At 32.7% G+C, this 139243-nt stretch overlaps 8 protein-coding genes across 9 annotated transcripts; all 8 read left to right on the plus strand.

Annotated features, from left to right (window-relative positions):
* Nucleotides 1-23970: 23970 nt before the first annotated feature.
* LOC112684536 (maltase A3-like) lies at nt 23971-31843 on the plus strand. Of its 2 annotated transcripts, none has more exons than XM_025556100.1 (11): nt 23971-24105; nt 25709-25923; nt 26657-26836; nt 26943-27115; nt 27742-27867; nt 27935-28173; nt 28404-28608; nt 29860-30106; nt 30805-31000; nt 31263-31406; nt 31583-31843. In XM_025556100.1, exons 2-11 carry the CDS (start codon nt 25740-25742, stop codon nt 31779-31781), a joined length of 1893 nt encoding a protein of 630 aa, XP_025411885.1. In that variant the 5' UTR covers nt 23971-24105; nt 25709-25739; the 3' UTR covers nt 31782-31843. The 2 variants fall into 2 exon arrangements, with proteins under 2 accessions (XP_025411885.1, XP_025411884.1); XM_025556099.1 differs by having other exon boundaries at nt 25676-25923; nt 31583-31842.
* Nucleotides 31844-54328: 22485 nt separating this feature from the next.
* LOC112684537 (maltase A3-like) lies at nt 54329-61049 on the plus strand. The gene is made up of 10 exons (XM_025556101.1): nt 54329-54509; nt 57122-57301; nt 57363-57520; nt 57655-57783; nt 57890-58128; nt 58230-58428; nt 59426-59681; nt 59762-59954; nt 60644-60787; nt 60874-61049. Exons 1-10 carry the CDS (start codon nt 54329-54331, stop codon nt 60956-60958), a joined length of 1764 nt encoding a protein of 587 aa, XP_025411886.1. The 3' UTR covers nt 60959-61049.
* A 1315-nt stretch (nt 61050-62364) lies between these two features.
* On the plus strand, nt 62365-70616 carry LOC112684539 (maltase A1-like). Its single transcript, XM_025556102.1, has 10 exons — nt 62365-62643; nt 65931-66110; nt 66179-66336; nt 66481-66609; nt 66716-66954; nt 67056-67254; nt 67900-68155; nt 68236-68428; nt 70275-70418; nt 70501-70616. Exons 1-10 carry the CDS (start codon nt 62463-62465, stop codon nt 70580-70582), a joined length of 1761 nt encoding a protein of 586 aa, XP_025411887.1. The 5' UTR covers nt 62365-62462; the 3' UTR covers nt 70583-70616.
* Nucleotides 70617-74935: 4319 nt separating this feature from the next.
* LOC112684529 (maltase A1-like) lies at nt 74936-80920 on the plus strand. The gene is made up of 10 exons (XM_025556091.1): nt 74936-75238; nt 76348-76527; nt 76639-76796; nt 78085-78213; nt 78293-78531; nt 79059-79257; nt 79356-79611; nt 79687-79879; nt 80327-80470; nt 80607-80920. The coding sequence occupies exons 1-10, from the start codon at nt 75058-75060 to the stop codon at nt 80692-80694; spliced, it is 1767 nt and encodes a 588-aa protein (XP_025411876.1). The 5' UTR covers nt 74936-75057; the 3' UTR covers nt 80695-80920.
* Nucleotides 80921-85276: 4356 nt separating this feature from the next.
* LOC112684535 lies at nt 85277-86637 on the plus strand. The gene is made up of 5 exons (XM_025556098.1): nt 85277-85409; nt 85493-85588; nt 85689-86298; nt 86359-86537; nt 86609-86637. Exons 1-5 carry the CDS (start codon nt 85277-85279, stop codon nt 86635-86637), a joined length of 1047 nt encoding a protein of 348 aa, XP_025411883.1.
* A 29-nt stretch (nt 86638-86666) lies between these two features.
* LOC112684530 lies at nt 86667-89574 on the plus strand. Its single transcript, XM_025556092.1, has 6 exons — nt 86667-87054; nt 88080-88258; nt 88330-88774; nt 88851-89139; nt 89232-89352; nt 89414-89574. Exons 1-6 carry the CDS (start codon nt 86675-86677, stop codon nt 89551-89553), a joined length of 1554 nt encoding a protein of 517 aa, XP_025411877.1. The 5' UTR covers nt 86667-86674; the 3' UTR covers nt 89554-89574.
* Nucleotides 89575-113554: 23980 nt separating this feature from the next.
* Nucleotides 113555-116100, plus strand: LOC112684532 (trimethylguanosine synthase-like). The gene is made up of 8 exons (XM_025556094.1): nt 113555-113739; nt 113832-113953; nt 114048-114438; nt 114878-114959; nt 115036-115170; nt 115274-115530; nt 115600-115881; nt 115975-116100. The coding sequence occupies exons 3-7, from the start codon at nt 114418-114420 to the stop codon at nt 115720-115722; spliced, it is 618 nt and encodes a 205-aa protein (XP_025411879.1). The 5' UTR covers nt 113555-113739; nt 113832-113953; nt 114048-114417; the 3' UTR covers nt 115723-115881; nt 115975-116100.
* A 16315-nt stretch (nt 116101-132415) lies between these two features.
* Nucleotides 132416-137055, plus strand: LOC112684531 (maltase 2-like). Its single transcript, XM_025556093.1, has 11 exons — nt 132416-132454; nt 133569-133774; nt 133856-134035; nt 134096-134271; nt 134492-134617; nt 134696-134937; nt 135088-135283; nt 135507-135753; nt 136211-136406; nt 136493-136639; nt 136729-137055. Exons 2-11 carry the CDS (start codon nt 133594-133596, stop codon nt 136913-136915), a joined length of 1878 nt encoding a protein of 625 aa, XP_025411878.1. The 5' UTR covers nt 132416-132454; nt 133569-133593; the 3' UTR covers nt 136916-137055.
* Nucleotides 137056-139243: the final 2188 nt, after the last annotated feature.

Below are 139243 nucleotides of genomic sequence, written 5' to 3' on the forward strand. Positions count from 1 at the left end.
GGTACACGACGACGATGTGCTGTTACGATCGTGTGTAGTCCGCGGGTGGAAGTGAAAAAAACAACGAGCGCAACTCCGTGGGTTCGATGTTTCGAACGGACAGACGCGGACGATGGATTTATGGGCGTGTGTTCACGGGGGTTCGCCGCCACACCGCCGACTCCTTCCGAACGCGCGCGCGCGTTATTTGTAACTGTCCCGGAGGATCCACCGTAATTCCGGTGATGTATAGCGTTCGGGTCGACCGTGTTCGGTCGTACTTTATTTTTATTACTATTATTTTTATTTATTTTTTCGTTCCGACCCGTAGACGACGACGACGACGACGGGTACACACACACACACACACACACACACGCACACACGGGTGCTCAAGTACTGGAAACGTTGTACGGCCGAAAACGTTTACAATGTCAGAAGGGACCGGGTGTAAAGTTGCGATCGCGACGTAGGCGCATTACTAAATCGAACCCGGTCAGGTCGGCTAGTTACCATGGCATGCGGTCTCGTCGGTCCTTAGTGTCTACGTATCGCCGCGGCCGTGCACAAAGAGAATATGATTGCGGACGACGCGCGGTCTTGGCGCGAAACACGAGCGAATAGAAAGGATTCCGTAGGTGACCGTATTAAATATTGCGTTCAGTGCCGTTTAAACGGATTGTTGATAAAACGTCCGGTTGAAACCGTTTGCCTCGGTCAGTGCATTGAACCGCGCGAGGGGATGTTGTATAAGGTAATTCGTTCGACCGATTTTACATAAGTTTTGCGTAGGATCGACCAGTAGAAAGCGATTTAGGTTATTGGATTTTCTTTCCAAATTTTTTCGTCTAAATAGATACAGGCGTTGCCGAATCAGAAGTAGGGCTGATATGATAAGACCGCGGCCGGTCGATTTCGATCAATTTATTTTGCTCGCGTTTTACGCAAACGTTATCTACGTGGAGTTGACGCGGTTTCGAATGGACGGAAAAGCGATTATGAGACTTAACGTGCACGATTAACGTGCCATAATATTGACTTTGCGGCGTGGCGAGTGGACTGACGGCTGGTGAAGTTTTTACGATGTCGTCCTAGATGCATTCGTATAGATACTAAACTTAACTACCTAAGTATATTCGCGTCGTTGTTCGATATTCAAATACGAACCAAATCTTCTGGCGCGGTCTTGTTGAACGATTGTAGTTCACCGACGGATTTTCCACACGGCGATGAGCACTTTAATCCAAACGGGTCGTATTAGACATTTTAAAAATCGTCTCGCGTCAATAATAAATTATTACTTCGGAATATTACGTTACAATATTTATCGTTAGTTGGTTAACTTATTGTGAACGGTGAAATATGTTTTATTAGTCTAGACGTTTAAATGCGTTTACACATGAACACTGGGCTTCCAAGACGAGTAAGTTATTTCAATATTATACACCGACACGTTCCATCGGACGTTTTTAAATTTGTCAATTTTTATTGTTATGTCCGCGTCGACCAGAGAGAGAAAAGCGCAGGAAACACGACCGAAGGGTAATGATTTCGACTTGATTCGGATTTTATTCTTAGCATACAAATGCATTTTTCTGTAAAGCTATATGAGGAGAATACAGTGAAAACGAATATTCGCGAGCTGTAATTTAATTTAAATTGTAATATTTAACGTACTCCACCATCGTTGTTAACATTATAACTATAATATATAATAGTATAATATATATTATTCATATATGAATGTAAATGAATTAATTATGGTCAATACTTTAGTTTTTATATTTTTATGTAAAACATATCTACTAACTTTTGGTTGGTTTGTCAGAAACATATAATCGATATCACATCGAATTGAACGATCAATAAACCGGATCCAAATCAACCTCGGTTCGTATATTTGTGTGTGTGTGCGAGTTGTAATAAACAATTTAATATGATAAATTAAAATTTTAAATGTTTTACCATTAAAATGGTATGTTTTTTCTCCTTGTAACGTACGGTTGTTGTATATTAATTTTAAATCCTTATCGTGCATGTAAGCAATGATACGTACTAAATGTACTTACACGAATACGAACACGTGGTATAGCGTGTATCTCATTAAGGGTCATTATTTTGACATAAACATATTTCGAACGAGCAAGATATGGGGGAAAAAACCCCAAAAATTATACTCATAAGAAAACGTTAATCGTCGCGGCAGCGCATCGCAGTAGTCGTGTTCGATAAGACATCGTCATCGTTGTTGCTTACAAAACGGCCGGGTCGACCTGAGATAGACATCTATTCGAACACGCGCTTTTTGAGCACGCGGTCGGAAAACAACCCTTATGTGACCTCTACGATATGTATACGATGTATTACATATACGCATACATACAAATATTTACACAAGTGTGTGTGTGTGTGTGTTTCGGTTTTCAATGCGCACTGTCGCGTGTGCGAAGCTTTCATTCGACCGAGGCCGAATGCAAGACGTGGTTGATCCATTGAATGCACGTGTGTCATTAAAAGGACCTACAGAATTTGTGACTAATGAACCGACCTCGTGGTATTATTGACTTAAAAAGGATCTATTTTCTAACTAGTTTATAGAATGATATAATAATTTCGTTGCCAATTCATGTCATAGATACACACGTAGAGTACCATATAATACCTCATATAAACACATTTACACACAAACACACACACACATATAAATACACGATTTTATTCGTATAATAACATATATGCAGGGGTGGATAGGGCCACCGGGACACCGGGATTTTCCCAATGGCCGCTGCTTATATTTACGAAAATGGGCCGATAAAAAATATTACTACTGATACTATTAAACATGTACATATATACAAATAAAAGTAAATAAATATAATACTAATAATATATATTTAAATCTAGCTTAAATCTATAAATATCATAGTAAATTATTTTAAAATGAAGAAGAAAAAAAGTATTTACAACAGGGTTACATAATTTTAAATGTAATTATTTTTTATGTATTATTTTAATTGAATGATCAAAAATTAAAAATTAAATTTTATACCAAATTTCGATTTTTTTTCTAAAATGCATATTTTAACATATTAGTGCATATACTTGTGCATGTTAAAGATCTTTTAGCGCATATTTAATTGGTTTTTAATGCATTTAATTCCGTGCTAAAATGATAACTGATTGTTCAGATTTAAATTATCATATATAGTCACTAATAAAACTCCACGGCAAAGTTGATTACTGATATATCATTTTTTTCCACAATAATTATAACCGAACCATGTAAATAGTATAATATTGCTTAAATGTTGTATAACCAGTTATCCTTCCAAACGAATTAAAAAGAAAAGGAGGTGCAGAAAATAAAAGAGATAAAAATCGTAGAGTTGTTAGAAGAGAGCAAAACATGTGTGAAATTGGATATTATAATATATATTGTAGTTTTAAACATTAAAAAAAAAAAAAAAAATAGAAACGATTATAGCCGACCTAATTTTTTTGCTCAGCGATGTCTAGTTATCCGCGAGGTTGCTAACTTTCGGCGGGTGACGAAGGATGTAGGTAATACCGTGGTGATTGCCGGGTCGGTTCTCTCAAAATTGAGGTAATTGTTTAGTTGGAACTTGGATATAATCATGCGGACCGCTGTATTCTATTTTTCCCGGGCCAGTCGGATTTTGCTTATCCGCCCCTGCATATATGTATGTATGACTGGACTTCTTATTGATTTGTTATGTTTTCTTCATAATATTATGTACACGTATAAATTAAAATATTTAACACTGTTTCTTCTCCTTTATCGGTTATGGGCTTGTTACTTCGGGAAAACTACTTCGGAAGTCCACTAGAAGCACGTGACCTAAAATCTGTGCGATTACATCGTCGATATAAGTACCTATAACCTCATGATTATAACTGTTTGCCTGATTAATGTTATTTTATAACGCTGTGTTTGGTATACCTCGATCAACTTACCTAAGGTGTTGATGAGAGAAAATTCAAATTATATTTATAAGCTTTTCGTATCCCTGCGGTGTGTCCACGCACAGCAGTCCTTGCATTTCAAACACACCCAATGCATGCCACCGTATAACAATTGTAACGCCCCGTCAATTTTGTGCAGGTGTTACTCTGTTGCAGTAGTAGTGGTTGTGCGTATACACAGGCGCTAGCCAACGACGATGGCGATGGTCACTACGACGGTGAACGGATGAGTCGAAAGGGGAAAATTATCAGCTATTAAAATAAAACATATTTACATTTTTCGAGTCGGAAGACGTGATGGACGTCGGGGTGAGGGTGGCACTAGTTGTCGGTGGAGGTTTTACGGAGGGAATAGGGTACAGCGCGCGGTAAAACGAAAAAAAAATAAATATATTAAAATAAAAAATCAAAAAACGAAATAAAATATCAGTTCTCTCGGCGGCGTCCCAAGACCCCTTTACGATATTTCATTTCGTTTCAGGCTCCACGCGGATGACAGATGACCATATCGTAATTCAGTTTTATGTTTCAAACTGTATGCATTTGTATAAGTGTACACGTTACGTACTACCCCGTGCATCGAATAAACTAGTATTTTAAAAACACGAAAACTGTTCTGCCTCCTCTTGTGCTGCGTAATTATGCATGAGCGTACGATGCTGCATCTATCTAGGGTGGCTAACGTTCTCCGAGTCACGGACAAGTATATATGATGATAGATATTTTCCGAAACGATTCGTGTCGATTTATGCATAATGTATGCATAATGATGCGTCAGTAAACCGATATGAGTATTATTAAAAAAAAAAAAAGGAAAAAACGGTTTAGCCCTATCCCACGATATTTTATAATTTCGTGACCTATCAATCGGTTATAACGTTTCTCAAGTGTAAATTTACACAAACTCAACGATCCAACATAATAGTTAAACAATAATATGTTCGGCGAGTAGGTACTTTTGCACAAATTTCCAACGAGGTTTGTTTTTTTCTGTTCTCGTAGAACCGGATCAACTCCGCACACATGATGATAAAGCGGTGTGGCCAGAAACCGCAATGAATTATTATTTAGTAAGTTATTTGTTTCGCGATAGATTTACAAACGTTATAAATATTACTTCACACGTGGCGATCGAAGTCGTACGCAACTATTGCGCGCGAGAACGTACAGCTATGTTGGTACGTGGTCTAAATATGCCGTAATAATGCCGGGTACAAGTGATGACGACGATAGTAATATGTTTTTCATCGAGAATTAACGCGTTGATCGTTACGTTTCGCAATCGTTTTTACTGTCGAAACGCAATGAAATGAACATAATCAATCATAATAATGCAACGTAACTACGTGTACGGCGGGATGCTGTGCGACGGTCTCGACTTATTGTTCTTCGCAACACACGGTTACACGGAACTTGTTCCATTATGTGCATACGGAATACGTAACAATAACGGTTACAATATCGCGAAGAAACGTTCGAAGAAAACACTGTTATACTTCTTAGCTGTACAATATTTACCGTCCGTTTTCGCCGTACTCACGTAGTCGTTACACGACACGTGCGACTCCACATAGTCCATTCGGTCGTGAATGGATCGGACGTCATCCCTGCGTTCACCGAGAACGCATCCGAAGTCCGAGTATAGTTGCACGCCTCATCGATACACATTTTACCAAAGTCATATATACCTTCGAATCAATATAGAAAGTTACTTATACGTTTTATTTACACACCCAAACCAACCGTTCACCAGTCAGGTATCAGCTATAGACAAAACGCACTTCATCTCATTAGGAGTTATGATCTTAATAACCTCATTCGAGCAATATCAGAGTTCATTCGACCGTCGTGTTATTGATTTAAAACCACTTCAAAACATTTAACTATTCGCATAAACAAATATAGATAATTACAACATGATCGTAGTCCATCGCTATCTAACCGATAATATAGATATCGAATTCTATACATATGTCCAACTTAGAAAAACCGAATGATACCTGTTTGTAGTTAGCTCTGAGGCCAAATATTTTAAAGGGCCCTTAGAGAAGTTTTATTTCCTGGAACAATTATTTTATTAAACTAAAATTAAAACTTAATGAAAATAAAACTAAAGTTCCTTTAATTTGTTATTTTTTATTCATGTTTCATACAATCAAATCAAGTTATATACTTGATATGTTTAAAAACATTTCTTTCTTGCTTGGAAAGCTAATTTTCCGACCGTCTCATTAAAGTCAATAGATTTAAAAAAGAAAATATTCTGATGGTAATATCACTGGAAAATTTAAATTTTCTTGTGTTGAAGTACATCTATAATTGTTTTGATTTTTTATACGTGCCAGTTTAGAAAACGCCCTTTTGACTGAACAATTGCTACTGGATAAGTTTAAATATATTCTTAATGTTAAATCATTTCAATAGATTAAGTATGTTTCCCGAGTTTTCCTCTGAAAGTGCTTATTTCATCACGGGTGGATTTCCTGGAATTCATTTGGAGCTGTTGAACTTATAGCATTCTAGTACGATATGTTTGATGATAATTTAGTTTTTTACAGAGTTCGCAAGTTGGAGGTTCTTCTTTGGTTTTAAGATGTGTTAAACAGAAATGTCAAATACAGGTCCTTGTAATAATCTCATGTACAATATATAAATAATTCGTGTCTGGTTGTGTGAGTTTGAGGGGGGGATTTCTTTGGGGTCACTGATGTTTTGATTTCTCTGAGTTTATTAGTAAAAGTGTCTTCTGCAGTGTGTCTTATCAATATTCTTTTTGTTACCATTAATATTTTTGTGCGTCTTGATAGGTTATTTTATTAACTATTACCGAGCTAAGAGAAAATAATTGCTTCGTAGGTCGCCTCGTTCGTTGCCAGTTATGCCAATGTGTGAAGGAACCCATGAAAATTCGATTTCTTTATTTGAGTGTGATAAAAATTTTCGGATAACTAAAATGATTTCGTATTTGGAGTAAAGATTTTTTAGAGCAATGACCGCACTAAGAGAATCGCTAATCATGAGTATTTGCTCGGACACCAAGTTAGTCACATCGTGTGACATTATTTTTTCAATGGCTTTGCTATCGTCCGAGGAAATGTTGGTTTCAGGAGGAGTTTTGAACATTGAGGTCGTATCGTTTTCCACAAAAGCAAAATTCGCCCATGATTGGTATGTAGCCTTACTGCAGGACGCCACGTAACAGTCGTGTCATCACATACCGGTCACATATCTTGTGGGTAGGCGATTTTTTGAGCGTTTCGGAACCAAATACTACCACGTGTGGTCTTATCAAACGGTTTTGTTTTGTATGTATTTAACAATATATTGGCTATTGTCAGGAAGACGGAACGACTAACGGGTTTTCTCCTTGTTCGCAATATCATCAAAAACGTAAAACGGTCGCGATTTTCGCAGTAGGAGATTAAACGAACGGTCGTGTTTGTTTAGACGTAGCGGTAATCGACAGCGTTGTTTTTCGCGGTCGAATCGAAGTCTCGCGCGCACACTAGCACGGCACGACGGGCGTCACACGGTCTCGTCTTCGCGTACCGTTCCGTATCCGCCCGGTGGCAGCGATTATACGCGTATTATTATCATTATTGTCGTGTACGACCGGCGAAGAGTATCGGCCACCGGCGGTATTCAGACAATTTGTGCGCGCGCGTGTTATCGTGACATCCGATCATTTCACGCGCGTCTCTCGGACCTCGAACAATGCGCCAACGGTGTCCCCGGGGCCTTCGCGATCACGTCTTTGCGGTCGTCGTCGTCGGCGAAAATTCCGTTCTGTCGAGCGCAATGCTCCAGCCGGGTTCGTCCCGCGGTCGTTGTTTCGTGTTCGTTTCGATCCGGCCGGCCGCGGGACGAATCGTCTGCAACGGTATTACCTATATCCTTCGTCACCCGCCGGAGGTTAGCAGTCTCGCGGGTAACTAGAGACCGCTGAGCGAAAAAATTAGGTCGGCTATAATCGTTTTCTATCTTTTATTTATTTTTTTTTTTTTAAAAATGTTTAAAATCACGATAACGCGCATATCGAACCGGAACGCTTCCTGTAAAGTGTCCTGTACACGGTCGAATTATTTGTCAAATTTTCGTTTTGACAAACGTGTTTGATGGTGTGTTTATCAAATAAGATCTCATTTATCGCCTTGAAACCATAGAAGACACATGTGTGATGAATGACAACGGAAATAGCGGCAATATTTCTGAAAAAGAATTTTTTTTGCAATTATTTCCACGTATCGCCGAAACTATGGGCAAGTTTTACACATTTATTTGATCTATTGGTTTGATCGTATGCGCTTTTGTTTGATAAAAACATGAAGTTTGACAAACAAATTTGATCGTGTACAGGGTCCTTTACATCGCGTCTGACCGTTTCTTCGTGTTTTTCGTCAACACCGTTCTCATCGCGCTCCCGTTGCACACGACCAAAGGGATTCACAAACGTCAAAGTCGACACGACTTGACGATTGTCAGCCGTACACGTGTGTGTGTGTGTGTGTGTGTGTGTGACTTATCCGTTACATATGTGTATATCTGATGACGGTCGTCTACGAAAATCGACTTGAATCGTCCGCGGTGATCGTACGACGTCGACGAAACGTTATCGCGCGGTTCTAAAATCGCGGCCGACGAGGGATTGCTGTGCGAAATCGACTCGCGATTAGATTATTGTACGTTATCGCGCCGTACACTCGATCCAGGTGCACCGGTGTTGTTTGACTTACTCCCGCGGATAATCGGTGCACCAACGTACTGCCGATCCTTCGGGGGGGTCCTGCGCGCGTACACGCTGTGACCGGCTCAGCGGGCACACGTTCGCACTGCCGCGTATTCATCCGTCTGCATTTTTTATTTTTTGTTCCTTGTTATTATTATTATTAGTTTTGTTTTGGTTTAGCGTTTTTTTATTTTTCGCTAAAAGCCGTTAACCGGCCGGTGACGAACGCGGTCGCAGTACCTCGACCCCGCGGACGGGTGGTCCACGCGTTGTCCCCCGGGGGTCTAAACCGTACCTCGGGTACGCGCAGTTTAATAATAATAATGTAATGCCTGCTACTACTACTGAAATACTGCACACCGCGGGTATACGGGGTGGTAACGGGTTTAAAACGTACCAAACACTCGCATGTAAAGGCTGCGACTTAAACGTGTCAAACAAATCGTCCCCGTATAATGTATTCGCCCCCATGACGATTCGTGATCGATTCCCACTACAATCAACAGCGCAGTGGGCGTACTGATCGCGATAGGGATAATATTCCTCCAGCAGATTTTTAATTTTTTAATTAACATGTTCGAGGTACTGTTTCGAACGCCTTTCATTGCTATGCACGGGCTACATGGATTTTCAACACGGCATAATACATTTATCGCTCTGTTCACAATACGTTCGAGGAGCATGCTAATTGCAGATAAATAATCATAACATTAACATTTTCGAAATCCACAAGTATTGTTCAGTATCCCACTGTTTACCAGACATGAAATTATGATAACTATAAATGGTTTTCTCTCTCAGGACGAATTTTCAACAATAATATATTATATAATACATGCGTATAAATAGCGGAATCATCTTCAGATTGAGTTCAGCGGATTCGCAGTCATTTAAAATATGGCAGCACCGCAAATCCGCATCGCTTTGCTCCGATAAGCACTATAATTTTCGACGCATCTAGATAAATTTTACTTGTATTTCCGTTTACCTTGCGAAACAAATCTCTCGACCAAATAATTTTTAAATTCAAACTTTGGTTTTACAAGACGTGATAAGTATACTTGTTCCGAGAGCCACCTACCTATGACGGTTTATCGAAGCCATTCTTTGTTGATATGGACATATTTTTATGTGAAGGGATTTTTGAAAATATTGCACATGACACGAGAGGTGACACATTTTTTTTTTCGCGGTTTTAAGTAAGCTCTCGTATCTGCCATCTATTGGCTCTGTTGTCTAATGACTTTTTACAATATTTCGATTTAGCCATTCGTCTAACTTTAAATAATTTCACTTGGCACGTGTAAAAGTTTCCCGTCCTCATTGCGTGCGCATTGTTTACGCTGAAAGATTTCATAAAAAAATTAGCCATCAATATTGAGCATATAAATTATATATTTAATTTATGATATGATACAAACTATCTCGTGTTATACACAAAATGCGTTGAAATAAACTACAAGCAATAGAAAAAACTTACACTGTAAAATGTATATAGCATAAAAATATGAAAGGGGCGAATAATTGTACATAAATTACGTAATAAGTACCCGTAGTTATCCCGACAAAGGTATAATATTTTCGTCTTTACCAGAGTCGGATTACGTTCACAATATCAGGGAAGCTATTACTTATGGCGAGAGCCATTCACCCAAAACAATTTCATTTTGAAATTCAGATTTAGTAATTTGTAATAAATATTGATAAAAATAAGTGTAGTATATTTGTCTATTGTAATAGAGTCACAATTAATTGATAAAACAGTACTTTATATTTGTTATCTAACGGTTGTAAAACTCATTGTTATCTCTATCAACTTGCGGCCCGAGGCTGTATACCCTGTACCCTCTTGATCCAGTTCTGGTCGTTATACTATTGAACACTGTTAGGTCTTCGTTAGTTCGTATTATGAGCTGTAGGTACTTACGTACGTATTTGCATTACACAAAATCAAAGAAAACTGTAAGTTTAGAACATTTATACATAGACAGAAAATATCAATATACATAAATATGCATATATTATGCAATACATGGATAATAAAAGGTTATACTCCCAGAGGATCTTTATATGGTATCACCTCTCGACTCGAAAATATTTTGAACAATGCGCTATGCAACAAATTGTTTTTTGTCGATCTCTGCAGATGCATATCTTCGGTTGAGGTGTAATATCCGTGCGGCGGACACGTGTGTACACGAAAAGAAAGCATTTGGAGAAAGTCAAGCGCCTCGTTGACCGACGATTAACAATTCTTTCTGTTTCGGTTTTCTGTAACATTGTTCGAGATTTGGCTGTCGAACACGAATCACGATACATATTTTTTTGGAAACGTCAACGATAAATCGCAAGTTTATCGGTGTGATACTGCCACCGTTGATCATTAATTGCGAATCTCAACTTTTAAAATGATCTTATTAGTTGCACTAATGATGAAATCACATTTTTCGTCTACTCCGCGAATACTGTTCATACGCTGAGCTGCAGCGAACGGCCCTGGTTCGGACTGAAAAACATACGTGTTGTTTTGCTCAATAACAACAGTTCTGAGTAAACTTTTGACTTTTTCAAAATGTCCTTGGACCGTTCACCCAGCAAAACACTTGTGCAACGCGCGTTATGTGCATAGACGGTAAATACAGTCGCTCATAACGCGCATTAAAATAGGTCACCGTTTCGAGACGATACATGAAAACGTACCGATTTTTATTTGTTCGCCGTTCGTAATAATCGTGATTATAAGATGGCGTTTGGTTTTCTATTTCGGCTCGACTTACAAAACCGATTGTGTTCTAACGGTGGACGACGGGAAAGTTTAGATAAATCCGTGTCGCTGTCGTGTTATAACTTTGGAACGTACGTAACGCAATAGACACGGTGATTCTATTAACGTGGTTTTAGAAAGCACTAATAGAAAAATAATTCCTTATAGATTTTCCCGATAAGCAAATACGTGTTGTTATCGCTTGGGTAATAGTCTTATTATCTCTTCGTCATTCACGGCGGTGTGTATAGGAGGCGCAAATTAGTTATTACACGTTATTGTTGTCATTGGTTTCGCAACCGCATCTCTTCCCGAGGCGAGAATAACGTAAGATAACGATTGACTGAAATTTATTTCGCGATGACATTTCAGATTAAAGATTTCAACGACAGTATAATATCAGGGCGAACGTGCGTTTTTATCTTATCGTACTAAACTCAAATATCCAATTTTTGGTTTGATCCCTTAATACATTATTGTCATCTGTGAAAGTTATCGACAGCCGTAAAAATAACTTATTGTCTCGTCTAACGTTCTTAAAACGCACGCAGTATTGTTTAGCTATCGATTTTGTTTATTTATTTTATTCCTATCCACCCACATACATAGAAATATTTAACTGTACAGTTTAATCTTATGAACGATTAAATGTTTACAGGTGGTAACTCGTCGTTTAAAACTAATAAATGCTTGTACAGTTAAGAAATTTTATCATAATCATTAAAAAAAAATAACAGAATTAAAAGATGTTGTGAACAAACGTTTTTTTTAAATTATGTATGTGTTAAACATTAATAGTTAAAAACCGAAAAAAACGATAGAAAAAACTACCAATTCCAATGAGATGTTCTTATTATGGCGATACCATTATAATATTTTTGTTTCGAACGTAACATAGTGTAGTATTACTCGAAACATTTATTAGTTTCTATACCTTAGTATATATTACGTATTAAATATGTAGCGTAAGTATCGAATTGAACAACTATTTTGGAATAGGCATTTGAAATAAAATTCGAATGGATTAAAATAAATTATGTATATTTTTAATATTCATAAACGTTGAATTAATTCTAAAAGTTATAATACCTAGTTACAAAATATTCTTATGTTAAGTTTAAAAACTGGAAAATACTCATTAGGCGTTTCAAGTGGATTAACGTTATTCATGTTTAAGTGATTGTCGTAACGCATATAATGTTATAAATAAAAAATAATAAAAATAATAATAAAAAAAAAAAATTAATTATTATGATTTAATACAACCGTAAATAGTAATACGTACATTGATAATGTGATTTTACACCATCTAGAATTCATATTAATTTTTTGTCTTTATAATACATGAAAAATTATTTTTTTATACGAAAAAAAAAAAAATTAAATTGAATAATATATTAATGTATATTTTCTACGCACTTTTGAAGCATATACAAATTCGAAGCGGAGCCTTGGAGACTTTAACGGTTGTTTTATTGGACTAGATATCGTTTTAAAGATATTTTGAACATTTAGATTGTATAAAGACTCGATAAAACTTGCTTTTTTTTAATATCATAATTTCAGATTTTATAACTCGATATTCGAGTACATTATTATTACTGAACATTGATTAAACGTTGTTAGTTTTGTAGTAATACGTAGTCTTCTGTAACATATGAACATCGCGGTTGAAAATTTTGATCGTAAAATAACCCAGAAATTATAGTTCTGCACCAATAATTGAATGTCCGAAAACTGTAATCCATTACTCCAACACTAATATGTGTACGATTTGCATAAATTATTTCACGTTCGAACGCTCCCCGTTAACAGTCATTCGAATCAGCCATCCCGAATACTCGTATAATATAACGTAAAATTCGATTAACGTAAAATTCAATAACAATTTGTATATCATTATTTTATGGGTTGTCTAACATTTTTAACATCATACGTTTACACGTCCAATTTTAAACCTATTTTACCGTTGAACTCGCGATTGTTGTGTAATACGCATCGTGAAACGGTTAGACTACGAATGTAATCGAAACGTTTCAGTTATTCTGACGAACAACTATCTGGACCGGGAACCTAATACAATTCTGTATCGATATTGCTGTAATGTTTAACCATTAATCATAAAATAATATCAAACATACCTAGGGTTCATAAACTTGAAAACACCATTGTTTTCATTGTGTTACAAGGAACGATCGGTAAAGTCATGACGAAAGTAACGTATAGACACATTACGAACAAAACCGCAGCGGTTTCACCAGATTTCCAAAAGTTTGCGGACAAAACGTTTCATTAGCATTATCAATATTTGAGTTTCCAAAAACGGGTTGTCGGTACAGAAGTGTCCGTAGCGTTTTGCGATCGTGGTTTTTATCCTTTTTTTTTTTCCTTTGTCGGGAAATCTTGACTGTCGACTCGCGGAATGGCACTTACGAAACTCACACGACACGACTGCGAGCGGTGAATACATTACCACCGCACTAAATCATTCGCCGTGTCGCGGACCTCACTCGTACACGGCAATACACACGTGTATCGTACTGTATTGTATTATGTACCTGGTGCACAACGTACGGTCGACGCGGTGTTCGATCGATCAATTTCGTTGTTTTTAGACGCCCACTATACGCGTAGCGATGATGATTTATACTCGAAAAATCCCCTCAGCTCTTATAATAATAATAATAATAATAATAATAATAATGTATACACCCGTCCGCGGCTGCTGCTGCAGCATCGCCACCGCACACAATAATATCACGTATAAATCGTAAGATTCGAGGTGGTTAAGGTCGGTCGATCGTTTGCCGGGTTAAATAAATATATCTTTTATACTTAGGTCTCTATCTTTCTCTCACTCTCTCTCTCTCTCTCTCTCTCTCTCATACTCTCCCCACGAAAGACCCCTTCACCTTCCGTTGGCCGTCACCGCCACCGCCCCTCGGACATCTCTCGACTCCTATCCCTGATCCATTACGGGGACGCGTGTATTTACAGTGAAAACCTATATAGTAAAATTATTAATGGAGGTCGTTTTTCCCGGGTGCTAAGTGCCGGGCGCGCCGTGAAGAACATCGACAGGCACTCGGCCTCTGTCCGCGGGTGGGCTTTTCCTCGGAAAAAAGAAAGGAAGAAAAAAAAAAACCATAACTTGCCGTCCTCCGTTCACCCATCGCACTGTACGTGTACCGTTGCCGTGCGGGGCAAACCGCTGCTGCTGCTGAGACGCACGAGTTCATCGCGATGACGAAAACCATTATTTGCGCGAAAATAATGATTTTCGATTTTTTTTTTCTCAAGATTAAATTTTCTCGTAAAATAAAAACGACCAGAAACCGTCGTTGTTGATAAATTTCCGTCCGTAACCCGTGTTCGGCTCGTTTCGATAAATCTGTCGCGACTCGAGAAACCGTAAATTAAACGCGCTACCGGAGGCGCAGTGAAAATCGCTTCTGCCGAGCAGTCATTTTTATTTATAAAATGCGCTGAACAGACGCTATAATATGCAAATAACGGGTTACGATACGGAATGATATTTTTATTCGAATATTTAACGGTTTTATGTCGACAACCATCGATCTACATCGCTATCGATCGGTGACATCTATGAAATATAATAGTTGATATTAATTTTTATTCGACAACGTTTCCGTCCGCAAGCGATGGTTTGAATCGCAGCCCAAAGATCGCCGCCACGATCCCTTCTGATGTTTTTTTTTAATATTTTACAACGGTACGAAGCATTATCGTTCAATGGGAAAAAATTCCACCAAATATCATAATATTACATAAATAATGTGTCTAATTAATTCGAAATCTGCAAACGATTAAAATATTACAAAAACGTTCTCCTACTGATTATCGAATTTCACCTGCTGCCCATATAGGTGGACGTTATTTTGTTAGCGCGATTTATTTCCTCGGCCATATAGATTTATGGTTAGTGTATTACCCGTGCGTTCGAAATTAAATAAATCAATTCGTTACGTGATATATCAGTCACGGATACGAGGAAACTACATGATTATGTGTGTTTTCTATAGTTTCGAAAAATTTAGAAAAACCGCTCCGGTGGTATATCTAAACATGATGCATTATCCCTTCGTCGAACGAAAATCGAATGAAAAAAAAAATAATAATTATAAAAATTAAACCATCAAAACCATCTGTATTACACTAATCACATGCGTACATTACGCGCGTGTCTTTAATTTCGATGACTAAAAACATTATTGTTCGTTGTGACGTTGTAACGTTGTTACGATTCATATCGTCCGCGGTGCTCGTCTTGAGGAAAATTCCGATCCAAATGTCCGCAAAAAATTCCTTCGTCTCGACAACATACGACACCGGTCATTCTAAAGGTCGTATTCGATTCACACGATCGCAGAAGCGAATCGTACGATCGACAACAGATCCGCAGGAAACTTCTTTAGGGCGCACTTCAACGCGACTTTACCGTCGAAGTCACGGAATGTTACTCGTTGTTGTCGGTCGGTTACGCTCGCGAGTTTGCCGCTGCAGTACCTGACCGCGGCGTCCACCGTCCATTTGCAGTGCATAATTAATATGTGCATAAATTATTCGTAGCACGCGTATAACGTAAGTTATCAGTCGTCTCGAGGCGGACTCCGCGTGTCCACACGTGCGGACACGAGGGGTGCGATAACACCTGTACGATCGCTAAAACGGATCCGTTTGTCTTGACGCGGGCGACAACAGCCGTATGCTCTCGTACATTCGTACCGCGGTCGAATGATCGGAATCGATAATTTATCCGATGATATATGGACTCGAAAGTAGATATTTCCACGTCGGAAGACGCGAAAAAGGCCCCTCTATTGTACCGAGCGAAAATTTCGAATCGTCGACTTTTAGCGGGCAAAGCGTGTGGTCCTTCGACGGCTACGAACGCCATGTGCTTAGCCGTCACGTTAACGTTACTCGGATCCATTATGAAGAACGTGTGCTACGGCAGTGTAGTTAACAGTTCAAGTGTAAGATACTCGAGCGGCAGACTTGAACTCGAAGTGTGAAAACGAGATCGTGTTTTCCGATCGCAATGCAACTGGCTCGATCGCGTTTACTTGGCAGATTTAGGGCGTCAGGCGTGTCGGCCGGTTTTGAGCTTACGGCCAACACATATATGCACGTATGGACACGCAAGGGGCGCGGAGGCCCTTACAGGCGCGTTCGACGGCGAACAAAAAGGAAACGGAAGAGAAAAAAAAAACGGTTAAGCAATTATTTTGCGATGCGAAAAAGCGTGTGTTGCGTATCATTGTTTAACGTGTCGCGGGCCTGAGCATTTCAACGTTTCGATCGACGTTCCCACGAGTGGTCGGGCGAGACGCGTACCGACACGAAAGCGAGGCGCAGAATCGTAGCAACCGGGCACGTTCCCACGAGTGGCTGGCCGTATTGTGTGCGGCCGCGACGAAACGTTCGGAATCAACGCAGGAATCCGTCCAAGTCGAAAAACGCCTTCTTCCGGTAGACTTCCGCGGATTCCAGCGGTGACCTGCACCGGAAGGCCTTTGTGCATCCCGACGTGGCGATCCCTGAGCGGGCGACATAATAATAATAATAATAATGAATAGCGTGTAAAGGAGAAAAGAAAAAAAAAAAACAATTGTACATTTGGCGTACACCTCGGGCAGCATTTTGTTTCGTACGTTTTTCTCATGACTAAGCGCCGTTTATTACGCGCGAACATTACATAATAATATGTATTATTAAACGGAGTCGCGTACAAAAGATTTGATTTTTTGATTCGACAAAACTCGTACGCGCCTACCTCTACGTGTCGTTTCGTCGGACAAACGGTGCGCAGGTACAATGGACGGGTGCTGTAGAATAAGAACGGCCGAAAGGGGGAGAATCGGTTGTAGAAAAAAAAATTTGTTTTTATTTCAGTTCAATCGATATAATATTTTCATACTCCGGTACAATAATAATAATAATAATAATAATAATAATAGTATGACGTGTCTGTTACGATTCCGTCGGGGAATAATCGGTCAGTATACACGTCATGTACAGCGATGTGTGTGTGATAAAAATGCATAAAATAAAAATATATATATTTATATAATAATAACGAAAATGGTGTGACGGACCAATGACGATAATTTAAGAAATAATAGCCCATGGCTACGCTAAGCAATACAATAATAACACACATTTTACTGTCACTGTCCCACGTTCCTTAATTGAATATTGTAATGTACCACATCAGAAAAAATAAAAAAAAAAAAAAACAAGAAGAAGTCTAGCATACACAAAAGGGGGGAATCGTATTGTTAATGGAAGTACCTTATTATACGATGTACGTATATATATGGTATATACATATAATTCGTAATGTATACGTACGGGTATATATTTTGTTGTTTTGCAGCCGCCGCCGTCATTACGGGCGTTACGGTAAAAATCATTACGAAACTGAATAATATTCACAGTTATGGCCCTAATATACGCACGTCGCCGGCAACCTAATTATAATAACATCGTTATTAAATGCAAGTACAATAACGATGCGAATTGTTTTGTAAACTTTGTATTCTCTAACCGTCGTTCTACGATAACGTTAAACAAATTAGAATGTACAGTAATGTTCCGCGCGGGACGTACGAATGAGTACAAAATAATAGTTTATACCGGGTATACGAAGAAATTCCCTTTTCAGTTCCATGATGCACTTAATTATTTTATTATTTACTAATGATCTATACGCCGAAGATAAAACGCTGATAGAACTGTAAAAATGAACATGTTCAATTTTTTTATGTTTAACCCGTCAGTAGGCGCGTTTGTATTTGTAACACGATTAGGCGCGTATGAGCGCGGCGCTGACTTTTCGAATTTTTACTACTAAAAGTGTTACAAATAAAATGAAAATAAACCTACAACTTTAGGTAAATATTTATTTATAAAGTCGGGTAGTCCGGTTGATTGTAATACTAAACGTATCATATGGTATGGTCTGGGCTAATGCAGACTAAACCTTACGGACCAGTCCAAAAACGGTCCAAAATATTTTAAAATCGAACCGAAAATCCGGTTCACGGTCTACTTTATAAAATTTTGTTTAATTACTGGTCCGGTTCGGTCCAATTTTGGTCTTTAATTAACGTTTAACTGTGGTCCGGTTCGACTTCGGTCCCCTGGTAAAATTTGATGTCCGGTCCTATCCTTAAAATAACGGACCGTGCAGAGCACTAGTGCCATTATATATGTGCGAAAATATATTTTCCCACTTATTATACACAAAATATAAATGTAGTTATAAATTGAACGTATAAAATGATTTAAGATTAAAAATTACCAACGATGGAGTACGAGGACATCGTCGTTCGCTCAAGATAACATCAACGGTCTCATTGAAGTAAACCATAATAATTATAAAAATAATAATGGAACATATTTAATATTTTTTTCGTGTGTTAAATACTTGTATGTCTACCGTCATAATTTTTTAGTTTCAAGTAAAATACAATTTCCTACATGTAAAATAACATATACATTTTCAATAAGCAAAATAAAAATAGGGTTGGGTTATTAAGTCAAATGGTACGTGGATGTAAAAAGGTTGAGAACCGCTGCTGTATAGTGCAGTGTATTTATTTGTCATTTTTTTTTTTTATTGTAAATAGACAATCCCTTAGTGAGATCTACACGCATCAATAGTTGTTTAAGTAATAACATTATAAAAATAAAAATAAATACGTTGCATACAAGATTACAATATTGAAGTTAAACATCACGAAATATGTGTTCGCATTGACGTTCGATTTTTAACACATTGAATTTATATGTATATATTATTTTCATATGTATCTAAGTGTATTACTTAAACGTTATATATATTATACGATCCGACTTTCAAAAAACTCGTGCTCGCACTGTACGCGAATATTTTACGTAATAGAGTACTACAGGTACTTTTACAGTAACTGTAGAACTATTTTGGCTTGCTAAATATTTATTTTACACAGTTGTTATTATTTATAATTACTTAATGTAATAACTTATCATTTTTTTTTTTTTTTTTTTTTTTTTTTTTATACGATACTACGACAGAGGAATAGGAGAATAAGAAACGTATGGTGGCAGAAGACAACCAAATGAAATCGGTGCGCGAACTCGAAATCGTCGTCGATACACGTAATATCGAAACACACATAATTAGTGTTAGGCGATTAAAAACACTTTACAACGGTGTAATCGTTCTCGAGTGGTATGGGAACAATTCAACGTTCGCAATATGCGCGTGACACGGGATGAAGAAATGTTCAGCGTAGACATCAGTGACATAGACGAGCACTATCTTTACAAGAGTAAAGAAACATTGTAATATCTCGATGGTTCCGATGAACCACAAGAGGTTTCAAGTGTATTGAAAAATAAACTCCGAACGGTTGCGACGGAGTATTGAAAACAATTGTTCGTAGATTTCGATTTCCATTGAAACCGCCGTGCACGTATATGTTATGTAATAATAATAGACATCGAAGTTATGTTTTTAATGTGCTGAAATCAAAGGTAGTATTGTTTCGAGCGAGAACAAGGAGTGAAATAGTTCGGAATGTTTTCGATATTACAATAGGTATCAGCGCATTATTTGGTCGAACAAAAATGTGTTCGTTTTGATTTCTTCGGAAAGTCAATGTTCCGCGCCGAACTATTGCGAACCAAGAGATTTGAAAATTCGGTGGTTCATGAAATCGAAACTATTACGGGTTAAATCCCACGCATCGTTTTCCTCGATCGTAATAGAATCGTGTAAACATGATTTCGCTTCGAGCATTTAAACCCGGAAACGAATACAACGTTGCCAAATCGACACAGCAACATAACGCACATCTTATCGGTTAGCGGTACCGTTCTTTCGGTTTTCATTGCGCTGCTACCGGGGTTTTGAACTAAATCCCACGCGCCGTCCGTTCGCCGCTAAATCGCGAAGCATATACGTTCGTCCTGCTCAGTGGCGTACCTGGGGGGGGGGGCCAAAGGGGCTTTTGCCCCCCCCCCCCCCAAGAAGTTTTTTGATGCCATAATGCAAATTCATTGTCTAGCTTAAATAATGTAAATAATTAATATTTTCACTGATTATAATCGTGTTTGATATCACTGTCAATGTAATATAAAATGTCAATATTCGATCAAATTAGGATTAGGAGTTATGGTTACATATAGTCACTATTTTATAATGTGATTATCACTTATCATTGATATCAAGTGATCAACATGAGGACGTTATCATTACTTATTTTATAACCATAAAAAATTATGAAAATTAATTTATGCCCCCCCCAAAAATGTTACACAGATACGCCACTGGTCCTGCTGCAGCGGATCCATCAGGAGTACTCGTTTTGGTACACGTACGCGACACGGTGACGAGGTGATTTCGGCTTCCCGACAATCGATCCGTCCGATCAATAACGCTGCGTTAAATGTTTCGTACGCAATCGACGCGGAAACGTGTACTAACATGACTAACGTTCCGCGGTACCCTCAGCGAATCCTTTTTTCCGATCTAAACGAATCCCAGTGGCGTAGCAAGTAGACGGCGAACTGTGCCTACGCCGGGGACGCGAATTGCAAAATTGTGCAAAAGTCGTATTTCTATCCCACAATCAAATCGAAATTCGAAATCTGTACACACAATTCATGAAGAAATGATCAATGAATTTTTTACCGGTCATAAAGCGAGAAAAGTAAGTTTTAAAAGTTTAAAATTAACACCATAATAATAATTTATAAACATAAGTTGTATACTCATAAAAAATTAGTAAAATTAAAGGTTAAAAAAAATATCATAACATCAAATTTTAATTGGTTGAAGAGTGTTATTTTCTGAATTTTCCAGGGGTGCTAACGAGTCTTCCTACGCCACTAACTGATCATTGATAAAAACGACGGATCGTTTAAACTTGCAGTTTGACATGGCGGTCTCGTCGTCAGACGTTCAATAAGAAAAAATTTCACAAAAATATTGGCACCAGCAAAAACAGTTCTACGAGTATGATACGAAACCGAGTAACTCAGCGTGCAACCAAAACCGCCATAATGATTCGTTTGAGATTTCGTTTTATTTGTTTTACGGCCAACAGTTATAGTAAACTGGGTTACAAACAGAATAAGATAATAATCTATTGAAAACCGAGTCCCGGCCAAGACTGTTCAGTGCAAAGCAGAGTTATTCAGCCAGTTTAAGAAATCAATGTGTATAACATAATTTATAAATTATATGCACGTTAATACATATTCGTATTATTTATCTACTGTCTAAGGTCTTGACCAATATAAAAAAGATTTGGAGGAAGGTGAAAACATATTATACCCCTCCTTCATAACCATACCACTGCAGTTATCAGTCACATCTGGTACCATTATATTATTGTAGTTTGTTTTTTAATATTCTTTATTGGACACGAATAATTTAAAAAAAAAAAAAATGTTTTTGTAATGTGTTTAAAAAAAAAAAAAACGGTTATGGTTATAATGCATTGGGTGAGGTTCGCAGTGTCTTTTTATTGTACGATATTGGAGTGGATTGTTGTACTGGTCCTGTTGTCATGATTCGAGCCTCGGGGTGCTCGACAGCAGCGAGAAACTGTTTGTAGAATCGTGATTTTCGTGTACACGTGTGTCGCGGATAAAAACAATACGGTTCGATGTCTTTTATCGGAAACGATGAACGTAGCCCCGGGCGAAGAAGAGAAGACGAAAACGATTGACTTGAAGCCGTCGCACGGGCAAAAACAAAAAAAAATAAATAAATAAATAAAACCTTTTGTTCTGATAAATAATAATAGTGTTTTCAGATCTAAGTCTATGTTTCGTAGTAATGTTTCGCTTATTGTTTTAAAATGAGCGTGCATTCATATTTATCAACTTGCAGTACGTTTTACCGTGTAAAGTTGAACAGATATTCAGATTGGAGTTCATAAAAAAATACAAAATACATCGCGAACATATTGCAAAAGAAGCCAACAACTCGTTTTAATGATGTGAAATTCGGGACCGATTTTTCTAGTTCATGTATAAGTTGCGCCATAATGCGATAACGCACTCCTACAGTGGCATACGTGGATTCGTCCGGGGGCACTTCGGTGTGGTCGGTGCAACAATTGACGATAATTTGTAAACGGTTTTAAAATATTGAATTATGTTTCAAATGACACCGAAAAAATCATATTTCCTGGGCATTTAATAACGTCAGATCGTATAATTCCGTATGAATATGACCGTGTTACCGCGTCGTAGTAGCGACTTTGGACGTTAGCCGAGACAGGTTCTCGGCGAAGAAATGATAACACATATGCAGTAGTACTATAATTCGGTGCATTTTTTAAGGAATTTTCACCTGGTGGAAAACCATTTTTTCCTTCAAAATGATCAATGTATAATCGTAGTATAACGATAGTAATTGTCGTTCGCTCCACTTAATTTCGCCCAGTCTTTCCAAATACTATTGGCTAAAATATTTTCTTTCACTGGGTACCATTTGTGTTCCGTGTCGTATTATCGAGGAGGGCTTAACATTTTTCTAAAAAAATAAATGATTTTATAATATTATACAAAAATACATTTAAGGAATTATGTATTAATACAATAATAATATCATATCACAATCATATCATTATATTATAATTATAAATACAAACGAAGTGTTATTTATAATTCAAAATGTAAACGTTTTTTTTTTCCAATTCATCAATTTTTTCAGTTTTATTTATAACATCACTTAACCATAACCTTTTTTTTTTCTTGACGGGTCAATACTCGATAACAACCCCCTTTCACAAATATTCCGTTATTTGTGTCGCCCAGTTAGCTAGTTAAAAAAACGCCATAGTTACAGTTATTGTCGAAAGTTAGTGAAAGTTAATGAACTACAGCTAGAAACTATAGGTCTGTAACACAAGCCAAGAGCAGTAAGACACTGAAATGCAGCACTTAATCGTTTTCCGGAAAAAAGGATTAACCAATAACGGAAAAATCATGTTGCTATTATTAAGTGATATTGTTGTTGCATTTTACGAATACATACGTATTACATAACAAAATACATAATACATAACACTTCAGATGCTCATTCGTATTCAAAATATTATTATGCGTAACTATTCGTATTTTATGAATAATTGTTTCCGTGACAGTATTATTAAAATCACGTCCACTATGTTGTATGTGTTGACATATTCGTTCATTGAAAAAGAGTGAATTCGATTTGTTTTATCGTAATTCCTCTTAGGTTTCACTTTAAATAGTCGAACAGTATCGAACCTGATAATTTTTAAAATTTTATCAGGTTTGTAATTAAATATAGTGTTTGTAGATATTGAAATAACAATAATTATGACTGACAATGTACATACTTCACACGAAAGGCATCGATGTTGATTTTAAGTATTAGTGTATGTTATTTTAGAATTTCGTTTACTTATCATTTTTTCAATTATTAATGTTAATTTTGTATAGTATAAATATTGGACACTACTGTCGCAGAAACGTTATTTTTACAACGTATTCATAGAGGTACATTATATGTCTCTCGAATAATTAACGCGAAGTTCTACACATTTGCTGCAGTGATTTACACTCAATTTACGTGTTTGAATGTTTTAAACACATATTCTTGGTAAGTGTATAATTATTAGTGCTTCGATATTATAATTATACTTACACAGATGGCTGACTGGAGGAACTTCATTGACTGTATACTACTTGCGTCCCCCAATTAAGTATATTTTTTAGGTAGTAAATTCAACAAGTAACTTGCGTCCCGTCTTGGGGACCCAACTCGACTTATTCTTAACTTATTCTTTTTACCTGTTATAATAGTCATGACCGAGATGCGTCAATAAATATTATATGTTACAATAATAATGGATGTGTAAATTGTGTTTATGGTATAATATCTGTGACTATCGAAAAAATTAATATTATCAGCTATTATAGTGTTTCAGTGTGATAAAATTAAGTACCTTGACAATGTTCGGTTGTTGCCAAATAATTTCCTAGCCGTATTTATAAAACTGAATGCTTTGAAAAAACTTTAAATATAATTAATTACTTGTAATATTTATTTTATGCTATGTTTATAACTTATTCGTGTTGGGACCCAACTTGGCTGTCTCAAAAGGTATTCTTGGACGCAAATAGGCTATGGTCTTTTTTTGAACCTTTTTTGGTGGGATGCAAATTACCCACTGATAATAATTTCGGACGCAAATAGTATGCACCGACTTTATTTTCTTATTCGAATCATATTGTTGGTTTTGATTTGGGACGTTTTGTGTACGTCCTTAAATTTGACATCAATAGTTAAACTTACAGTAATTTCTTTTGTAATTATCGCACTACTGTTAGTAGTATTAGTTTGAGCAATAATATAGTTTCTTAATAGTATTGTAGCCTTTAGGTTTTGCAATAATCTGAATTAAATATCAATGGGCATAAGTTCTTGAATTATTGAATTTAATAAATTGTTCAGAAAAACAAATATTTACAAAGCTATAATTTTCACAGTTTCAGCGTAGTGAAATATCATAATAATAAATTTCAAGTAAAGCGCTATTTTTTGAGAGTTAAGCGGAACCTTGGAACTTTGTAAGAAAATTTAATTTTATGTTTTAGTTTTTCTTAATGAAAACATTCACGATTACATTTTAATCAGCGTTAAATCAATTATTGTTTCTTTAAAATCATTTTACAATTTGGTAGGCCAGCATAAGTTTTAAGCTAAGTGCTATAGTTGAGTTTATGAAAAAATTACCGGCGCTAATTCGTTCTGATAAATACTAGCAATTTGTGCTAGATTATAACGGTTCTAGAAGAAATATACCCAAATCAAAATTGATATTAAATTCTAATATTACAGTTTATATAAAATACACCTGCTGATTTTAAAAATATGAATTTATATTGTACACAACAAGCTTTGAATGCAGCTAACTGGATGTAAAAAGTAACTCATTATTATTCTAAGTTAATTAGTATTGTATTATTAATGGCACTGACAGAAAAAGGAAACATTTCGCCTAAAACTGAAAACGTTATTTTCTCTGCGAAACAGTCACGAGCCATGTCTAATTATTATAATACGATAATCGTATTGTCAATGAAATATGTATGAGGTCTCGTAACTGTTAAGCGGTTTGGCGTTCGTAATAGTGTAGAGTGTACAAATTGATATTCGTTATTTCAAGATTTTCGATCCACGACCGAACGTGACGTTTTAGATCGGTGGTAGATATACACGCTCGCGGCACTATGATGAAACTAGGCCTGCTAATGGTGTTGGTCGCATCCGTGTCCTTGGCGTTTGGCGAAGGCGAAGAAGTGATTTTCCCAGGAACAAAGCCGAACGACGAATGGTGGTCGAACGCAATGATATACCAGGTTTATCCGAGATCGTTCAAAGACAGCGATGGCGACGGGATCGGCGATTTAAAAGGTATGCAACGCCCGTACGGGATCGTACGTATTATGCGGGTTCATTCTGTTACAATTTCTTATATGTTTTTTCCCGCATGGTTTATTTTTACTCGTGCAAGAACAAATGTGAATGTTGATAATACGCATGCAAGTTCTCGCATGCGCAAACTTGCATGCAGTCCGACATATCGGACAGAATTCAAATGCAATTAGGTAATTGTATGCCTGTTTATTCCCGAACACGAATAGTGAACCACGTGATCAATGTGATTGTGTTTTATGAATTTTATTGATTTTTTTAATAATTTAGTTTTTTTAACACTGAAATGGCTTCCAAACTATGGTATAGTTTGAACGCAGAAAATGTATTGAAATCAAATACTTTGTATCGTCATTGTGAAGTACTATGGAACGTAAAACTGGACCAATATAAAAGTAGCTTCTTTTTTAAGATTTCTTTACGAAGCATATCGTAAACAATAAGTACTCCTTTTTCTATTGAATCCATTTAACAGTAAAAAAACAGCACTTCTACTCGCGATCAGATCACTTTTGAAACTAAACAATATTTAAATACGTACAAGACTAAAAATGTACAAGCATGTATGTGAACACAAGCACTTGCGTATTACTATGCGTATTCTTGCATGATATATATTGCAAGCAAGTCTACAATGCAAGAAATCGCAATAATGTGAACCCGGTATTAAAATGATAACCGTTGTGTGGTCTGTAACATCCTGTTCGTTTAGGCATCACTCAACAACTGGATTATTTCGTCGACCTCGGTGTCGATGTGGTGTGGATAAATCCGATTTTCAAATCGCCCATGGACAACATGGGCTTCGACGTGGAAAACCATACGGTGATAGACCCAATGTTCGGGACCATGGAAGATTTCGAGGAGTTGGTTGCCGAGGTAAAAAAACGAGGTATTTGCATTTTAATTAACAGAACACCTAATTCGTAAGCAGTGCGCTGCGGACAATCGGGTTCGAATCACGTAATGATGTGCGAAATCGCGGGTTCTTCTTCCAGACCTGAAACTGATAATCGATTTTGTGCCAAACCGTTCTAGTTACAAGTGCGAATGGTTTTCGAAATCGATAAAGAGAGAAGGAAAATATGGAGATTATTATATTTGGCACGATGCTCTGAATCAAGACCAAGCGGACAATGAAACGTTCACACCAACACCTCCTAATAACTGGGTACGTACTTGCACTGCGCGTATAAATTATGAATTGTGATAATTTTATAATAAAGAGTTTAGCCTTTTAAATGCCTACCCCAAACAGATCAGCTAAACCATTGCGTTATGCTAAATTCCATAAAATTAAATATCTCGTAGAAATCAATTTAATGATAGAATCCATTTCTCACTTTTTGGACATATCCGCTGAAAAGATATGCCTATTTGATTAACCAAACCAGTACATTTTGTTGGCCGGCTGATGCTGCAGAGTGCCTTAAAAGTTAATCGTCACGTAACTGTCTATTATTTATGTATTCATTTACTAGTATTAATCATTAAACTATTTTAAATTTTTGTGTTGTTTTTTATTATTTTTATAATCTCTGTTTTATTTGGCATAAATTGTAATAGTTATAGTAAAACACGATACAGTTGGCCCGTTGTGGTAATAATACTTTTACGTCAAACGAAAACGTTATAAATAAGAATACACGAGTCCGAGTATTAGTTATACATTTTTACACATCAATTAGGTCAACATAATTCAACGATAATCGCAATATTTGCGCAGCAATAGATCTCGAGCCGATCGTCCGAATAACGAACAACTTATTTTTAACGTATTTTCGCTAACCATTGCAGTTAAGCGTTTTTGGAGGGTCCGCGTGGTCGTGGAACGCCGAACGAAAGCAATTCTACTTACACCAGTACACCGACAGAGAGCCAGATTTAAATCATAGAAATCCCGAAGTGAACAAGGAATTTTTGGTGAGTGCAACTCGAAACGAAAATGTTTATTCCTAACCTGTCTAGCGCTATTTGTTTCTATTTCAAGAACATAATGAAGTTTTGGATGGACAAAGGCGTAGACGGTTTCCGGTTCAGTTCGTTAGGCAGACTGTTCGTAAACGAAACTTTCCCAGACGAGCCGAAGAGGTCTGGCCATGACGATTGGCCTATTTATTTGACATTGAATCATATATACTCCGTTGATCAACCCGAAGTCATCGACAGGATTATCGAATGGCGAAAATTCATGGACGATTATTCGAAAAAAAATAACCTACGACCAAAGTAAAATAATTTTAAATCTAATTGATCGGTTTCTATGTTAAACTTCGCCATAATTTTTAAGCCATATCGTGAAGATAAAAAATAAAGTTAACATGGTGTGCGCGTATATATTTTAGAATATTTTTATATTAATATTACTTATTTTTTTACACAAGGTGATTCGTGAATTATTTTTTTTGATGTGTCAGATATTATGTTTAGTTGTTCAATATATTGTATCGTTCTTGTAGGCTTTTTGCCGCGGAAGCTCAGTACCATATTTGTGTCTATTCTTTACGTTTTTATTACGGATATGCTAATAATCCTGGAGCTCAAGTGCCATTTAATTACCATTTGATGATTCAAGTACGCAGAACTGATTTAGCTTTTTCGGTGGAGAGAGCTATAAAGTTTTGGTTTGAAGTCGTTTCTGCGAACAACACACCGAGCTGGGTGGTGAGGTTCTTTTTATTTTCTGATATTACAATTTATTCGTTCGTACCGTGCATTCGAAAATGCTACCGCGTGAATCGTTGAAATCATACTTTTGAGTTTAGGTAAATAATAGTTTGACAAATTGTAATAATTATCATGAACGAAGAATGTTTATAATGAAATATCAAAACAGAAATTCGTATCAGTGTATAGCCATAATTAGGGTATGGGCTTTAAAAAACTCCTTAAAAAATTATGATTTCATGCTCTCTGAACAGAACTTTTTTTTTTTTAAATGCACAAAAAAAGTGCTCTTACGAGTATAATTATTTTTAATATTGGAAAAATTAAATTTATTCTTCTACTTCTCATTCGCCTTTCTTCCAACCATTTGGGTCGGCCATCCTTATCCTAATCATCCATTCGTCTCGATTTTCTACATCTCCTACGCACACACCATATTATTACACTCATAATATTTTCAATCATGTCCAACCATCTCTTTTTTGGTCTTTCTCTATCCCCATCAACATTCATTTTCATAACTACTCTTGCTGCTTCTGTTTCTTTTCCCCTCATCCATGCTCAAACCTTCCCAGTCTATTTTCTCTCATCTTGTCCTGTATCGACGCTACACCAATACTAACTCTCACATATTCGTTCCTTATTCTATTTTATCTTGTCACTTCACTCATCCATCTAAACATTCTCATTTGCGCAACATTCATAATCTGTTTTATTCTCCAGACAACCGTCCAACTAATCATATAATATAGTTGGTCTTACTGTACTCCTGTACAATTTACCTTTCAGCCTCTCTGGAATTATCTTATTCTTATTTATCTTAATTATTATATTACTATACAAATTCTTATTCTTATTAATTAATCATTTTTTCCTGTCTTCTATTTTCCCTGAAAACTATTTCCAAAAAATGAATATACATTCAGATACATTCGTTATAATTTTACCTTGTGTTTCATATGGATTCAATATAAATTTCATCGAAAATGATTTAAAAACATTTAAATGCTCTAAAAATATCAAAAATTAAAAAAAAATACAAAATAAAAGATACATTAATTTCTTGGTATATAAAATTAACTTTATACTTAAAATCAATATGTTCAGACATTTAGAAAAAAATGCAAATTGTATTCAAATCCGTTATCTAATCATAAACAATATACAGATATCGCGATATTTTTTGCTTTCCAAAAAAATGTATCTTCTTAATTTTTTTTCTTTCTTTTTTATCATTTTAAATTTTAGATGGAAAATCAAGACATGGATAGAATATCTTCGATATATGGTCCTGAAGCGGTACAAGTATTTACCGCGCTTAAATTAGCGCTTCCTGGGGTTGACATCACGTATTATGGGAGTGAAATCGGTATGGAGAATACTTATGTAAGGCCGGATCAAATTAAAGATTCGTATAATTCGAGTGGAAAGAGAAGTATAAAAAGCAGAGACTTTGCTAGAAGTCCTATGCAATGGAATGATAAGCCTAACGCAGGTTTGTAAAAACAATAACAGTTATAAATATTATGTTCTTATGCTGTTACAATGCAAGAAAAAATCATTTTATATTATTAATATTATTATTAACATTATTTATGTTCGTTTTTAATTTAAATCGTCAAAGAGATAAGTTACAAGTTACTATAAATTTTAATAGTTCTGACTTATTTGAACGATTGCAGTAGATCATTAATACATACCATAATATGTGAATGAATTTACGTATTATTAAACATAGTCCTTGTAATGACCAATGCAGTAAAAAAATACAATTATTTCGAAATACTGTTCAATGAAAAAGAATACTAATCTGCAATCATATAAATTTTATTCAATAACCAATGAGAGGAACTATAATATATAATTAAAATAAATAATAATATTTGTAGTTCATACGTGAAATAAACAATTTATACCTAGCCAAACAGTAATACAATACTGCAACATTCTTAAATCCAAATATGATAGTTGAACAATGAAACTTTGTCATAAAATTTTCAAGTATTTCTTTGGAAGATTTTTTTTTTCTCCCTTAGCACAATAACTGCTTATAAAAACGGAATCCGTGTAATTAATAACGATATTCGAATGTGCCAACATACGAACAACAGTACCGATGCAATAATTGCTTTGAAATGTCCGCGAAATGATATTACGTGATTCTATGTGAATATTGTTGGACGTCCGCCGCAGGGTTCACAAAAGCGAAAACACCGTGGCTGCCCGTGAACCCAAACTATTTCAAACTGAACGTCGAAACGCAAAAGCAAATACCGACGAGCAATTACAATTTCTTCAAAAAAATGTCCGGACTGCGGAAGACCGATACAATGAAGTACGGCGATCTCTCGTCGTACAACATCACCGAAACGGTGTACATAATCAAAAGGTAGGCGAACGCGGGCACTGCGTTCTTGGAGATGTGACCTCGACCCGGTGGATCGTGCCGAAGGGTGTTTTTTACCGGTGTTTTAAAAAACGAGTGGCCTTCGCATTTCAAAAGTTTTCAAGAGCGCGAAAACGCTCATCCGGGAAGGTGGCCTACACTTGACACTTGCGTACATTTACCGGTAAATTTCACATCTCCAAGCGTACGTGCGCAACGCGCGTGACATTTCGACGAACGCGTACACTGTGTGATACCATTGCAGGTCTTTGCCCGGACACGAGACGTACCTAGTGGTCATGAACTTCGGCAGCGAAGTCGAGACGGTCGTGTTGTCCAAAGTGGTCGGCGGTCTCCGAGACGAGCTGTACGTATACCTGGGCAGCGAAAACTCGGCTCACAGTGGCGGGTAATTGTTTTTTTTTTTTTATTGGATTTCTCGTACCGTACGAACATATTGGAATATCCGTTATTACGAGAGAAAAAAAACAAAACCTTCTTACACGATTGTTTAACTATATCTTTTTTACGATCGTGTGCGTACGTACGCGTTCGTTTTCTTTTTTTTTTCTTTTTAATTTTCAGAGATATCGTGTCCACAACTTCTGCCTCCGACAGAACGTTGGTTCTCAAGCCGTTATCCGTGGTAGTCTTGACCGATGGCGTGGTCAAAGTGACCAGCAGTGCTGCTAACAGTCACAAGCGCTTCAACTCGTTGGCCATCACGGGTTTGCTAAGCGTTTTGTCATTAACAATGTTTCGCATTGGAAGCAACATTAATTAAAATAGATCATCATCATTATCATTATTTTTATATGAATAACATTATGAAATATGTAAATTTTCAATAATATTAGTGGCAGTCCGCATAACGTTTAACATTTATTTCGATTTTAAATTAACTACCCGAGCCAATAAATAATAAGCACTTCGTTTGAATGAACTTGTCCTTTATTGTGCTTAGCTTGGTCGATAAAAAACGGTGTGTCCGTTAATTTTTCCTGATAATCGTCTACCCGTTTTAGGGGATGATTCTTACACAGGTACGTTATCGTGCGCTCTTAAGCTTAAAGCGCTCAAACGTATACTTAGTAACGACCAACGATTTCAAAAACGGTTTGTCTCAGGAATTGTTCACTGTATTTGCGTGATGTATATAGACCCGTAAATCATATTTACGGCAACATGATTTATCGTCACTTTAAAAGTGACCAAATCGCACGTAAAATAATACGTAGAGCTATTCCAATAATAGGATAATAATAACTCATGTGATAACATATAATAATTGTACGATTTCAATTATTACATATTTACGACGTTATATATATATTACGACGTTTCATAAATACGGTTAAAATTAATTAAACAATTAATTAATTTAACATTGATCAGTGTTGGAAAAAACGAAAAAAGAAAAAATTATTAAACACACGTATTTATAACTTTTGTTTTAAATATTTACCATGAAAAAGTGTGACTTAATTTCCGACATGGTAGCAATGGTGCAATAACCGTGCTGTAAAGAAAGTAAAAAATAAATAGAAGTAAATTTATATATAACTAATTGAATTAAATCGTTTAGGAGTCAAAACACATTAAATATAGAAATAAAAAAATGTAACGGTATTGTACTTATGTTTTAAAAATAATTTTTATTTATCAAATAAACTTAACTGTATGCAAGTTTATTAGATACCGATGATTCAGTAAAGAATAAAATATAACTCTTCAAAATGAACGATATTGTTAGGTATATTGTTAGGTACATAAGTACACAGTTGATTATGTAAAAATGTAATACATTGTAACATATTAAATTATTACACTTGCAATAAATATTGTGTACATTCGTGTAAAAAGTATACGATTAAATTAGTAGATGTGTTCATGAGTACTCGTAAATATGATATTGTTATAACAAAGGGTAAATGCAAATAATTATATCGCACTATGTGTAATAACATTTTTCAATGAACTAGAATATTGGTAAAGTACTCGTTATTCGTTCGTAATTTATTTTATTTTGTATTTACTGACCGGATTATACACAAACAGATAATGCATGTGTAGCATGTATCCGTAAACATTATACTCAGAAATTGTAACTAGATTACAGCAGAGAGTTATACAAACGGTAATGAAGTTTTTTGTTTTTATAATTGTAATTAAATAATCGCATGAACATTTTATCATACTCCATTGTGGTAACGAAAACGTAATAGATTTTATTTTGGCGTGGCTGAGGAAATGATTTAGAATTTCTAGATTCTGTACGAAATTTATTCGAAGGTTTGAATGCCAAATAACGATAAATAACACTGTATTCATGTGATATACGAAAAATAAATATTTGCTGTATAATAATTTACATATTTAAAAACAATAATATTCACGCGACCTTACAAACATCTTTACATGTCTAACTACGTTGAATTAATTCAGTTATAATATAAACAATAATTGTTCGTTCATTATTATGTCTGAAAACCGTCGTAATATACATTTTCGACAACGGTTCGAACGAAACAGCTATTGGTTTCTAAAAACGGGCAATATTACCGGTCCTTAGTCTCACGTTAATATTTACAAATCGTACATAAATATTTAATATATAAGTTCGTATAAATATAATAATCTACAAATATTATAAATAATTTTTAAATTAGTATACTTACATCTATGTATTTTATGCGAAAAAAAATTGAGAGAGTGATAATTACTATACTATATATACTATTATTATATATATAATTATTATAAAAAATATTTCTAATTACAATAGAGATACGTAGTGAGATGTATGTGGGGAAATATTTTTAGCCATTTTTAAATTGCTCAACAAAACGACATGTGTGTGTGTGTGTGTGTGTGTGTACAATAAACAGATGCGAGTGAACTGTGACGATATTAAATTTAATTTGACACCCAACACAATTTTTAATGAAAGGTAAAGACGTTATAATGTAATAGCATGTATAAAATCGTTTTGGATACTCTATTGTTATCCTATTCTATAGGTTAATTTAACCACGCAGTATTGAATATTATTTTATTTTTCAAATGGGTCACGGACAATAACACAAAGATGCTATTGGGGTGATAACGAGTTCCCATTTGGCGTATGTGCACTAAAAATTACTGTTTTCAGCGTACGTGCTCATAAGTTCTATTGTTTCGATCGATTTACCATTGGCGTGTATTGTATTATTTTTATTTTCATCGACCGTTTATCAATGTTGAAACATTCGTCGAATTCCCGATATCCATCGAAAACCGAAAAGGAATCGGGTCCGTCGATTGCCATTACATTATTTGCCGCGTGCTTCGTGCGAGTAAAATTGGTATACGCCGTGTGCCACGCATTAGCCGATGGAAAACATGTGTAAGAAGCATTACATACCGCGTTTAGGGCTGATTCGCTTTCGTTACATTGTCAAAGACAATGTAGTGCGATTTAGGTACCGAGACCGAGAATTCGGCGTTCGATGGCTGCTCAAAACTGTTCTTTCATACTTAACGCACAACACTTTAGTGATAGCGTAACAATGAATTTTTTGATTTCGAACGATTTCCCTATCAGCAAACGTCGACCATTCAAAACACGATGCACAAAATCTCGAGAACAACAAGATAAATCATCAACCAAGGGTATATTTAGACTTCTAAGGGGAAGGCGACTCAATTTTTTTCTTTAATTCAGGCTCAAAATGCACAAGTAAAATCTTTTGGTAATATTTAAACAAGATGAATCCTTAATATTTGTGTGTTTTGTTTTTTTTTATTAATCTAATGCCGGATCCGTGTAGAATCGACTTGCGTAATTATTTTTAACACTTGTCTGTATTTTAAAAGTTACGCTTGTGTCTTACATGATTTTTCACTAAGTATAGAGCCGACAAAAAGCTCAATTTAGTATTCGCAGCCATGCGTAATTTGATTTCGTTATAAAATGAATGAAATTTGAAATGCGCATCTCACATATAATCATTTTCTTAAATACGGATTCAAGGGGGGGGGGTCGCCCCTTCACCCCTCCCTAAAATACGCCCATATCAGCAATACTCGTAGTAAAATTATTTCGATACAGATCGGACGGCGATAGGCGCTCGGTTTTCGTGCAAACAAAATTACAAACGTTCCGAACCGAGACGTTGAAGTAATAATACATATTCGATCCGAACTCGATCGCGCATTCCCATTCAGATCAAGGCCGTCCCGAAGATGAAAATCAAGGGGGGCGGGGTGAATAATAAGAAAAATGCCGACTACAATTTTTTACTCAATGTAAGTAGTATAATTAACTATATGTAGTCATATTTTACTTTTTAACCTGTATATGTATCAGTGTCGCACGTTCTTAAAATTGACAATTTATATATAATATTATTTTATATTGTATAAGTAGTTATATAAATTTTATTCGTGTGTACACTGTATTACGAAATATGTAATATTTGTTTTCCGTAAGTAAAATTAGATCCTTCTAGGCTATAATGAAAAAAATCCGACTGCCGACTGGTTTTTTCGTTGGGGGGGGGAGAGACCCCCCCCCTAAAGATCCCGCTTCGGGACGGCCCTGATTCGGACCCGAGGCGTTTCTTTGTTCCGCAAAGTTTCGGACGTTTTTCCGATACCGTAGGTTAGAGAGAACCGTATTGTTTTCACGTATGCGCACGTTATTCGTGTACGCGCGTCTATTGTGTTGGACATATAAGCGTATTGCGCTCTGCCTCGGAACGACGTTCTACATCGCCCGACAACGGCGTACGCATGCCGGTTTAGGAGTGTCCGAAGGTATTTTCACATCCAACAGCAACAATGGAGGATGTATCGCGTGTATGCGTGCGCGCGCGCTCGAGTGCATGTTTGTACGTATTTATACACATCGGTATATTATATTATTGTTTAATAATAATTATCGCGGAACCCAAATTGTTTGACCCCGTTTCTACGTCTTTATTTTGTTTTTATTTTTTTATTTATTTTTTATTCATCTTTTGTTACATTGTGCGGCGGCGTGCGCGCGCGCGCTCAAGAAGCGCATTGTTTATCACCGAATAAGAGATGATGACGAAGATGATGATGGTTGTGCGTCCGTAGAGTCGGTGGCGGCGTACGCGCGCCTCCGTAAAGGGAGCGCGCGGTGGCGGTGAGGAGGTGAAAAAAAAATTTATAATTAACTCGCGCGCGACCGCGTATCACTCGGCCTTTTGTCTTATCGCGTTTAATTACTTCCCATTGTCGTGACTATTATTGTTGTTAGGCGCTGTTGCTGTTCTCGTGCTCGCCGCCGCCGTCGTCCGGATGGTGCCCGAGCGATCGCGCTCAGGTCCAAGCGCGCAACTAGAGCTCAAACGTTGGGGGTGCTGAAATTGCGGAAAACAAAGTCCAACGGTGTTCCACTGTAACCACTATGGATTGTATAGACCTGAAAGAAAAAACTAAAGTGCAACATTTAAACTCAGGGGTGGCTATTGCGCCCCCCTCATTGTGCCTATGCGTATCCGTACCGAAGATTCGTCCGAACCGTCGGTGGTACACGGTTTCCGTTCGCGCGGACACGACGAACACATACGGCCGAAGACGCGTAACATGAGATCGGCTTTCCGCGGTCCGATGTTCTCATTTTCACTCCGAAATGGCATCTGGTGAGCGACCGCGAGGGTGACGGTATCCACTGCGTTCGTTTCCCGTCTAAAGATCGGCCGCTGGTTGTCCCGGGGAAACGCTCTCGGTCGAATATTGTACGTCGGAAAAGTTATAAGCGCTCGTACGACAGCGTCGTCGACCCGCGTGCCTAATATGCTTTTCTTCTTGACCGCCCGATAACGCGATAAATGTCGTCGCGGTACCGAATGGATTATGAAGTACATTTCGACCGAGGGGTAACGTTCGGCAACCACGGTATTGTTATGAATAATAACGTGTTGATCGTCGAAGCGACAAATATCATTGATTATGGAACATCTTTTAGTACGCCTACGGAATGCGGTATCACTGCACTGAGGCGATGGGAAGAAAATAATATATATTTTGAGAATAATAATGATTTCGTGTTGTAGGTAGTTATTTATTATAAAACCCAAGTGTATCATTATAAATGCATCACGGGTGATGCGGAAATGTGACAAAAACATAGAAACGGTATTTACAACAAGAATTTAAGATACCGTGAAAAATGTGTTTTGTACGCATTAATAAAAATCAACCGTATGAAGGCGTAAATGAATTCGTGAGACTTGAAAAATTAGGTAATATTCTGAAAAAGAAAAAATCAACTACATGTAATAAATTATGACTGTTTAATATGTACACGTATATCAGCGTTGAATTTACATTGCGAATGTAACAAGTAATTTTACCGTAATAAGGTTTAATAAATTATCCCTTTTCAGATGTTTTTAACGTAGTGAAATTAACAAAAATATTATGCAGTCGTTTATTAAATCAAATTAAAAATATACTATTAAATTAATAGTGGGGCTCAAAGTTAATGTCTCCATTTACCTAGAAAAATACATAGGCTACTTATTTTTGAATATAACGAAAATAAAACTAGTTATTTCGATGATTTTCGTTGTAAGTTTTCTACGTTCTCATAACATATAATTTAAGTTTTAAAGAACGAAAATCGTGTTCACATAATACATTCTTCTTCTTCTTCTTTTTCTGGCTTTCATAACTCTCCAAAAGTTTTTGCCGCCATTACCAAATCACTCTATTTATCATAATCCTGCACAATATCCTACCAATCCTGTACTCCAAGGTCTTCCAAGTCCTTTCGTACAACATCCATCCATCTCTTCCGAGGACGATCCCGTGGCCTTTTCCCTTCTGGTTTCCAATTCAGTACTATTTTAGTTACTGCATCAGTATTCCGCCTCATGAAATGTCCTAGCCACTGTATCCTTTGACTCTTAATGAACCCATTAATTGATACTATTTTTAATTATTCTTTCAGTTCTTGGTTGTACTTCCTACGCCACTGACCTGTCCTTGTGTCCCTTACCGGACCACATATCTTTCTCCATATTTTATTTTCAAAAGTCTTTAATCGACGTTCTATTATATTTGTAGTAGTCCATACTTCACAACCATATGTTAGTATCTGTCTTATGATTGATGTTTTAAGTCTTATTTTTGTTCGTTTTGAAAATAATTTAGACTTAAAAAACTTTAACAAGGCGAAAAACGCTCTCTCTGCTTTTGTTATTCTCGTCCCGATCTCATTGGTCCAATCATTTTTTGTATTATGTAATGTGCTTAGATACTGAAACTGTTCGATTTTTTCATATGGTAGTGTCTTCAATTCATCTAGCGATGTTTCCATGTCTAATAGTTCCATTAATTTTGTTTTTTCTGCGTTTATATGTAGCCCTATTCGTTCTACTGCGTGTTCTAATGCTTTAGTAGCTTTCACTGTATCATCCAATTAGTCTTCTATGATTTTAAGATCGTCTGCAAAATCTAGCACTTTTATATGATATTCATCGACGCTTATTCCTCTTGCTTCGTTTTACAAAATTATTGCTGCCTTTTTTAGGGCTATGTTAAATAATAATAGGAATAGTGCGTGTCCCTGTTTTAGTCCCGTTTTAACCTTAAACACTTCTGACACAATACTTTCTACTCTGACTTGGTACTTTACTCCTTCCATCGACAGTTTGGTTAGATTTATTAATTTTTTTGAGAATCCAAATTCTTCCATTATGTTGCACAAACTATTTCTATGAATGCTATCATAAGCTTCCCTAAAGTCAACAAACATTCGCCACATGTTTTGGCGATATTCGTATTTCTTCTCTATTATACGCGCTATTACCGATAATTGCTCTATGTTTGACCTCCCTTTACAAAAACCACTTTAGTACTCTCCTAAGCATTCTTTTGCATAAAGTATTAGACGGTTTAATAGAATTTTGGAAAAAAACTTTGTATACTGAATTTAGAAGGGATATCCCTTTATAGTTGCTGCATTCTGTTTTATCACCCTTTTTATGGAGTGGTATAATTATTGTTTCGTTCCAGGTTTCTGACATTACTTCCTCCAGGCATACCCTATGATATAACATGTACATAAAGTTATACACATCCTCTCCACCATATTTTACGAGTTCCGATGGTATGCTGTCGGAACCTGGTGCCTTCTAATTTTTAAGGTTCTTAATTGCTTCTCTGACTTCTTCCTTGGATATTTCTTTCACAAAAGGTTCCGCTTTCTGATATTTTGTATTTTCTATTGGGTCTTTAGTTTTTGTGCCAATTAACAGATCAACAAAGTATTCTTTCCTACTTATAATTTTCTTTTCCGGCTTCATAAGTATGGTTCCCTCACTATCCTTTATGGCTTTCAGGATTGGGTTGAATGTACTATATTTTTTGATGGTTTTGAAAAAATTTCTTATGCTACCTTGTGATCTATCTTATTCTGCGTCCTATAATATTTCATTCAAGAAACTTCTCTTATCTCTCTGTAATAGGCGCTTACACGTTCTTTCTTTTTCATACTTTTCCCTGCTAATCTGGTCACCTGATCTATTACAATTTTCTCTCTCTAAGAGCCGTGCCTCGAATGCTTTACGACAGACCTCATTACATAACAAATACATTAATAATTAGAATAATTGCAGTACAGAAAAATAACGTTAAAAATGTTTTAAAAATAACCATGTAACATAATGATGTAAATAATTAAATAACGAATAAAAGAAATCTTAACAGAAATCCTTCGATAGAGCGAATAGGCAACAAAACATGTTCATATTGCACGTAGTCATGGTATTATTTTCTCGGTACGTATATTTTTCGGTTCCTTTAGAACTCTTTAATATAGTCTTGTAATAATGTTACTATAATGTAACCGTTGTATTGTATTGTTCATATCTAAAATCGTGTTATTTCGAAATTAAACTTGTAAATGACTTCGGTACATAATTAATGTTCTCAAATAACATTTTATCGATGCTATCATTAAATCTTGGTTCATTGTTCACAGCTTATTAAATTTTACCGTTAAGCCATGTGGAATGTTTTCAAGATATTTTATGTTTTGTTAAAACTAATAGTCTGTACGTAATATATATTTATATGTATGAATGCAATTAAAATCGTACGTACTTTTTTAAATTTTTTATGACTACAAAGAAAATTAATGTAATTATGTATTGTTTGTGTATTTTCACAAAAATCGGTATTCGCTGTAATGACAATTAACGAAATCGAAATAAGATTAAAATTCTCATTATTGAATCCGTATACGTTCGTCGATCTTGAAGTTAAACGAATTACAATACCGTATTTGCCCATCGAGGAAATCTCAAATATTTATAGTACGTTTGTACGCGTACTACAGCAGTGCAATGAGAATATATTAAAAAAAAAAAAAAAATCGGTTTCTTGAAAATAAGATATTACACGGCTGAATGGGTGGGAAAAAAAACAGAAGGAGACAAAATCCCTTTTCTATCCGTGCCGAGGCGCTACGATAAAAATAACGATTACGATACCGATAGAACTATAATGCCATACGGACGACGCGTTAAGAGGGCGAGCGGTGGTGCGCTCGGTCGCCGCATTGTGTTGCCCTTAACGTTTCTACCGGGACCGCGGTCGTGGGCGCGCGCGCGTCGGCTTCGGACGCGTAAAAAGACCGTACAAATATTCCGTACGCACTTCTATCGTACGGTTTCTCACGCAATAAATAACAGCGACGGTACGCGGCTCGTATCATTGTTATTGTAATCGAGCATTATATATGTTTTGTGATAAAACGAGACGAACGCGCGCCGATGTGCGACGGGGGTGGCTGGTACCGACTCCGATTGTAATGAACACTTGCTCCGGCGCATCATCAATTCATCGTCCTGTCGTCGTCTCCTCCGGTGCCTATGTAACGTATTAATACTGCGTTTTTTATTTTTCTCCCCGTCGTCATTGTTGTTGTTGCCGCGTTCTCCGAGGCGTTTTCCCGGCGCGCAGTGTCCTCTCATTGTCCGCGTTCATTGTTGTACACGCATGATCCGAATCGTAAGGCATCGATCGAAACGCCGTTATCAATAACGTCGATCCGCGGCTGGCGCGGGGTACCGCGTGTTGTTACGTTGTGACGGCGCACGCCCGGTACAATCGCACGCGGGGGCGAAGAAGCCAAAGGGCTAAAAGGAGCGGAAAAATCGAAAAATAACGGGAAATCGTCGGCTCGTGCGCGGTTAGTTGGGGCACGTGCGCCAGAGAACACACGTACTCGAGAACCGGCGGGCGGTGGCGGTCTGGTGCGCGCGACAAGAAGGAGAACACGGTTGGACGAGACTGCCGTAAGACTGCGGAGCACGCGTGGAGCACCGGAAGGGGGTGGTGGGAGAATGAAAAAAAGGGCAAATGAAAAAACTCAACACCTGCCCCCCTCACCAGGTACTCGACGTTCGGACGTTCGCGTCATCGGTCTCCTCCCGCGCACGATCGTCATTGTTCTTGTTCGTGCGCGCGAAAAACCACCGGTGTCCGCGGGGGGGCTCGGGAGGGACGCCGCGGCGATTAGCGGGCCCGTGCACACGTGCGCAATAACAACCACTCGTACCACGAGCGGGGGCGATTGGCTTCGGGTGGCCATGCGTGATCCCGTGGACAGCGGCGCCGCCGAACGGTAACGATCGACGCGATTCAAACGGTTTTCAACTGTTTCCCCGACGTCCTCCCCCCAATCACCCCCCCCCCCCATGGAGCAGCACTAGACGAGGACCAGACGGGTCCACCGCGTTAGGTCGGCAGCCGCGGAACGTGATCCGGTGGGAGGATCCGTAAAACCCTCGTACGACCGCACGACGATATCCGAATCGTCCGCGTTTCGGTGACGATAAGTGATTTTATTTTTTACATTCTTTCCGATCGGAAAAACTACAATCATTGTAGTTTTTTTCCGAGGGTCAATTGTGCATAATAAAACGGGATTCGGGTACCCTCGCGGTCGTGCGTGCGTTTTTCGGATCCTCCCACCGGATCGCGTGTCGCGATAATTATAACTATTATCAAACAAATAAAACTGTCGTGTTGTATTACTATTATTATTATTATGTTTTTGACGATCACACATACAGAATCATCGCGTGACACTATTTCACGAGCTCGTGGGTCGGTTAATCAGTTTTTTAAGACCGTTATAGATTTCCGCGATCCGATAAACTTTCACATCGTTTTCAAGATACTTTGAAAAATTTCGATAAAATATGTTGTGAGATCTGTAATATGAATGTAAAGAGTTCTTATTGTTACATCGTATGCTAACTAGTCGAGCGGTCTATCGAGTATCGAGTATCCTAACGAACGCCTCAAAGGATCTGAAAAAAATAAATCATCATCTCCGCGATAGCGAGTTCTGCGACGAAAACCGTATTGCACGTGCTACGCGATTCGTTAGTGTTTTAACGGAGGTCAGAAACCATTATTGAAATAGTTTAATTCGTATGCGAAAAGTTGTTATGCGGTTCTGTACGTCACTTGGCTATGAGTTGCAGATATCGATACTCGCGACGAATTTTCATGGTGCTAGGTTAGTATCTTATTCGAAAAATCGAAATTCCTTTATATAAACTATTTATTTATATATTAATTTACAAATATTATCTATTCACTTATTATATTTAATTTTTATTATTTTATTATTTAACATTATAGTTTGACCTCAGGAAAATACCAATAGTATACGGCCGATTTAAATATCAACGAATTATTTTTTTCATGGTAAAAGGGATGAATAATTTTGCATCGACATTAGGTTAGGTATATTATATTTTGCTGCAGTTTATGTACTTATGCATTGTTTTTACACGAAAAGAGTTCTCAAAATGTCTCGTAATCATCCAGTTTGCCATCAGATTTTTAAATACCTGTGGAAATGGCTTGATCATCATTATATGTTGATATAGTTTCTTCAATTGCCGATCATGAACAAGGAAGAAAATGTCAATTTTATTTAATATTTATTCATCACTAGAATTCTTTTTTTGTATTGAGTAATCCAACTTCAATTGATATTTGATAATTTAAAAGTAAATATTCACATTAGAAAAATAGTGCTTGACGTACAATAAGAATTGGTTTACACACAACTAGTGCTCTGCACGGTCCGTAATTTTAGAGACCGAACCGATTTGTACATTTAATTTTAGACCGGGCCGGACCGAAAATTTAAAATAATTTGTAGAGTGGACCGAGACCGCTAATAAATTTCGGACAGCAAAAGCTTATGGACCGGACCGAACCGGACCGCGGACCTTTTCTACCATACAAGACCCCAAGTATAACATAATATGGTAGAGCGGACAAACGATCCAAACTAAAAAAATATTGCACCATGAAAATAGTCTACAGTAAATTTATATTTTAGTATAGGTATATTAGGTAAATATATACTACACTATACTATACTCGTGTTTATCTCATAATTAAGTATTAATTATTTTTACAAAGAATTTTACGTGGAAATATCGAACTATTTACTATCTGGACAGGCTAATAGACTATTTTCTAAGTATTACCTCTTACCGGCATCATCGTCAAGAATGGATAGAAATTAGAAGTGTACATTTCATTTCCGATCTCCATTTCCCCAAAATAATGTATAGATAAACACTATAATTAATATAATAATATAAATCAAGATTGTAATATGCGAGTATTTCATTGGCAGTTGTATACATTTATATATTTGGACGGCGCGGCGCGTCGTGACACTTCCACAATATTCCATGTTACCCGCACCCAAAACGAGAATAATAATAGTTTTTCTCAAAAATATTGCCGATAATAAACTATTAATAGCCAATAGGTACCATGAACAGCTTTGAGATATATACAATATACATGATAGTACATATAATTTATATAAAACAACGGTGCTAGGGTAAAATATTGATTCCCATGGGTCATAATGATAATATTCGTGTTATTAATTCTATAAATAATGTCTTTATAATTTTAAATCATTGTTCAATAGATATTAGATTTGAAACAATCCTTGATATTAGCCGTACATTTTAATTTCGGAACAAATGCCGAATGCAAACCCGGGAGTATCATAGAATTTTTCAAGAACACACAAATATTTAAATAAATATAACAGTTTGCATACAAAAAACATCAAACGTATTGTAAAATAATGTAAATATCCATCAGAAAAAACGAACAGCCGTTTGCTGTGGAACCTTAGTTCAATAAAAAATTTTAAAAAAAAGAATTTAATTAAAATAAATGAAATTATTAAAATGATTTTACTTGATGGTTTAGAAAAAAAGTTATTAGTTTAACATCAGTAATCGTATCTATAGACTACAAAATTGTCAAGTACTTGAAGAGTTCTAGTGGTATTATCGTTCATATCTCTGGTAAATATCAATGATTCAAGTACTGTTTTTACAGTAATGGAAAACTGGTTTGTTAAAACAATTCTTGTAAATATATTTATACATGATTATGTTATATGCAATTTTACAGAAAAATTAAATTCATGAATCTATGATAGTTATCTACTTAGTAAAAAAGTTTAATAATATGAAATGCTTAGTTCTTATATAAGCATTTATAATAATTATATGTGTTGTAAAATCGAATAAGGAGATTATTTAATTTTTATACATTCATTTTCGGTTTTTTTTATATTTTAATAAAAATAAAAAAATAATGAAATGTAAATAATCTTGTGTGGTGGAACTGTTGGGAGCCTTTTTATTTGTATATAAAAAAAAAATCTCATTCATATTAAGCCCTCAATCGTACTTATTTTATAGTTATATATAATTAGTATAGATATTATAATTTAGTAGTACTAAGTCTATATTATAATATCTTTACTTACAATATATATATCCATACTTTTTATTTATTTTTATATGTAAAGTATAATTTAATCTTATAACATAACGTTATAATACAATATAATACATACGTTATAAAATAACGTATATATAATATATATTATTATATTATATTATATTATATTATATATATGTTTATATAACGTGTACTAAAACTCCCTATATCAAAACATATTCAATTTAAAAGTGGAGATCGTTTTGTTATTTTATTAATACTATGTATATAATATAGTGTTATTCTAATAATAAAAAATCTTAAAAGGAAAAAAAAATTACTTATTATTGAATGCATTGTAAACCCTGTTAAAATAATGAAAAAAAATTGTTTTCAGACGGTTTTTGGATGACTTCACCAATAGCCTTGATGATGGTTGTACATCATACGATAAAATTACTTTCAATTTTGTGGTATACTTTTTGTTTATGATTGAACGTTGAAAAAGTCGTTCAAACCGTGTGCGAAGGTTACAAAATCAGTCTGGTTATTTGGTATACCCCATAAAAAAAATAATAAATCGTTCCTTTGCCTATTGGTTTTATCCATTGATAAATAATATTGATAATTTAATAATAATAATAAAAATAATAATTAGGTAATATTATTTTAATTGTTTTTTAAAATTGTACTTTTGTAATGAAAAAAAAATAATTATACCCAATTATAATAAAACGTTACGTTACGATATCATATACTTTTTGGTATTTAATTCCATGTACATGAAAATCGAAAAAAAAACTCATATCTGTATCCGGTGTGATTGCGACGACAAAAACAATGCGATTATGATGATCGATTGTGTACACAGGTTTTAGGATACAATATAACACTTGTGTTTAAGAGCGGCAACGAGTAAACAGCGTAATCAAATTATTGTTTATTACTTGTGGGTTAGAAATGTGATTTTGAAGTCGCGTCGAGCGTCAATACAGAGCTCATTTTGTTGATTCGAGCTCAAACAATGCCATCGGATTTTATCACTAACACTAAGTAGATAATACTATTATAATAAATTACGGTGCAGGTATTATACATTCGGGTCTTATAATTAAATAATCGGTCAAAATAATTATTAATCAGTAGGAACATGGCACTACTTGGTTTTAAGTTTTTATTTGAATATGGTTTTCAATAACATATATTTTAGATATTCATACAATTCGTCAAGAAAAAATAAATAACAAAACTTAAACAGCAACAATATACACGAGAAAAAAAGTTCAACAGTAATAACTTATTACTGATAAGTAGAGCCCGGATTTATATGCATTTAAAAAGTGTCAAATATGATGCAAATATGCAAAGAAAAATTGGCTAAATATGCAATTATATACATTATGTTACATTTTATAAAATGTGCATTTTTTTTTTTTTTTTTTTTTTTTTTAACTACACTTTTATACCAAATAAAATTCTAAATATTTTATCAAAAACAAAAAAAAATATAATATCCAATGCTTTATATTTTAAATAATTTAAATTAATCTAAAACATTTAGGGAACTTAAAAACGAGAATAAAAATAAAATAAAAAAACTGAAAATAAATATTTTAGATCATTTGAAGTTACCTATACACCAAAAACTAAAAGAAAACTAAAAAAAAAAAATACAAATCTTTTAAAACAATATTTTTGAAACTTAATACCTATCATGTCAATTCGTGCTCTATTCGAGGCGATTACAAAATTTACTGTAAATTAAAATATGTAGTTAATTTATTAAATATCCATTAAATATGCATGTTATATGCATTTATGAACAAATTTGCAAGAACCCTTGAGATATGCAAAATATGAAATATAAAACTTGGTGTGATACGAATCGTGGACATTTTAAACCTCCAAAGACTTAGTACAAACACGCAAATGCATATAAATCAGGGCTCTACTGATAAGCGTTTGTTGGATTATGTAGTAGTCGATCATTTCGAAATAAACATTTTATTAGTTTCATCGGTAAAATGTTGCCTACCCCCGTCGTCTGCTGTTCGTTGCTATTCGAACCTATTCTTTGCCCGCCGAACAACGATAACATAATATACTTTACACACCGCTACAAGTGTATTATGCCGTAAGATATATTACCTGTTAACATTGTGCGTGACCTACCGATTTCAAAAACACATACAATAATATACGTTTATCAAACGCGACCATTTTCCACGCCATTGAAATCCACCTCGTACCACCTCATGGATCTTTTAAAAACGCGTTATTTGTATTGAGGAGATATTGTGCAAAACGGGCCCCTGCGCGTCCGGACCCGCACAGGACTGGAACGGGATAAAGCAATGGGAATTAGTAATCCTCCGCGTGGGCGTATGGATAATGTGTCGTTGGAATTTCGTTCGAGTCCGGTGCGGTGCGCAAACTGGTATGCACACCATTGCTCCGTGGGGAATCCTTTTGGAAACGTATAGAAACTCTTCGTGTACATAAGAACGACTCCCGTACATATTATGCGCAACTATTGTCCGAAATATCCCGCGCGCAGGACTTCCGGCGCTCCGGTATAATGGACGTATTCTGCGCTTCCATTAAATTTCGAATAAATCATTTGTAAACTATCTGTAACACATCCGTGTACATAATGTAATAATACAACACGGGCAATACGTAACCGTCTTTAATCTCGTGCGTAGGTCACAAATGTTATAATAATAATAGTAATATTATTGTACTCTACATGTCATTGCGTATACAACATAATAAAATATATTTATCATCTGTACGGGGGTCGAAAAATGTATAGCTACATGGGTAGGTCACGTACGAGGATGATGATGGAGGGTATGAGTGTGGTACGCACGTAACAGTACGAAACATACTATACAGTCTTAAGCGGATGTCGCGTCCGCACGTGCTGTCACCGTCTTGCTACGAATAGCAAATCTGCGTTCAGCAAAACTGGTGTTCCGTAGTTAGCCTTAATATTATCACAGTGAACTGACTGATTATCAAACTCGAAAAACATCAACGTCGATTTTCTCTAAGATGTATTAACTTTCAAGCGAGTTATGAGTACCTATGTTGTAAAGGATTAACATTTAAGCCGCTTAAAATGTAGTAAAAAACTAACACAGATAATATTCTTCCTTTAACGTTTGACAGCAGCGTGGATTGCATTGATCGGTGATGGTTGGCCATTTTGTTTTAATATCCATGTTATCAACACGTTCTATTGAAACATCCTCTTAAAACATAAGTCAACGATCGAGATTAAAACCTGAAGCACGTTCTGTTACACGTCGAGTGCGACTTTCGCTAATCGCGATTCCAACGCACCAATATTGTCTAAGATTGTTTTGGTTATTACCTAACTTTTAAGTATAAAAATATATATACATATTTTTTAATGCAAGTGTTGACCGTTTTTCGTTCATAGAGAACATCCATATTTGGTTCTAATTTCGCATGAATTTACCCGAAGAAAGGAGATGTTAATTTGTTATGCCAAGACTTAGTTTTGATTTTATTGATTTTCGTAGTTAAAAATTTCTTGCTCGCAAATACGAGTACATGTTGAATCGAATATGTTTGTGTATGATGTCTTGACTGCCGGACGTTTGGAAAATCTTCTTTAGATAAATTTGAATAAAACCCAACAAGGTTTGCGGAGTTCGACTGATGTTGAAATCGTGTTTCATAAATAATTATCGAATCGAAGTTCGACGACCTCCCTAAACGTAAACAAGTTTCAATGTTTTCCGGATCAATGTTGAAATGATTTTCAAACGAACAATAAGCCTTTCGTTGGTCCAGATGTTTTTAAAACCTTTTCCGGACTCGCGTGTAAGTTTCGAAGCATCGCCGTTTCGGAAGTGTTCGCTACTCCGACGAACGATCGGAAGGGGTTATGAGGGCTAGGGGAAAGGGTTCAGCGGTCGGTCACCGGCAAGGTTTAACCCGTAGGTCGGGGTGCGCAGTCGTCGCCGCACGAGTGGGTACCGGACGAATGGCAAACGCGCGACAGGGACACGCCGTCACGACGATACCTACTGCGCGCCCGCGCGGGCGTGACCGTTACGCGTACGCGACACTTTCCAGCGGTAATCCGCCGCGCGTTCCGTTATCGGTAATCCGATTTGTTTGCGCCGCCGCCGTCCTTTACGAGTGGTCGGCAAACATTGCGGTTTCGACCACACTTGCGGACCTAACCCGGCACGAGAGGTGCGCGGAACGTGCTTTTCTGGCTATCCGCCGGTGACGCGGTCAATTAGATCTCGCTCGACGATCGGTGCTCAACGCACAACAGCGCGCGTGCACCGCGTGTTCCACGTCCCGTGTTCAATGCGTTCGTGTTTTCGTGCACGGTTTTCATTAGCGACCCATTGAAATCGAAACCCTGTCCCCCGTGGGCCGCAGGGACACCAGTGTGTTTGCGTTTCTTTTTCATACCTTCCTATCTCCCTCTCTCTCTCTCTCTCTCTGAATTACTACTCTCCTCGGACGTATCATCATCAGAAGTGACGAGAACAATTACCGATAATTCGACATGCATTGTACACTATCGATCGTAGATCTCCGTTCGCCCTCCGATCGGTCGCATCATTAAGGACTTACTACGTCGCGGCCGCTCGTGCGTGTTCCGTGTATACGTACGTCGATACGTGTTTCGTCAGTTGTAATTGGATGAATAGAGGCTGTTTAATAAATCTACGCTTTTAAATATTTTTACCCTCGCTTCCAAAAACATTTTATGCATATATCCCATAATCATTTTATTTGTTAATACAAGCTTGTATAATTATAAATGATAATAGTATTGATTATGAATAAAAAAAACATTTTCGAACCTACTATAACATATCATAGAAATAGTGATTTTATAAACTTTAAACATTTTACTTTTCAAGCTTTTTTTGTCGCGAATTCATTAGTTACACTTTCAAAGTTGATTTTTTAGGCCAATTCACGTTCGATAGGCATTATTCCCTTTGTAGATCTTAGCGTTTAATTAATTTCAATTTATTGAAATTTCTTTCGCACGTTGCACTTGTCACCGGCATCGTTAAAAAAATTCCGAGTGCTATTTCACTATTAGGATAAGTAGCTTTTAAAGAATAATCTTGATTATATTTAAGTAGCTCAAAAGGAGTAGCTGATTTAAAATTATCCATCAAGTTATTAATTTGATATTTAACACATTTTTATCCTGAATATAAATCAGTTCCATTGAGAATTTCATAGCCAAGTGTCATTTGACAATTTACACACATCTTCCGATTTCATTTTAGACGATTTATTTCCCATTAAAAACCCAAACTCTAATACTACTTTTTCAATACCTCTAACTGAAATTAGTGTGAGTTATTCAATAAAATTCTCTTTTTAGTTCTTGTTTGGTTTTTAATACAAGTGTTTTTCGTTTCGTTTGGAGACTTGTTGACTTATCGTCCAAAAATCCTTGAACGTTTTTTTTTCTAATTGTACAGGTATACTTAAAGATGTAGCGGTTTTTTTTGCTTTAACTATCAATATTTCAAATCTATTATTTTCTATGTTCATTATTTAACCCTTTTAACATAGCTGAACCTATCTATTGTTTTATTTTTTGATTCTAAAAAACAGTTAACGAAATCAATTTGTATTCATATTAAGTCTTAAATATTTAACAAGATAAACACTTCGATGTCAAAAAAAAATGGAGAAGACTGTGTCTATATTTAGGGATTCATCGTTTAACACATTTGTTAAAATATATATATAATATGAAATATATATTACGTATTTCAAAATTTCATACATTTATGTGATATATTGATTTATTGCAAAAAACAGCATGTTTTATCTATATATATTTTTTTTTAATGATCAATGAGTATCTTAATGGCATTTTAATGTAATTTTTTTAAAATTAGCTAATTTTATACATCTCAAAACAGAACCAGAAAATATAAGAATATGTAAAAGATGATATTAATTTATATATAAGATGATATCGATTTATTAATCGAGATTGACGGGTATTATAAGATAATGGATTTTATTCTAATCCCGCATTTCACAATTATTTCTAATAAAATTTTCAAGTTTCCACTCCCGTATTTGGATTTGACGAAAAATTCAATCTCATTTCTACTCGTGTTCGTCAAAAATTTAAAAAACAAGATCGTAAGCGAGCACCTTGTATACTCATCGCCACCGGGGCAGTTGAATTTATTCTCTTCTAATATATTAACATTGAAACACATAATGTTACATACATTTAATGCGAATCACCAAAATCTACCACCCGTACATTATTGTGCACGTCAAACAGAATTCACTAACGAAATGTACTTATCGACAAACGCGCAGTGCGTTATATTACAATGAATACATATTATACGCACGTACATTTGTTTGCGATCAATGGACGAGCGTATTTAGTCCACGAGTGAAGCGGCGACGGTTCACGTAGTACACAATAATACACATGCATTATATTATAATGCGATGTTTGAGTAATGATTGCAGTTAGACTTTACGGCTAAAACGTCATCCGGATGTCGAACGGGGAATGAAGTAATAATAAAAATAATAATAATAAAAAATTGTGGCTAACGGTCGGTGGTCCTCTGTAGTAATACGCCGTAACGACAGCGATTGGATAATATGAATAATAATTGACAGAAAATCGGGTCCATTCTCGTTGATCAATGGAAATGGTTGCTCTTTTTGTTGTTTTTTTTTTTTTTTTGTTTTTTTGTTTATTCGACAAAAAGTCAGTTAGACCTACTGCGATACGCGATGGGAGGTTTGTTTTGTGCACGAGAGACCACACTGGGAGCAACGGGAACGAGCCGGTTCAAAGGCAAAACGAATAGAATACTCCAAAAACACACACTCACACACACACACACAAGGTACACCTATGTACATATAAAATTATGTATACGTACCACGCTGTACATACGTATGATATTACGCGGTGGTTAACGCCGGTTTGAGTTTTTTAATTTTTAATTTGATTTTTTTTATTATTCACTGCTAGTGGTCTACACCGCTGGTTGCACACACCGGAGGGATGGTGAGGAAATAATATCTATATTTGAGACTCGATGTAAGTTAATATTGTTATATAATTGCCATTGACGCGCGTCTTTTATCGTGGTTGCTCTTACACGTAATATTAATACGTCATTATCACGCGGTTTGAGGGTATAACATAATTAATATCATTGTAACATCGAGCATTAACATCACGCTTATACGTCTCGAAAAACCATGTCCACTTCAACTTGATTGGCATTTGTGTGTGTTAAAAATTAGGGTTAGTTAGTGTGTTTAAAGTACCGAAGAACACGTTTTCGGCAAAATGTACTTAATTCAAGTGATAATTCAATATTATATAATATAATATCTAATTCAATAATCCAAATCGTAAATTTTATAAAATGTTATACGATACAGTGATAATAATATATCAGTAGGTTTATGATATTATCAAATTACTAGTTGCAAAAATATGCAATAAAGATCTATGTTTACAAATGGGTCGGCGATAAATGAGATAACTTTAACAGTGTTTAGATATTATTGTAATAATAGTAATAGCAATAATAATAAAAATGGAGGGATGTTAAACAGAAATGAGAAGTGAAGTTGGTGGATTAATGGAGAATACGAGTTTAAATATAATGTTTTGAAGACGGAAGCAGTTGTTTTAAAACTTTTGTTGATAAAACAATTAATGGATTGATAGCAGCTTTAAAATCCTCGAGAAATTTTGAACAACAAGTTTTCGGGCGTCGATTACTTTAGGTTAAATATGTTAAGATAATGTTAATATATGTTATTCAATATTTGTAGCTGGGTTATTCTATGGAGTGTAAAAGAAAACATTAATCGTAAAAAGAAAATAAATCTATTAATTAGTTTCGTATCGAGAATATTTTATCATATTCTTCAATATCCTAATAACTAATTTATATTTATTATGTATGTTTATTTATCTATATAAATCGAGTTTGTATTATATGTAGTTATATATGTATTAAGTATATGATTAATAATATGTATACTAATACATAATTATAATATATAATTAATAAATTGTAGCGTAACAGTAACTTAATACAAAGTAATTGCTTAATTTCAATTCTAGATTAAAACATTATTAAAATATACAAATCTTACTTATTATCTTATTGTCCTTTAAAACATAACTGTTGTATTAAAATTGTTTTATTAAACAAATCTGAATTCATTTAAACTTCAATACTTCGTCATTCTCAATGGAGGATAAAATATAAAACTGATTTAGTTATAATTTTATAGAACTAATTCCTTTTTGGGAAATTTTTTTTTAAAGTATGGTGCCATCCAAAATATTATAGAAGATTCTGCAGGTTAGTTTGTTGAAATTTTAAAGTATATCGTTCATAAGTAGACATAGCATTTTTTTTTTAATTTAGAGTGAAATTATAAAATAAATACTGTTTGTAATTTTTTAAGCTTTGAGTTACCAACATTAATAACACTCATTTATTAGAATTTTATATTATTAAAAGTTATATTTTTCAAAGTCCTTAATTTTATTTTAAAATAATATTGAAGAGTGGAATAGCTCAAATGTATCCTAATTTTGATCCATTATATAATAGAAATAAAAAATTGAATACAATATATTTACAACTACCTATTCAAATAGGTACGATACAGTTGATGGAAAATACAACGATTCCTATAGCGCTATTATTTGTATGATTTTCTAAAATGTTCGTGCTCAAGAGCAATGCATATTTAATATAAACTCTATACATCGCCCAAATATATAGAAATATGAACAGTAAACCATTTTTCATATTGACTGATCTAATTTTAACCGAAAACACCCATAAAACGGAAAACTAGAAGTTTATTACTGTACAATTTTTTTGGTATAATAAAGATAAATTAAATTGGATTAGGTAATATTTTCGATTTTATATGGAATAATTTTAACTTCAAAAATAATAAACATTTACCAAAATGTATTCTTTACTCATACTTGCAATCTATGTATTATAAATATATACTACACAAACGATGACTAATCATCAGTATTATTATATGTAATATATGTGATTAATTTAAACGATAAAATGGTAATTATTTCGCTCTGTAATTTGTGCATTCCTCCACTATTGAAACACATCATCTTATTAAAACTTCAAAAATTGATTTTATTGCTTTAATAGGTACATATTATCTCTAGTGTTGGTTTTGAATAATCCAATGGTTATTATGTAGTAATAAAATAGGAAAATAAAAATATTTAATATTACCTACATAACGATATTTGGCTTTGATATGTTTGGAAAATAATTTTTGATTAGATAATACGGACCAACTTAGAGTTAAAAAAGCCCATATTTTAACAGAACTGTCATTAATATTATACATTGTACGTTGGAGACGGTTCGCCGTCGTAACATATATATATATATATTATACATATACATATACAATAGAAATAGTTTTGAATTTGTTTTAAAAATGTTGAAAATAATTGTTTTTGTTTCATTGTTAATCGCCCATACTTTTGTATCATCCGAGTACATATTCAAAGGTTACGATGAGAACTTCCATCCTGAATGGTGGCAAACCGATATCATCTACCAAGTTTACGTGAGGTCTTTCAAAGACACTAATGGCGATGGAGTTGGAGATCTTAATGGTATGTATTAAACGTTAAAATATTAATATTATTTTACACTTAAACAATGATATTTTATAACTTGCTACATATAAAAACTCAAAATTGTATAGATACATACAGCGTTATCTAATTAAAGTTATCGGAGAGCTTGAAAAAAATAAAAATAAAAATTAATACATTTTTATTAACTAAAAAATTGTTCACTATAATTTTTTTTTATATAGCAATACGAACATTCTCAATTTTATATAATATTGATAACATATATAATTTTATAAATTTAAAGAAAATATTTCACATATTCAGCGTATAATTAATATCAGTATGTTAATAATGATTGGTAGCATCATCGGAAAAAACGACTTCAATAAAAATATATATGAGATGATAAACAACATGATGTGTAATAAATATTGAGTTTTATTAATATTATATAAACAAATTATTTTGTTTGAAACGGGAACTCAAATGGCTGGAGGTATTTTCCTGAAAAAAATGAGATTTTCCTCCGCTGTCTATTTTGCATCACTTCCATTTTTCTCCAAATAAAGATCCATCCCATTTTCCTCTAATTATTATAGATGCATTTATTAATTATTTATTTTCCTCCAATTATCAGTCACCATAATATATATAATACGTATATATATATACAATATGTTAATTAATTGGAAAGTAGTTATTATTCCTAATATAATGCAGATATTGAAATTCCGTTTTTTTTACATAATATGTAACTTATAGCCAATCTTTTTCCGTGGTTTAAAAAAATTAAAAATTCAAAACCGCAAAAAATTTTTTGAAAAATTTCGAAAATAGCCACTTTGTAGAATTACTTATAAATTATTCAGAGAAAAAAAAATTGAAATTGGTTGAACTTTGAATGAATGAGAACTCAAAAAAATCAGCAAAAATAAAAATATTACAAAAAATATTAATAAGTTGTGTGTACTTCATTATCTAATATCATATTTTTAGTTATTTATTTATTTCATACATATATACATACATATGAATACTGGGCCCCACTGAGAGAACTCGTGTGGGGGCCCAATAGTTATCTATTGAAGAGTTTAAAAACCATACAATTTTACAATTTGTTGTAATTTTTGAAAACATAAAATGCTCTCATTCATTCAAAATTCAATGGATTTCAATTTTTTTTCCCTAAGTAACTTTTAGTAATTCTACAAAGTGGTGATTTTCAAAATTATTTTAAAAAAAAAAATTTGAATTTTAGATTTTTTTTAATCTTGGTAAAAGATGGGCTATAGTCACATATTATGTTTAAAAAAAACGTAACTTCAATATCTACATTATATTAGGAGTAATAACTACTGACTTTCCAGTTAATTTACATATTGTGTATACTTTTTTACATCCATTTTCAAATAAATTTGAACTAATAATTTATAAACACACAAGATTACCTACCTTTATTTAATTTTAATAACATTTTAATAAAATGTTAATTTAAAATTATTTTAACATACAATTATATTTATAAGCTGAACTGAAAACTAGTATCTTACGTAAGGATTAGGTTCTATTAGTGTTTTAACCCTCACCCCCTAAAATTTAGAACTATGCTTACAAACATACAAACAATTTTTTTTTTCAGTTTTTGGCTTATAGTTTTTATATTTACCCTAACCTAACTAAAATCCTGTGTATGCTACTGCTGAAAACGATAGTCGATAACATTATAAATATAGCAATGAGCTCCAGTAAAAAATGGTAATTTTTATCTTATTTACAATTCATTAGTATTTTATAGGTTCCAACGTATAAAGTGGTTCACAATAACGATTACACTGTGTATTATAATACTATACAGCACTAATCAACATAACTTAGTTTAATTTTTACTTAGTTGATTTTATTTAGTATAATAGAGGTAAGTGTGAACGATTGATTATTATTTTATACTGAATAAGCCAATATCCATAGAAATTTCAAAGCTAATATAATATACAGAGAAAGTGCAAGTTGCAGATCAAAATATTTGTGCCGTAATATTACAACAGTAACGACACATCACTAGAAACTAGTATCATTTATAGTTTTATTTTCAAAATGTTCAAATAAATGAACATTAAAAAATACGTTTGTTTGAAAATGATATTTATTTGTGGAATAAAAAGGAATTTTCATATTCATTTTTAGAGAAAATGGTCCCGCCCAAATAAATACAGCTAGTATAGAATATTAAAAGACTCAGATAAATTATTTTTAAAAACTAATGTGATAAATCGTAACCTAAAAATATTTTGTTTTGTTATTACCTAAATGTCTTTAGATAAAATTCAATGTAAAAAAAAGTTATATAAATATGTATTTGGCACGCAGTCGCAAAGAAAAAAAAGTGATTAAAAAAAATAGAAACACTAACGAATATGCAGCATATAAAACGTTTACCGTGAATAAAAATATTAGTGCTACATGTTTCAATAAACATTCAAAAATCTTTATGCTTAATTCTTAGACAAAAACTTGAAAATAATAAAATTTTAGAAAAATATTTTTCCAAAATATAGAATATAACGAATTAATCCGAATATTTGCATATTCATTATTCGTATATATTAAGCCTAAGTATTGAAATTGATTAATGTTATTCTTTTCGGAAGGTGTCACTGAAAAAGTTGATTACTTCAAAAGCATAAACGTCGGTGCCATTTGGTTATCGCCAATATATACTTCTCCACAAGATGATTTTGGCTATGACATATCGAACTACAAGATGATCGATCCGTTATTCGGTACCATGGCGGACTTTGATCGTTTGAGAGATACATTCCACAAAAACGGTGAGTAACCAACGTTCGCAAGAAGGGCTTGTTAAAAACATTGATTTATTGCGATTCTCAGGGATAAAAGTAATAATGGACTTTGTGCCGAACCACACCAGCGACGAACACCCGTGGTTCAACAAATCCGTTCAAAGAATAGAACCGTACACGAACTATTACGTGTGGAAAGACGCGAAATACGATAAAGACGGCAACCCAATTCCTCCGAACAACTGGGTGAGTAACGGACATCAAATGGAGTACGTTCCGTGTTCGTGTTTTACGGTGTAGTGTCGTGTTGTCGACGGATGAAAATTAGTTTATTCCGAAATTGAATATAAAAAAAAAAATAAAATAACCGATTATTACAGCTGAGCGTGTTCAACAAAGGTTCGGCATGGGAATGGAACGAAATCCGACAGCAGTACTACTATCACGCGTTCCAAGTGAAACAGCCCGACTTGAACTACAGGAACCCAATGGTCGTGGAGGAAATCAAGGTAATAATTACCTTATTAATATTGTCGGTACCGAAAACACCGGCGCTTTAGCGTTCGCAATACCGCGAACGCCAATAGTTGTACTAACACATGCCTAACTGTCTAGAACACGATACTCTTCTGGCTGGGACGGGGTGTGGACGGGTTCAGATTCGACGCCGTCAACTTCCTGTACGAGAGCGAAGGACTGGAGGACGAACCGAAATCCAACTATCCCGGTGTGTACGACACCGATTACGGAAGTCTGATCCATACGTACACGCTCGATCAACCGGAAACGTACCAAATGGTCTACTCGTGGAGGCAAACGGTGGACGAGTATTCGATGTACGAGAAAATACCCAAGTACGTGTTACCGGTCTCGAACCGCGGGAAGCGTCCGAAAGCGTTTCCGAATGTTATTCGGAGCTCACGTGTTAATCGTTCACACTTTTCGTTCGCAAAAGCTTCTTCATGGTCGAATGCTATTCGCCGCTGAACTACACCATGCTGTACTACGGCAACACGACCCATCCCGGTGCTCATTTCCCGTTCAACTTTTTCCTCATCAGCTCGTTCAACCGAGAGTCCGACGCACAACACGTGTTCGACGTGGTCAAATCGTGGATGTTGAACATGCCCGAAGGGAAGTGGGCCAATTGGGTGGTGAGTAGTCTTCACGTTTATCGTGTTGGAGCTCGTTTTGTTTGGACGGCTCGCAAATGATAATACCTGGGGAACGAATGTTAGCTTAGTACAAAATTAAAAATATTTAAACACACATTTGTAAAATATATATATAAATATATATATATATATTTATATATATTTATTTATAATATTGAAATATTTAATTGAAAACAAGAAAGAATTCACTATAATTTATAAATTATACATAATACAAATTAAACATTTTTATTCTGAATCATCCAAATAGTCTTCGTGGGACAAAGAGTTAGAAATAACGTATAATTTGAGATTTTAGAATTTAAAATTACGGTGATCCGATCTTTTTATTACTTAATAACGGCTAGATGATCTCTCCATATCAACGGGAGAGACAGGTGCATATTTCATACACATTAATTATTTTAGTATTCTATTTCTAAATTGTTTTTTGGAATTTTGTGTAATAGTATATCCCATATCGAAATTTCAGCGTAAAATCCTGGGTTTTTTCCTAATATATTTTGTAATTTTGAATTAGTAAAACTCCAATTTCTCCGTGAACTTTTTTTCATTCTCGTTCCAATTCCTTTAATTTTTTCAAAGATTTTCGAATAATTTAAAACAGCTGATAGCCACGTATCCCACTGAGGCATAATAAGTTCGGGGGACAGGGTTTAATTTGGATACATATATTTAAATGTTAGTATACGACTTGGCGCTTTTAAAAATATTTTTTTTTTCGTCAAACGTAAAATACTAAAATAAAAACGGAAATTCTACAACAATACAGATTACGTATATTTATTTGTAAAACATTTGAAAATATTTAAAATAGAATTAGCATCAGCTTATTCAAAATTAAATTAAACGTACACGTACGTCAAAAACTTTTCAATGTTAAAACTGAATAAAAATATTTATTTAAATTAAAATCCGTACTCTATTATGGTAACGAATACTCTCAACCGTTAATTGTTGTTCACCGGTTGGTTAGCTCGGGAACCACGACAACTCCAGGGTCGGTTCCAGGACGCACCCGTTGTTGGTCGACGGTCTGCACATGATGCAATTGCTGTTGCCGGGCACGCCGATCACGTACTACGCCGACGAGCTCGGTGTCGGGGATACGTACGTCCGATGGAATCAGACCGTGGACCCGGCCGGTGTTAACGTGGGCCCCTTCCGGTACACACAGTTCAGCAGAGACCCCGCGCGCAGCCCTTTCCCCTGGGACGATTCGCGCAACGCAGGTACTGCAAAGTTCACGGTCGAGTCCGTTTTCGATTACGGGAAACGGTTACAGTATTAAACTCGTTTCCAATGGTTCCAGGTTTCACTAACGCGTCGAAAACTTGGCTGCCCGTCAACCCAGAATATTGGCACGAGAACATGGTGGAGCTGTCCAAGCACAAGAGCCACCTGAGAACGTACAGACAGCTGTCGCGTCTGAGACAGATCCCGACGATTGTCAAAGGAGATTTGCACGTATACTTGCTATCGAAATGGGTGTTCGGTTTCTCGAGGTACATTTCTACCTTCTAAACACTTCTACATTAATATCGATTTGTCAATAATCAATGCAACGCAATCTAATGTGAACAAATAAATAACTAGAATACTCAGGAAACGTATGTCACTGTTAACGCGTTTATCAGTCATATTAATAGTGGATGATCTGATTTGTTTGATGTAATCGTTCGACGGTAATATGATTTTATCGGATCAATTTTTAAACTTAGGTGATACGTTTATAACGTTGAAGTCATAAGACCCGAATAGACTACAAGCGATTTGCTCACCTATGTATATCGTGATAATTAAATCTACTTGATCCGCATGCGTCGAGTATCTGATTATAAATAATCGAACTGCAAAATTTAAGTTAGCAGTACTACATTTTGCATAAGTGTAGGTTAAATAAGTTTAATTTTTCCGGAAGCAAGGTTAGGAGTGTACGATTCGGACATCATAAATTTTACTATAATTTAGTAGTATAGTTTACAGAAATGAAATAGTTTTTCGGTCACTGTTTTGATAATATCAGATTATTTCGCGAGCAATCAGTATCGATTAACTAAACACAATAATTAACTGTAATAAACAAGTGATTCGGTAAAATAAAACAATTAACAACTAAAGTTTTCGAAAAAATTACATATCATTTGGGTTGATATTTACACGACTAATATAATAATATAATAATTTATTCCAGGAGTTATTATGATCATCCAACGTTCTTTATCGTCATTAACTTTGGCAGTGAACTAGAAGTTATTAACATACAGGCGGCTAGACCGACCTTACCGGATATTCTAAAAGTAAAAATTTCCAGTGTCAATTCAGGTTACGTAACTGGGTAAGTTTCACGGTTTATACATAAGCCCGATTTAAAATCAAAACAAATCTCACGAAAACGTTAATGGAATATGATCATATTTTTAGCAATCTGTTGAGATCAAGTCAAATAATATTAAGACCGAAAGCAAGTATTGTTCTGTCTACATCAAGAATGAATGAGGACGCTTAAATAATGCAACAACGATTGAATTTTTAAGACAAATTTTCGCTGTTAAAATCAAATCACCAAATGAATAAAATATAAAATTACTTTATAGACATTTTAGTATTACCATAAACTCACAAAAGTTTATGTTTTTATTTTTTGTTTAGTAAAAAGTTATCATTCGTTCATTCAGAACGATGTTTTTTTTTTTTTGTGAAATTTAATAATTTACCATAAATTGCAAACATTCCGTCGGAGAGAATTAGAATATAATATCATATTCCACAGAAATAAACACATTTCAGTTTAATGTTATATTCGTATTTTATTGTAGGTGATATCAGTTGATCGCTGTATCAAATAATTGTCTCTTCAATGATTATCCCCATGGATGCAACTAGAGCCCAAATATTGGGGTGCTGAAATTGCTGAAAGTAAAATTGAATGGTATTTCACTATAATAACTATAAATGATATAGATCTGAAAAAAAAAACAGGAGTGCTAAAATTGAAGTCAGGGATGCTAAAAACCCTATTACGCCCTCTAATTGCGCATTTGGTTATCCCAATTTTGATATTATAATATCGTTAATACACTGCACGTATTAACGTTTTAATTATTCTTATCCCTCTTATTAACATTATTTAGTATATTCGAAAAATTGCAAACAATACTTAAGTAAATAGACAATACATCCATCATAAATCATGGGCAGACGACTGGTGTGGTCATTATTAGAGTTTATTTTTGTTTCCCGAGAAGTTGCGAAAGAAAACAAGCTATTGAAGTGTACACCGATAACCGTATACGGTTCATCTCACTTTTTAAATAAGTGTTTGTACACTATAAAAAAAATGTACTTTTATCACAATATTATAGATATTTGTGTTAAAAAAAAATATCTATAACATTTATTATACAATCTGTGATCTAGGACACAAGGATGTTTGATGATGGTAAAATAAGCGTGATACAGCATGTAAAAGAAGTCATTATTGTTGACGATACCAGCTGTTGTTCGTATACATAATTTATAAATTATGTTAGTTAAACTTTCACTTAATATTATATTTTAATTTCGTGACTTATGGCGGAGAGGAACAAAATTAAGTTGAAATAATATTATTGGAATCGTTAACGAATTATTGCTATCTGACGAACACAAGCAAGTAGATAGGTGTATACCGAATTCTTTTTGATTGTTCCGTTGTATATGTAATCCACACCAATAATGATATTGAATAAACCAGTATTAATCCTGTACAGACATTAAACTTAGAACAAACAGAACAGTAAAGATATAATAATATTATACAATAAATTTATATTATGTGGATTAGTAAAATGATTGATTTGGCTGAGGTTTAATCATTGATTATTAACGATTCGATATCTGAAATTTACATATACATACATATATATGCAACTCTGGTTCGGATTTGTTATTCTATTGACGGTTAACTGTCGTATCGTTTTAGAGCTGTACTGCAATACATTTTATATTGATAGTTCTTAATCCATGTGAAAATGTTAAAGACCGTTGTTTTTGTCTCGTTGTTCATCTCCTATAGTCTTGTATCGTCCGAATACATCTATAAGGGATTCGACGAGCATTTCAAACCGGAATGGTGGCAAACGGACATCATCTATCAGATTTACGTGAGGTCATTTAAAGATTCTAACGGCGACGGAATCGGAGATCTTAACGGTACGTATAAAACGAGTAATAAGTTTTCAGCAATCAGTAATATTATGGAATGAAATGCGTAAGCAACATCTTACGATCAATTGCAATGAACATTTATTTTCTGTTTTACTTTAGTTCAGTATAGTATTTCAGGAATATATAAAATTACCTCTATGATCTAATATGCATATTGTCTAGAACTTAAGACCTCCGTTCGAAACAAAAATATTGATAAACGTAAATATAAATTGTAAAGTATAAAAAAAATATTTGTCATAATAATTATAAAAATGCACTAAAACATTGCATATTTTCCTTTTTGATATTTACCGAAAATTTGAAAATGTTTAGAAAAATAATAATTTTATTTTTACAAATGTGGAACACTAGAAACCAGAAGAAATATTTGGAATTAGTTTTTTAAATTACATAACATCAAAGATAATATGTAACGACTTTGAGACAAAAAATACAAATTTTGTCTTCAATTATTAAAAGTGTGCATAGGATGTTTTTGTTTAGAAACGATTATAATAAATTTGGTTATAATAAATGGACCGGTATAATCCTAATCAATCTCTCTATTTAAGAAATATAATTACTCGTACAATAAAAGTAATTAATATAATTTCAAATATGAAAGGTGTGATTCGGCTCCTGGATTAGATGGGTTGTCAATTACCGTAATAAGAAAATTAAAGAAACAATTGCATATTTCTTAGTTCATATTTTCAACTTAATAATATTGGAAGGTATTATTCCAGACTCCCTTAAAAGTGTCGTAGTTTCTCCAATGCTTAAGAGTGGTGACAAATCAAATATCAACAATTATAAACCGATTAGTATATTTAACATTTTAAAAACCTTTTTTGCGAGCCATAAACAAGACTTATGCAATATCTAGAAGAAAACAATATTATTTTCAAATCACAAAACGGATTTAGAAATAATCTTGGAACAGAAGATACCTTAGCCCAATTATCTATAAAAATTTATTCAAATCTAAATAATAATATTAAAACATTAGATACATTCCTAGATTTTAGTAAAGCTTTCGACAACATTTCGCATATTTTTTTATTAAACATCCTTAAATTCATTGGTATAATTAATAAAACATTTAAACTTTTTGAATCATATCTCCACAATAGAACCCAACAAGTTAGAATTAACTACACACTAAGCAATATAACTTCAATTACATCTGGAATCCCCCAAGGAACAATTCTATTGCCCATTTTATATATTATATATGATGCTTCATCAGACAATCTAAATATTTACGGTAATTTATTTTTATAAGCAGATGACACGGCTATTCTTATATCAGAAAATAAAATATTAAATATTTTTATAGATTTATAATATTTTTATAAATTTTATAACACAAAAAAGTATTATTAAAATAAATATGAACAAATCAAAATCATATTTCACTGCTAACCTATTAAAAGAATTCAAAGTTTTCACTATAAAACAGCTATTTTTCAGAAAAGTTCTGTATTTTTCATATAAATTTAATTTAATCAAACATAAAAAAAGACATCATAACACACGTATAAAAAATAATTTAGATATTACCATTATTAGAATATTAAAATCAAGCCAATGTTTTTCTCATATAGGTTTAAACTTATTAAATAAAGTACTAATTCATATAATTAATTGCATATCATATACTAAACACAAGAATTTGATCAAAACTGGCTAGTAAATAACACCTACAATTTATAGTTTTTATACTTATAAGTAATAGTTATAATTAAATAAATTTACATTAGAATTTTCGTTTTTATTGCCATTTATACTTATATCTGATCATTATTCCTTATTTTCTTATTTTTATTAATTATTATAGTCAAACTTAACATTATAACTATACCTTGTATTTCCGATTTATATTGCATTTTATTCATATATTTTAATTAATATACTAAATTATTCCGATAAAAAAAAAAAAAATTAATATATAAAAAAAAATATTCAGTTAGTTATGTTGGTTTTCCATCATCACCGATAAGAGGCTAACTACAGTGGCGAGATAGGCCATATAACTTGTATTATGTATTTATCCTATATTTGTTATTGTAATTTCCTTCTTGGCCAATAAAGATTATTATTATTAATTATTATGTTAAATTATCTTAAAAATTATATAATTCTATTTATTTGTAGTAAAAAAATAATATTCTTCAAATATTTGTATAGTTAGGTAATAATTGCTATATCGCAACCTTTTTTAACTCGAAATTATAACATAAATTTTGTTCTGTTCAAGATTTCTTTTTTTTTCCTTTAATGAAATATATGTTTGATTTTTTACGCACACTAATGATAAGTGAATGTTATATTTACTTGTAACATTGAAAATCTTTATTGAGCTAAAAAGTATATTTGACTAAATTTTATATTTATTTAATATACATTCTATTCGTTCAAGTTAAATATGTTTTGGTCGATTTAAATTATTTTTTGGAAGTATTTAAACAATAGGATCATTGGAAGCATTTAAACAATTTCAATATTACAATGGATTAAATATATTTAATTTTTATCTGATTTATAATAAAAAAAATAATAACTCATTGGCGTTAATAGTTATTTATTATTTATATATTTTGTTTAAACAGTTTAAGAAAAAATAAGCCTTTGATATTATTTATGTTAAAAAAAATAAGTTAATAAAAATAAATAATATATTATTTAACTCACCTTTTAAAAAATAACATAGTTCATTAAACTATTTGATTATTAATTAATAAGTATTGTTATTACTTTTTAATTTATTATTGAAATACATAATATTTAACTATAAGAATTTCCAAAAATATAAGACAATAAGTCAGAACCACCTTCCAATGAACGATTGCCATAATAATTTCCATTATAAATATATTGTTTTGTACTTTTTTTTAAAAAAAATTAAAGATACTTATGTCATTTTCAAAGATATTTTGAAGATATTGATTATCTTTTTAATGAAAAGCGTCTGAAAACAATACATTTTAGTTAAATGAGTCATGAACTCTTTTAATTCCTTAATAACATTAAATTGTTATACTTTTGAAATATCCATGTAATAATATAGTAAATTAATAAATACGGGATGAAAATTTTATATAGATTCGACAAAATTTCACAACTTGCAGTCAAATATCTACATGTCGAATTCATAAAATGAATAAAAACTAACGTGAAATTTTTTTAGTAATTTCTCATTTTTCTTCGTAAAGAAAACGGAGTCTGCTATAAAAAAAAAAAATATCTAGAATTAAGTAACATACTCCTAATTATTATGTTTCTCAAAGGTGTGACTGAAAAAGTTGATTATTTCAAAAGCATCAACGTTGGAGCTATTTGGTTATCTCCTATATTTAAATCTCCACAAGACGATTTCGGTTATGATATATCGAACTACAAAATGATCGATCCGTTGTTCGGCACGATGGCAGACTTTGACCGTTTGAGAGATGCATTCCACAATAACGGTGAGTTGTGTGTTATTATGTGCGTTGTGAAGGGCTTGTTAAAAACTTGGATATATTGCGATTCCCAGGGATAAAAGTAATATTAGACTTTGTGCCGAACCACACCAGCGACGAACACCCGTGGTTCACGAAATCTGTCGACAGAATGGAACCGTACACGAACTATTACGTGTGGAAAGACGCGAAATACGATAAAGACGGCAACAGAATTCCTCCGAACAACTGGGTGCGTAAGGAAAAAGTGTATTACAATTACGAGCTATGGTTTTCATAATAGATGTTTAATATAAAAATCACTGTGCACAATTTGATCAGTAAAAAAAAAAAAAAAAAAAAAACACAACGATAACAACTTTTTCAACTCTTTCAGTTGGGCGTGTTCAACAGTGGGCCTGCTTGGGAATGGAACGAAAAACGTCAGCAGTACTACTATCACGCGTTCCAAGTGAAACAGCCCGACTTGAACTACAGGAACCCAATGGTCGTGGAGGAAATCAAGGTAATTACTGTCGGTATTGAAAATACCGGCACGACCGTCAGCTTGCACGGTGTTACAAACGTTAACGGTTAGCATGATACATGTCTAATGGGGAAAACGTCTCTAGAACACCATACTCTACTGGCTGGGACGTGGCGTGGACGGGTTCAGATTTGACGCCGTCAACTATCTGTACGAGAGAGAAGACCTAGAGGACGAACCGAAATCGAACTACCCCGGTGCTTACGACACCGATTACAGCAGTCTGATCCATACGAACACGCTCGACCAACCGGAAACTTACCAAATGGTCCACTTGTGGCGGGAACTCTTCGAGGAGTACTCCATCTCCGAGAAAACACCCAAGTACGTGTTACCGGTCTCGAACCGCGGGAAGCGTCCGAAAGCGTTTCCGAATGTTATTCGGAGCTCACGTGTTAATCGTTCACACTTTTCGTTCGTAACAGCTTCTTCATGGTCGAATGCTATTCGCCGCTGAACTACACCATGCTGTACTACGGCAACACGACCCATCCCGGTGCTCATTTCCCGTTCAACTTTTTGTTCATCAACTCGTTCAATAAACAATCCGACGCGAATCAGGTGTACGACATGATCAAATCGTGGATGTTGAACATGCCCGAAGGGAAGTGGGCCAATTGGGTGGTGAGTATTCTTCACGTTTATCGTGTTAGTGGTCGTTTCTTTCGTAGAATAACTAGGACACGGGTTTTAATGCAAAATGCATTTTATTTTTAAATCCTCACGCAATGCTTGGTTCGGCAAAAATATGCTTCAAGTTGTGTAGATTTATGTAATTCAATTTTTATTTTGCTTTTTTTTGCATTTTTTTGACGTATTTATTGAATGCATTTTTGATTTCTTCACTAATTTTAATGACAATATTTTTTTATTTTGTAAAAATTTAGCATTTTTGGAAAAAATTAAAAATATTTCAAGTATCCAATATTTTTCTTTAATCAAACTATCGACTTATTTTATTATTATGTCATTATTATCATTGTGATAATGATCGATGACGATAACAATAATACAGATTATGTTTGTGAAAAGTATTGATCAAATAAATAAAAATGTTCAGTGCATTTTTCATATTTCTAATACATTTTTCACGTCATTAATTAAATTTTTCACATTTTTAATACATTTTTTTACGTCGTTAATTACATTTCTTAGGTCATAATTCCATTTTTTCTAAGGCAATTTAGGGTAATTTTTACGGCATTAAAATCCGTGCCTTAATAATAACAAATACTCTCAACCGTTAATTGTTGTTAACCGGTTGGTTAGCTCGGGAACCACGACAACTCCAGGGTCGGTACCAGGACGCACCCGTTGTTGGTCGACGGTCTGCATATGATGCAAATGCTGTTGCCGGGCACGCCGATCACGTACTACGCCGACGAGCTCGGTGTCGACGACACGTACGTCCGATGGAATCAGACCGTGGACCCGGCCGGTTTGAACGTGGGCCCCCTGCGGTACACACAGTTCAGCAGAGACCCCGAGCGCAGCCCTTTCCCCTGGGACGATTCGCGCAACGCAGGTACTGCAAAGTCCACGGTCGAGTCCGTTTTCGGTTACGGGAAACGGTTACAGTATTGAACTCGTTTCCAATGGTTCCAGGTTTCACTAATGCGACGGAAACTTGGCTGCCCGTCAACCCGGAATATTGGCACGAAAACATGGTGGAGCTGTCCAAGCACAAGAGCCATTTGAGAACGTACAGACAGCTATCGCGTTTGAGACAGAGCCCGACGATTGTCAAAGGAGATTTGCACATATACGTGCTATCGAAATGGGTGTTCGGTTTCTCGAGGTATATGATGAATGCGCTCTCCACGGTTTTTTACTCCTCGCGTTAAAATTATTAATTATGTTTCGGAAATATAATTGTTTTGTGACCTCTTACACAATAATGTTCTCCAATTTCTTCAATACTTTACGCACCCTTATAAAATTAATAGTAATGTTGTTGTATATAATCAATAAAATTCACTTTAAAACCAAAAAGAGAATCACTTAGTCGAGGTCAACGAAATTACGTTATGGAGCTATTTTATTCACGTTTTTGTCTGTAGGAATATAAACTAGATTATCGCATTTTTTCTAAGATATCATATTTTCATTGTACCAAACTGATGAAGATTTTTTTCTCTAAAATTTAAATTAATCTTTTAAATGCCAGTTATTTTACTCGTTTATAAATTAAATAATCGAAATGGCAAATAATCAAAATCAATTTCTCATTATTTTTAACACCTTCGTAATTTGTTAAACAACTTTTTTATTAAAAAACAATTAAAATCTGTATAAAATATTTATACATTCATGGTCCTTAATTATATTGTTGTGCGCGCTCTGAGAACAATGCACAACTTTATAATATGTAAATATAATAAAAATAATGGTACTGGTATGAAGGAACAAATATTTATTTATTTGACAAAAGTTGAGTTATTGAATTCGAATTGATGCTTTGACAGAGGTTCTGCCCATTGAAACTGATACAACATTGCTTAATTACTAAAAGATATCGTCGAGCCGAGGGCTGGAAGCCGATTGAGCATGATTGATTTTTTTCGTAACCCAATTGAGCACGGTGGGAACCAAACAATAGGAACCAAAAAGAACGAAAAACCACACGATTGAGCACGAAAATGGGTGCAACGTTGCCGCTTTGTACCGTAGAATATTATTTGGTGCTTCGTATTACTGTGCATTTAAGATTTTTTTATAATTATTATGTAATTCAATTTTAGATTTGTAAAGATTATTTCATTATTTAAAATTTTTACGGCTCAGGTTTCCTAAAAGAAATAACTCTCCAATAGAAAAACGACAAGACACCATTTTTTTCGCATTTTTTATATTGTTAGTGTTTAGAGCTCGGTGCGTCCATATTATTATTACAAAATAAAATACATTTGAATATAACTATTTGTAATAAAAAAATCTTTTATTGGATTTTAATCACATGTTATAATTATACTTTTTTTTTACTAAAAAATAGCACTTATACAATTGCCATGAAAAAGGTAAAAATTTAAATTTTTTCCCTAAATATATATTTTCAACATTCAATAAGTATTTAAGAAGGTTGTCAGCATTTTTAAATTCAGAGTACTCACGATAAGCCTTTATAGCGGTATTTTTAACGCACGATAAAGTCAAGGTGCACGCGATAGTTTTCGAAATATCGCGCCATAATTTTACTGCGCGACACTCGTGTGTTGTGTTCTATTAATTTTAATGTACTTTAAAAAAACGTGCAGTAAAATTACGGCGCGTTGAAATAACGCTAGTGTGTTGCCAGCCTAATAGTTTTCAATCTGACAACGTTGTACACAATATTATTTTTTTTTTACCGTGCTCAATCGGGTCGTCAAAAAGGTCGGCCGATAACGACTGTGCTCAATCGGGTATCACCGCAGCTGAGGGCCGAACTAGCAACCAAAAGGGTTGAATCAGCATATTCCTTATGATCGGTCCCCACTAGGCGATCGGTTCTTAGAAGTATTACATACGCTAATACAATAAATAATGTCTGATATTCTATACTAACATAATATACTTATAATGCTATAATAATATGTAGGGGTTTTTAACAATATCGTATACATATATATATATACTTGATTTTAGTAATTCTTATTCGTTTTTAGGAGTTTTTATGATCATACGACATTCTTTGTCGTCGTTAATTTTGGCAGTATACTAGAAGTGATTGACTTACGTGCAGCTAGACCAACGCTACCGGAAATTTTAAAAGTCAAAGTTTCCAGTGTCAACTCAGGATACGTAACTGGGTAATTTAAAAATATAAGATTTGTTAAAGAATATTTAATATTCATAAAAAATACTGAATTATAAATGTTTTCCGATTTTCAGTAATTTGCTTAAATCTCATTCCATAACGTTAAGACCAAAAGCAAGTCTTGTACTGTCGACAACAATAATCAATGGAGACTAAAAATCGGTGAAAATAATTAAAAAAAAAAAAAAAATGAATAAATTATAGAAATAAAAAGAAACCAATGTTATATATGACGTGCACTTATTATTAAGTGTTAGCAATGAATACATGCTATAATACATTTTTTTTTATAAATTTATTATAAATGTTTGTATTTTCGTCAATCATACATAAGATAGAAATATTATTTTATATTAAAGCATTATTGTTAATCCTTGGACATTGTTTTTTTTTTTTTAAATATTTTATTATATTGAGTTGAAATATTGATAAGTATTTTATAAACTCGTAGTTTAATTGTTCTTTGTGTAATAAATTGATCCAGTAAAAAATCTAAATTGTATGGTTTTATTTTGAAAACAATTATAGGTATAATATATTAATAACTAGCTGACCCGACAAACGTTGTCCTAGCTTAATTATGAATATTGAATTCAAATTGGTATAATTAATGAAAAAAAATTTTCAAAAAAATGTTTATTATTCTAATGTTTTATGATGTACAACATTTTTAGTTTTTTTTTCTTGCGCGTATATAAATAGTTTTTTTAGTATTCCGACACGAGAACAGACGACATATAACTGGCCATGTGAAAAACATAGATTTTCAAGATTCATGCCATAAACACTTAGCGACTGCCCTTGAGGTTTATTTTTCGACATTGCAAATGCTAGCCGCACTGGAAAATGCAACCGTTTAAAGTCGAATGGCATGTCGTTCGGAACCAAAGGAATCCGTGAAATCAAAACGTCTTCGCCTTTGTATTTCCCTTTCAAAATTGTGGCTTCGACGACGTTGTTCATTAATTTCTTCACCGCAAGTAGGGTGCTATTACAAAGATGTGGCGGGTTTATATTCCGCAACAATGATTACTGATCTGATTTTTAATTGCAAATTATAAGGTAGTAATCCAGGAAATTATAGCGAATTTAAAAACTCCATTGGATAATTGACAACATCATCTTGGTTAGTAATGGAATCAATCGATTTGTATATCATTAATTCACCAACTATCTTATTTTGAATCTGAAAATTCATTTTATTGACATCAACGGTTTTTGCAGCCAATATAACTCTTTCGCACTTGATCTACATGATCTTTGTTATTTTGAGCAATGTTTGGAAAAACCTTCTCTATGAATTCGGTCTTAGTTTCAGTATAGTGACAAAAATTGGTAGAAAATTTCATTATCTCATATTATAAAGATTAATTATTATTATTATATTATTATTATAGAGATTAATTTTAATCTAACTCTGCAAGGTAATCGAATTCCAAAAGATCGATGAAGTACTTAAATATGTGAATTTTCATTTTAAAAATTCATTAAATTCTCGTTAGTTTTTTCTAATTATTACAATAACCCTAATAGGTTAAAAAATACAGAATGTACCATATAATTACACAAACTTATTTATCCAATTTAATTAGAACATAAGTATTTAGTCTTCATGGTATACATTTGTTCAATATATTAGCATACACTCAGACACTTATGACGTTTGTCTGTTTTAATCGTAATACTGAACCAGATAGTGTCGCTTTTAAAAATGTAATACATGACATTACTTTTGCCAATCACTCAAATGAAAAATAAATAACTAATTTTAAATTCATTTAGATATAAAATATTAATATAACAATAACCGTAATATAGTTTTAAATACCACATTTTTGATTTTTGCAGTTTGGTCATTAAAACTGGTGATAAATACTAAATAAATCGAAAATTAAGAACTTTAATAAAAAATTTTCGGATTTAAATTGGCATTGAAAATATGAATGGAAATACAAAATTTTAAATTAACCATATTCTTAGAAATTATATTTCTGAATTGGTTTTATAATTTTAAAATTAGAATTATTTACGTCTGTTTGTTATGTCCTTCATTGAAATTTTTTCATTTAGAATTATTGCTCACATTCTCTTTAATATTGCACATATTATCTATCGAGAATTTCTCTAATGATTTATTTAAAAGTATAAAAGCATTATAAAAGTCCATATGTATGTTACCTTAAGCTGACTTTTAATTAAAAATGTCATACCAATTGTGATTATTTTACGTTTCGCACATCAAACATCATCAATTAGGAGTATCTATTGCATTTGTATTCTGAAAAACTTACAATAGTAACATTGTATAATTTTTTTTAATACGTTTTATATTATGATATAATTAAAACAATGACATTTTATTTTATGTTAATAATATGTTGTAATTTAGTTGTTTTCTTATAATCGGTTTAGCTATTTTAAATTATCAATGTAGGTATAGTTTATATCAAAATTTAATATTTACTTTCCTAAAGATAAGAGTCGATAAAAAGTAACAGTAATGTTTATTTTTCTCAACAAACACGTTCTTAATATTTAATTAAATATATTTTTTTTTAATAATGCACTTAAAATATGACATGTCAACTGTTGGAAAAAATTATCATGCATTGAAAGTATTATATATATATATATGTATTCTAAATAACCAAATATTTTATATGAAACATCTTTTGTGTCAACTCGTTTTAAATGTAATTTTACATTTTGAGTTTTCTGAATCGATTTTTCTTTACACCCGATATAATTTAAAAATGCACTTTGCTAATAAATATAAATGTACGATAACTAATTATTTATCGGGGGTACTGTAATCACTGATCATCTTGATGCTATAGCCATTGAAATATTATTTTATTGCTATTTTAAAATTGAAAATAGCGAATCCAAATGTAATAATAATCAAAATCATTTAGGCATAGATGTGCTAAATTAAATTTTAAAACAACTTTTTTGTAACATTGACGAAAGTTCAGTGTACTGCAGTAATTTATTTAATTATTGTAAATCATTATGCGTTACCGACCCATTGACCATCAGAACATAAGCATATGTCATTAAATAATATATTTAACTGAGTCTGACCAAAAATACTATCAAGATTTGGGTCGTGCAATTTATTCATTTTTATAGGATAAAACAGTTAATTATAGAATAAAATACTTTAATTTTCTGTTGTTATTTTCAATTGTTGATAATAATGATAATATTAATTTAAAACTAAAAAAATTATAACGATTTCAATTATGTTTATAAAAGAAAATAATTCATTATTATTTTAAGTTACCTATGGAAAAATTGAATTAGTTAAATTAAATTATAAATTTTAAAATCAAAAGTATAAACGTACAAACAATAACATCTCGAAACGTTTCGTTAATGTTAATCAATTGTTTCTGTCTGATACATCAACGCGTGCATGAAGTTTTTATTTACAGTACATTTTTATAAAAAAACGTATTCCACAATAAACAATATATACATTAAAATACGAGTAAAGAATAGCATCATCTGCTAAGGAGTTGTGTTAAATTTTAAAAGTTCATTTTTAACTGTTGGTGTTTCGAACAGTATATTTCGATTTTTTCAGATTTTTTGACCAAAAATTAGAAATGTCACGCTCTAAGGAGAGTTTCACTTTCGGTTTGTTTTTAGACCAGTAAAAAAAATTATTCGTACCATTATTCATATCCGATACCTCAGTTTATTATAAATAAGCATATTATAAAACTAGTGTTTTTCGAAAATCGATCCACGAAAACGATTTACTGTTGTTCTACTTCAACTCGTATACAAATTGTAGAAAACAAAATAATATGATATTATTTGAAACCATTAATACAATTTTAGGGTGAAAATATGGTTGAAAAAAATCGTTTGGAAAATGTGATCGGACGTTAAAAACGAACTTGGAATGTACTCATATATAATATATATATATAAGAAAACGTGTTCGGAGTTCAGTGCTGCGAACGGCACCCGATTTCGGGCGTTTGGACGGTGTAGAACCTATGCGCGCTGTGAAAACGAATACGGGTTCAAGACGCGTTCGATACGTATCCGGTGATGAGTGTGTCCCTTTGGAGCTTTCGGCCCAGCCGTGACCCGTGTGAGGCGTACGATTGTTTTTCCGATCACGGGTGTGAACCGCTTGCGGATCCGGTGGAACGCGCCGGGACGGTGGTGCCGAGTACGGGCACGCGGTCGAATCGCTCGGGCCGGGCGCGAAGTGACGCGTCGAAAGTTTCGAGGGGTGGCGCGCGTAAACCGGTGGTTAGGTTACGCTGGGACGCGTATTTCTTGACGGTGGGAGGGTCGCTACGAAGAGGGTTCGCCGCGCGCGTTCCGCTCGACTCGTGTGTTGCCGGTCGCGACCGATCGGAAAACAACACTTGACTGTCGCACGCACGTGGTAAAGATACGCGCGATCCACACGCACTCGCCCGGCAATATCACGTCCACGAGATTGTACGCGAAACGTCGGCCGAGCCGTTCGCGGAGCGCATAAATAGTCGTCGGCACCCGGCCGGCTCGCCATTATCGCGTCGGTGTACCCCCGAGGTACGTCCCGTACAACATTGTTGCGTATCGACGTTTCGATACATCTCGTCACTATCGAATCGACGCGCACCATGTTCGCGCCCGTTGCGTTCCTGTGGTTGATCGCCTCCGGCGCGCTCGTGTCGTCCGAGTACGTGTACGAGGGCCTCAGCAACTCGTTCGAACCCGATTGGTGGCAGTCCAGCATCATCTATCAGATTTACGTGCGATCGTTCAAAGACAGCGACGGCGACGGTATCGGAGATCTGAACGGTCAGTACGACTGCGCAACGCGACACGACGCGATTCGGCGCAAAACATTCGGTTTCGTTCGGTTCTGCGGTTGTACAGTTCCACGTGTATAAATATGCGCGTATCAAAAACAATACAGCTAATGTTTAGAACAAGGAACTGGATGAATTTTACGTTTCCGGTTCCGGTCCGATTCCTAGTAAAAAAAAAAAAAAAAAAGTTCGACGTTTAAAAACTAAAATTTCGGTCACGGTTTTGTTTCGGTTTCAAACAAATTTTATCCAATATATGACCTCAATATTTTTAATCCAGTATATGAGTTGAGTCCAGCGTTACCCAGAAGACACTACGTGGAAAGTTTTCCAAACATTTTTGTTTTTTGTTACATAAATTTTACGGTCTGATGTAAATATTATTAAAATATTAAAATTATTATTAAATTAGTTAATTTTTAGCTTAATATGTTTTCTTTTATTCTTCTTAACGTTTAAAATGCATATATTTCACAATCGTTAACCGGATCAGTTCTTCACTGGTAGACAAACCATTTTTTCCGGATATGTTGTTATGGGAAAACTTGAGTTGGATAACTAAGTTAACGTTAAGGTAAAATATCCAAAACCGGTTCTCTTCGGTACGTTTCTATTTCTCATTTAGAAACAACATAATAATATGTTGAATTAATATACCTATTTCTTTCATCAAGTCCCCGTATTCAATGTATCACTGTGTTTACTTATATTTCGCCTAATCTTTATTATTTTGTACATAGAAATCACTTGCGTTCAGCTTTTAATTTTAACTAAAGTAGGCATTGATTTGATTTTGAAAAGAAATTTATTCAAAATAATAGTTTAACGTTTTAAAAACATTTTGTATGTTCAGTCAGTCCGGTGCATTTTGTAAAAAAAAGAAAAAAATTATACGTTTAAGTATATTTATTTTATCTGTTGAGTGAACTGTTATTCAAAAACGAGTTTATAAAATAAAGTTTTTTTTTCTCGTCAAATGATATTTCAAATGTAAGACGAAGGGTTTCTGTACCCTTAGAAACGTAAGCTTAATCGAAAAACCCGTCGTTTAAATATTAAAACGATGCGTTTATATTGATATGTTATTTTGTTCTACAGGTATAACGGAAAAAGTCCCGTACTTCAAAAGTATTAACGTCGAAGCCGTGTGGCTATCGCCCATATTCCTTTCGCCACAAAACGATTTCGGTTATGATATATCGGACTACAAAGAGATCGACCCGTTGTACGGCACAATGGAAGACTTTGAACGCATGAGGGATGAGTTTCATAAACACGGTACACATATATATATATATTATACATCCAAACAAAGCGGTTCTTTTCCACGGCATAACTGTGCGGCCCAATAATACGCTATTATATTGTTATTTTTTCGCTTACGCATAGGCATAAAAATCCTGTTGGATTTTGTACCCAACCACACTAGTGACGAACACGAATGGTTCCAAAAGTCGATCCAGAAAATCGCGCCGTTCACCGAATATTATGTATGGAAAGATCCGATCATCGATCAATATGGCAACAGAACGCCTCCGAACAACTGGGTAAGTAAAACGTGTACAATCATTATGGCATATTTCGTTTATGATCGTCACACAGATAGTAATGTAGGTACGCGTTAAGCACACCCCGTAATCAACGCGTAGACAATATTTTCTACGCAACAATAACGGTTTGATATTGCTATACGAGTTAAATATAACCATGCTGACACGACTCGGGTCGCTTAGAGATTTATTTTCGTTCGATAAACGGTTTAAAGTTTAGAACACACATTACAATTCATACAATACATTACTGGACCTAGTGAAAAGCGGCGACGTCTCCGACATGATAAACGATCCATGTGATTCGAATCCGCAAAACGATGGTCACCAACCTGACCTGTGGTCGAGGCTCATGATTCGGAGCGAATTTATTTCGACCCGGTCGATTTCCTATCGGCTATTTTACGTGGCTAGATAATTTTTATATAAATAATCTGTAATCATTGCGTACCGGAAGAAAATTTATGTATCGAATATACTAGTAATACTGATGATAATTAAAAATTCATAAATACCAATTATGGTGATTTTTTTTCTAGATGTTGAACAACGCGAATCACAATGATAAAAATATTATAATTTAAAATTGTTTGAACAATAATTTATTAAATCCTCCGAAAAGCAATATTTACGAAATATATCATAATTACATAATTATAATAGTTTTGGTTGGTAATTAATAAGTTTAAAAGACAATAATAATTATAAGTAATTTAAATTTTGGATCAATTTGTTACTATTATTATGGAGGTATTGTAATTTTTATAGAGTTTTCAAAATTCTCGTAATTTCCATGAAACTTCTAGATATTATATATTTATTCATTTTTTTATAATCCAAATTAAATTGAATAGGAATTATGACTTAAAACTAAATATATTTCCTGCCGTGTCCAGACAAATCTGTTAAATCAACGCGAGTATCCGATATTTCTTGGCCGATTGTCAAATTTTGAAAAGAATAATATTTTTTTAAATAAAATTTATCAACAACCGACTACTGTATACATACTACTTATTGATAAGAAGTTTAAAATAGTCGGTCGGCGAATCGAAAGACGAATGGGACGGTTTGATGAAAATAAGAGTAAAATGAACACATTTTCCATCGGCAAAGTGTTTCCAAATGTTCGCAATAGCGAAATTTTTTCAAAAAAAGAATGGAAAAAAAACGGTGCCCATTGATAGAATATTTCACAGACTTGATCGTCCACTTCGGATCCGGACGCGTATTACAAAACGCAAAAAAAAAAAAAAAACTCGAATACATTTCGTCGTTTTTCCAGTTGGGCGTATTCAACAGCGGATCCGCGTGGGAGTGGAACGAGATTCGGCAACAGTACTATTTGCATCAGTTCCAAGTGAAACAACCGGACCTGAACTACAGGAATCCGTCGGTCGGGGAGGAGATCAAGGTGAGTTGGCCGGTTGCCGGTCTCCGGTGCCGATCGCGTACCGTAACGTTTGATAACGTTTTCGATGTGTTGACGGCAGAACACGTTGCTGTACTGGCTGGGACGCGGCGTGGACGGCTTCAGGTTCGACGCGGTGAACTACATGTACGAAAGAGAAGACCTGGCCGACGAGCCGAAATCGAACAAAGTCGGTTACCTGGACACGGACTACGACTCGTTGACGCACACCAGCACACTCGACCAACCGGAGACCTACGTCATGGTGCAAGAGTGGAGGAAGCTGTTGGACAGCTACCGGACCAGAGAAAAGAAAACCAAGTGAGTGCAACGAAGTCCGCGAAACGATAACTGTTGCGCGAACGAGATGATGAAATTGTTTTCAAACCTAACACAATTGAATTGCAATTAGGTCCGACGCATTACCGAATCGCGGCACAGCGAGCAACTCGTGCTCGTAATATCGTTGTCGAATGACACATCTTTACAACAGGCACGTAGAAACTATAGGGTCAAAGAGGGAAAAGGAAATGTTGTTTTCTTATTTACATTGACATTTGCTGAGATCAAGTCGTATACGCTTAACCGACTACTTAAAAATGTAGACAAATCAGTTTATACGGCTTTTTCATCAAATGTTTTACGGTCTTTCGGTTGAAGTCTCTTAGCCAACAACGATCGGTAGACGATAGATAGTACTTATGATTTTTAACGGTCACTTAAATAATACCTACTATTCGTAACAAATCTTTTGGTGTACTGCGCGCGCCCGTCGATGTTAGGTTACATGACACAGGACGCTGAAGGAACACGAAGACACATTGTCGTTTCGTTTTACGTTATTCTAGGTTCATGATGGTGGAATGTTACTCGCCTTTCGACAAGACCCTACTGTACTACGGAAATCGTACTACGCCCGGCGCTCATTTCCCGTTCAACTTCATGTTCATCGGTATGTTCAACCAGCAATCCAACGCCGAAATGGTTCATTCGTTGGTGAAGCAGTGGCTTACGAGTATGCCTAAAGGCATGTGGCCCAACTGGGTGGTAAGTTTAGAACACAATAATGACTATAATATTAATAACAACAACAATAATTATAATCGACGTGGACTTGATCCGCCACCGTGGTACGTGTCTTGCAGCTGGGCAACCACGACAACACGAGAATGGCCACCAGGACCAATCCGATGTTGGTCGACGGACTGCACATGATCCAAATGCTGTTGCCGGGCACGTCGGTGACTTATTACGGTGACGAACTCGGTATGATCGACACAAACGTGCGTTGGGACCAGACCGTGGACCCGGCCGGTCTGAACGTGGGCCCGTACCGATTCCAGAAGTTCAGCAGAGATCCGGCGCGAACGCCTTTCCCGTGGGACGGCTCGTACAACGCAGGTAGCAATGCGTTTTCGAATCTAAGAATCGTTTGAATGTGCGCGATTTACGGAATCACGTTGTTTTGTGAAATAGGTTTTTCCAATTCTTCTTCATTGTGGTTGCCTCTCAATTCGGATTACTGGCGGAAAAACATGGAAAATGAATCGAAAATCAAAAGCAACCTGAGAACTTACAGACAACTGTCCCAGCTGAGGCAAAGTCCCACGTTCATTAAGGGTGATTTGCATCTGTACACCCTTTCCCATTGGGTGTTTGGATTCTCGAGGTACGTCGCTCATCTACGTCACAATCGTGTACAGTCAATAATAATCAATCGTCCAATTTCATTTCTATCTGTTTCATTGGAAGTCGTTTATTTCGAATACGTTTTCTTATTTCTTCGGAAAACTATTTTAATTAATTTTTTATAACTTGCATATGCATATTTTGCACTGTTTAAATATGCAAATCATATCAAATACACTGGATATTTTTTTTTTATTTTGCTTAAATTTATGTATATTGATTTTCTGGTTTTCATTGGCCGATAATATCAATAATAATCATATTGTGATTAGTTCAATTAAGAATTATACTTCAACTTTGACTTGAAAACAAGACACAAAGAATTTACTCGTGTAGGCAATAATTTTACGCCCAACAATTAATTTGATAAATATTATTTAAATTTACTGTACAATCTGAAAATTGTATTGTACGCATTTTATTACAGGAGTTTTTACGATCATCCAACATATTTCATCGTAGTAAATCTAGGAAGTGAAATGGAAACAGTTGACTTATTAAAAGCAAGAGATACTTTACCGCTTTTTTTGAAAGTTAAAGTTTCAAGTATTAATTCTGGCTATGTGACCGGGTAAGTAATAGTTAATTAATACTTTTAAATTATTTTTTTTTTGTTGTAAGAACAACGTCAGTGCTTGCAAACCTAATTGAGCTTTCAACAATTAGACTTTAAAGTCATTAATATGGTTTTTAAATTATTATTTCAGAAATATCTTACGTACCCAGAACATTACATTGAGACCAAAGGCAGCTGTTGTTCTCACGACAGCTAGGATCAACGAAGATTCCATCTGACCACACTATTAGGAATTAATTATTATATCATAATCAAAATTTATCTAATTTTAAGTTTTTAATAGTTCAAAAAACTCTCCATGATTTGAAATTCATTCGATATCTAGAGATTTTTGGATAAAAATTAGTTAAAAATTGAATTGTAGAAAATTTGTATAATAAATTAAACTTTATTAAAAAAATTGATTTTCCTTTTTTTGAGTAAAAGCTATTTCTAAAGTGTAAATGGACTTGAAATTTACCTCAAAATGTTTCATAAAAACGATGAATTTTTTTAAATCATCGATGATAAAAAATAACTGGTTAAATAAGTACAAATAAATATACAACAATATTTAGTAAAATTATTATATTATATATTATATTATTATATTATATTGTATATATTTTAGGTAATATTATCATTTGGATTGAGTTGACGTTAGTCTAATAATACAACATGAGCCAGTGATAACATTTGATCATGTCTTAACGACCACAAGACTGTCATAAAATAAAATTATTTTAAGCATAGAAATTTAAAAATTTTCATTCCTATAATAATTTATTTTTATATGGCCCATTTTTTGACATTTAGATTTAGTAATAAATTTTTACTGCCATTTTTGATGGGTGCTATTAGTTTTTATTCTCAGCCGATATTACTATTGTTTAATATATTGATAAGACGAGTTTAATTATCACCTTTTAGTACAATTTTTATACTTCAAATCGGTTTTGTTCACTCCATTCCCGTTTTTCCGACAATAGTTTCTCAAATATAAATATAAAAATTATATTTTATTTTCCATTTTGTCAAAAATGTAAATAACTTTAAAACACTTATCAGTGAAAAATTGCATGCGACCATGAGAAAAGTATAAACAGACCAATTAAAATAAATACTATAGACCCAAACATCTTTCGCTTTATCAACAAGATAATTCCTATTAGTTTTTAATGCTTTACTTCGGCAGATTGCCGCTTTATGATTTTGACAGTCTTTCAACCAGTTTTGAAGAAATCAAACCGCATAAAAATGCGGAAACGGATCGTGTTTATAGAAAATATGCACAAACGGCATACAACCTCACATACGAAATGCTAACAAAACTTTTATGATGTAAACATCATTTTTAATGTATAGCTCTTCACAATAATTGTCAAACTAGTTTTACCACTATTGATTGGAAACGATAATATTATCTGGATTATGTTTATGATTGATGAATTGCACATTAGCCAAAATGCATGGACGACGTTGATTTTATCCGGTCGATATCGACTTTATTCAATTGCTAACATTACCCGTAACATGTACATTATTACCGTTTCGTTTGTTTATAATTACATTGTTGTCAAATAACATTTTCTTTTGTCCATGCTGCAGATATCGGTTTATTAGTGCGAACAATAAAAATATAATTGGAGAACAAATAGAGCCAGAGAACATGCCGATCACACTTCATGCATTCGTACCTTATCACCGAGGAACCCAAACCTGCGCGTAACGTATGCTAAGTTTCTATTACAATCGTACACATCATCATCGACCGTCCAAATTCCATCACGACACTAACGTTCTCAACGATTCAACACCGACTGGAGAAGTCCTCGACCGACCAACAGAACACTGCCAATATTTTTTTTACATTTTTCAATCAAAAATAATTTAGACAACAACTTGTAAACCACCCGTGTACAATAATTCGATTTACGTAATGAATACTAGCGTTGTATGAATTCCCTCGTATGATGTGACCCCTCCCTGTAGGTCTGCACCTTAACCACACAACAGACCAATAGATGTCTTATTCTGAAATAAACAGAAATAATAATAAAATAATTATCGTACGCCAACGGTGTCTTTGCCGCGCGGCTGTTTGTGCGCTCCGGACGAAAACCGTTAGGACGAATAATTACCGTGTTTCAATGTTGACGGCCGCGGCGGTGAGAGAGTTTTCGAGGGAAAAGAAAAAAATTATACATATACGTTTCGTCACTTTTGCGTGTACACACGTCTCTTGCCGTGACGCGTTTTACGCGTTGTTTCACTCGATGGGCGTGTCCGAAGTAGCAGTAGGCTAGTGCCGCGACTGTGTTTACGACGAGAGAAAAGCAAAGAAAAAATGAAAGGAGGGTTGTCATCGTGGGGTCGACCCACCCTAAATACAATAATTATCGGTTTCCCTTGAGCGTGTATGTGACAGGATGGATAGGCCGATGACGTGCGTAGTTCGTAGGATAAAAAAATAATAATAATACGTATTAGCGCACGCGCGTGTGTGTGTGTGTACGTCGTTTCAAGGGTTTGCATTTCTTTTTGGTGGGTATTTACGCTTTCTTCGTCGAAATAAATCGCTGGCATGGCGTAAATCGTCCGGGTAAACGCTAAAACTCGCGTCCTGCTAGTATTACCTTACGTGCGTACGCATTGTTTCCAAACTCGTTGTGCCGAACATAAGTGGTCACACTCGTCTAAAATGTGACGGAAATCAAATATTTTCATACGCATAGCACGAATAGATAAATTTGGTTGGGTTAATGTGTACCGTGCATAAATGTTCTGAATCAGTAAATTAATTTTTCTATTCGGATCTAAAACAAAATACAACAAATCTTACACCTTGTACACGGTGTGTAAATTAGTTTTCCTAATAATCTAAATTGTAAGTAGTATCAATGTTTTTATCAGGACTCGGGTTAAAAAAAAAATACCGTATAAACGTCATTGATTCTTTCGTCATTTTTGGTAATTTAAAAGTTGTATTATATTTTTATCGTTATTCGTGAATTAAACATTTTAACAAATTTAAGTTGTTCGTGGTTGAGAAAAAAAACGTTATAAATTGTTTATATTTTTCGATATTGGAAATTTAAAGTTTTTGATTTTTGTCCTTTAAAAATGTAGAATCATTAGAAAAAGTAAATATTATGCTTTTTAGTATATACTGTAATCATTAAACATAGGCCCATAAGTAAATATATATGTTAAATAAAATCATTAACGCTAATAATAGAAAAAAACACGATATTATGCTCATTCATATCGGAAAAAGAATCAAAAAATTAAACGTAGTGCTTTTGATGTATTTAAAGAATTATATCCCTATCCATAATTTATTACATTAGAAATTAGGAAACAATATACTAATGATTTCCAAAAAACTTATCACTAATAGGTAACATAAACACGAGCCAAAAAACGTTACAAACGATGTGCATCATGCGATTTTATAATAAAACAATTTAACCGACAGATTAAATAGATACGGCAGTGATATAATGAATTTAATTTTACTTCGATGTCATTTAAATGCAGCGTGTTCCATTTTATGCCACATGCTATAGTTGTTCTACTGACGATTTCATAGAATTATTATAATTCAATCATTATATTCATTTTCAGTTAATCATATTATTATAAACAGTTTATTTTATTTTATACGGTAGCCTCTTATTTCATGAGAACTGATCACATTCGGCATCAGTTTTTATATACAATACGAATGCCGACATAATTTTTTTTTCTACCAATCATATTATTATTATACATACTGTCATGTATTTTTCCCGTAATCGAAGACTTGACTACAGTTATTTATAACACAGAGTCTGCATTATTCAGAATCTTTTAAAGCATTGACCATCCCCATCGATTATGTAGGTACTTGTTTGTTTTCTGTACATATAGACTTCATAAGCAAATAACAATTATTAGAAAATTACATCGTTTCAACTAACACTGCATAATTTCACCTCGATACACATCTCGTGTGGAAATTCGCTCCAATCGTCACAATCATGGGAGACATATGATAACTGATATGTATCTAATATTCTTATAGGATGATAATTATTTTATTAAATTTTTGACCGTTTCCCAAGTAACTGAGAGAACTATGAAATAATTACGAGAAAATTCAATCGAGATCATGTTGCGAAATTGGTAACACCAAGTAGGTACCTTTTCGCGAAAATTTCTATTAGATTTAAGACAATATGAATAACAGCGTTTGAATTTTATAAACATTTCACAATTAAAAAAAAAAAAAAATATGGTAATTATAAAAACATTAGATTTTCGATTAAAATTTAAACAAAATGAATAGTTTTGATATCAAAGCATTTTTGTAATATTTAATGAATAATGATAATACGAAAACTATTAATACATGAAAAAAAAATTAGTATCTTTATTTGTGGTCAAAGAGTCGATTGAAAAAATTTCACTTTTTAGTAATTACTAGTTGTAAAATATAAGAAGTAAGTAGTGTCAGGATATTTCGTGGAGTTTTGTACTTGAAAAATATCAAATTAAAATTAATTTTTAGCTGGTTCAAATGAAATACTTTCAATTTGGATATAACAACGTCTAATTAATAAATTTATAAATATTGTTTAGTAAACAATATTAGTTTGTTATTATCTATATTGGATTTCGTTTAGAATTTAATACTACGATTTCTTGCTTTACAATTTCATACCATAATATAATACAGAATCAGTTCGATTTCTTATTATTATTATTATAATCGTAAAGCAACTATACTTATATAAATAATTAATATACTTTATAATTTACAGATTAATATATTTCATGATGAGTAATAATTGCATTCGGTCTGTTACCTGTGTAGAAGAAGATGATAGATGTATGGCTCAGCTTACAAAGCAAATCGAGGTTCAGGGGACGACTATTAACCAATTATTATCAAAAATTAGTGAAATGAAAAGTATCTGATTGTTACAAGCTCTGAATACTACAAAAGTAATATGTATTTCTAATATATTATAACAGAGTAATATTCTTTCGCAGATAATTTTCAAATGCAGCTTCAGTTGAAGGACAATGAGTTCTCAAATTTGAGGGAAAAATATGAGCAGCTTCAATATAGAGTAACAGAATTTGGAGGTATGTAACAAAATTATAGATTCAGTTAATAATATATCGAAATCTGTAAGTCAATGTACATTATAACGTAAAACAATAACACTGAAACATGTTCTTTTAGATAATTCATCGAAAATTGATCAACCAAATTTTTATCGCCATTATCAAAATACATTGGACAAGTTGATCAAAGAAATTGAGTCACTGAAAAGGAAAAACAAAGAGTTGTTGAATGAAAAAAATTATTTGGTATCAAAATTAGCAGAAAAATTTAAACAATATCCAATGGCATCGTTTGACTATGGAAACGAAAGCTACAATATTATCAGCAAATTAACTAAATCTGAGAAGGCTGAAAACGTGGGTACGAGACGCTGTGATAAGTTCTCTGATTTGTATGTAACTAAACTCGATGAAAATCTGGCTTTCGTCGGTGTTTCTGATGGCGTTGTCCAAAAAGCCTCTGATGTTATCAAAGTCCAACAACCTCAGACAATCGAAAACCCAATGAAAATCATCGGAGCTAGTATCGATGAAGTATCATTAACAAAAACTATCTCAAGTGATTTCAAAGTAGTATCAAATCACCTAGATGCGACGAAGAACGATACAATTTTCACAGAAGAAAACTGCTGCAAAATGAACGCCAAATCCGGCGGTCATAGCGACATAAATAATATCATAAAACTAGACCAAATCAAAACGTTTAAGACTACTGTTAACGATGAAAAGTATATATATAAGAAACCAATCTATTATAAAATTTTTTACAAATTTATGATTCTTTTCAGAAAAAAACTCATAGATAATAAATTAGATGCACGTTTAAAATCTGATCCGATATGTGCACTGCAAGAATTGTGTATGTACCGAGATTGGAAACTACCGGAGTATAAGTTTTTTAAAGAAGGTGATAGTACAACTTTTACTTATTCGGTAGAGTGTACCGTACTATCGTTCACAGTTAGGGGTAAGTGATTGAATTAAAATTTCTATTCTTGTTCGAAAAGATATTAATGTTCCTTTGTACCGATCGAATAGTCGAAGGTCTGCTAAAAAAAAGAGGCTAAACGAAAAGCTGCTACATTGATCTATCAAAAAATTAAAATGTCAGAAAATAATTTCACTGAAAACAAATGTAAAGATAACGGGGTATTTGATAGTTTATGTGTAGCCACGTCGGCTGGCATCGACGACAAACTGTTTATGGCCACTGCCATTGATAGCATTGGTCACAGAAGTATTGATGCCAACAAAGTTCAGCCATCGCAATTGACCAACGAATCAAAGAAAAACATCAAACATAATATCAACTGCTTATCAACCACAATGACTACCCTAATTGATCATGAGAAAAAATTAACGGAAAACAATAACTCTACGTGCATTGAAGAAAAAGTCGGAAAAGTGGCTAATAAGCTCGCGGTTCATAATGAGTTGATTGCTGTCCAAGTACAGGATCAATCCAAGACAGTCATACCTAATAAGTATATAAAAAAAAAGAACAGGTTGATAATAAATTGAAAAAGGGGCATGTACCTTTTCCGTCAAAAATCCGGTTCCTTGATTTACGCACAGCCCTATATCACCAGAAACGAAAAAGGTATCATTCCCGTTTCCGACAAAATTTATTCTTGTGATAAGATGTTTGGGAATCATGTACAATTGTGACACATTCTTTTATTATACATTTTAATACAAGTAGATAATAATAATATATTAATTGAATATAGGTACAATTATATTAGAGTTTTAAAGTATTACATAATTTCATATTATATATATATTATTATATATATTATAATATGTCCATTCTATTTAACTATTTATAAAGTAAAAAAGAAAGATAGGTCAAATATTGTTTCGATAGAGTTTTGAAAAAAACACATATTGTCATAAATAATTAAATAAATATATTTATTTTACTTGTAGATAAAAAAACATACCTTTTATTGCAAGTAATACTTTTTATTTTTCAAAAATATTGGCCCGACAATTTTTCATGAAACATCTCCTCCGAGTTACATTTGTTTTTGACGTATAACCAAAAACATATTTAAACCCATCAAAAATCAAAATTTTTTTACCTCTTTTACTTAACAACAAATTCAATTTTAAGAACGGTAAATAAGTAAGAACGATTAAGTGTTCTGGTGACAAAAAGAACAGATACTAAATGGAAATATAAAAATTTAACATTTGTCAGATACCTAATTATTGTGTACGAATTATAAATAAACTATGATACAGTATATCGAACAGTGTACCGTTATTATCGACGATTATCAGTGTATACATTACTAATGTCTCTTACACATACCACAACATATATTTAATATTGCTTAAAAATTAAAACCAATGGTTTCCAAACTTTTTTTGATGGAAACAGGAATCATATCTTTTTCGTTTTTAGTGGAAAAGGGCTATGGCGGAAACGGTCAATATTATTTTGGCGGAAACAGGAAACTCCCAAAAAAATTATACAGTATTATGGTTTTTTTTTTTTTTTTAGAAAAAAATGCAGAGACAATGAATTAGATGCACGTTTAAAATCTGATCCGATATGTGGACTACAAGAATTATGTAGGTACCGAGATTGGAAACTACCGGAGTATAAGTATTTTAAAGAAGGTGATAGTACAACTTTTACTTATTCGGTAGAGTGTACCGTACTATCGTTCACAGTTAGGGGTAAGTGATTGAATTAAAATTTCTATTCTTGTTCGAAAAGATATTAATGTTCCTTTGTACCGATCGAATAGTCGAAGGTCTGCTAAAAAAAGAGGCTAAACGAAAAGCTGCTACATTGATGTATCAAAAAATTAAAATGTCAGAAAATAATTTCACTGAAAACAAATGTAAAGATAACGGGGTATTTGATAGTTTATGTGTAGCCACGTCGGCTGGCATCGACGACAAACTGTTTATGGCCACTGCCATTAATAGCATTGGTCAAAGAAGTATTGATGTCAACAAAGTTCAGCCACCGCAATTGACCAACGAATCAAAGAAAAACCTCAAACATAATATCAATTGCTTATCAACCACAATGACTACCCTAATTGATCATAAGAAAAAATTAACGGGAAACAATAACTCTACGTGCATTGAAGAAAACGTCGGAAAAGTGGCTAATAAACTCGCGGTTCATAATGAGTTGATTGCTGTCCAAGTACAGGATCAAACCAAGACGGTCATAACTAATAAGTATATATTTTAAAAAAAAAAAAACAGGTTGTTAATTAATAGAAAAAGTGTACAGTATTATGTTTTTTTTTTTCAGAAAAAAATTTACAGACAATGAATTAGATGCACATTTAAAATCTGATCCAATTTGTGCACGGCAAGAATTTTGCAATGATATCGTACGTCACCCGGCGTCTCTTGAAAAACCCGATACTGGTCGTCCAATCGTTTATTCCGGATTCCCCTATGATAACGAGAACCACGTATCACCAGTAAACGGATCGGTTATTGTTAATGAAAACCAACAGTCAATGTTTGCCTCTGTAGATGTCGATTTTGCCAAACATTTTCGACGGTCAAACAAGCCGAGTGTGCTCGAATTGAAGGTAATTGCATTCGTTTTATCCGACCACAACCCGTCGTGTACACGTACCGTTGTAGCACGTGATTTATGCACACAATTTTTATACCTCCACAGGAAATGAAAGTCATAAGCATGCTTACGGTCCCTTCAAATGTTGATCTATTGAAACGAATCGCAGATGAAGAAGAGCTAATATTGCATTATGACATTGACGAAACCTGTTCGCCGATGATTAGTACGATTTTCAGATATCCATCGTGTAAAACTAAACAGTTAAATTACTTATGTACTTACAGGAAAAGATTTAATGTGTGTTCAGCTTACGGTAAATCATTCTGCACTGACGGTCGTTGGCTTCGGTGAAACGTTACTCGACTGTCAAGAAGATGCGGCTTATGAGTGTTTAACTCATTTAAAATCAGTCCTAAAAAATTAAATGTACGACCAAAACAATAGATGTCTACAGCAAGTTTATACAAACTATTATAAAATAAATGAAAACTTATCGCTCATTATCTACCACGATGTACTTTTAGCGATCCAAATCCAAAATTTAAAGTTCCTTTTTTATACCTTATATGTTAAATTTATCTGATTAAACGAGATTTCAAATATTTATCGGCCGTGTGTGTTTGGGTCACTGTACATCAATAAGACCCGATGACATTTTAGATTGTCAACATCGTAACCGTATAGGAACAATACAAATTGAAAATATCGTTTAACACAGTATACAAACCAGCTTCGTAGAATATCTCACTATCTATCGACAATGTCGATTAGGGTGGCCCTTATATAGTAGGGGGATAAAGGAAGTTAAATATTTTTGATTTCTCACCCACCCAATTTTTTCATTACTATGCGAAAGTTATGTGGGTTAAATTTGGTGATGATTAATAACCCCTTTCAGGTGCCGCAAGAGGATTGAATATTCATCAAATAGGGTAGTTTTAGTGTTATTCTGATTTAATTCATTATATATTGCATTTAGCATAAAATTGTATAAAATCTAAATTGTAGATTCAAGTATTTTCTATAAAAAACGTTTAGGAAAAATTTCTCGTAAATCTATTATTTTCTGTAAAAAACTGAATCTTAAAAAAAAAAAAATCGTTTATCTACACAAGTACATATTAAATATTGATGTCATTATATATAAATAGGTAGTGGTTCAATGGAGTGATACAATGTGAAAATTAGATACGTTACATTCAAATAAAATATCTATTAATTATGAATGAATTAATGTATTTTTTTTACAGTCAGGGTAATTTGTTGTATAATCATTTACAACTTGTAGTAGAAATTGTTTTTGATTTTTGTCTTTCATCAGTATACTATTGTATTTTTTAATTAACTTAACACCTCTTTCTGCAACATGATTTATGACTGTTAAAATATAAATTCTTTTTTTATTAATTTATTTTATTATTTTTTAAGCGAATAATAGGTCTTCTCTTTCTTTCCAACTATCCAGGTGGAAATCTATGAAGTCAGCTGAAATTTTAAGACTGTTTCTGGCGATACAAATTCATGCAATTCTTTTTTTTATAAATGTTTTTATATCCTCTTTACTCAAAAAATTTTTTTTAACTGTATCATCATTGTTCTGCGTTGATTTAAGTGCTTCGACCATTTTAATTTTAATTTCGGTTGGCACCCGAAAATAAAAAATGATAAGGCTATAATTTCCGGCGCAAGATACCATAAGTGTGTAATAACTGAATAAGAAAAGCTCGATAAGAAATATGCAAATATAGATAAGATATAATTTAATCTTCGAGCGGGCGCGTGGACGGTTATTACACAAATATAATTGTAAAATTAGCTTTAGTACATTAGTTTTAAACAATTTTATTTTATTTCATCTTTAAAGATTTATAAGTATGTTATCGTAAAAACAATCATATAGAGAATATATGTAAAATTTCGATTTTTTTTTTTTAAGAATCAGTTTTTTACAGAAAATAATAGATTTACGAGAAATTTGTTAAAATATTATTTTTTATAGAGAATACTTGAATCTACAATTTAAGTACTATACAATTTCATGCTAAATGCAATATATAATGAATTAAATCAGAATAAACCTAAAACTACCCTCTTTGGTGAATATTCAACCCTCTTGCGGCACCTGAAGGGGATTATTAATCATCAAATTTTACCCACATAACTTTCGTATGGTAATGAAAAAATTGGGAGGATGAAAAATTAAAAATTTGAAAGTTTATAAATAAGGGCCACCTTATTCGACATCTACTTTTAATCATTTAAGCATGGAATAACAAATAATAAAAAATTGTTAAATAAAATTATGTACTATGGCTAAAACCATAATTCAATTACGTTTTGTTTACCATTTGTAATAAAATATTTATTAAAATGACAGTGACTATTCGCCATTGTAAATTATTTCAAAATAAAAATGATCCATTAAAGTTATTAATACTATTATAAACCATTATGATAAATATATTCGGTTTTATGTACTCCGTTTATGACAAAGCTATAAACATCAAATATCAATTTTTGTGATTTTCTAGTACATTACAGTAAAATACATTCATTGTTGTTTTCACCATTAAAATAAATTCAGTCCTGTATTGTATGTTTTGCACCAGAGATAATCACATCACGTCGTATAATAATTTTTTTATGAATGAACTTTCATCATATTTTTGCATTGTGATAATATAAGCCAAAATTGATTTTAAACTGTTCATCAAAACAAACTTATTATAGTTTCATTAGGTTAATATTCTTACTTTAAGATTTTCCTTAAAATCAATACTAATAAGTTTGGTGATACAATTTTGCAACCGAATTCCTACAGTTAAAACCAAGGCTGGGCAAGTTAACTAATTATTTTAACTCGTTAAGTTAAGTTAATACAGAAAGATGTAAGTTAAGTTTAAAGTTAAAATTTAGTTTTCTTATTTATTTAACTCGTTAAAAGTTAAAAGTTAATTTGAAAAAAAAGTAACTTAACTTAGTTAAAAATAAGTTATTTTCTTTTTTTATGTACAATATATTATCATACATTTTTATCAAAGCTTAACAAATAACACAATATAATGGAAGTCTAACTATTTTCAATAAACATATGTAATTGTATTAATTACAGTAGGTACTTAGTAAGTACTAAATATAATTTTAAATATATGAAATTTATATTAGGATAAATTAATAAATTAACTCGTTAAGTTAGAAGTTGTTTAAAAAAAAAAGAAACTCGTTAAACTGGAAGTTACTTTTGAAAATAAAAGTAACTCGTTAAATAACTTAGTTAAAAGTAACTTAACTTTTTAATTTAACTTTAACTTTTTAACTCGTAAATGCCCAGCCTTGGTTAAAACTTATTCATTATTTCCATAAGGTATAATGTGTCAGCAATAAAAATATATTCGTTCGATCATAAAATTAATACCGTGTAATCATGTGAGATACATACATTATAACAAAATGAGTTCATCGAACACTGCTACACTGGAAATCAATTGTGACTAGCCAATACAATGTCAGAGTAGAAAAATGTAATATCTATATTCTAATCAGCTGTCAAAGTTTTGATTTCAAAAATAATATCAAATCGGTTTATGAATGGAAGTAAACCCAAGCGTACAACGATGCGATCAACTTAAAATTGCATCAACGATTTTATTTTTTTCTTAACAATACTATATAAGCGTTATCCATATTTCAATTCATGTGCAATAGATACGATTTAGAGAAGATGGGTTGACACCGCTTTTGTACACATTCCGGTCGCAAGTTTTCTCGGCAGTTCGGTAGTACAGATGTCTCACGCAGGTAGCGTCTCAATTCGCTCAAAGTTCGATTTTTATATTGTGAATACTTTGAAAATACTTTGTAAAATATTAAAAATGTCTAAACATTTTTTAATACTTCTGATAATATTACTTAAAAATTAAAAATAGTAGTAAAATAAGAAATATTTTTAAGTAATTTTTTTATTAAATTAGGTACAATTTAAAATAGTTTCAATAAAGTTTTCTAGAAGTTTCCTTATACCACTTATATTTTAACAACTACATGGTTATATCTGTTTAGACCACTTAGCTAATTTTTTTGTTTTTTTATTTTTCTCCCAAGTGGCGTTCTCTGCAATATATACAAAATACATTCTGAATTGTAAATACAATTTAGTATTCAGCGTTTTAACATTCTAAAAAAAAATTCCATATATTTTTAATATTACATATAAAAATAAATAAGATGTCCCCAGATTTAATAGAAGTATAAAGAATGTATGAATAATGGTGAGTATTTTTCTTCGTGAAAAATAAATAGTAGAGACTAATCAGATAATACGGGAAAAATTATTATCAATTTTATAATCTATTTGACTATTATCAGTGCTGTCAACACGTTATTTAAGTTCATGGGCTATAGACTATAAGGATACGTTATAAAATTACTAGGTTTAAATTTGAACAATACAATTATATATTTATTTATAAATGATAAGTTAGTTGCCTATGTCGTTCGCCTTAATATGTGCAATAGTCTTATAAATGAACCGTAGAAGAAAAGAAGGTCAGAAAGTATCGAGAATAAAAAGTTAAAATTGTCGATTACATAAAAATGATATACTATTTTATATGATACCCGATATTTTAAAAATTTCAACACAACTCAACATGTCAAGACTGTGATTATATTATCTTTGCGTCTTCAGTCATTTAACTGGTTTGCTGCAATTCACCATGCTTCCCTAATGTAACTTAATTATATTTTATTCTTCACTTATCTATAACCATTGGTATAAGTATAATCTCTCACGGGAATATATATACTTCGTTTGGCGACCGTTGCCGCGGCAAAATTCAATGCTTCCAGTGAGCCTGCGATCAAACTCATTTTCGATACACGTTAACGATTTCTCGCTCTCGGAGCAGCAAAATGCGAAGCGAGGATAAGTATATCTCGGGCTTGGAACCGGGACAAGCAAGCATCGTATTTCGCTTCTGTTCGACGAGTGCGCCAAAAAGCTTTCGTTCCTTACCCATTCATCCGAGTTAACCCCAAGCGAGTTTATGATCGAAGGCATCTATGATGTCTAACATCGAGATCCGCCGTACCGATCGCCGTGGAGTCGGTCCTTAAAAAGTTCTCTGCACGGCGATGAGGGTGACACGAAAGCGATTGACAGAAAGCATGCACTACACTTTCAAGGAAAGCGACCACTCGAAGAAAGTTACCTACAGTTTAGTCCTCGTTCCCTAGTACCCGGTACCGGATCCAACGAAAACCGCGCAAAACCGTCCGACTTTGGCGTTTCTGCGTCCGCAGGATTCAGTAGCAATAAGTCATACGCAGCACGTACCGGTGTATGTGCGTGCAGTGCAGATACTCCTTAGTTTTTTTTTTTACGCTTATGATACTTATTCACGTTCGTTTTGGTACGAACGTTCCATATTATATCGACTGAACGATATCACGACTACTTTCGTGCGATACGAATCTCCATCGGGCATTAAACGCGCCAGTCGGCCGTGACAAATACGCAAATCACATGCACATTAACTACGTTCCCGGTGCATTTTACGATCTGTACCGCTGCAGCACGTAGATGAGGGGAGCGTTTGACGTACCGTGGTTTTTCTCGGCGAACAATATCGCTTATGACAAACGATATTTTTTCTTCCGCGCGATTTGCTCGGTTAAAACGCCCATGCGACGAAATAATATATATATATATATATATATACATAATATATCTAAATCACATGATTATGGATGAAAAGTATTCAGTTACCTTGAACACGAGACGTACCAATTAAATTTTTCCGTACCGTTATACTGTGTTTACGATCGATCGACTGACGTGTTGTGATGTACAGCGGTTACTCTGTACATTATTATACAGTTAATGAATCTTATATTGTATTTTTTGTCCTCAACGATAGAAATATCGGTTTTAGTTTACAGAACACGGCAATTTCTTGTCTATCAAAGGCAAGTATACTGTTATAATGTTCTCACCAAAAATTAACTACCGATCACTCGAGAATTTATAAAAAAACAATGTACCATAAAATATAATACGACCAATACAGATTTGGACGGATGTGTCGTGCAAAAGGAATGAAACTAAATACTTCTAAATGTTTCAAAATGTCTTTTTCTCGTTCTAAAAATAAATTACTCTCATTTCTTTGATGATTACATTAAATGAATACAGTTGATCATAGGCGGTACTACGGGAGGGGCAAGATAGGCAGCTGCCCCCCCTGCGAGATTTTACTCTCCTTATACATTTCAAATATTGATTGGTAACCCCTCATATTACATGCTTATTTAGAGTCTGCATGGTTGTATTTAATAATATTATTATCTACAACCGTTGGAGCCATTCATGTAAATATACTGATAAGATTTTTTGCATCAACATTTTCAATAATATTATAATTTATTTTTATCATTGACAAATCATGAACCAATATTATTACTTTATTATTATCTGTATCACAAACTTTTTTTATGATGTTATACTTTGATTTGACTTGAGTTTTTTTGGATAATATTAATATAATAACAGTTATGAACACAAACCAAAGTAAAAAAATTAAAACTTTATACGACTTTTTCATACAAGAACCATCATAGGCGGCTCTACGAGGTGTGTCGGGTGTGTCTTGGTACACCCTAATATGAATAATGCGAATAAAAAAATTGAATAATTACAATTCAGAATATATGTGCATACACATCAATTAAATTTTAGTTTTTTGTAAGTAATATTGCAAGTGTTCAGAATAAGTCTGAAATAATAATTACGTGTATATTTTACCAATCGTTATTTTACATCATTAACGAAGCCTTTACTTTTAAAATTTAAATCAAAACACGGTCTACACGTAAGTGTTTATAGCCTCCCCTTTATATTTTGAAAAAACAACCAAAAAAATGACAGGGCACACTCAAATGTATCACTCTGGGTCGGCCTATGAGAACCATCACAGGTAAATTGTGGTAAGTTATTATTTTAAAATTTTATAAGACAAAATAATATAAATGTAGGTATTTGTAAGTGTATTATTCATTTTACAAAATTATCTTATTTGAAATAAGTTAAAATAGTTATCAATAAAATACTTTTTTTATAGTATTGCTAGTCTAAAGATTTAAACAAAATAGTGTTAATTTTTTACTTAAAGTATTTCCTGCCCCCCCCTGCCAAGAGGGTCTGGTACAACCTATGCAGTTGACACTTGAGGTAGTGTTCCGAAATAATGTATATTATTTTTACCTCCGGGTCGATTATATCCAGTGGCGTAATTGGGTAAAAATCTAATAATGTATTCACCATAATCAAAACCTTGAGTCCCCGGTCTACCGGTTCAAAAATATATTTTATATTGTGTATTAGGGTGGAACAAATTTTATTTTTTTTTCAAATCAAACTTGTATTAGCTCTTAAAATATATGTATATACATAAAAAAAGTGTGTGGAGTTAAAAATAAATATATTGAAATCTTGAGGTTCCTCATTTTTATTAAAATAGTGAAAATAGAAAAAAAATAGGAAATTTTAACATATTTTGTATAAACTATTATATATAGAGTAAAATTGTATAGAACTTAAGTTGTAGATCTTATTATGGTCTATAAAAAATATATTTAGAAAATTTCTTGTAAATTAATATTATTCCGAAAAAAATAAAAAAACACAAAATATTTCCTTTATTTTGCATAAATTGATATTTTACAGTTATTGAAACGTATACATCGAACGGTTTAAGATACTATAAATTTTTTACATTTAATCATTTTTTTTTTTCTATAAAATGGTGATTATATAAATTTACATTAAATCAACTATCTAATTGCTATAATTAAATGTATGAAAATAATCACAAAAAACCCCATGGCTAATGCACTATATTTATTATTAAATCGATTGCAGTTATTGATTTTAGTATTATTATATATTAAAAAATCAATTTTAAATTTTCTTTCTACAAAGTATGAGACTAAAGACCTTATTGCAATCGGATATGATGGTACCGTTGTTAACACTGGTTATAAAACTGGTGTAATTCGCTTAATAGAAGAACTCGGTAGACCATTACAATGGATTGTTTGTCTTTTTCATTTCAATGAACTCCAATTACGACATTTGGTAGAACAACTCGATGGTAAAACTAATGGACCACATTGACTTTTAGGAAATATTGGTAAAAACTTAGGAAAATGTGAAAATTTGCTTATTAAAAAATTAAAAATTATCAAAAACAATCTTCCTACCATAAATACATTCTTAGATCTTAGTATAGACCAAAAATACTTATGAGACATAGTACAAGCAGTATCATTGGGTGAAATTGACGTCTCGTCATTTAGAAACCCGGGAAAACTTTCCCATGCTAGATGGTTGACAATGGATAATCGGATTTTAAGACTGTATGTAGAAACTGAAAACCATAGTAAAAATCTTCAACTTCTAGCTGAATACATAGTAAAAGTATATGGTTTCACATAAAACTAAATCCTTTATGTATTGACGGACCAAGAAATATTTTCAAAATAATTCAATTATCTAGGTGCTTTCCAAAAAATATTATAAACATTATTGATACGGTAATTCGACGAAATGCTTATTTTGCGCATCCAGAAAATATATTTCTTTCAATGCTTACAGATGAAGATTCCACAATAAACAAATTTGCTGTTAAACAGATTTCTGAAGCGAGAAAACATAAATTAAATAACATTCATGTCCTTACTGTTCTCAAACTTAATTTTGAAGCAACAAACTACACGGAAATCATTTTTTGGGATCAAGTAGCAATCTATGAACCGCCCTTAACAAAAAAATTGGATTAAAAAACCCCATTATAATCATAAATATTCCGTCTCATACTCAAGCAGTGGAACGAAATGTACGTTTTGTAACCGAATTAGCCGTTGCTGTTTGTGAATCAGAAAACAGGGAAGGGCTTATTTATGTAAGAATTAAATCAAGAAATTCTTTTCCAATATATAAAAAAAACAAGACTATTTTGTTAAAAAGTAATTTAAATTGTATATTTCATAAAATAAAGTATATTTTGTTCGGTTTATATATTAATAATTTAGTTTTAAGATTTTTATGTTAATTATTTTATAATTATGGGAAAGTAAATAAATTAAAAAACAAATAAAATTAATTTTTCTGCTTTTAATATTAGTAAAAATTCAAAGTAAATTAAGAACCTTAAGGTATAATTAAATTTATTTTTAAGCTTCACACTAATTCTATACAAACGTACAGTAATCGTAAAAATATTATTTTTTCAAAACAAAGAAAATATTTTGTGTTTTTTTATTTTCTGGTAATAATATTAGTTTACGAAAAAATTTCTAAATATATTTTTTATAAACCATAATAAGACCTACAATTAAAGTTCTATACAATTTTACGCTATATATAATAGTTGGTACAAAATATGGTAAAATTTCCTATTTTTTTTTATTTTCACTATTTTAGTAAAAATTAATACTTAATGAGGAACCTCAAGACATCAATGTATTTATTTTTAACTTCACATTTTTTTTATGTATATACACAAATTTCAAGAGCTAATACAAGTTTGATTTGAAAAAAAAATTCATTCCACCCTATTGTATATATTGAATACTGTATACACAATTGTTGGTTTGTACGCAACTCTCAAAACTCATTTTATGGTTTAGAAACAAATTTTAGGTAACAAGTAATAGATAACCCATATTGTTAATTAATACTTAAAACAAATATTTTACTTACATAAAAGTTCATCAATAAAAAGGTTCTATAAATAGTTAAGAAAAGGAACTATTATAAATATTATTCACCCTTTTATTTATCATTGGTAAACAATAAAGAATAAAGAATAAACATTTTAATGACTTTATTAAACAAATTTTAAAAGAATAAATTAAAGAATAAGTTATTATTTTAATGTAGTTTTTTATTATCAAAATTGATTGTCTCTAATCGTTGAATTTGTTATGATGCCAAGTCATAATTACGATTAATCATATATAAAATACATATGTATTTCAATATTTATCTATCTGAGATAATAACTCTTACTTTAATTCAGATTGCATTTAATTTAGATTCCCTCATTAGTACAAGATGATACATACTGCTATATTTTTTTTAAATTTAAATCAATGGATGGTGTTTATTCTATCCAGAACTATTGCATATATTAAACTTTAATGTTACTCAATATCTATTGCGTTATTATCCTACGTTTGTAATTCCATACCACCATCTTATCATAAAAATAATCCAATCGTTCGAATGTCCACAGAATGTAACAATTTGAAAAATTTTGATTTGTTTAATATAAAAAATATAATCATACAAAATAATTGTATCCTTTTATTCCGTGTTTTCAGATATTGAATATACACTACTAAATATATACTTTTTTCTTATTATTTATTACATTTTAATTATGTTATTTTCTTATTTAATCTATACAACTAATGCACTTGATATAAATCTTTATAATACATATTATGATATGGTGAGTATAGTTATTTAGATTGTTTTATACTGTATTTGAGCCCGTATAGGTGTTTACCCAAATAAATAAATCATAATGTTTTAACGTATTTTGGGATGATTGAGACGTGCTCATAATGTATGTCGAATATTACACTTTTAGAAAAACGTTTTCCAACAGTTGTCACCCGTAGAAGCCTACGATGCATATGTTGTGGGAAAATTTCTACAAAATGAATCACTGCGTTGAAAATGTATAATATACCAGCTAAATTACCCGGCTTCGCACAGAATATTCTTGGCCGAGATATAGATTTTAATGGATTATTACCTTACACTATTTAAAGCCAAGTTTGGTGTAACTGTTGGTTACAATAAAACAAAATGAACATTAAATGAATCGGTATGGTATTTTTGGTTGTACGTTGAATTACTTCTGAATTACCGTCTTAGCAGGTTTCAATATTTTTTTAAATCCCATCTTATTACGCGTATTGAGTATTGGAAAGACAAACATGTCAAATTTCAAGTTCATATAGTTTTGAGGTATAGCGATGATCAATTATTATTATTATCGTATGGTAAGCGATGATCAATGAGTGAGTGGTACCCAACGTTGTCCGCTAAGAAAATCGTGAATGTTCAACTCCTTTTGAGTTTTACAGTAGAAGCTATGTATTTTTAAGCATAAATCAGCCAAAATGGCGATTAAAATAATAATTTTTTATGTATTGTAATAGGTAAATATTAAATATAGCCATACCTAATCACGTCTTGTTGTGCTGTTAACTAAATTTAAACATCTACTCATATCCATAGAACAACATTCAATTTATTTTGGATCATTAGTTTTTTTTTTTATTTATTTGTTTTATCGAAAAAAGTCTGAAAATTCGATTTTTCAGTTATAAATGCCATTTATTGATGTGCACTTGGATTACACAATATTTTTGTTTTTCCTTTTCTGATACGTACAAAATAAATTAGGTTTTTTGATGCGTGAGCTGGCCACACACAGTTGTCCATGTGAGAAGCATGAATTTTCAAAATTCAGTCCATACACTTGTTGTATTATGTCCTTGTACTTTGATGATAATCATTGCAAAAGTAAGTCGTATTGAAAACTGCAAACGTTTGAATTCGAATGGCATATCTTTTGGAGTCATTGGGATGTGTGTCAATAGTAAATGTTGGCCTTTAAATTTTCCGTTTAAAATTATAACTTCGATTATGTTGTACATCAACTTTTTCACTGGAAGCCTAGTACCATTTCAAAGGGATGGTGGTTGGATGTTTCATAAAATAATGACGACCACGTCAATTTTTAATGTTAGAACGTGCGGCGGCATGTCTGTCAAATAAAGTGATTTTAAAAATTCAGTTAGATTGTGTTCCAAGTGTAATACATCTCCACCTCAATATATAGAAAAGTTATTGCAAATTAATATCTTGTACAGAGATCAAAAAGAAGTGGCGAGTGTCGTTTTTTGAGGAAAAGATAGTCGTCCTTGGAAATTATTTTCAATAAAATAGACACGTTTACCATTTTTAGAAGCTATAATTGCTGAGCTGTGTGATAATGAGGTTCCTCTCCGTTTTTTTCAGTTGTTATAGCAATAACCAAACAAAAACTGCTCATTTGGGCTTTATCAGGTCTACTGATACTTACTTTTACTTTTTATCGCAATAAAAGGTAAACTATGTCCTTCTCCAAGGTCTAATCTATTTCTGTACCAAATTTTATCGAAATCGGTTCTGTGGTTTCGGAGTCCCTCGGTCACAAACCGTCGAACAAATCGAGTAGTTTAGAAAGGCACAGGGACATACAAACATTCATTTTTATGTAATTGAAATACCCAGTCTCCCTGGGGGATATTTTGTTATTTTAAATTAGAAAACTGATACAAAACCTTAACTTAAAAAAATGTTAGGTTGAAAAAAGCATAAATTATTTGTATATATGATGTTATTGATTTTTATCGATTCATACTGTTTAATAATTTACACAAATCTTAATCGGTGATCATTGGAATAAACATATTAGACAAATCAAATTTTTCCTAGGTGACCGAAAAAATGAAAAAGTTTATACGTTTAGTACAAAACCGTTTAGACCCTTGAAAACGCTATATTCGAAAAATCCTTTCCTATTGCACGGTTGAAAGCATTAGAGTACAACCACTGTTCCAAATTTCAAGCGCGTACGTCGAGTAGTTTTTGAGATACGGTGATCAGTGAGCCAGTTATGTAACTATTCAGATTTTATATAGGTAATGTAGCGCATGTATTTGGATCGCGTTCAAACATGTACACGCACATATCATATGTGTTCTGGAGAACAATCAATACGACGCGGTGGACCGCATAAAACGTTATTAAAAAAATAATAGTCCTTTCTCTCTCGTAAAACGATCCGTTTTCGTTCGATGCAAAATCCGTAATCATACGTACAATTACACGTTTTGTAAGAAAAAAAAATAATAATGATATTACCCCCTCGTCGAACACAATAACATCCGATCACCGGTGGGAGACGTGTGCGGATCTCTCTGTGCAAACAACGATCGTATGCGGTGCAAAACTTGTGCACGTGACGGCAAGCGTTCTGATACTTCGGTTGCATCGCGGACACCTGCGTCGAAGCGGAGTGGCCACGGTAATCCGACTCGTCTTATCGTCGTCCACCTGTGCGCGCGCTCGCTTTCGTCCCGATCCCTCGGGTGGATGCAGGGTAGAGGGCAGGGTCATGCAGGGTCCGCGACGAAGAATAGGAATCGCGAACCCGTCTGCGTCGGATGTGTAATGCGACCGAACGACAGACTTCGGGAACGAGTGCCCGACCGCGTGCGCACGTACCTGTCACGAACACGCGTGCAGCTCTCGCAAGCAGCAACCCCGACCGGAACCGTTCCTTTTGATCCCCTCCCCCCGCCGCCGCTTCGGTACGGTCCCTGCTTGGGTGAACCCAGACCAGCGGTTCCCAAAATCGTGCCCTTGGGGATCCGCAATCGTTTCTCAAGGGCTCCCGTTCGTTTTATAACAAAATTTAACAGAGTCAGTTATTTAAAACGACGGACATATGCCTGCGTTTATTTCAAGAAGACTATGTCAGAACTCATACAATTCACCTATGGTACAATCTTAAATTGTTTATTTGTTTATTAATTGTTGTTGGATAAATTGTTCTTAGATAATACGTATTCCAATCCCGTGCATTATCCAATTAAGTATTTTGTCCTTCATCATATAATTTTGAGTTTCCTCCTATATACAAAACTGTATTAGCACATAGAAACTACGGGCACTTAGGGCCTACGAAAATATGTGGCTGTGGTTTTTTTTTTTTTTGTAATATTTTGTTTCTTTATTATTATTATAATTTGATATATAATCCGTACGACCGTACCCATGCACGTTTGCAGTAATAAAATATTACGTATATGAATTTATAGACAAAAAAAATTATATTACTCGTCTATTTTTTTCTCAGTATTTTTGTTATCGTAATTCGGAAATCAACTTCTTGGACAAAATAAATTATTTTTATTATCGATACTTGCAATTGAACACGAACTGCTTCAAGAAATTGATACCGAAAAAGTAGTTGAATCATTTATAAATAAAAAAAGTTTCGTAACTATGAAGTTATACTTACGTTGTACACTAAAAAGTTTTTTTTGTTCCACATTTAATTAAAAGGGTTATAGAATTATGCAAAATGGTATTAAAAAGGGTTGTTTTTTATGATACCTATTTGAACATTTAATTTTACAAAAAAATTAATTGTTCTTATTATTTTATTTGTTAAAATTATTATCATATAAAAAATAAAAGTTTAGTTTTTAGTTCTTATACTGTAAATATTTTTTGTTTTTAAGAGCTGAACACTGAGATTCAACACAGGTTTCTTAACCATTTAAATACTGGACACTACAGTATAGGCACTAAAAGTACTGTGTCTTGGGGTTATTCCAGGCCCGCCTATTTACATAATATGTGTAATATGCTTCATAGAACACATTCTAAAGAAAAGAAAATACTACTAAAAAAAAAAGGGTTCACCGTATCTGAAAAAGTTTGGTAACCGCTGATCTAGACAACAGTTTTATTAAAATCGTTATTATTAATATAAAAGCATGTGTTTCTCGTCATTTTCCGTACGGTTCGTACACATAATAATGATATATATCCTTCAGTGCGTCCCTTTTACCGACGCACCGGAGAGGGCTACTTCCTTTAACTGGCATAATCGAAATCTGCAAATATATACGATATAATACCGTGTTACTCGATTCACGTTACTTAATTGTACTGATGATGGGCGAAGAAACATAGAGTTCCATAAACCAGCAATGATAAGTTTAAGTCCAATTCCAAAATGCCGCTGTTATTAATACCAAAATTGTTATTTTTCAGATTCAATGACTGTATTTTTACGGTAAAAATACTAACAATTTAAAACCATTAAACAAGACGTTAGACTTTTCTAATAGTTAAAATAAAGAAAATTATATTGACACACTAGTATTCCTAACCGTATGATGTAGATGAAATTTAGTATAATTTAACGATTAATGAAAATTAAGCATAAAAATACATTTTTGAAATAAATTAAACTTTTATTTTCATAATTTTGAATTTGTGTTTGGTTTTTCATTATTCCGCTATTATTATACGTTACAAAATTATTTTCTATTACAATATTTTACAAATATTCAATAAATATTAAATATATATATTTAAGCTTTGTACATGCTCTATGATAACAATCACTTGTATACTTGTACCAACACTATTTCATTTTAATTACTATGCATGATTCATAGGCTGTACTATTAAATTTTCATTCAATCATTTAAAACGGTTAAATTAAAATACATAGGTAAAAAAAAATATTCCACACTATCACGCCTTACAGCGCATTTATAGACGGTACTTAACAATAAGTATCTAATAATAGTTAGTACCCAATTTAACTATTTTTAAATTTTATTGCGATAATTCTCACTCATATTATGGCACGTGTAAGCGATAATCAAAAAACGTTAATACTCTGTACTACACCGATATCCATAATGCATGCGGGGTAGACACAAGTATATCGGAAAAATTATAAATCTCTTTAAATCGCTCATCTTACAAAACCAAACAACGGTTATGTTACCATATGTGACCTGAATTGTACGTTAACGTTTTATTATGGTCATACATAAGTTATATTTGAATTTTATACTTATCTGATTGTATTTACCATGAAAGAAGTTGGTTCCACAAAAATACATTTTTATTATTCATTATAGTTTTACTATAACTGAATATATAATTTAGAAAATTACATTATTTTTTACTGCAACCGAAAAAAACTTGTCAATCAAGTTAAACTGAAGTCAAATATTTTTTCCCGTGATTGTGAGTATTTCCAAACTAGTCATAATACGAATACCGTCAGTGGTTTTATTTTACTGTAGTGTAGCAGTTCATATTATAATAAAATATATAATCAGAAACGTTATTTGGAGTACCTACTAAAAGGTACTCAGTATGTTCAGATTTTTTATCACTGCGTTTTATAATAGTTCCACTCGAATTTGGGTGCGATATCACTTTGCCAAAGCATGACAAAGTAAATTGTTAATAAATATTTTAGTTGAACGTTTTTATGCTTAATATACCAATACGATTGGTTCACCGGGACCAAACGAACCATACCTTATTTTAGTATATATTTTTAAAGTTATTATAATGATTAAAAATATATAAGCTGTTATAATGATATAATCAGAATTATCTGAGCGAATGCGCCCAACTTTGTTGTTTCAATGAATCCAACAACTCGCGCGCCAACACTCATCCCGAATATTTGACAGTATAACCGCGGGTGAAGTAAAAATAAAGTACTGCCCATAGTTACCCGATTTGGATATGAGTTACGTTGACGTGGACGCCTGGAAAACCGACGAACAAGTAATTGCCAATCGCTCTTTAATTTGGAGAAGAGTGCACGCTTACTGTGGGTGACTCGGAGAAACTTATGGTAATTATGTACCGGGGTTCCACCTACGATTTTGTCTCGGCAAGAAATAAAAACATAATTAATGGATTAAAATAATATTATTAATCGTTTCGAAATGCTTCACCCGTCCTTGACGGAGCTCGACTGGAAGTTCGAATGCAGATAGTTATGTTTTGTACAGCTACACGTGCACTCGCCGATCTTCCGCGCACCGCAGTGGGATCGAGTTGTATTCCTCAAACACGTACGATAACGATATTCTAATTACTACTGTACACCAAACCGTGTATGTACGTTAAATATAGGCAATGACGTAGCCATGTAATATTACTTGAATTATGGTCAATAATCGTTGACAAAAAGCTTGTCGTTTTCGTAATCCGAACGTAAACCGCCGTATGCAATCAGACCAAAATTTATCCGAAGTAATAGATCCGTGTATGTGTTCTCACGCTACGTCATAGGAGCGGTGACCTTATGCGAGCGGGGCTAAGGAGATGCAATTTATTAGTAGTATATTTTTGTTATGATTACACATGAACGTGTTATTATTAATGACTCAGAAATCTGATAGTATCTGTTTGCCGTCCTAACATTTTTCTATACAATTTTTTTTTTTTTTTTTCATCGCCACTGATTTTTGCGTGTTACCTGAACATAATACGGGAAGAGTATTAAACGAGTCGTAAATTTTTTCTTTACCCGTAGGTAGTCATGGCCACTTCAAAATAAATATATATATTTATACGTTTCGAGTTTCCGAAATTTGAAGTGTTTCTTCTCTTCTCTCGACTATTTAATATATACCATATATATATATATATATATATATATATATATACATCCACGTGACGTATGTTTACACGATGTTCGTGTGAGTAATGGCCACGTAAACATCGGTTTTGTAACAACTGAATAAAAAATATTACACAACACTAATATATGTTTATACCGTTTATATCGTGCGCGTTTCGTGGATTCCATTTAATAATTCATTTGAGTGGATATAATTGTGATTTTATAATATTTATTTTATGTTCGTACATAAAGCCTAGCTATATTATTTCATCACGAAGGTAATTTAAAACAAAAAAAAAAAAACATTAGTATAAAAAACGATTCATCATAAACTTTAATTTTGAAGTTTATGTGTGATAATGAAATTCGAATACCACTCACTCGCTTACTGATTGAGCGTAAAGCCATACTAGGTACCGTACTGATTTATATGAAATTTTAAAGCAATCATATCATATTTTAACATACAAATTACGTGGTACTAGTGCTCCCTCCCAATGATAATTGAATGCTATCCAGTGGTGGATGATCTTGCCCCTTACCAACATAGTCTGATTACAAACAATTTTAATGTCAATTTGATGAAATTAATAATATATATTTCTATATGTACATAAATAACATAGAAATATTTTTTCTTTGTAATAATGAAGATTCCAGTTGGAAATGTAGAAAAGCACTATCACTGGCAGGCATTGATCCAAGGGAGGTGAAAGGAGCACGCGCCCTCTCCAAATCCCCTAAAAAAGTCTTTTTCATAAACGACAAAAAAAAACCTATTCAATTATTTTTTATTTATAGTTTAAAAATCCTTAACTTTTGTTATATCAATAGAATAATATGATTAATTTATATCGCACAGAATAGGTTATAATTTCAGGTCCGTATCACCAGCGCGGCCGTCTATTGAAAAATAGTACCAAACCTTGACAGTATTTTGTACTTTTTTTTGTAATCAAAATAAAATTTTGTACACCCACCCAAACCCGAGAAAAACCGATTTTTTTAGGGTCATCACATTTTATATTGTGCCTACTAACTATAATAGCTACAATGCTGTACAGTTTTACCATATTACTAAAATAATGTGACATAAGTTAATAATACATTTTTAATATGTCTCAATAAACCGAGTTTTACTTTCCCCCCACACTATACCTCATAATAGTATATACCATATACTATATGGTGGACTAAATATAAATGAAAATAATTAAAGACAGAAAAACACCAATTTCAAGTTTGTGGATGTAGTTTGTATTATTTGACTAGATGTTTATTTTATATAGGGTCATTTCCGAGAATGCAAATTAATATTGTGTTTGACAGTCGAATAGTTTGATCCAAAATGTGGATACTGCTTATGATATATTACTTTCTTACTTTTGTTATTTACTCAAATAATTATAATCAGCGATGTTTAATTTTTATTAGATTATTTAAGGTAGGTACAATTTATGTAAATCATAAGTTATTACCCCCTCCAAAAAAAAAAAAAAAAAAATAAATAAATAAATAAATAATAATAATAATAATAATAATATAACACTTATTATTTTGTCCATAATCGAGATATAACTTATACTTATTTATTAGTGTTTATTTATTGATTTCCATAACAAATTACTTGAAAATTGTTCAATGTATAAATGTATTATTTTGTGACTTCAATTAAAAATAGTTTAGACTCAGCTTAATACAATATTTTTTAAATGTAGACACTGATTGATTGAAGTACAGTAGGGTCTCGATAATCCGAACGATATTGGGGAAAGGACCCCTTCGGATTACCGATTTGTTCGGATTATCTATGACTTAATAAAAACATCAATTTTATTGTAATTTAAATTATGAAATTTATTTTTATCTGTATTAATCATGTAAAAACTCGCAATTTAAAAAGACAATGTATACAAAAAATTATTATAATTATATATGTGTGTATGTACAGCCAGTTAATATAATATTTATTACACAATATGAATCTTATTATTTAATATATATATTTACTATTATTATGATACACATACATTGAATTGCATTATTTAGTTATGAACTTTGCGTTTGTATTTGAGGCAAATATTGTTCTGGTGTATTATTTTCTATGGTATTTATTCTAAATAATAAACAGTAAATATTAAAATAATAATTAAAACACATTACATTTTAAAAGTTACCGATGGTTATATCATTTTCAAAATCAAAAATATGTTCATCAATAAATTCTTCGCCCAAGGAATTAATTAAATAATTTAATTCATCTGTAGGAAAAACATGTTCTTCATCATCATCAATGGATAAAGATGATAATTCAGAATCCATTTCGTTATCCAACGGAATATCTCAAATATCACGTCCTTGTAGACCTTTTTTTGTTTTCATAGTCTGTTCAAAGAAAATATAAAATATATTTATGTTCTTATTTGATATAACAAAGATAAAGTATAATGTTGTTGTAATAAATACATATTAAAGTTGTTTATAAGTAAACATTTACTGTTGAGGTAGAAAAAATACGTTATAAATAAAAAAGTTCTACGCAGACCGTTGCTAACGTTAAAAACAATATCAGTAAAATAATAATGTGATGGCGGTGTATTAAACATTTTAAAAATAATGATAAGACAGACGCCCAACTGCCATTTCAATAATATTGATCACGTGTTTGGTCGTGATAACTTACGTGATAAATTAACGTATTCTATATTTTCCCGCGTGAATATAATCTTACACAAGTTAAGTCATGAAGAAAAAAATCTGGTAATTTTCCAATGTTATCATTTGATAAAATCATAAAATATTAAAATTCAACAAAAAAAAAAAAAAAAACGACATATTAGGGTACCAAAATATTTTCATAAGCATTTGCAAAATGTAGTCATTATAAATAGACCGAGTGGAAAAAGTTATTTTTAACATATTCTTCATTAGTTCTTTCTTAACAATGCTAGACAATAATAACATCATTGTCAATAAAATTGTATTTTATAAAATTAATTGAAAAGTCTAGTCATTTTAATGGCACGTGGATCTAAAAGGGTTAATATAGCGATGCGATGTTTCTCAAGTTTGTTTGGATTAACCTGTGTTCGGATTATCGAGACCTTACTGTACTAATTACAGATGGATTACTGATGATTTTTATTTGATTCAACGACGTAGCTCACTTGTTTGGACTGATATCAATATTTTAAATAACGGAGATTAATTAGATTTTTAGCTCTATTATTTACCCTAAGCATTTCATTGGCGTTTATTATTTGTGTGCAATGTTATGCAGTTGACAGATTTTTGACCGAAATGATTTTTTCAAAAGCTATGCACGATATTAAATGCGAGTGTACTTTTTGTAAAAATTATTCAACAGTATATTCGTTAGTTTTACATACGATAAATTGTTTAACAATTCAAGTACTTGTAAATATTCTTAGTGCCAGTAGGTAAAACAAAACCATTTTACAAACATAATATTGATCATGTATTTTGTGTTAGGATCTCTGATATTTGACTTGAGTTTCTAAAGAATCGACTAAAAATCAATCAACCCGGACCAGCATAAAAGAAAAACCCAGCTGAGAAAAAAAATGATTTATTTCATTGGAATTTATGCAGGGAATTTGATACATTTTATGGATTAAATTACATTCATCGCCAGGAAAAACATGCACTACACGAGGTGACACTACACATGAGACTAGAGGTTTCTATTAATTTAAATTATATATCTAAAAACCTATTTATTATATATATATATATATATATATAAACATAAGTTAATATAATCATTGTGACATAAACGCAGTGAACGCTATTCGATAATCCACATTAATATTTAATAGACCATTAACATTTTCATTCAAAACACAATATCTTTGATGTTCTCGTAGTAATATTAATTATTAAATGTTACATTGTACTAATGCGTATACCAAAAGTAAGTCTGAATTCATTAAATAATTCATCAGAATACAATTTAGCATTAGGTTAGGTTAGGATCTTTATTTTGCGTTTGTTTATTAAACCAAATTACATTATTCAAATCACGAAGGTGGAATGGAAAACAACAAACAAGAATATAAAAAATGATTTGACATAAGTTCAATAAACATTCATTTTTGAGTGTACTTTATATTATTTCTAATCTTTTATTTCTCCTTTCACTTAATTCTTCTTCCTTTTACACTCTCTGCAACCATACCCTCGTAGCCGTATATGACTTACTTCACATCCTTTTCTTATGTCACACTCCTCTGCGACTCATACTCTAAACATACTCCTTTCTTTGTTACTCTTCCTCTAATATAATTTTTCTTTTCGATCCTCGTTCTCCTTCCGTTATCTCACTCATCATTAATTCCATCCACAATCCAGGTTTCCATGTTTAAAGTATTGTAATTATATATTTTAAAAAATGGATTTAAACCAAGATCAAAAATAATGAAAGAGGACGAGGGAAATTTAATTACCGTTAAAGAAGAAGTAACAAAAGAATTCAAAAAGGTTTTTGAAAAAATGCTGAATGTATCAACTCTAAAAGAAACAAACGATAATGATGTTGCCACAGTAGTACAATACTTAGAAGAACCCTCATTAGAAGAGGTTGAAATGGCGGTCGAAATGCTTAAGGGAGGAAAGGCACCTGGAGAAGACTCAATAATGTCGGAACTTTTAAAGCAAGGCGGAAGTACTGTAATGCTACGCCTAAAACAACTGATAAACAAAGTATGGAAAGAAGAAACAATACCAAAACCATGGCGGGTCTCAGTACTGTGTCCAACTATCAAGAAGAACGAAAATAAGACTTTATAAGACCCTCGTTAGACCAATAGTACTATACGCCTGTGGAGCATGGGCATCTACTAAATCAGACGAAAACAAATTAATGATCTTCGAAAGAAAAATTTTACGTAGAATATTTGGTACAAAAAGAAATGAATAAGGTATCTATGAAATAAGATCAAATAGAAAACTGAACGATTTATATAACGAACTCAATATAGTTACCACACTCAAGAGCCGAAGAATAAGATGGACCGGACACGTATGGAGAGCAAAAGACCAACTTCTATGGACCATTACGAAATGGAAACCGAACAAAAGTAGACCAAGAGGAAGGCCTAGACAACGTTGGGTGGACCGAGTTAAGGAAGACATTAGGATGCTGGGAGTCATAAATGGAGAGGAACTGGCAAAACATAGAGAATCATGGAGGGAGATAGTGGAAGCGGCAATGGGCCTAAATGGCCTAGAGTGCTAAAAAAAAAAAAAAATTATATATTTTAATGTATAATTCAAATAACAAACCCATTACATTGTTTGATAAATAATTTTCACGAAAACATAATATTCATGCTTTAATACCTGTTGGATTAAAGCAATAAAAAATTATGTACCAAAGATTAATAGACTCAATAGTAACTAGACCGATTATTACAATAGTTTTTACAAATTAATCCGCATTATCTGGAGAAGGTTTACAGCCATTGGCATTGTTTGATAGCCCCACAACCACGTGCAAACGATGAGTTTTAATTATTATTAAAGTTCTATTCTTGTAAGGTTTCAAACGTCTTTAGGTTGTACATTTTTAGCCAAACAAAACATATGGAAAAACGATTATCATTGTAAATCAAAAATAAGAATTGTTACAGGTGGTAATATATTTATTATACATTCTAGATTATATACAAATCATTTAGTTGTACATTTACAGAAATGAATCGAATATATGAATCGATTTTAATATTTATATTATATATATATATATATATAGAATTTTATCTTATATATCTTATATATATTTTATATATTGTAGGTATTACGAGTACATTGATTTTCGTTATTCTATCTATTTATTATATTCGATTAAACATCTTTGAATAAATATGAATACAAATGAATTATTTCCATGAGGAAAAATCATTTTAATTTATAAAAGCCACGTATTTTTTTTTTATTCGTCGTACAGCCTCGACATCTAAGGTTATTAGCTTACAACAATATGTTATATTAATGCTACATAGGATGTATTTTTTTTGTTTTTGTTTTTAATTAAATTTTATGATAACCACAATTTGTATACAAGCATTTTAGATTGTAAATTCTTAATTTATATCGGCCGAATTGCGTTTTGTCTGTTATTTAATAAACGCTAATTAGAATATATATTATTAAATCTTTGAACTATATATTTTACATACATATAAATTTTATAATTGTCTACAAGGGCGCAATTTCAATAAAAACACTCGGGATGCTGAAGTTTTTCTATCTTTTTCATGTTCTTTATTGGTTATAGACACCCGCATCCCGTACAATTCCACAGTTACTAAAATATTTGGTAAATACTTGAATATTTCTAAATTTAAATTGTTTACTTTCATTTATATATTATATATTTTTATTGCGCATGTTACGAATTACCCGTATGTAAACACAAATGTTTCATCACATGATTACTTTTCGATTCTGAGTGAAGCGAAGGATATTATGGTTTTATGTTGATATGTTGGTATGTTGTATGATATTATGATGTGTTGGTGTTTTATTTTTTTAACACTTTTTCGGATATAAATACTGGTCCAAAAGTTTTTTTCTATGAACTTTTTACATTTTAAATTGGCATGCGGTGGTACTTTAGGTATGTAATTTTTTTTTAAATCTTAATAGTTTTTCCAGGCGTGAAGAAAAAACTGAAACGGTAAAAATACGCTGTAAATAGGACTTTCACTTTTCAAATTTTAGTTAGTGGCTAGAAACTTGAAACTTTTACCCTATTGCAAAGATATTTTTTTTCGTATTTGAATTTTAAAAAGTGCTTTGGTTTAAATATAGAACCATAAAATTTTTTTTTTATTTTTGGATGTTAAGTGAAAATATATTATCACATTACTCATATACAAGTACTTATTTACCGATACTGAATAATTTTAAAAATCGTTAGTATCTATAGGGGGTAACACATTTTTAGGAAGATTAAATGGCCACGTTTGATAGGTACATCCGTCCGAAAGAATAACATTTTATTTATTATTATTTAACTAATAAATTTGATTTCAAGTTACGTATATTTTTTTGCATCGGTCATTTACGATATGGATACGTAACGTACTATAAGCGTTACCCGGCAAATATATTGCAACTTAATAAGAACTGTTGAATAAATAAATTTGATAACATTCGACTTTGCCTTGCGTAACAGCACAACGATTTCTTGTCCTGGTTTTGCCTCAAGGTATCTCAAGTGTGAACTCAACAATAAAATCGACATCATCAACTCATTTCTACAAAATGGGATTGAATATCAGGTATACGGACCTACACGACAGTATTGTAACACGTCGTACTGTACGACAATAACGCGTCACCGCGCGTGATATGCATTTATGTGTTTTTTCAGTTCTGATCGCCGTAGTGCTCCTACTCAGGAGGTGGACAGGGACTACGAGCGATTGAAATTAATTGCGTTCTGTTTTATATGCGGATGGTCACAGTTCCTGGTCTGGTTGACTAAAGACCAAGGTACGTACGGTCGAGGTTCTATTTGCGCTACAAAAACTTTCGTTCTCCGTTCGGGTTTTCTTAATGTATCCCGCTCGTATTTTTTCCGCTTTAGTCCGACGAGGTTTCGTGTATCGCGATTGCTGCGCAGGATCGAAAGAACCGCGAGGTGGACCTCTGGTTCATGATGACATCAGTGGTCGGCTGCTCCCAGTCCCACAACCTTTAAGGATTGCGGCTCGCAAACGGACCCGGTGTCCGTCACCGCTCGAGTGGCCAAACGTGACTTCTCCATAACGTTCGTTGACGTGTGCATGCAGACTTACCCGTCCGCCAGTTAAGTCGCGTCTGACGTCACCGAATTTAGTGAGGAGGCGCATTCGGCATCGATTTGTGACGTGGTCGACTCGGCGACGAGTGTCCGTGTGACCGTAGAACAAGTTGGTCACAACGAAGACGATATCATTCCCTACGTTCTGCCAAAAATGGAAGAAAATCGCACAAAAGTGAGTGCAAAACCACTTTACCATTAATTATTTACTGTCATGTTCAACGTGAATGAGCCCCCTCACCCTTCCGGATTCTGCATATTTTTCACTTACGCGATACGAATCGTTTACCATAATGCGCTGTGTAACATTAACATTTATATTTTTTCATTTGACGAGACCAAAATGTGTTTACCACAATCATACAGGTGTGTCTTTGTATATTTAATGGATTTGATAGAAAAAAACGTTATCATTTCAATACTTTGTGATCTTGAGGGCGGTAAAATTTGCCGTTGACCATCCGCAACAGTCGATCACAGTAAGACAGTCGCTAATAGTGTAATACCAAACGAACAAATACATATAACATGATACTAATCAACAGGATATTAATAAATTTAAATTAAATTACAGTTAAATAAAATTTTAATAAAATATGACGTACTATTCCCAGGAATTGAACGTCATCTACAAGTTGTGGGAAAAGCGGTTCTCACAGTTTTCAAAATTTAACGACGGTATCATAGCAGACCCAGGTATGTTAGACAGACGACTGTCTTTATTTATATTATCGTCTACGTTTGTCTTTTCATAATTTTACTATTTTTACAGCGACCCTTTACTCCGGGCCTCCAGAAGTTTTGACAAAACTTATGGCTTCCCGGTGTAGGTCGCTGGGTACTGTGATAGATCCGTTTTGCGGTTCCGGTGCGATCGCGATCCAACTGGCCATGGTCTGCCGCAAAGGTATATTGCTAATTTAATAAAATTATTTTCGTATTATTTAACGAATTTGTATGTGTATTATATCGTAATGTATACTAACATTGCGTTCGCGTTCTTTGTACAGTAATTGCGATGGACAGTGACCCGGTCAAAATCGCGTTCGTCCGGAACAACGCTTGTGTGTACAGGGTCGAAGACCGAATCGTCTTCCTGGTGGGTGACTTCTTTGTCGATGCTCACTCGCTGCAGAGGGCAGACGGCATCGTCACGTCACCACCAGTGACCATGACTAAAGAAGAAATGGCGAAGTTAACCAAATTGGCAATTAGGGTGGCGCCGAAAGTTTTATTGGGGTTAACAAAAGACCATGAATTGTCAGATGTAAGTTCACAGATCGTGTTATGAGAGATCAATATCCGTATAATGTTTTTTTTTTTTTTTTTTTTACAGCTGTACCAATTAGAGAATAAAATATTTAATAAAATTAATACAGAACAAATATGTGTTGACAGGGAGCCAAATTCAATTTTGGCTTTCCTAGGTCCTGGAGTACGTATTTTTTTATATCATTAAACGTTTACAATAATTAAGCATAACTATAATCATTGGTCCATCATCCAATTCACACTTGCAAGTTAATTTTGTATGTTGATAATTTGTTTGAGATGAATACGAGTAATTATAACAGAAACTTAGACAGGATACAAAAGAATGTGCTTTTGTTTTCTGATGGTAAGTTGTAAAAAGTGTACGATGTATATAGATAAAATAGTGCTTTTTATAAGATCTTTATACCAATGATGACATTATTTTTAATTTCCATAGGGATAGCTGTTAATCGTCGTGTACATTGGATAATAATAATCTTTTTGCATACGACGATTACCTCAAAAACGTCGAAGAATACCTGAAGAGACACAATCTCAACTGACAGATGATTCCTCAACACAACCGGAAAAATATAATACAATTGATATCTGATAGTAAATACTATTTATAAATTATAATCAATGATAAATTGTATAGATTAGAATATATTTCAGATAAGCAATATTTTGAATTTACATCAATTGTTTTTAAGAACTAAAACATTCTAAGCAGTCTTAATTTCATGAAAAAAACACTCTAAAAATATAAAAGTATTATATTAAAAAGATAATCGTTTAACATTTTCATATTTCTACATAAAATATACAATGAACAGTTCTTGTAAGAGCATCGTTCAATAATTTTATATGTACCCGGTATGAGACCAAGATTGTACCCCAAATAGTGAATTAAAATAATTTACTAAAAAATAAAGACATTATTAAAGAAAATTATAGTTATAGCAAAAAGTAAGTTCCTATATCTTTGTTTTCAATTGAATATAAATATTTATAAGATGAAATTTAAAATACAGTGGATTCCGCCTAATGTAGGCATCGGTTAATGTGGGTAACAGGATTCTCAAAATGCTTTTTCGATACAAAAACAGTATCTTAAAAGTTAAAAAATTGCTAATTTCGTTGTATTACTAATTTTAAATACACTGAATGCATAAATGAAATAATATTAAAATGTCATCAAAGATCATTAAAAACTGGCTATATTGACAACATTTTCTTTAACAGACTTATCAATATGAAAATCAATATAAAATCAATAATATATATATATATATTTCAATTAGTATGGTTATATACAATAAATATGTATTGGCCAATAAACATTTAAATTACAAAATTATATACTTATTTTATTTTCATACGAAAATAAAAAAAGAGTCATTCAATGTAATGTCCCAGTTTAGGGATTTCAAAATTTGGCAACCCTACCTATTACTATTATCCAGTTCGAGGATCGAAGAGATGAAGGACGAACTTCCACCACCATTATTTAAATAATACATTTATATATTTATACAATAAAAACTCTGTTTTTCTATACATACGAGTAATGAGTATTGAATATATATATATTACTTAAACGTAAATTAACATAAACACATTTGGGGATGCTAATTTCGAAAATGGGGGTGCTAAGCACACCTAAGCTACCTAAATTGCGCCTTTGCTTATCTACAACTCAAAGATTTCTAAAAAGGCTTCTGAGTTTTTACCATAATACTGTTATAAATTTAACATAAAAGGTTAAAAAGGTTATAAGGTTTTTTTTGAAAACGTCTATTTGATTTGTATTTCTTTACGCAAAATAACTTTTTTACCATGAATGTATCCTACGCGATTATAAATTGATATTACACAAAAATAACTCCTTTTGACTATAAAACTGTTTACTAAATAAAATCATATCTCAATAGTTAAACAACGAAATCCACGGATTCTCGTTTAAAAACCACGCATATTTTTATCGATTGATTATGATATACACATTAATTAAAATGCAAACAAAAGCAGACCACTTATCAGACAAGGTCGAACTTTGACATACATTAAATTAATTTCATATAATAAATAATGTATAAAACTACAACTTCGACCGTATAGCATATTATAAATTTTGTGGTGTACTAGACCCAAAATGATACGATAATGTTTAATTACTGTACCGAAGATCTCATTAGAATTATGAAACATTTATTTGAATCATGAATGACACGATAAAATTCCGTTCAGTGGGTAGAGGGAAATATAAGGTCGTTAGTGTTTAACGTTTCGCTTTTTGCGTAGAATACTGTGAGCTTAAAGCGTATGTACTGCATTTAAGTTTAAAATAATTTTGATTTTGATTTGGTACTTTAGACAGCTAAAGTTTTTTAAAAAAAATATTTATATTCAAAGTACTTTTATTTAAAAACATTACAGCTCGATATATTATTACGCATTTGATAGTTATATTTATATAGTTGGAGAAGGTTACAAATCACTGCTTGCATAAAGAAGCAAGAGTTAAAGATAAAGAAGATAATAGAGAGTATACCAAGAGAGGTTTGGCGTATTATATCGTAATATCAAATACGTATAATAATATTGAATGTCTTATCATATACGATTATAACTCAAGTGCCGTGCAATACAGCAAATGGATTTTAAAAAGCAAATTAAGTAGGTTTTTTTTATTTTATCAAAAAAAAAAAATTAAAAAAAAAATAATAAATTATAAAAATACGTAAATCGTGAATCTTGAAATCTTTTTTTCAATAAGACAAGTGTTGAGTGCTAGAATAAACTTACAAGTCATAGAAATATTAGTTTATAATTGTTTCAATTTAACAATAATTATTCATGAAAATTATTAATTGTACCATAATCGATTTTTTAAACAATTATAAAAAAAAAATGTCGTACCAAATAACTAAAAACCTGATAACCTATACTTCTGTATAATATAATAACAATGTTTGAGATACAGTACGATGTTTTTTTTGGGGGGGGGGGGGGGGGAAACACCAAAATACTCCGCCAAGAAATTCAAATTAGTAAAACGTGAAAAACCAATAGTATTGTAGTACCAGAAATCTAATGTTATATTTAAATAATAAAAAACGATGAAAGTGTTAAAAACTTTCAATAAGATTTCAAACTAATGTCAAATTATGAAAATAAGTCAAAAGTTCATTTGCAACTTGATCTCAAAGCAATAGAGTTTTAAATAAAATATGAAGCAAATTTTTCCATTACGTTTTACTATCAAACGATATTATCGGTTACTACAGTTACCAGTACGAATTTTATAGTTATATGTAGGGAACGGATTTATATGTAAATGCATATTTTTATTAAAACGAGATATTTAAGATTCGATAAGAAACGTTTATGATTTAAAACATTCCTATTAAAATTATGATACTTTTATTTTACATATTTTTACATATTTTGGTATAATTACATATTTTTACATATTTCACTAATTTTTAAATATTTTTAAACATATTGTTATCATTTAACCATTCATACGTCTTCTTCGTACGAAAATACAAGAAATTATTTCAAAATTAGATCCAGAAACTTTTATCGCTATTGGAAAAGCTCAAAATATTATGCAAAATGAAACATTGAAAATAATTTAATTTTAATTAAAAATAATTTAACAAAACTATTAATAAAAAATATGTCCCCAAATGATAGTATGCAAATTGTTGAATCAGCGATTAAAACTCGTAAGCAGACCAATAGATGTCGTAAAAAAGAAAATTCATGCTATTACAGAAAAAAATTCCAGGCAATATTGATTTTAAAACAATCAATGACATAATGAATGGCAGACAACCTTTTAAAAATTTGGAATTATCGCCTTCTGATAGTATGCACTTGAAATATGCTTTTAATACATCGGTTGATGTGAAACGATAATTTAGCCGTTTTAAAAATATTTTGATACCTAATAGGCGACATTTAACATTTGATAATTTACAAGATATTGTAATAATACAATGCAACAAATCTTTTTGATAATTTAATAATAATAATCACTTTTTTTTTAAATTTTTTTTCCCCACATATTTGGATGTTTTTAGCACATATTTAATATATTATACTTACATATATATGTACATATTTCTGTATTTTTATTACATATAAATCCGTTCCCTAGTTATATGTATGTTTTATCTTGAAATATACGTGAACACGTTACGCGGCCAACGTAATAATTACTCGTATAAATCATTTAGGAGCAGCGAAATAAATGGTTCATCGCACACCGGTAATACCGGGTACGACGTCGTCATCACTCATGGATCACATTATGTTTATAATCAACTTTCATCCCTGTTAATAATTTAAATAAAAGCCAAAACGATAGCCAAAACTTGGAACATTATGTCACCGGGTCGCCATCGTGGCCGTCGCCCAGGAACAGGGCTGAAAGGGGTTTGACGCACACGCGCGCCCTCCGGTCGTCAGGAAAAGGGTCGTAAATTATCGATAAATTAATAACGTCGGTGGTGGCGGCGGTGAGCAACAACATCTCACACGCACAAAGGTCGTGCGTGCAGATAGGCCGCCGTCACTTTTTAATTTATAACCACGTAATCATTTTTTTATTATTTCGTTTTCCGTCGCGAAAGCCTTCGCCTTCGCCGCCGTTGTCGCACCAGTGGGACCGTATTCGGTCGGTCGCCGACAAAGGGCGACGGGGGGCGGCTGCCACGCGCCTTTAAACCGTTTAACGGGACCCCGGCAGAGTCAATGACTCGGAATCAAGTGCGCCGCCGCCGCCGCCGACGGTGATAAATAATCTTTTCGCGTCCCCGCCTCCCTTCCACCCCCGCAACCAATCACCCGGTCCCGAGTTCTGCCCTCTCCACCCGCCGCGGTGACACTATCCGATCGGGACCGGGGGTGGGTGAAGAGACGGTAAATAAACAACGTCCCCGGAACTGCGCGAATATACAGAGAATATGTTTCCACCCCCGTCCTCCTTTCCGGGCGGGCGCGCACGCCCGCCTTTACACGCTCGCACATACCGCAAATCCCGGGCATGAAGATGGGGTCGTTGATTTTGAAAAGATCGTTAACGAGGCTATATTATTGTTATTACACTGTCTAATCGTATCTGCGCGTACGTCCGCGCTCATACTGCCATTCATTGTGGTACACTCGCAATGAGAACGGTAATAATAACTGTTGTCGTTCCGTTTCGCCGGCACTCGACTAGGTTTTCGGGACGAAGGGCAATAGGATCGGTCCCGAACGATTTCGTTCGGCAAAAGAACGTCCTGCACGGTACCACGTCATTCCGTGGCGCACGAACCAATCGATTTCACGTATTCAAAATCGTATTTTCCAAAAGTTTATAAATGTTACTGTGTACGCTTCGCGTGTTGTGTCAAAGTTTATTTTTTTTATTTATTTTTTTTCATGCGATTAAAGTGCCCTCGTTGTAGTAGCACAACGATATATAATGATTTATGCTATTTGGCTTATCCCGGATTAGAGCGGAGGACAATTGTATGTAAATATTTAATAGATAAAGAAGCCGATTCTTAGGATGACTAGAGTGTATGACAGGAGAAGGTCGAGGGTTGAGGAGACGTCTGGTAAGAGTGGCGCAACAATTGTTACATCATTGTTAGGCTACACGCATAATATACATATATATATGTGCTGAGTTGACACTACGTTTACACTAGGGCGTATATAAAATATCACTATTGAGGGATCGACTGCCATTGCCGAATATTTAAGAAAAGGTAGTTCGGCCACGATGACCATCCGATGTAGCCATACTTCATATTGTTCTATGTACGTCCATAACCAGTGAGTTATATAAATGTATTAAACTTAAATAAATATCTATATCAATCTGAATTTGTTTGTAATATTAATATATTTTTCTTTTATACTCTCGAGCTAAGATTGAATATATTCAAAATTATCAGAAAACCTTCCCCGAATATTTTATACTAAACTGGTTAACAAACCCCGAGCACGTTACATATTGATGGAAACGCCGTTAATTGGAATAACAAATATGGTTTAAATCAGTGGTTTTCAACCTTTTTAAATCGCAATCCCCAATTTTTATTTTATTTTTTTAATGCAACCCCTACAAATGAAAATAAAATATGAAGAATTTTTTCATTCGTCTATTTAAATAAATAAATAATATGAAAATGTATAGTAGCAATTTTCTTTTTTTTAATATGAAACTTGAGCTTGAATTTTTGAAATATAATTTTCATGTTAGGTTTTATACTAAAAACTGCTAATCTTAAAACTGGCTATTTAACCAGACTTATTATTAAACATTATATTTGTGACTAAAATTATTAAAATACACGTATGAGTGTAAAAATAACCAGATATTAAATGCCATTCCAATTAAGATCGGTGATCACAATCGCTTAGAGTTAATAATTCGTAGTCAGATTACGCTACATACTTTTCTATTTGATATGTTATTGTACATTCGTAATAATTAGATTAAATTAATACATTTTGTTATGAATTTTAATTTTTTCATTATTTAGTGGCACCCCGAACTATCTTTCACAATCCCTAAAGGAATCACGGATCCCAGGTTGAATAACAGTAGTTTAAATTTATGTTTTATATAAGTTTTTTGAATTATTTTGTAGTTTAGTATTAATAAAAATAATTTTTGCGAAACAGTATAAAAGAAAAAATTGTGAAAATTGTTAAAATTTTATATCTTATAGACATTTTTATACATTAAATGTGTACCTCTAGATGTGTTGTTACATATTATTAGAATTTTAATAAATTATTTAAGTTAAACAACATTTTGTTGTTACAGTAGGAAAATGTAATTGTTTTCTGTATATTGTATAATACGAGGATTTTAAGTGAACTATATTATTTTGGTTTGTTTATACGAAGTAATGCTATAGGAATCACATTCCATATTTGCTCGCTCATGCTAGTCAACCAAACACTTCAAACTAATTCTTCAGATAACTACGTTTGTCAAACGAGCCTAACTGGTTTTATTATACAATAGCTGTAGATCACCGGTCACGTGGTTGAAGAATTCGACCACCGAGCACTTTAATACCGAATACTTTCACACACAATATTATATTGTCATTAATGGATTCTATTCTGATGAAAATTGCATTTTGTTCGTATAAACTCGGATACACACTTTGACGCCAATAGTGTTCGTCCAATGCGTGGATAATATCATTATATTATTCAATCGGTATCTCGTTAGAGTCAATATCGGAACTTATCCATCGCTTGTCGGTTTTTTGACGAAACATCGAAGAGGTCCGGGCTAATGTCGATGCGCCGTCCACACAGTCAGCCAGCGTTGGCCGTCAACGGATACAGAATCACTATCGTTGTATCATCATAATATGATAAAGATATTATCTTCTACTATACGTGTGTACGTCACTGAATTCTTTTTCACTGAAATCTTCTAAACGGCTGGACCGATTCGAATAAATTTTTTTGTATATGTTTGGGTGACGCTTTGGATGGTTTAGATTCACAAAGCCCAGCAGATGGTGCTGCAGTCGGTATCTAGATTATATAACCGGATTTATAGGATTTCTGTCTGTTTGTCCTTTATGCATACCTAAACGACCGGACCAATTGCGACGAAATTTGATACAGAGATAAGAGATATATTAGACCTATGGACAGAAGAGAAGCTAAGTTAAAAAGTGATAAGCCCAACCCCAAACAAACATTTTGAGATTTACGATGGAAATTTTTGTTTATAGATGGTTGCTATTAGATTCAATAATAATATTAATTAGTGCGAAAGAAATTATTATCCCTGAATTATTACTATTTTTTATTATTTGTTTTCATGACACGTGCGTCTATGGGATTAAAGTGCATAATTGCCACCCACACGTCCTAAAATTAAAATTTGGCGTACTCACTATTTTTCTACAAAATATCAATCCACTTCGATACTGCAACGGTTAGGAACGACTATCAACAAAACACAAAGACAATCGCTACAAGTGTGTGAACTGAATTTGGAAAATCCAAACTTCTCATATTGGCATGCACACGCGTCGGAAAACCTGATAAATTTGTGTACGCAACAGAAGGAAAAACAAAAAATATTGTGTTCCAAATGCACTTCAATAAATATCATTCAACTGAATACTCGAATAGTCAGAATTTTCTCGATAAAACGAATAAAATTACATAATGATAAACTAAATTAGTTATCGTTAACAGGTAATTTAACACACAGTTGGAGACATATTATAAGGTAGAATTTTTAGGTACAGCTAGTCGTTTATATGATTTATCTTTACATTATCCCGGGTATAGCCATTTGTTATACGATATATTATATACGTATGTATTGATGATAAATGTTTTTACTAAACACTTCCAACTAATGCGGAACTACAGTCGATCTGAAACAATATACAGCGTACGCATAAAGTAAACACGGTCAACGCGCATAGACTGCGGTTCGAGTGTTTGTAAGCAATTGTGCCGTTCATATTTAACGTCAGTTGTCCTGTTGGTCCGGTGCGTGGACGCTGTTCTACAAACGTGAGCCAACAATCGACGCCAAAGTGCGGACCCGGGGTTACACCCCTTACCAGTGTGGCTCGTGCATAAACCGTCGCCTACTATTGTTGCGTAATATATAGTATAATTTATGCGCGCACGTTAAGACATCGTCTAAACGTCGAACGCTTAATTCTTGTTTATTTATTTTTTCGCTGTTCACCCGTTGATTTTTTTCTCCGTGATTTTTATTTAATTTTTTATTCCATTAAAACGCGCTAATCCCGTGCACACTGAGTCACGACGATACGTTGTTATCGCTACCGTCGTCGTCATCGTCACGCCGCTACCAACGTAAACCCACACGCGCCCCTAGCCCACCGCAAACCGTACGCGGTCCGACCCTCGCCGCGGTAGGGCGAACGCCGTATTATTAAATCGCCCGTCTTACTTATGCACCGCGGACGGAAATAAAAACCCGTCGCAAACAATATAACGCGGACGTTTTTAAGCTCGGGCGACGCGCACCGACCGTCGTTTACACGTCGTATATACAATTCGCGCACGCGTTTGCGTAATGTATTGTTATAATAAAATAATGTTATTAATGTGTTATATAATAACGAGTGTAAATCCGTTGTCGACAAAAGATTCATTTGGGTTCGATGGGGATTACCGGCGGCGTCGGGGCAACCGTACTCGTACAACGGCACCGCGCCACACCCGCGGTCGGCTGCTGCCCGCCGTCAACGTGATTCAAACCCGCCGGACTAGTGTTTCAACAGATCGCATTCGACACATATTTCGTTGATGAAAAATTGGCGTCGGTTTCGTAACTACGTTCGTCCGCTGTGATCAGATTTAGAATGGCACGTACGGGGCTCCGTTCGTTTTACTATAAACAATTTAATAAAATAACAATTATCGATCGTTACTTAAAACGACGAGTGTAAATATATATATATATACGAGTGTAATATATAGTGAATTTATATTTTGCAAGACTCCGTCAACTCAAATATAATACACGTGTACGCACAATATGAAAATCCCGATGAGAAAATAAGATTTTTTAATTTTAGATTATACGCATTCCCGTTCCAGTTATTACCCGGCCAAACATATTGAATATAAATATTAAATATACATTGTTTTGTTTTAAGTTTTCTCCTATATGGATACATATCATGTGTAATATGCTTCGTGGAATACTGGCAAATAAAACTTAATGTTAAATATTTCTTGGGGTTTCACGAGAAAATACTATAAAAAGCAGTACTACTGCTTTTTAGCGCAAATTAATAAAAAAGCTGCGTTGCTAAAAAATTTGGGAATCTCTGCTGTATAGCAGTCAAAAATACTCGCTCAACAGTTGGTTAACTAAAAAACATGAGATTAGTGTTAATAATTCTGTCGAGAAACAGTTTTTTTTTCTTCGAATAACTCCCTAATCAATATTATGTTCTTTGTATTCCTTCCCGATAGAGTACAACGTCTTTTTAAACGTAACAAATCTAAAAATTTACTCAAAATACTATTTATCAATACTACTTAAAAAAACTTTCTATCTAATATGAATAATTAAATTAAATTCTGAGGTGCCGTAAGTGAACTGTTCCCGCCTCAAATTATTCATGGAAACTTTTTCCCCTCTTATTGTACATAAAATATATCCGTATCAACTGCTTGTAAATAACAATTCAAATAATAAATAAGGGAAAGTTCAATAATGAGGCACTTAAGACTTTAATTTGATTGTTAACATTAGACTGTTCGTTATAATTTTCACATTAATATTAATATTTTTAACATATTTTTTTTTTTTTTAATTAGAGTAGATCTGTAGGCCAGTTACGTTTTAAATGACGATGAACATTACAGAAAATGAAAAACACATTATTGATAATGTGGTTTAAATGGTCTAACAAATGATGAAACAAATTGTAATAAACATTTTAAATATCGCAATTGAAAATCCACTGATTTTTTTCAGATTCACAGCTAGTGTAAGTTAGAAATAGAAACGTTTATACGACATGGTTAGGTATAATGGTTACTAAATAAATTAGTTTAACTTGGATTACATTTATCTCAGTCACTTTAATAAGTATGTTTACTTCTTAAATTTTTACGGATTTAGCAATGTTTTATGATCGCAGTGATAAATTCATATCAGTGTACCTAATAAAGTTTCTGCTATTGAAAAGGTTATCTAATTATTACTACTACTTTTACATTAACTATAAAATAATAAATATAATTATTGGATTTGCAATAAACTAAAAAATGTTCGAAAATGTATTTTACATGGCTCCTTATTTTAAAATGATAACAAAAAAAATCAAAAAATTAAACATTAATACTAAAGAATATATTTTCATCGGAAAAATATTTTGAGTCATCTTGTTTCATTTCTTAGTAAATTTGACCACCATACAACAACTGTACCAATTATAATGCCTAAAACCTCGAAAACCAAAAGATAGTCTTGTATAATCACCCTTCTCAGATGTATAGACGAATAAAAAAAACAATTACAATTATATAATATAATAATAATAATAATAATAATAATAATTTATTTATTACGGAAAAAAATTCCAATTTACATAATATTTGAAAAGAATAAAAGTTATGACATATAATTATAAACATGATGAAAAAAATCTATATTATTTGTGCTATCTCGGCTGACATCAAAATATAAAAAGTTGATGAAGATAGGTAGTTTTTTGAAATACTGGGTAAGTAAAATACGGTTTTATTTCTTGAATTAGGAAAATTAATTTTAAAATTTAAACGCTCTATTAATTCTAGACAGTCAACAATATTATTTAATAATTTAAGTAGAAACTTGAGTATTAGTAATTTAAATCTTTTATCAAGAGGCATTATTTTGAAAAAATTATGTTCAATATCATAACCTGAATGAGGAGTTCTACGTGCATTGCATTGGTAACATAAAAATCGCAAAAAATTATTTTGGATTTTCGAGAGACATTGTGATTGATTTATTGTGTTATTTATCCATATTAAGCATGCATACTCTAGGTGAGAACGCACTAATGAAAAATATAACAATTCAAGAGCGATATCGTCATGAAAATCTCTACATGTACGTTTAATAAAACCTAATTTAGCTAACGATTTATTGGTGATAATAACAATATGGGCATTGAAGGAAAGTATTGAATCAAATGTGATACCTAGATCAACTACTTCATTTATCCTAATATTAGTAAGATTATTAATAGTATAATCATAACAAAAATTGTTATTTTTGAAGGAGAGAGAGGTAATTTTACATTTTGCTATATTCAAGGACATCACATTATCATTACACCACCCTCGAAAAGAGTTCGCATCCACTTGAAGAAGAACTGTGTCATCATAGCAATGAATTTGTTTGAATAATTTTAAGTCATCTGCTAGTAATAGAAATTTGGAGTGTTTTATAAACGCTTGATATATCATAGATAAAAAGTAAGAATAATATTGGTGATAAGTGATCGTCCTGAGGACACCAGATGTAATATAAATATTATCTGAAATAAAATTCTCGTATTTAAAAATAGTTTAAAAATAACTAAACTAGGTTATAGAATTCGTAGGATTTAAGTTTTGAAATTAATAAATTATGATTCACTTTATCGAAAGCTTTTTCGAAGTCTGTGAATATAACATCAGTTTGTGTTTTTTCTTTGAAAGATTCTATTATCGATTCCTTAAAAATGCATAAGTTAGTTATGGTTGAACGTCCTTTTCACTATTCGGATCTACATTTGGGTGACATGATTTACTTTTATTGTCTTCTGCTGATCTATGATTTATCATCCACAAATTCACATAATCTTTGGAATTCCACTTTTCTAATGAAAACTTTTTAAATGAAAACAAATTTGAATTTTTCATAAAAAAAAAAAAAAAAAATAGAAAAATAATAATATATCCGATACCGAATCACATCATAAATATAACCAAAATTTTAAAATTTTTACTATTTATATTTGTCAAATTACAAGATATAAGCTAGATACGGCTGTATACCCGCGTATCATCAATTTCTCATAAGCTATACGCCATGGGTAAAAATAGCGTATTGGGTATATGCCGTAAGGCTTGACACCAGAAAAAGAGATATTGATGTCTGAGATGTGCAGGAAAATGGAGTGTGACGTATTATGCGTTTAAGAAACGCACGGATCTAATCAACAAAATAGATTCAACGTAAAAGGGATGAGATTAGTAGTGGAAAAGCTACAACCAAAATACGAGAGCGCAATATTCGCACACCCAAGTATAAATGTGATATCAACATGGGTTACCAATAATCAAGACGTGAAAATATTAACAGTCAACATCGAATAGTGTACAATAACATCTATGTATAAACCTCCCAATATAAATTTTGAATTTACTAAACCTAATCTTTTCACAGCAAGGGAAATAACATTTTTAATCGGCAATTTCAATAGTCATAGCACTAGCTGGGAGAATACAGATAATAACGTGGATGAAAACGCGGTTGAAGAATTAGCTGAACGAAATCATTTGTCTTTAATACACGACGCAAAACTTCCGGCGTCCTTTAACAGCGGACGTTGGCGAAGAGGATATAATCCGGACAACATATTTTTAAGCAAAAAAATAGAAACTCAGTGTCATAAGTATATGCTGACACCTATACCGAGATCTCAACATAGACCTATCGTATGTCGTACCTATGCGGAGATTAGACCTGGAACCGTTATTTATGCGCTTACCACCTTAGAAATAGACCACGTGAACAACCCTAAATACTTAGGAGTAAAACTGGACCATGCGTTAACATATAAAGTACATTGCGAAGATACAGGGAGAAAAGTTGCAACAAAAAATAATATACTCCAAAAATTATCAGGGACAAAATGGGGCGCTTGTCCTAAGGTACTTCGAATGTCCGACCTAGCACTTTGTTATTCAATCGGAGAATATGCCAGTTCAGTATGGCGTCTTTCAGCACACGCCAAAAAAGTAGATGTAGCCTTGAATAATACAAATAGAATAATTATTGGATGTCTAAAATCCATACCTGTAGGAAAAATATAGATTTTAAGCGGGATTGCTCCTCCAGATATCAGAAGAGAAGTAGCAGCGATGGTGGAGAGGAAGAAACAGATAAATGATCGCAGACATCCCATGTTTGATGAAATTCAAATTAATAAAACCGTTTATCAAAACTAGTGAACAGAAACCGATCACAGAAAGACCAACACTAATAAGATTAAAAAAGTGGCAGGAACGAGTCACCGATAGCGATAAAAATACAATATTGGAACATCCGACAGAATCCTTACCCCAAGATATAACTTATCTTAGCGCACATGAAAGACAATTAATAGCATACGATCGGAAGTAGGAAGAACAAAAGAAAATATGTGCAAATGGGGAATAACTACAGACGCAGAATGTGAGTGCGGTGAAACACAAACAACAAGATATTTGTTGGAATATCCAATGCTACCAGTGGAAGGAGAGATCGGAGGTTTTATAGGACGATGATTGGGGGACAACGCAATAAAAATTGCTGATTTCTGGGGAGGGGAGAGGAATTTAAAATTACCACTGACCGACACGAAAAGAAAAAGAAGACTACTACTTCTATCACATCTGTATATTATTTAATCATCTAAACCAATTCTGTTGATAAGATAATGTAATTTAACCATGTTTCAGTAAAAGCAAGAATGGGATACAAAGATAAAGGAGACATTAATTTTAAAAAAGATAATTTATTACATAAACTACGTACATTTTGATGGTAAATACTTAAGTCTAAATTGGAATATTCTAGAAGTTTTTTGAAATGTTAATAATAGTAGGGATACCTTTTATATATTTGATTATAAGATTGTTTTCATTGTTATTCCAACGACGTTGAAGTTCATTTTGAAGAGATGTCATATATTCACGTTGTTTTATTATCCGGTCCGAAGTACAGCGAAAGTTGCTCCATTCAGATGAAGTCCGTAAATTTACCTGTAATTGTAAAACGTTTAGAACCTCTGACGAACTGTGTAGAATAACTTTTAAAGGTCGTAGTTTTCCAGTTGAGTTAGTGGTGACTTTGCCCATACGTGAACACGAAAACACGAATACATTTGCATTTAATACTTTATTAAAAATATCATTAATTTGAGTCTTTTCGGATGATTAAGGTTGATCAGAATTATTACACTCGGGTAAATTGAAGACTATAATATTGTTTGCTCGCATTTGTCTATTTATTAATTCAGAAATAATGTCTTGTTCCGGAGTGGTTGAGTTAGATAGTGTATTACATTCAAGAAATTTTATTTTTTGCTCGAGAGCTTCAACTTTTCCTTTTAAGACTTTATTATCTTTTGATAGAGTAGACACCGTTTTAAACAATTCTTCAAATTTATTGTATAATTTATTAAATTTATCACTTTGATTATTCAAAAAAGAAATAATTTTAAACATAAAACTGAGATTTTAAATTTTTTATTGAAGCTATGATTTCATTACATTTGCTCTCGTCCATGATAATCTATAGGTTTGAAATATGCGATTAACAAAATAATATGATTACAGTGTATGAAAGAGATCAGAGAACATACGTTACACACGACCTTTTCGATCGACCGATATCTGTAGACTGTGATATACTCTAGGTACAAGTAAATATAATTGCTTATGTAATTATTCAACCTTGTAAGGATATTCAATAATATAACCCTAATATAACTGTATTAAATTTAAAAAAAGAGAAAAAACTTCTTTTTATAATTTAACTTTAAAATAGTTTTCGTTAAAAATTCATCGGAAAACTTTTCTCAACGATATTCAAATAATAAAATGAATTTTTCATATCCTTTATAATGTAATAATATTGTATTCATGCGAATTTGTACTTACAAAATTCATATAAGATAAAAATTGTTTAAAATACAATAAATGAGTTTTTATACATTATCTATTTAATAATAAGTTAATTATTGAATTTAATATAATATTTGACAATATTATTATTTAATTATGGCACTTATCACATAGTAGCATATTGTATTATGCATATCTTATTGTTCATATAAACTATTAACAGTAATAAAAAGACTTAAAAAAACTGTGTTTTAACTTTATTAACCTTATGATGAAATATTATTTACGAGTATATTCAATTACGTAAAAAAATATTGTAACATATTCTCGCAATAAAATCAATATGTCGTAATAAGATCTCACCTTACAAAGTAATATTTCCATTATTTATTTGAAGATTCTAATTTTTTTTTTTTTTTAACTTTCTATTCTTTCAATAATTATTTTAATTCTTATCAATAAATATTATAATATTAACTAGCTAATAGCAAGTTCTGTTAGTTCTTACTCTCCAGATGTAACATCATCCATATTAATGCAGTGGCGTAGCCAAGGAAGGGGTCTAAGGAGGCTATAACCTTCCCCTCATGGATCGTTTTTATGTGCATGAACTATACTAGTATTATTAGTATTATTGAAAAAATAAATAATTAAATAATTTAAGTAATTTTAGAATTTTTTAGAAGTTAATAAACAATTTTACTATTTATACATTTGTATTTAAAGAAATAAATTATAATTATTAAACAAATTATAAATGAATATTAAAAATGTTTATTAATATTAATATTAATAAAAAATATAAAAGTAAACGTTTTTTTATATCAGTTGATGATTATGTAAATCTAAACAAGTCAAATATTTTCGTACAATAATACTTCAAATAAAAACTTTAATTTTTATTTTGTTTAATAGTTTTAATATTTCCATACTGAGGTATTAAGTCAAAAAATTATAAAATTTTGATGGTAAAATTCTATGCTGTTGGCCAATTTAAATAAATTAACTGTATTCCAATAGTATGTTCATAAAATAATTATGATGTGTATTTTATTCATATATGAAAAAATATATTAGTAAACATTCAAATCTATTCATTCTATCAAGGTCCAAAATGAATGTTATTTATTTATTTTCATATGAAATGTCTATAGAGAGAAAATTAAAAGTATTATAATTAATGTGTACAAGAAAGCATCTCAAATACTTATCACGTGCCATGTCACAAGCATACGATGAAGTACAATACTAATAATAAAATTGGCGATAGTACTTCCTTTTATTATCTATTTGAAGTGCTTTTTTTCTTAATATAACACTCTGCTTTCAAATCGCTCATATTATATGAATGTATATAAATGAAGAATATTTGCCGTACAAGTGGTATTGTTAACTACAACTGTGTTCTATGGTGTTGTTTATTTCTCTAATAAATTATGATAAATAATTTTAATTTAATAATTTATGTGTAAATAAGTATTTTGTAATATTATTTAAATAATTGTTTGGAATGTTCTTTTAAAAAAAGTGTAAGTTAAATATAACATTTAATTTTTATTTCACAAAGTTTGTACAAATATCATAGTTTTTTTTCTAAAAAAAAATTAAATTAAAAAGTAGTTAACTTTTAGCTATAATTAATAGTTTATATTTATGTTACAATTTATTTTAATTTACTCATTTTTTTGCCAATAATTAATGTTTAATGTGATTTAAACGCTTCTGTATGGATCTCATTGTCCTTAATATACTTACAATATTATTTAAAGTGACCGCAAGTGTATTGACGTTAGTGAGAATATTGGCAATTAGAATTAATAAAAACCTATTTTAACCGGAATCCTTTTAAAATATATATTTGAAACACATTTAAATTGTATTCTGATTTGTGGGATTTAGGAATAACTAAATAATAGAGGTGATGTGATTGTTCATGGGGGATATTAGCTATACAAAAGGAAGAATTTACATGATCCTCATAAAATACTAATCCTGATGTGATGGATATGATACAGGTGTAATAACCTCTGACCCGAAATTTTGATAATGTTCAACTAATCTAATGATAGACAGTCCAGAATATATGAGGCCTCCAAGGTACCACACCCATTCCGTGGTTTCTCTCACCATAATCCTGGCAAAAACTGACGTATGAATGTTTGATGGCATGGCAATGTTTTTAGTTATTTTAATATTTGCATATTAATAAGTATATACATTTTCTACTAGTATGCAGCTATCGGCGGAAACGATGCGCGTCAAAATTTGTAATTTTTGATTAAACATAACTGCTTATCATTATTACAAGTGCACCATATCGTAATAATTATAACTTATATTTATATTACATAATTTTCTAAAAATTTTATATTTATAGTCGAATTTTCTATGTATGTATCGAATGTTCTGAAAAGTAAAATATAGTTTTAATTTCTTAAAGTTTGTAATGGATTTATCAACTGTATGATTTTTCCAATAAAAATAAATAAACTACCAGCTGAAAATAATATTTTTAATAGTATTTTATTTAAAAATCGTTAAAACCATGAGGTTGTTAAATTACGTGCTTAGAACTAATATAATTCAATATTAATTTTAATATTGAAATTAAAATACTAAAACCAAACTAATATATTGTTTCAGATCAGTATTATATTCTACAAACAACATGGAAACGTTTGAAATTTTCTTCTTTTTAGTACTCGCTCACACATGTGCAACAGTAAGTGGAACTGTCGATATTCCTGTGAAAACGCCAAACAATGAATGGTGGTCAAAAACTATACTTTATCAGGTGTATCCTAGGTCATTTAAGGATACTAATAAAGACGGCATCGGAGATTTAAAAGGTTGTATTTATTAATTAATTCTGAAAAATAAATGTATTTGCTTCTGGCAAATTTAACATTAATTGTATATACAATAATCAGGAATCACGCAGAAGCTTGATCATTTCGTTGATCTTGGCATCGAGACATTGTGGATTGGACCGTTTTTTAAATCACCCATGGATGATATGGGATATGATGTAGAAGATTTTAAAGAAATTGATCCTCTGTTTGGTACCATGGCAGATTTTGAAGAATTGATTTTAGAAATGAAAAAACGAAGTATGTGTCATTTTTTTAAAATAATTTAAATTAATTAATATCTTAAACGATTTTTTTCAGATCTAAAGTTAGTAACAGATCTTATACCGAACCATTCAAGTTATAAATCTGAATGGTTTCAAAAATCAATCAAAAATGATCCCGTGTATGCTGACTACTATATTTGGCATAATGCTTCGAACCAAAATGAAGTTCTTAAAAATTCATCAATTAAACCAATACCTCCTAACAATTGGGTAAACAAAAGTACAGATTAACAGTAATCAATTAACTTATATTGCGTACAATAAGCTAATATGATAAAAAAAAAAAATAAATAAATAAATAGGTTAGAACAATAAGAAAAATAGGTTAGGAAAGAACACCGATAATTATTTTAAAAAAAATGTAGTAATAGGAACGTTTAAACCAACTAAAACCGTTTATATTCACATATTATCAATATTGTTTTCGTAGATGAGTGTATTTGGAGGGTCTGGTTGGACATGGAATACAGAGAGAAATCAATTTTACTATCATCAATTTAGTCCAAAACAACCAGACTTTAATATAAGGAATAAAAAAATTCAACAAGAATTGTTGGTAAGCTTATAATTATAAATGGTTCCTATAACGTTTCACTTAATTAAACACATTTTTTTTTTATTTTTTTTTTTATAGGATATAATGGAATTTTGGTTGGATAAAGGCATTCTTGGATTCCGAATCGACGCTCTAAAACATTTATTTGAAACTGAAGAATTAACAGATGAACCGTTTTTACCAGGAAAAGAAAGTTCGACTAATTACGATGATATGATTCACAACTGTACTGTAGATCAACCTGAGGTCTATGCACTTATTCAGGATTGGAGAGAATTTGTGATTAATTATGCTACTCGCAAAAATCTAAATATGTCCATGTATGTTGTTGACAGATATAAGTATATTTACTTTGACGAGATTCAATTCTTCTATTCGTTTCAACTTATTCACATAGATTAGCTTACGATAATTAAGATCGAAATAGATACAAATTTAAACAAAAACTTATATGATAAACCTTTTGAAAGATTTCTAGCCACAGAATCGTACTCGAAAATAAATATATTAATGCAATACTACGGAAATTCAACGAGACCTGGAGCTCAAGCACCATTCAACTTTGGATTATTAACTGTTGATCCAAATAAATACGTGGATTCTATTGAAAGTAAAATTCAAGTTTGGATGAAAAATATGCCAGATGGTACTATTGCCAACTGGGTGGTAAGAATTTTAAAATAACATTTAATTAAAAAAAAAAAAAAACATTTATTATATTCCATCATATGGTTTACATAAAAGCAATATTCTCAAACAATACAGTTATTCTTTCCATTATTTTATATTTAGTTTTATAAAACTCGTACAAGAACAATAAATATATTGTATAATAGAAGATAATTTCAAGAATTTCGAATTTAAGCTTTTATTTTTGTTAATCTTTTAGATGGAAAATCATGACAATTTCAGAATACCGACTAAATTTGGTCCTGAATTGGTACAGATGTTTAATGCTCTGAAATTAGCTCTTCCCGGTATAGATGTGACATATTATGGTGGTGAAATAGGCATGCACAACACATTCGTGAGAAAAGATCAAATAAAAGATCCTAATAATGCAGGTGGTATAAGAGCAGATGAATCAAGAGATTATGAAAGAACCCCAATGCAATGGGACGACTCGGTAAATGCAGGTTAGTAAATAATTATCAAATAACATTATAGGCCATTATGGGCTTTTCAAAAAGCTTTAATTATGAACTGTAACGAAGAATGTATCCGAAAAAATGTACTGTGTCGGAGTAGTCATTACCAAATTGTATATTCTATATGTTGAAAATAAGCTACCAAAAATCATATTATTGCTTAAATATTCTTGAAGGTTAATTCTACTGCATTAAAATAAATGTCATACGAAACAAATTTTCAAGTTGTTATTAAGTACTCAATAACTTAATATAAAATAATAAGTAAAAACAATTTAAATTTAAAAATTAAAAATAATAATATGCTTATTATAAAATACTAATACTAACAGCTTAACAATTTAAGATAAATTATAATCCATTATTATTTATAATTATACAATGAAATGGTTTGGACTTTAATTTAAATCTAAATAATAAATTCGTAACTTTAAATGCCTTTAAGGATTCACCGAAGAAAAGTACTCGTGGTTACCAGTAAATCCGAATTATTACCAAGTAAATGTTAAAACACAAAAAACTATTCCAACAAGTAACTACAACTTTTACAAAAAAATGTCTCAACTTCGACACACTGAAACATTGAGACACGGTGGTCTACAAACGTTCAATATTAGTGATTCGATTTATATTGTTAAGAGGTATTGATGAATATCATTTTAGACAAAATAGTAATCCAATTTGATGACATATAATCCGATTATCCTTTGTAATTGTTACGTTTTAGGTATTTACCCGATCATGAAACGTACCTAGTCGTGTTGAACTTTGCTAGTGAAACTGAAACGGTAATCATATCAAATGTCATAAAGAATATTGAGAACGAGACCTTATATGTATATTTGGCGAGTGAAAATTCTGCGTACACCGAAGGGTAACTTTTGAATATTCTTGTTAAACAATGATAATTTCTAAATAATTGCACATGTGATTGGTTTTTTTTTTATGCATTTTTGTTTCTAGCTATACCGTATCTGCCAACTCTTCGAGTGGACATCTATTGGTTCTGCGACCAAAGGCTGTTGTCGTGTTAACAAATAAATTTATCGAAGCACCAGTAATACAACAGACCGGAAATAGTGGGACACAGATCAATTGTACAATTATTAGTTTTATCTGCGCTATTATTTTCGGAATATACTCTCAATAAACTCTTCGTTTATAGTTGTATAGTTGGTTATAATTTATTTAATTTAAGATTTTATAAGAAAAAAAATGTTGTATGCCTAATATTCGTGGCGTGTGCGAATGGTTTCTTCAAATAAATCCAGCCTTTTTGATCAACACGAATTATATATTGTTATAACTCAATTCCTGAAATTTTAAAAACGATAAAAACGATACATTTAAATGTATTGATTGGCTTGTTTATTAATAATGTTAAAACGGTTTTCTCAGCATTATATAATGATTTACATCTCGGACATAACAAATTCAAGTAATACGAACAATTTGATAGATTGGTTTGCCTTTGATCTCTGAATTAAATTTTCTTTATGAAACAAATTATTGATTATGGCATAATGGAATATATTAATTTTGTAATTTTTATTTTTTTTCGCTTCTAAATTGTGTACAATGAAAAACTCGTTTACATAATGCTTATTTATTATGATGTGTTTTAGTTACTTAATGTGTTGTATTTTAATAGATCCATAGATAATTATTTACTTGTTATATTGTAATTTCGTTTTATTACTACAATGAATGACAATTTGTTTCGTTTGCTTATTTTACAAACTCATTTCGGAAAATCATCCTTCGTGCTGCCTGAGTATAGAAATTATTATTACACAAATATTAGTTATATATGTCACGAACTTACCTATAATAATATTGTTGCGTTTGTTATCGTTTATACCCATAATTATTAGAGTGATTTTACGCCAAAGTCGATGAAATACTATAACAATCCGAGAGCTCTATGACTTAATGCATAATGTTAGGTTCATATTTATATACAATTTAAAAATATTAATGTTTATAACATTATTTATAACATTTATTAGAGAATATGCAATCTGTGATAATAATTTCAATAAGCATACATGTGCGTACAGAGAATAATACGTGTAACATGATTTCTTGAAAAGAGCAGCTGTCCAGCAGTAACATTCAGATGCCACAGTGTCTACAACATACACATCATTTTAGGTGTGTTCAAACGTCATTGAATGTGTTTTAATAATACTGTTGTACATTATTCTTTCCAAACATTTTTATCGATATCTAAGAATAATATTTATTTTTAATGATATGAATATTCTCCAAAAACTTTAAGTTGAAATATATTATTGACGTATAGACAGCTATAGTATGGAAAGTATGCAATTAAAGTATTATATTCTGTATCATAAATAAATATTTTATGTTAAAGAGATCGTTAAAAATTGAAAAAAAAAACTAATTGATTAAGGAATATTAAAAAATATTAAACTTACTTCGTAGTTGAAATAAAATTATAGAATATTTAAGACAAGCCAACGATTTACTTGATTTTGAAAGGATTTACAGACGTAGAATATATGATTTTGATTTGTAATTATAAATTTTAAATAAAGTCACTGTGTGTTGTCAAAATATTGAAGATTTATATTTGGCATACAATTTTTATTCCTTATTTTTATATCCTTATAAAATATTGACAATTGGAACCATACAATAGTTAATAATTATAAAAAAAACTATTTATACGAGAACATATTTTTGTGCATAAAAATAAAAATAAATACTATTTGTATATTTACATTTCACCAGCAATTTTAAATACGCTTGGCAAATCATATTTCGACTGATATTTACATTTTCCCTTATTTTACATTAGTAGGAATAAAAAATAAAAATGGTTAGTTTTTAAAGCACACTTTTTTCTCGTTCAATTTCTTATTTATACTATATGCATTCATATACTACTGCTGTGTAGTGAAAACTGGCAAAAGGGAACGCGGGTTCTTTATTCTTTCCTTCCTGTTTCCTTCCGGATCCCATTCGAATGCCGAGCCTCTCTTGTTGGACCCTTCTGCAAATGTCAACCCCAGCAATAGGCAATATTGTAATATTTCGTTTGTACGTTGGATCACACATTTTTCTCCCTTTCTTCTGTGTCCTTAGCCGTATTTCCGTCGGTTTATTTTATTTTTTTCGATCTCCGGAGAACATTTTCGTAAATGTGAAAGTCGTAAGTATAATAATTACTCGAAAGATACAAACGAACGCCAAAATTAGTGAACAAATGTATGATGCCGTTTAATAATTTTTTTTTCTATAGTATTATCGTAATTATTATTATTGAATTAAACTCGTAATGCGGTTATTTATTTTTTTCGTTCGAGAGGAACACGTGTTAATGTATGAAGACCGTGCTTTGTGTTCGTGGTTTATGTGTGAACCATTAATAGGATTACTGAAACATGGTATCGTCGTACCCCTTTAGTTTCTACCCCACAGAGATATTATTGAATAGTGCGTTTGTTTTTTT

Source organism: Sipha flava, unplaced genomic scaffold (genome assembly GCF_003268045.1).
Source record: "Sipha flava isolate LNK unplaced genomic scaffold, YSA_version1 251_pilon_pilon, whole genome shotgun sequence".
Classification (NCBI taxonomy): Eukaryota; Metazoa; Arthropoda; class Insecta; order Hemiptera; family Aphididae; genus Sipha; species Sipha flava.

Excerpts from the sequence above, each read along its gene's own strand:
- LOC112684536 (XM_025556100.1), top strand. The coding sequence starts at position 25,740 with ATGATGAAACTAGGCCTGCTAATGGTGTTGGTCGCATCCGTGTCCTTG. Across the intron at positions 27,116-27,741 it reads CAACACCTCCTAATAACTGG|TTAAGCGTTTTTGGAGGGTC; the intron begins GTACGTACTTGC and ends TAACCATTGCAG. Across the intron at positions 31,407-31,582 it reads AACTCGGCTCACAGTGGCGG|AGATATCGTGTCCACAACTT; the intron begins GTAATTGTTTTT and ends TTTAATTTTCAG.
- LOC112684537 (XM_025556101.1), top strand. The coding sequence starts at position 54,329 with ATGTTGAAAATAATTGTTTTTGTTTCATTGTTAATCGCCCATACTTTT. Across the intron at positions 57,302-57,362 it reads AGATACATTCCACAAAAACG|GGATAAAAGTAATAATGGAC; the intron begins GTGAGTAACCAA and ends TGCGATTCTCAG. Across the intron at positions 58,129-58,229 it reads ATGTACGAGAAAATACCCAA|CTTCTTCATGGTCGAATGCT; the intron begins GTACGTGTTACC and ends CGTTCGCAAAAG.
- LOC112684539 (XM_025556102.1), top strand. The coding sequence starts at position 62,463 with ATGTTAAAGACCGTTGTTTTTGTCTCGTTGTTCATCTCCTATAGTCTT. Across the intron at positions 66,337-66,480 it reads GAATTCCTCCGAACAACTGG|TTGGGCGTGTTCAACAGTGG; the intron begins GTGCGTAAGGAA and ends CAACTCTTTCAG. Across the intron at positions 66,955-67,055 it reads ATCTCCGAGAAAACACCCAA|CTTCTTCATGGTCGAATGCT; the intron begins GTACGTGTTACC and ends CGTTCGTAACAG.
- LOC112684529 (XM_025556091.1), top strand. The coding sequence starts at position 75,058 with ATGTTCGCGCCCGTTGCGTTCCTGTGGTTGATCGCCTCCGGCGCGCTC. Across the intron at positions 76,528-76,638 it reads GGATGAGTTTCATAAACACG|GCATAAAAATCCTGTTGGAT; the intron begins GTACACATATAT and ends GCTTACGCATAG. Across the intron at positions 78,214-78,292 it reads CGGTCGGGGAGGAGATCAAG|AACACGTTGCTGTACTGGCT; the intron begins GTGAGTTGGCCG and ends TGTTGACGGCAG.
- LOC112684535 (XM_025556098.1), top strand. The coding sequence starts at position 85,277 with ATGAGTAATAATTGCATTCGGTCTGTTACCTGTGTAGAAGAAGATGAT. Across the intron at positions 85,410-85,492 it reads AAAAATTAGTGAAATGAAAA|ATAATTTTCAAATGCAGCTT; the intron begins GTATCTGATTGT and ends ATTCTTTCGCAG. Across the intron at positions 85,589-85,688 it reads TAGAGTAACAGAATTTGGAG|ATAATTCATCGAAAATTGAT; the intron begins GTATGTAACAAA and ends ATGTTCTTTTAG.
- LOC112684530 (XM_025556092.1), top strand. The coding sequence starts at position 86,675 with ATGTCAGAAAATAATTTCACTGAAAACAAATGTAAAGATAACGGGGTA. Across the intron at positions 87,055-88,079 it reads AAGACAGTCATACCTAATAA|AAAAAAATGCAGAGACAATG; the intron begins GTATATAAAAAA and ends TTTTTTTTTTAG. Across the intron at positions 89,140-89,231 it reads CGAGTGTGCTCGAATTGAAG|GAAATGAAAGTCATAAGCAT; the intron begins GTAATTGCATTC and ends ATACCTCCACAG.
- LOC112684532 (XM_025556094.1), top strand. The coding sequence starts at position 114,418 with ATGGAAGAAAATCGCACAAAA. Across the intron at positions 115,171-115,273 it reads GGCCATGGTCTGCCGCAAAG|TAATTGCGATGGACAGTGAC; the intron begins GTATATTGCTAA and ends TTCTTTGTACAG. Across the intron at positions 115,531-115,599 it reads AAGACCATGAATTGTCAGAT|CTGTACCAATTAGAGAATAA; the intron begins GTAAGTTCACAG and ends TTTTTTTTACAG.
- LOC112684531 (XM_025556093.1), top strand. The coding sequence starts at position 133,594 with ATGGAAACGTTTGAAATTTTCTTCTTTTTAGTACTCGCTCACACATGT. Across the intron at positions 133,775-133,855 it reads CGGCATCGGAGATTTAAAAG|GAATCACGCAGAAGCTTGAT; the intron begins GTTGTATTTATT and ends TACAATAATCAG. Across the intron at positions 135,754-136,210 it reads GGACGACTCGGTAAATGCAG|GATTCACCGAAGAAAAGTAC; the intron begins GTTAGTAAATAA and ends AATGCCTTTAAG.